The 144,179-nt window shown below is 35.1% G+C and overlaps 2 protein-coding genes and 1 long non-coding RNA gene across 6 annotated transcripts in view; 2 read left to right on the top strand and 1 right to left on the bottom strand.

Annotated features, from left to right (window-relative positions):
• The first annotated feature begins 4,781 nt into the window (after positions 1-4,781).
• On the top strand, positions 4,782-64,251 carry LOC123529442 (uncharacterized). Of its 2 annotated transcripts, XR_006682142.2 has the most exons (5): positions 4,782-5,024; positions 5,245-5,307; positions 21,420-21,565; positions 26,241-26,403; positions 32,924-33,747. It is a non-coding gene; the product is annotated as an uncharacterized LOC123529442 (long non-coding RNA). The 2 variants fall into 2 exon arrangements; XR_006682144.2 differs by lacking the exons at positions 26,241-26,403; positions 32,924-33,747 and adding an exon at positions 63,161-64,251.
• Positions 64,252-90,605: 26,354 nt separating this feature from the next.
• LOC123530481 (uncharacterized) overlaps positions 90,606-144,179 on the bottom strand; it is a 54,257-nt gene continuing 683 nt past the window's right edge. Inside the window, exons 2-7 of one of the 2 annotated variants that reach the window (XM_053521310.1) lie at positions 123,595-123,816; positions 108,994-109,125; positions 107,332-107,463; positions 101,100-101,169; positions 95,381-95,515; positions 90,606-90,896 (exon numbers count right to left, since the gene is read on the bottom strand). In XM_053521310.1, the coding sequence (XP_053377285.1) occupies positions 90,706-90,896; positions 95,381-95,515; positions 101,100-101,169; positions 107,332-107,463; positions 108,994-109,125; positions 123,595-123,654 (720 nt within the window). In that variant the 5' untranslated portion in view covers positions 123,655-123,816 and the 3' untranslated portion in view covers positions 90,606-90,705. The remainder of the gene's footprint in view (positions 90,897-95,380; positions 95,516-101,099; positions 101,170-107,331; positions 107,464-108,993; positions 109,126-123,594; positions 123,817-144,179) is intronic. The other variant, XM_053521309.1, reaches the window with a different exon arrangement.
• Positions 133,516-136,425, top strand: LOC128547843 (uncharacterized). 2 transcript variants are annotated; one of them, XM_053521311.1, is made up of 3 exons: positions 133,516-134,636; positions 135,133-135,320; positions 135,673-136,425. In XM_053521311.1, exons 2-3 carry the CDS (start codon positions 135,176-135,178, stop codon positions 136,092-136,094), a joined length of 567 nt encoding a protein of 188 aa, XP_053377286.1. In that variant the 5' UTR covers positions 133,516-134,636; positions 135,133-135,175; the 3' UTR covers positions 136,095-136,425. The 2 variants fall into 2 exon arrangements, with proteins under 2 accessions (XP_053377286.1, XP_053377287.1); XM_053521312.1 differs by having other exon boundaries at positions 133,516-134,623.

Here is a 144,179-nt window from a genome sequence, read left to right on the forward strand (position 1 = left end):
AATTATATTTGACAGCATTTTCTGACCACGTTTCTTATAAATAAACCCTTAGGACACAAAGCTGTGCTAATCAAGGTGTCTAGCATACAGTGAGGTTTAGGAGAAAAAAAAGTAAAACGCATTCATATATCCATTTTGCCAAAGAAAACACACAGCTTTCTTCAAACCTGCCTTCAAGAAATAGTCCAAACATTAATTCCAATGAATATATGTTATAAATATCTAGGATATTACACGAGTGCCCTTTCATATTGAATCTATTAAATTCGTTGAATAGAATAATGAGGTGCGGGCTTCTGTCGATCATCATCAATATGAAAAAAAAACACATACAAATGAAAGAAAATGTTATTACATTAGTGCAATATCAAAAATATAGCATGGCGTTATTTTACTCCCAAGAAGCCAAACATGTGATAAATACCATTAATAGCGTACAAATGGGAGTTAAGGTGAAAAAAACAAAAACAATATTCCAAGCTACAATTTACTTACAAAAATGTTATGAGTATAGTAAAACGAAACTTTATCATGTATTGAAACAGCATATTATTTCGCGGTAGCTGCATTATGTGCTTCCTATTTAGAATGGCCATAGATTGTCTATATGGGTATTATGATGAGCCCGTCTAAGGTCAGTGAAGGCAGTATAATTTACATTGCTTCCTTACTTCCATATGTTGTCAGAGTATGCACATGTCCACTCGTGGCAATGAATTTGTTCAACATCACAAAAATTATAATTTATATTCATTTAAAATACTACAAAAGTACTAATGCAAAGTAGATAAAAATAAAAATAATGTTCAGAGTAAATACTGAAAAGGCTTTCGTCCAAACACCGGCAAATGTATCTGTGACAATTCGGAAAAAACAACATCAAAGCGAACTCGAGGGTTTTTTTAATTGATACAACGAAAGCATTCACTACTCAAAAGAAAGTGCAGAATCGTGAGGGAGTTTTCACTTTTAAAAAAAGTATAAATTTTATGCCATCATTCCTGTTAGAGTAAAAATCATACTTTGCAAAGGCTTTGTCTCAATGACGTAACTTGCTGCGTTGCCTTTAAGACTGTAATAACAAACTCTTCCAGATTCTTTCCAACATTTATCTTTGAAAAGATTGTATTAAATTTTCACTTAAATGGAAACCTCACTTGTAATAATTTTGAAGGTCTTAAACAAGGTCTCTACCAATCCCTGTATACCTGTTGTTAAAGTAAACACGGTCAACAGTATATCAAATTTATTAAACGATATTGATAAACTGAAAAACGCCAATATGTCGTTTAATTATCACTTCCGCCTCCTGTTGGTATCATCGGGCATAGAATGTTGTTTAATGTACTTTTCACCGATGTACTTGTTAAAAAACAGTTGAAATACAAATTATTGCTTTCTGTAGATCATTTGCATTATCTAGTTGTGGAAGCTTAAAAAGTGTTGTGAAAAACAATGGAAGGCAATTTAATGTGCACATATTGCTTGGTAAGAGCATAAGTAACATTGCTGAACTGATTTTTCATATTTCTGCATTTTAGCATGTTCAGTTTAACAATCATCTTCATCTTGCTTCAACTATATACGTCCGTTTGTCAAAAATGTCGAATTCCTTTCAGGACTAAAATACTAAAGATATCTTCCGTGATGATAAGAGTTAAACTGAAAAGCTCGGCACTGTTTCAACCAATAACGGACAAATCAGTTCAATCAGTAATTATACGAAACACAGCAAAGCATCAAAGCGAGATGGTGAATGTTAGAAAGTTTTCACTACTCAAAAGAAAGTGCAAAATCGCGAGGAAATTTCCGCTTTTAAGAATAAAAGTGAAATTTTGTGTCATCATACTTGTTAGAGAGGATAATATCGTTATTGAGGTGCCAATATCTCGGTGTTTGGTGTCATTTGCTTTAAGAAAATTTATGGTTAACTTCCGTTTCTTTCCATCATCTATCTTTGAAAAGAATGTATCATTTTTCGGCGAAAGCCGTACTAAGAACGAATTCGTGACCTGGACCGACCCAGGCCACGTGACTTAAGTTTGCAAATCAGACTACTTGATAATGCATTATAGATAATTTATCAAAATGAAAGATATATGCAAGGCTCTGTCTGACTGGAAGAGACTGTCTTTTTTTTCTCACTTTGCTGATGTGCAACGCTGAGTGAAATGTTAGACAAAGCATTTATCCTTAATGTTTTAAAGCTACGTTATGGTCAGTATTTCCAGCGAGAATATTGATATGTAAAAAAAATAAGTAAGTTTCATAAATAAAATAAAAAGTTGTTCAAGTACCAACATACATTTATATCAATTTACAGACAGAGCTGAATACGCTCTGCATATCACATGAATAATGATGTGTTAAGCCTATCTTCTAGGTAGAGAAGTGGCTTCCAGACCACTGTTATAATTATAGAATACACGGAAAAAAATGCACTTTATGTGGTGTTTAATTTTGCTATTTGCAAAATGTTAGATAGATGATATAATAACATAAATGATACGAAAACCTCATGAACTTTTTGTCTTACTAGATCTACAAATCGCCAACCATCTTGGGAATCAAATTAATTACACTAAATACTATCACACGTACTTTTCCCCACCTGCTGGTATGGTAATACCATTTCATTTTATGTCCTTTAGATAATGCTACGTTATGCAAATAATTAGTATATTACAGTTCCTTCTGTTTGATAAGCTGTACTTACGTCATTTAGTTGTGTAAAACAAAACATATGTCTTTTAATCATCGGCTTGTACTAGTGTAATAAGCTTACTACCATTGAGCTTAGATCAAACTTACAATGCGAACTGTTCACCTATACTAACGTCATTTAGTTATGTTCAAAACAACATACTTGTTTTAATTATCGGCTTATACTACAGTAATAAGCTAACTACCCGTGAGCTTAGGTAAAACCTACACTGTGACCATAAGGTCGAGAATTTAATTAATTGCAAACCACGTTTAAAAAATACTTGGAAATGAAATCACATCATGAAGTTTAACCTTAGAGTTATTTAAAATTTCAGTCTTGTGACGTTATTGCAAACGCATCAAAACGGTGGTTGAAACTGGTGATCTCTTAAAGGCATTTAACCGTTTAGAAGTGTGGCCTCTTCAGAATTCAATGCATGTATATCAGCAAATTGAAATTAGTTTTGTAAACTGATATACATGTTTTTTATGCTGCTCAATATTCAAGTAAAACTCTTTCTTTATATAATTAGGTGAATGTTTTACGAAAGGAATCTTATTAAAACCTCAAAAATATAAAGTTTTGAGCCACGAAAGAATATGATGTATTTCCTGCGATATACTAGTGTTTTAGATGATTTGATTTTGACATGATTTTCTTCTAGTATTACAAATAAGATGCGCAGGTATTTTATATTCTGTGTATATACTATTTTATCTTCATACTGGCTCACACTTCTTGCTGGCATTATGGATGAGGCATACTAGCAACTCTGGATTTTGAACCCAGGTTGGCTCAACGAAGCAGATATGCGCAGCTTGAGACTTTCTAACTTTCTATTTTAAGCAACTGAAAGTACCTATTCGGCTTGCTTTGTTGATATATTTGACAAGCATTTATATACAAATTACTACTGTTTAAGTTTTACTTCAACGTTTTTGTTTTCAGTTCATTACACGTATTTGAACGGCCTAGGAGCAATCGTAATTCAATCTGTTCTTTTTAACACCTTATGAGCGCTATTTAAAGTATGTAGATCTTTTTTTTTCTTGAAACACACGCGTTGTCCTCATTGGGGAACACGAGCGTACATAACATATACGAATACTTAGCGGGGAGGTATTGTGGAATATATTACATGGCACCAACCTATTATACCCCGATTATTAGAGAATTTGGATTGCTGTCTAATTTGACAATGACATTTGTGGCATATAATGTCACTGAAATGATCTACCTCCTCTCATTATGTTGTAATAAATCAACTGCTCGTGTTAAACTTTCCGATACAACCTGCTAACGAGGAAGATCTAAATTAGTTTTTTAGCTTCCTTGTATATATATCATGTGTTTGTTTTTCTTGAGACATTTTCCTTGAGGTTTCCGGTGTAGATGAAAGCTATGATTTATTCGATATAAATCTAGCTCTAATGTGAAACTCCATTTATGGTCAGAATGCAAATAACAGTATCAGGGATGGTCCAGAATTATCTCAGGGAATTCAGAAAGTAAGATTAATGAAAGTAAGTTATAAAAGATTGTATACGCCAACTATTGGCAGGGTTACATTATTTCGATTCTAATATGCCCTTAATCTAAAACAATAGATAAAATATAGTAGCGCTCTTTCTTGGTCGCAACAACGTCATTTTAGCGTAAGCGTGTTTTAACAGAAACAAACACATTAGAATCAAATATCTTCTTGCCAGTCAATAGCATACATGTGTCACACATTTAGGTGTTGGGGAAGATGCAACTATTTTCCCCACGATTTGATATTTTAGTATGAGATTGATCAGGTATCCCCATTTTCTGCGATTATGCTACCAAATAAAATTGAGCGTCTGGGAACAATTGGCGTTGATAACATCATAATTATAATAGTTATTCATATGCCCATTGATGTAGAGCTTTAAATTAAAACAAAGCCTCGTTTAATTTTTCGAATTATTGCTGCTTGGCAAAGTTGTATGATGTCAAAATTTTGCTGTCTTTTCTGTTTAAATAATACGTTCAGTAAATGAAGCTGCATTAATACGCGTGTGTTGGTGTTTAAGATAGTTAAATTCAAATTCTATGAGCTAAAACGTTTAGTTTTTAATATGACGCACAGGAAATATTGTTGAACTATACAGTCCTATATGCGGATGGGAAATAAATGCATGTTTACCTAATACAGTTTTCAGTTAGATAACTGTAGAATATTCGGGATCACCCCTCTAACATAATAAGATGAATCAAGGAAGGCAAATTAAGCTGACAGCTATGACAATGTAGTGAAGTAAGGGAGGAAGGGGGAACTACACGTCAAACGACGGTAAAAGTTAAATCAAATTTAATACATCGACTAGTTTCGGTCCAAAATAGCATTCATCAGGATAAAATAACAGAAAAATTTACTACTAAGGTGTAGAAATGCTGGAACTAGAAAGTCACGTGTGTTACTATGACAATGATTTGACGATTTTTATTCACTATGGTGTTTTAGATGAACTGGAATAGAAACATATAAAAGTAATGTGTTTGTTTTATTGTAGTGTGACTCCTTTTGAAAGGGCAATGAAACATCGTCGGCTTAGATATATCCGCCCATCAGGCAGGTAGGTAATCTGTTACCTTGTATAATATCTAGGCATCAGGCAGTAGGTAACTGTTTACCTTGTATATATCCTGGCATTAGGTAGTAGGTAATTGGTCACCTTATTTATATCCAGGCATCAGACAGTAGATTTCGGTTACCTTGTATATATATGCAGGCACCAGGTAGTAGGTAATCCGTTACCTTGTATATACCAGGCATCAGGTAGTAGGTAATCGGTTACCTTGTATATATCCAGGCATCAGGTAGGTAGGTAACTGGTTACCTTGTATATACCCAGGCATCAGGTAGTAGATAATCGGTTACCTTGTATATATCCAGGTATGAGGTAGTAGGTAACTGGTTACCTTATACATATCCAGGCATCAAGCAGTAGGTAACTGTTTACCATGTATTTATCCAGGCATCAGGGAGTAGGTAACTGGTCACCTTAAATACATGTACATATCCAGGCATCAGGTAGTAGATATGTGTTACCTTGTATATATGCAGGCATCAGGTAGTAGGTAATCGGTTACCTTGTATATACCCAGGCATCAGGTACTAGGTAATCGGTTACTTTGTATATATCCAGGCATCAGGTAGTAGGTAATCGGTTACCTTGTATATACCCAGGCATCAGGTACTAGGTAATCGGTTACTTTGTATATATACAGGCATCAGGAAGGTAGGTAACTGGTTACCTTGTATATATCCAGGCATCAGGTAGTAGGTAATCGGTTACCTTGTATATATCTAGGTATAAGATAGTGGGTTATTGGTCACCTTATATATATACAGGCATCAGGTAGGTAGGTAACTGGTTACCTTGTATATATCCAGGCATCAGGTAGTAGGTAATCGGTTACCTTGTATATATCCAGGCATCAGGTAGGTAGGTAACTGGTTACCTTGTATATATTCAGCCATCAGGTAGTAGGTAATCGGTTACATTGTATATATCCAGGCACCAGTTAGTAGGTAGCCGGTTATCTTGTATATATCCAGCCTTCAGGTAGTAGATAATCGGTTATCTTGTATTTATCCAGCCATCAGGTAGTAGGTAACCGGTAACCTTGTATATATCGAGGTATGAGGTAGTAGGTAATAAGTTACCTTGTATATATCCAGCCATCAGTTAGTAGGTAATCGGTTATCTTGTATATATCCAGCCATCAGCTAGAAGGTAATCGGTTACCTTACATATATCCAGGCATCATGTAGTAGATATTGGTTACTTTATATATTTCCTGGTAGAAAACAGTAGGTAATCGGTTACCCCGTAAACGAACCATATTCAATATGTTTACTCCTTTCCTTGTACGGGTAAGGAAGTGAACCATATTGACTGTTATTCAATGTGACTGTACGGATGAGGAAATGTATTATATCTAAATGTTAAACTTTTTGCCTGTATGAGTAAGGAAATGAACAATAGTATTATACTAAACCAGTTAATACAGATATTGTTGTTGCTTAACTAACTACCAGTCAAATTATAGTATACTATGTAGATTTGACCTCGTTTTCATGTGAATATTGTAGAGTTAACAGCTTTTAGTGTCTACTGTTTAAAAATTACATATGCTGATGTAATTGGATTGCATTGATTATTTGTAGCAAAAACAAAAATGTTGCAAATACAGTAACACGTCAAACAGTACTTTTTTTCAAGAAGACATTATTCTACGTTTAACTTTATGCATTTTATTAGCTCACCTATCACGTAGTGACAGGGTGAGCTTTTGTGATCGCCCTTCGTCCGTCCGTCCGTTGTCCGTCGTCCGTCCGTCTTCAATTTCTTGTGAACATGATAAAGATCACATTTTGCAATCAATTTTAATCAAACTTGCACACAACTTGTACTGGCATAATATCTCGGTTCCTTTCGAAAACTGGCCAGATCCCACCATGGGTTCCAGAGTTATGGCCCCTTAACCTTTAGCCTGCTAAATTTATAAAATGGACTGGTCCATTATTCAATTTGGGCTGCACCACTAACTATTCAAAGGGTGTTCACTGACAATTTACTGATTGAATAGCGGACAGTGCAGACCATGCTCAACCTGCACGGATGTGCAGGCTGATCTTGGTCTGCACTGGTCACAAAGGCATACTCACTTGCCACCTGCAGGCTAAAGGTTAAAGGGCTAAAAATTTGCAATTTTGACTTGTGAACACGATAGAGACCACATTTTGCAATAGATTGTTATTAAACTTGAACGCAACTTGTACTGGCATAACATCTCGGTTTCTTTCGAAAACTGGCCAGATCTCTTTATGGGTTCCAGAGTTATGGCCCCTTTAAGGGCCAAAATTTGCTATCTTGGCTTAAGCAACCATATAGAGACTTTATTTATAATTTGATTTAATACAAACTTGCATAATATCTTTAACACCATTAGATCTTGGATTCCATGAGGATTCCGTCAGATCTAATGATAGGTTCCAGAGTTACGACCTCTGATTGTCCTCTCAAAGAGCCAAACTTGGTTAATTTTTACCTTGTGAACACGATAGAAGTGACATTTTACATTCTATTTTAACCACACTTACAAAAACTTATGTCACAATAAGATCTCGTTTCTTTTTGAAAACCGGCTGGATTCCTTTATGGGTTCTAGAGTTACTGTCCCTGAAAGGGGCAAAATTTTCTATTTTGGCACTTTCAGCCACATAGAGGTTTCATTTATGCTTTGATTTGATACAAACTTGCATAGGAAGTTTATCATGATGATTCCTAGGCCAAGTTTGAAACTGGGTCACGTGGGGTCAAAAACAAGGTCACATGCTCAAATCAAAGAAAAAGCTTGTTAACACTCTAGAAGCCATTTCTATGACCCTATCTTCATGAAACTTGGTAAGAATGTTTATCTTGATGATTCCTAGGGCGAGTTTGAAACTGGGTCATGTGGGGACAAAAACTAGGTCACCACTCATATCAAAGTAAAAGCTAATTAACACTCTAGAGGCCACATTTATGATCTTCAAGAAACTAGGTCAAAATGCTTATTTTGATGATTCCAAGGCCAAGTTTAACAGATGAGCGATATAGGGTCATCATGACTCTCCCTCTTGTACTGGAAATTTCTCTCATCCAACTTTTGTATCATACTGACAAAAGCAAAACATAAACGTAATTACATTAAAATAAACGTGCAAGTGAAAGTGTTGTAGCAGAAGGAGATGTTTGTATCTGATTTAAGGTCAACCTTCTGGGTTATTAAAGTGGCTTGCCTACAGATTTTAATTACAATTACAAAACTTTTGAAAGAGAAAACCTCAATATTTTATCGGATACGTTCTACTATACATCCAATGTTTGTTTTACTGCATATATTTACATACTATACAAGTGTTCAATATGTAAAAAACAACTACAGGCTAGAATTTACTAGCTCAGCAGCGAAAAACTGTCTAGAACTCACAAGCTTTCCCCTAAAACTGGCTAGAATACACTAGCACAGCAGCAACAAAAAGTCTAGATCTCACACAAGCAGCTTAATAACTTAACACTGTTTACAGCTGAAAACTCTCTAGCACCCGCCAGCTAAAAACTGATAAGAACTGACCAGCTCCACAGCTAAAAACTGATAAGAACTGACCAGTTCCACAGCTAAAAACTGTCACGAGCTCACCAGTTCAATACCTAAAATAAAAACTGTCTAGAAATACTCGCTAATTCTACAGCTACAATCTGTCAAAAACCTACTAGCTCCAGTTTATACCTATCTAGAGCTCGGGACCTCTATAGCTAAAATCTGTCTAGAACTCACCAGCTCCACAGCTACAAATGCCTAGATCTCACCAGCTCCATAATTAAAAACCAGTCTAGAACTCACCAACTCCACAGCTAAAAATGCCTAGATCTCACCAGCTTCACAGTTAAAACCAGTCTAGAACTCACCAACTCCACAGCTAAAAATGCCTAGATCTCACCAGCTCCACAGTTAAACCAGTCTAGAACTCACCAACTCCACAGCTAAAAATGCCTAGATCTCACCAGCTTCACAGTTAAAACCAGTCTAGAACTCACCAGTTCCACAGCTAAAAATGCCTAGATCTCACCAGCTCCATAGTTAAAACCAGTCTAGAACTCACCAACTCAACAGCTAAAAATGCCTAGATCTCACCAGCTCCACAGTTAAACCAGTCTAGAACTCACCAACTCCACAGTTAAAATCTATATAGATCTCGTCATCATCTCCGCAGCTTAAACCTTTCTAGACCTGGCCAGTTAAACAGTTAAAAATTGTGTAGATCTCATCAGCTCCGCAGCTGAAAACTGTCTAGATTTCACCAGCTCCAAAGCTAAGGTAGCAGGTTATACTTCGAATTTTGGCCCCCGTCAATATTTGTAATAATTAGAACTTCGTGATTTTGGATGTCTGTAAATTAAGGTGAGAGATAATGATTGTTAGAAAATTTAAGCAGCCGATACATGTAAAATTCTGATGTCAGTTGTAAAACTAACTGCTGCTAGCTTTGTATGAATCGACGAGTCACCTTGGCGCGGGAAATTCAAATCATGGAAAGGTTCCGTGCTTGTTGATTGATACTCAGGAACATTTTCGCTATTTTGTGAAAAAACGAGCTGGATGGGCCCCCATTCCGTTTATATCCTGTAGTTCAATAGGGACTATTAAATTGAGAAATGCGGCGGGATCATTGCAGGCTACTCAAAAAGTGCAAATTTGATGATTTTGGCATGCTATTTTTAACGGATGGTGTAAAACTTTCGTTTGATAGCTTTCTGTATTCTTGTATGGGAGTCCTTATCTTGCCATTAATTAAAAGCACAAGACATGCACACATTTTATAAAATGGCCACCCTGATTCTGCTCATTAGGGAAGTGCAATATTGCGACTCGCTACATGTAAGCCTGGCCGTGTCCAAAATTTTCGAATCTAAGTGTACCCTGCTACCTTAAACGCTATCTAGAACTCTCCAGTTCAACAACTTGCTATGCTTTTTTGTTTTTATTTGCAATTCGTTTTCTTAACCGAAACATGAAGACATGTCTCCTGGTGTACGACTTGACACAATTTGCTTTTTATGTGGTCAAGCTGTGTGAATAGCATTTCGTTTTTCCGTTAGTGTTATTCCATGAATTTCATGGATCTTCTTTATCCTTTCGTTTTCCTTTCACTGTTCATCAGCTGGTATTTAAAAAAAGTGCAAAATCACTGCGTGCTATCTTTACAAGGAAGTTATTTATTTGGTCAATACTGCTGTGTAACTGACTTTTCAATTAAAATATAATTAATTTGAAACATGACTTTACGATCATGTGAGAGAACAAAATTTGACATATTTAGTATGCATATTATACTGAAAAAAATTAATTCAAATTAAAACAATTCGTTCATGCTAACTATTTGGAAAATGATAAAAATGTCTCCGGTATGCTTCCCGTTTTAAACAAAAGTTATCAACGTTTCAGTAAATAAACACAAGAGCTTCCGTTTTATGACATTACAAATTCTCTCTTATCTAGTACAACATGTATTTGTTTACACAATACTATCAATAAAAAGTGTTTGTCAACTTAATGTAATTGGAATTTCCTTTTTTTGTCTATTTACTTTTAAATATTTCAGAAATGCCACAAATGGAAACACTTTGTTGGCGGCTCTATGATGTGGCAATATGCGGTATATATCAGATTAAATAGTGTCGTCTGCTAATAGCACTTGAGGTGACGGGCAATTGTTTAAGACAAAAGCAGGGGATCTCACTAATGTTCAAGACAGTTTAACGGTTCACTTGCAGTCTAGCCTTATGTTTATATTTGCACAACGCCGCTTAACTTTAGTATCATAATGTTTGTATAAAAGAATGACTGACGTTTAAAATACTACAAATATTTAAATCCTTTCTTTGGATTATATTTTTAAATATTAATTTTATGACCTTAAGATATTAAGCTATAAATCGGGGATAGAAGTGACACATCCTGTGCAAGCATGGAATGCTTAATATTCAGGCCACAAAAATGTTTTCCAATTGCACTACAACCTTAAAATATGCATCCAGTATTAGCCATTTAAAGAACTCGCCGTTGACTAAGCAAATAGATTCTAAGCGAATTCATCCTTATGTACTTCTGCTAAAAATATTTGAATAATAATAATTTTTTATCTAATTTCTTATCTTGTATTACGAAGGGTATATACTATTTTTCTGTTACACTTCTATCAAGTAACAGCGCGCAATTAAGCGTAAACGGGGTATCTTAACTAGGACTTAACATTTCTGTATATCATTAAACAGATACCAAACTAAGATATTTTCTTTGCCTTATGGTATGTTATGAAGAAAAAAATGCATATTTACTGATAAATCCGTGTTCTTTTTTTTTTCGGAGTAGCCTGCAACTATACCACATAATGACGCAAATGCATTTTTGAAAATGACATTTGTCTGTGCATTATCTCATATATGTTTTTGTTTAAATGAATTTATTGTAAATGATATCCTGATTGTGTATCGTACAAGGAAGTATACGCGACTTTTGACACGAACCGACATCTGTTGCGTGGGTATTAAGAAATGAATTATTGCGCTGAATATTTATGTACATGTTCATAGATAAATTAACTCGTTTATTGTGTGCTATATAAATATGGCATAATATATAATATAATTTAGATCCACATAGGATAAGATGGGGAATATTTGCGGGTTTTAGTTTAAGATGCAATATTTATGCGTATAATTATGCGTATGTAAAACAATTTTTTTTCTCCATTTTATGTCGTTTTAAAGGTTTTAACAAAATTTTACCTATCGTCACGTACAATATGACGACTGTCAGGTGTAACATCATTACGTAAAAATCTTTGATGAAAATAGTTAACCAGAGTTACTTTTATGTTTTTGAAGAAACTATGCACATGTTATTCTTTACTAAAGCCGGGCTGTTCAGGGAAATCCGTAAGAATCAATAAGCCGTGGGCTGATTGGATAGAATAAAAAAGATTTTCGTCAAGATAAAGCAATGATTTAAAGAATATTTTACAATAGTCTAATTGAATGTATGACTTTTTAATTGCTACTTTAGGGTAGCAGGTGTATGTGGACATTTGGCCTGTAAATGCTTTTTCAACAAAGATACGCAAACAGAACCTTGAAGAAATTTTTGTTTGCGGGTTATAGTTTTGTCTTTTGTCATTTATCCTTTTATACGACTAATGATATTAAACTATTATTTATTTTAAATGATTCGGTTGCTCTTAATCTAACTGGAAGCGGGAATGAGATTGAAACTAATATATTCAAACTATAAAAAAGGTCACATAGGCTTAAGAAGAAAAACGCTTCTCTTTAATTATTCATTCAGTAAAAAGTGATATTTGTGCAGGTTGGTTTGAAAGTTAAGTATTTTATCATGTGTTCAGACCCGAGTCAGACTGAGAATCAAAAAGTAGTTTTTTGCTTCTTACTTCCAGCGTTATTGCTAGTCAGTTTGATAGAACAATGCCAAAACTGAACCAAACAGTTATCAGGATTGAAAAAAGCGGTACTTAGGAGTGAATTGCATCCCTTTATTTGTTTATAAACCTTAAATTGCAGCTTTTTACTGCTTCAATAACGTATTTAGGCTATACAATATTAATGTAATGTAAATTGACAGACATTCTTAATGGCAAAACTATGTTCCATCATATGTATTTGGGCTTTCATTGGTCTAATATTGTGTGAAAATAACCTGAAAGCGTGCTTTAGATTTGGCTGACAGCCATTTATTTCAGAGTAAAACATTTCCTTAAAAAAAAGATTTAATTCTCTTGGCAACACTATGCTTTCCTTTAATACAGTTGCATCATTTTAGCGTGTTTTCTTTTCCATCTTCAATGGTAATAGCAGCTTTTATCTATGGCCATGTGGCCAAAAAAACTTGATAAAATGCAACAGTCTGTTTTAAAGACCTATAGGGTCTAGAATACACTAGGCTAGTAATACTGTTAATAGTGTGTAATAGCTGGTGTTTATTTTCTGGCTATTCGTGTAGTACCTTTAAGCAATCAGCTATGATGAAAATGTTTTGACAATGGAGATCAACACTTTTTTTGTGATCGGTGGAGTAAGGAAACATCGCCTTGCTGCAGCGGCTATGCCTAAAAGTGCATGTAAGTAGCATTTGTTTAAAATGGATTATAATATAGGAAGTGGAACTAAAATACTAACTTTATATATCTATTTTAGATATATGTGCAGTTCACTGCATCAAATTACAAAGTCTGGAAAAAAAATAATTAAAATGTCATTTTCTGAAAAAATAGCTATTCGTGCTGAAAATAAATAATGATCCTGGGTTAAATATTGAGAAAAATGGAGACAACTCCACTAAGACTTTATTGTAGGCTTAGGTGATTATTTACCTAGCTAGTATATCGTGCAAGCCATGCACTTAAACCTCTACGCATGAAAAAACATGCATAATTACTACAACGGTCAGCAGTTAAAAAAAAGAAAAATATGTAAAACTCAAATCTGTAAAAGCCCTGAGGAAAGTGTGACATTGTTTTGTGGTGAAATTTGTCAACAAACAGGCGATTTCTTTAAAATGACATAAACCCAGAGAACTTCACAAGGTAAATTATGTTAAGAAAGCTACTGCTGATAAGAGAACAATCTCTGCTACCCATATGTAAGCGTCAAATTATGGGGAAAAAAATTTAGAAATATGAGAAATTAAAGATAACAGTTTCAGGACTGTTAGATGCACGACTGTATTATCTTGTATAGCAAGTAACATAGATGGCTTACGTTTCCATTGTATTAATATAACATGGATTGACAAACGATGTTCACCCAACAATTTCATTCCATGAATAGATTGTTTCTCTTGAGTAACAAGGGTTTATGGTCAGTCTCTATATAGTGCATTGAATACAGAAGGAGCTGTGTACATAATGCCTCGACATGGTTCATGGTGGTTACTGAAATATGGAAATGAAGTTTTGTTTCATATCTTAATACATTTGGCTTAAGACACTGTGACTTACTATACATAAAATGAAACATGAGGCTTGAATTTCGGATGAAAGTCAAAGTAACACATTGGTTACTTTGGTAAATGTTCACTGTACAGTTATAATAACAGAATTGCAACAATATTGAACTTTTACAGTATTTTACGCGAGGTGTTGTTACTGAATAGAGGCTTTGGATTGGTTGATAACAAGTGTAAGAGAACCCATACGATTCCATGAGATAAAACTGATTATATGAAAAGGTAATGGTTTCAATCTTAAAATTTGTGTCAGAATATATAAGAAATACAATGATTTCCATAAAGTTTGAAATATTTCACAATTGTCTGGGATATCAGTTAGAACAGTAGGTGTTAGCGGGAATTTTGCCTCTTAATGCTTTCAACAAAAGGGGTCGGTGTGTTTTAAAAAAAAAAGATCATGAAATGAACCTGATAAGCCTATGTGAATTATTTTTGGTGGCAGACGTGTTATTTTATTGAAAGAATCGAATTTTAATGATCATCTCTGGCACAAAAATGAAGTCCTTGTTTTACTAACCGGAGTCATTCTCAAGTCTAAAAAAAAAGAAAACAAGGGCACTACTGATATTAAGGGAAACCTAAATGACGTTTTCTAGGGCTTAAAGTACCAAAATGGGTGGTGCAATCAAGTTTGCGTGTATTCAATTACATTTTTATACTATTGTAAAAGATATGTATAAAATGTTCATGTAACCGACCCTGTAATTTGAACATTTGTAAAATCACCATAGATGGGGCTCAGAAGATTAATATGGCATTTATTAGTGTAAAATAGTTGTAAGGCGTGTTAACAGCTCTAATTCGCTATTTAAAGCCTTGTAATTCTATTTATAAATATATCTATATATCACAACGCGTATATCATATGATACAATTATAAATAAATAATTCCGTCTTCTGGTTACATTTATTAAATTTCATATACAAAACCCATGACATATGCTAAAATATAGGCTAATACAGGGCGTGGAACGATTAAAAATGCGGTTGAAATATTATCTCATGATAATTGTGGAAAAATATAGGCCTTTTATAAACCTCCTTTCTCCTATTCAGATTTAGGTAATACATTTACTTAACTGTTCGCGTGCAGAAGATTATCATGCTTTGAAAGTGGACCAAAAAAGTTTGTTTTTTGGCTAAGTTGTAATTAGACATTATGACAAATAAATATACTCTTTCTGTGGATACAGACTAGAACTCTTCAAAGACTACCATCTGTTTTTCGGTATCAGGGTTAAATTGATCACAGAGATAACAAATTGGTTTCCTTTCTCTTCCCTTGTTAAAATAAATGCAGCGATAATAAATGCATACTACCTTGAGGTTTTAAAAAGTTTACAGATCCAATTATCTCATTACCATTATAAACATGAAAGGCCCAAAGTTAAAATATATATCAGATAAAAGGGCGTGACGCATATCTATATTAGTATATTACCGAAAAGTAAACAGAAGAAGATTAAAGTAACAGATTGAAACAAAAATATTTAACATTCGAAACTACATTTATTCAATACTTGCGGAAACGGGACGTCATAACTGTACTTTTAAAGTGATGTGTAAAACACATTTACAAAATCTTGAATGCGGGACAATTGATGTAATTTAATTTAGCACAGAAAATATTTAAACATTTCAAGACAACGATAGCTTTTGCGAAGATGTAATTATTTTATTTAACGTATATATTAATTAGTACAAATGTTTTAGCAATATTTAACTTTGGCGCCTAATTTAAAGCAGATTACTGTTGAGTGTCTATTTAAAAAGCACAATATTTGGTTAGTTTAAATTATGAAACCTTTATTTGTGTAAAATATCTGTGATTTATTGGCACAAACTTAAAGATATATCCTTTTAAGATATTTATTACAATAAAGTCAATATTTTTATAAACACAGTCTTCCGTTTACGTCACAATCGCATGATAGTGGTGTAATTTAATTGGTCAATTCATTTTCTTGTCATTTCCTAAATGTGTTTGATCTTTAAATATTTACTTTTATCTATGATTTAACCAAATTATTGACATTAATGACTTACTGTTTGATTTAATCCTTTAACCACAAAATTCAAGAAATTTCTCTACTTTCAGCATACTTCAAGGTCAAATCATTTTTAAAGCATATCATTCTACTTAATAGATTATTTCACCGTTTAAGGGTAGCAATTTTCATATCAATGGCCAAATCGTTCGATAATTATGAAACAAATACAAATAGTTACACCAGTGCTCTACTGGTTTGAACTGCATTTAGACACACTCAGTTTTTAGATGGACCAATATTTAGGTGCGATCAAAGCAGAACACTGAGATCCGCCATTACTTAAGGTTTCGCTGTATATCGCAACACAACAGAAAATATTAGTAAACGAACAACATCTTGACAAAGAACTTATCTGTCCAGTACATGTTTTACTGTTCTGTTCCATAGAATTGGATACTTAAAATATTCTTAAGGAGTTGTTCCCCTTTAAAAAAGGAACGCCATTTGTAAAGAAATAAATGTAAATGATTGTCAGAAATGATGTTTCGCCTAGTTATGTTAAGTTTAAACGCTGGTACATTGTTGCAAATGCATCAAAATGAAGACATGTAACAGCTTTTAAAAAATGGTGTTTTAAATGGCGCTGAACTGTCCCTTTCATGCAGTTCCTTTTCGGAATTCAATACATATATGAGTAATATGACAATGGTTTCGTAGAATAATTTACATGTTCTATTTGCTGTTTAATTTTCATGTAAAACAATGCTTTCTTTCTATGATTTGGTGATGTTCAAACTTTTTTTTCTCCGAAACATGGACCTAACTCTTAATTACGAACTCGTCGGATTACACAGGCCATAGACGACGGTATTAGCTTCAATATCGTAGGTGACTGTTAAGCATATTAAAAAAAAACATCATATACTGCAAATCTAATATTTCCAGATACTGACCATTTAATTCTTTAAGTATTTTCTTCCTTCATTTTCCCCTCCCTCCTGTAAGTTTGAAAGCGAAAAGCGGGAAACCAACATTCGCAGTGCACATGCACAAGTTATACTTGTATGAGATGAAAGATGAAGATATAAAATGAAAGCTGTGTCTCATTTTTAACATATTTCGTGCTTTAACCAGATCAAATTCATTTTCTTGAAATGATAAATTATTAATAAATATCGTTTGTGGTTCAATAATTAATGAAATTCAAATGTCAGCCTAATATAATGAATACTCTGTATGACGTGATATCATAGGAAGCGTCGCCTCTAAAAATATAATCATCAGGCTGAAACGAAAATAAAACTTTATTACGCGACAGTACTTTATGTTTGCAATGGTAATAACATGCACATAAAGTAAATAAATTCAGTTTGCATATTTAAAAAAATCAAAACGACTAAAATACCTATTTGGGATACAGCCTGCAAGTATTCTACTTTTGTTTAAGCAGGGTTTGCAGCTGCATGTATAAAGGATCAAACCCTAGCATTGCAGCTTTGTTATTTAGGTTACCTTTATAATTGCAATATTTTACTGTCATGCCGACCTGATTAGGTCAAGATACCTTTTGAGGAGCGACATCTTGTAGTAGTAAAATCTTCCATATGTTCCATACAAACGTTTGTATTGCCATAATTGCGACATTAATGACCGTTTATGACTAAAGTTTATATGTGCTTCATTTTGTCTTAATTGCTCATAAATTAATTTTAAAGTGAATTTTAAGCATAAATTAAAACAGCTTTCATTCATTTTATGGCCATAGGAGACAGGCGCTATTACTCGCGGTCGGACAAAATGAGAAGCATGTTATATGTCTATTGAATTAATTACAATTAGACAGAAATATAACACTTAACACTATTTCTACGCTAATTATGAAACAAACTACAGTATTCAGTCAAATTAAACACTACGGTGAATTTTCATTGATAAAATGCGCCTTTTGATGAGAAAAGAAAAGACCATTCACTTACAAAGAGACCGATGATGGATAGGGTTTTGTGCATTCATAATTTTTTGTGACACTCAACATTTTAGTCATTAGCCTTACCACAGCGATAATATTGTCATTAGAAGACGTGTCTCTTTTATTGCTTGAACATTTTATGACATATTTTGAAAACATCAAGACTTCTTGGAAGCTTACATATACTACTTAACTGTCATCATACCATTACAGGAGTCAGACATGTTTGAAGTCAGTAAATATTTTGACAAGAACGCTCTTTCAAATAGAAGACACTAACTTCAGAGACGATCAAGGTGTGTGTGTGCGCGCGTGCGTGCGTGCGTGCGTGCGTGTGTGTGCGTAAGCTGAATTAAAGTAAATAAAACCAGTTTTAATTTTGCAGCGAGTCACTTCGTTTGTGAAATCAATTACTAACAGATAGCTGTGGGATGAGAGGGTAGGGTGGGGTGTCATTATAAAATTGAATTAATATGAACAAAACCAACTACAGGAAATGTTTTCTAGAGCCAGTCATTCGCTTATTGAGTGAAATATACAGCTGTACTGGAACATTACAAAAAAGAAAATTGCTGCAATGCGATTAACGAATCAAAATCAATTTTATCTGTGTTTGAGAAAAATTCATCAAAATTTCCTGTGGCTTGGGTCTTAATTTTTACCCCAAACATGCGGGGGCGAAATTCTGTCTGAAATTCACCGTAAGATAATTGTTCGCAAAGAAACAATCCAGTTCACTATGTAACAACTGTTTAAAGTTAAGATTTTGCTCACATCTCGCTTTGAGCTCCAACTCTTGTCTTAAATAACAATGCAATAATGTATCCTTTTTTACAAAATTAATTTATCATCCTTCATTTGAAACGATGCAGCAATTAAATAGTTATCAATTAAAATACATAAATAAACTAATATCACGACAATACAGTTTTACATTTTCTTACAAACTCGTGAACGGTACGTTTTGATTAAATGCATATATTAAACATTAATAGTCATTTGATGTTTATTTATAATGTTATGGTTTTCATTTTTCTCTTTGAAATCATTTTTAACGTCAAGAATCTTTAAAAGAACCGTAACTGTTACTGTACTATAGAGTGTTCCTAATTGTCCAATGTACATATAGTGTTGCGGGTGGTTCAGATCAAACACTTTGATTACAACGACAATTTTCACATTCGTCCACAATTTAACAATTACTGTGTCAGTTAGAAAGTATATAAATTATGAAAATGACTTCTTTTCCCAGTCACAACGGGAAATAAAGAAACATTAGTGTCACATAAGACAGACTTCTATTTGAATAACATGAAAGAGCAAAACATTAATGTATAATATTGGTTTTCATTGAAAAAAAAAACAACGACCATATTTTTAAAGGGGCAAGATGATGTATAAGATAACAATAAGTTAAGTTTAGCATGAAATAGCTGTCTGGGTGAATTTTGTGATATTTAGAGTTGGGTTTTTTGAAAATTAAAATATTTAAAAAAAAAATCATGAATAAAAAATGGATATTTAAATTTTATCATCTCTCAATAGTTAAAAATACAGGGAATCATTCGACATTTATGAAAAAATGTCTTTAGTATGCATCTAAACTTTTGAGCAGTTTTGAAATATGTGTGAGTTATTCCCTTTAATTTTGTTGGTTGTTAAAATAGAAATAAAGTAAATATTATGACTAATTGCGTTTTTGTAACTAGATCCTAACTAGGTCGTTTGGATGAAATTTTAAGAAATGTTAATGAATCACATTTTACTGTGATTTGAAGCACATTTACTGCCAGTTGATTTAATCGTTCATCGAAATAAATGATTCACTTTAACAGATCTATATCTAAAACTGAGTATTAAAGTAAATTAAATTATGACAAAAAAACCTGAATAGTTTACCTATAAATCTTCATTATCATTCATCATGTTTTACTGTTAACCACAAACCATTAAACGTGTAAAAATTAATTTAAACTTTTCTAATGTTAACCTTCACCTTTAGGTGAAAGGATGGGAATGCTATATATTTTCTATGGTATACAACCGCATACAAATTTACCATCTTTGATGTTATATTATAAAACATGGTAGTCTGCGTCAACATCAAATGATTTTGTAAATTACAAAATACAAATGAATAATTAGGCATGCCTGTTCAGTATTATCTTAACTACCGGAAGTCCCAAACTTCCTAATTCAAATATCAACGAAAATCTATCTATACGTAATTATACTTTAGTTTCTATATGCAAAACATAACGGGTTAACGTAAATAAAATCATGACAGTTTATTCTTTATTAATGTAGACCTTTGATTAAGTTCGAGCAATCTTTTTAAGACAATGGATCTGAGTTTGTTTTAATTGTTTAACGCACGTGCATATTTACCTAACCTGCTGGTTGTATGCTGTCCCTAGCAACTTCAGAGATAAACTAGTCCGAATTATGTTTTTCCCAACAGATGAGTTCCCTGCGATGTCCTTTCATTTTGTAGCGGAATGTTATTTTATGTGCTATTTAGTCTGTTCAGTTTCTGTGCAGTTCAATATTTAATGTGGAGACTTTTTCCTATCTTATTCAGTTAGAATATTGTTTAGTTGAAATATAATATACTGTTCAAACCTGCCATTGTGTAGTTGAATATTTCTAAGCAGCATTTCAGTACTATTCAGTTTGACCATTGTGTAGTGTAGTTGAATACTTCTTAGTATTTCAGTACTATTCAATTTGACCGTTGTGTAGTTGAAATATCCACGTGCTTTTCAAACCTACCATCATGTACAAATGTAGTTAAGTATTTATGTGCTTTTCAAACCTACCATTGTGTAATTGAAATGTATCATAGGATTTACATACTATTCAATTTGACTGTTGTATAACTGAAATATCTATGTGCTTTTCTAACCCACCATTATGTTGTTTGAATATTTCTTAGTATTTCAATACTATATGATATTTCAGTGCGTTGTGACATATTTTTATAACACTGTGTAGTTGAAATATTTTAATGCGTTGTAAAATAATTTATGCGTTCATTCTGAATACTGTGTAGTTGAAATATCATTTGATCATTGTATAGTTAAAAATGCTGTTCAGACTGCGTATTATATAATTAAAATATTCCTATACGTTTAGTCTGACTATATTACAGGCTAGATGATTCTCCTGGCTGTTCAAATGGTGATCGTGCTATCTACTAGATACGGCATTAACCAAAAGCTGTGATTGATCTAAAAGGAGCATCGTAAGATTTCTACAAATATATCGACAACAAAAGTAATCGTTATCACATTGAAGGTAGTCTTAAAAGCTCTAATTTCAGACAAGTTTTTGGTAACATTAGTGTACTGATATCTCGGATTGGTCCTATTTATATGTTTTCTGGTATTTTTGTAACTCATATTAAGGCTTGTCTCAGCGGGGAATTATTTTATTCCAACTAGTTGGAAATAGTTTGCATACCCACAGCCTCAGTTTCCGTTATATAGGTAGCTGGTCGTTCTAAGGCTTATTCCCTATTATAAATATGTTTTTGTCCGTTTCATTTTATATGTTAAGTAAATTGTTGTGTATGTTGGTGAAGTTTATTCCCTTCAACCTCCTCTCTTCCTTGCCAATGGTCCCATTTTTTATGCCTCCCCATCTATATTTACCCATTCCTCTTCTCATCGCCATTTTCAATATATTTCATATAATTACAGTGCAGTTGTTGATAGAAATTTAAAGCAACACGTCAATTGTATTTTCCGCTACAGTCTCTATTTCTGGTTGGTCTGCTGTACGATTTGTGTCTCTGATTGCGTTAGCCGTTCTCAACACTTCCAAAGAGTCTACTCCCCATTTTATTTTTTTCATATTAAACTTGGGTAACGTTCTCCTCCTATATAGATATAATTCGAAGCTAGACAAGGGTTCATAGATCACTGATGCCCCAACTTACTGTTCCTATACAGTCATGTGTAATTTTTGTCAATGCAAGTCTAAGAAAACTTTCATGTAACCTAGTAGTTTGATGTCCGATTTGGGACAAGGGTACTACAAAACAGGAAATAAACTGAATGAGTAAAAAACAAAAAAATATATTGTGCTTTAATGGGGCAGGATTAATGCCGAATAAAACACACAACTTCATATGAATCAAGCATGGCTTAAGGTTAAATACTTCTTGAGATAATGCGATGCCAACCTTCGGGGCCTTTGTACAAATTTTTGGCTATGTCAAGGACCATTATTCTAGTCTTACTGAGTGAAATCCCAAACTAAACACCAAAAGCAATTCTCCAATCATGGTTGATGACTCTTGGTCAAATACTTTTGAGGTATGCGCGACACAAATTCAGACGTACGTACATCCCATATGGATGGACGGACAAAGGAAAATCTATCACCCCCACCTCCTAAAAAAGAAACAAACAAAATTGCTTCCTGTCCCAGCTTTAGTCATAGAAGCCTATATTAGGAATCCTTTCCCCTATTACTAACAGTTGTTTTTGATGAATGATTCACGGCATATAAATTTAAACTCACGTTCAATGGTTTGGGCATTGTCTGGAATGTCTTTTAGAAAACTTGACGAGTGTCTGGTTTCTATATTTGATCACAGACTAATTGAGATTGATATTCGGATAGTTAACAATATTACACATTTTACAGATTTCTTGATATTAACTCAGACTAAACATTTAATAATTTAATATTAGAAAATTTGAAATATTGCTTAATGCGTTATTTTATATCAACTTTACATTAATTTAATTGAAGTGGAGGACCATACAGGGTGTAAACTTTTAAATGCTAAATTGATGGTTCTAAAGATTGCTTTTTTGATTTCATTCAAAACCATTTCATAAAATGCTGTTAAGTTTGAAAAATCAATTTATGGAGCAATAGATTATAATACTTTTATAATTGTACCAATTTATTTCTTATGTCTGTGAAGAAATGTCAATAAATATGTAAAAAGACAAACTGATGGTTTACGCCCCATTTGAGAGCAATAAATTGTAAACTTGAAAGTGAATGCCTGTTTTATCTTTTATCTTTATGATATAAAATTCAGGTATCTGTCTGGATTGTGTTAATTGTTTGATTTAACCGGTTTCCAACAGCTGAATAAATGATTTATTACAATAGCGTTCCGTTTTTGCGTTAACAACTTACGATAATCATCAATAAAATGTAACCGAGAATAAATATAAATTGATTTTGCAGATTAATTCCAACATCATTCGATACATATTTCAGATAAAAAAAATACAGTCATAATCTATAACTGATTTTTTCCCGGAGAAAAATCTTTTATAACGCTTTTCTGCACCTCCGCTGTCATTTTTATTTGAATTTGAATCTAAAAATATAAAAGTATCAATAGTTTCGTCTGATATATTACAGCAACACTCTTATGTCAGAAAAATATGGATACTGTCGTCTGGTTAGACTGGTCGACATCTGGGATTGTTTTGTACAAGTAAACGACTCCATTATCTTACAAATGTGTACGAAATCTAAACTCCCTTTAAAAACTTAACTTATATGTTCAGCAAATAAACATATCTTGAAATAAAGAAAAAAGAGAGATTTATTTGTCAAAGTCAATTTCTGTGGCCACTGTTAATGAGTTTCCAAAATTACTTTCATTGCACTTCAAATATCATGATCTATTATTGTGCGTTTGCCTTTGTTTACTTGATCTTCTTTATGGGAAACAATAAAAACGTTAACAATCACGATTTTGAATGATAATATAAAAGGATGTCAAACAGGCAGTGTTCCGTTTACGACAAATGAAACAAACAGTTTATATTTGCTTGTGCTACTAAGTCGTCTGCTGCTATTGTAAGCAACTTTCAAGTGTTTTTCTCTAAAAGGTACATGGGTAAGGTAAACCAACTGGTTGGTCTTCTTGAATGAATTTTTTATCCATGCCTATCTGAAATTCAAATGCAATAAAAGACAGCGGAAGCGGTAAAGCAGCAGCCGACTTGAAATCTCCAGAGTAATCTAAATGATGCATGGAGGTATGGAAAAATGAAAAAAAAAACCTTTAGTAACAATTTTATTAACCACATATACACACCAAAAAAGCCACACACACACAAATTGATAAAAAAAACCTTTTGAGAACTTTCGCCATTACATTGCAGTTCTTCAAAAAGAAGGTAGTTTATGTTTACTTTGTCAACTTGTTTCATTCCACAGGGATGGAGTGTTAAATTCGTATGATCTCCTTTCCGAAACATCGATTACAGGAGATTAAAATTCTGTAACAAAACGAGAATATTAACATAAATTAGAGTATAGTTTAATACCAATAATATCGTAGTAAATTTAAACCACATCGTGTATTTTATAAACAGATGTTACTAAAGTATGTAATTTTAAAAGTCTCTTTGCTGTGGTCGTATTCACAGTGTAATCTGCTCATGAATTGGGTTTAAAACGACAGGGATAGGGGAATTGGATGATATGTCAATTGAGAGTGGTGCGCGTCTTTTACACTGAAAAGCAAAATTCAACAAATAAGTCACAGATTAATGATTATTAACCATTAATAGACCTATTCCTTGAGATTAGAGGGCTTTAAATCTTTTATGGTTTTACAAAGTAAAGCACTTTAAACAGGTGGTTCAAACGTGAAGATATGAATATATTTGTATAGACACTTAGTGACTTCTTCAATTAAGTTTGCCTTGTTATGATCAAACACTCTAGTCAGATTAGCAATAATAAATCAGTGTTCATATTCGTATTGGAAGGGACATGGGATAAAAACATCCCAACAAAAAATCAACGCCTTTCGTCAAAATACAATGCACATATTCCTTTTGGCTCCTCTATTTTCTAGCGTAAATTGAAAAAAAAAATAATAGAAATAAAACCAATCCATTTCATTCGATAGTCAAATAAATAAAAAAAAAACACACACACAGATTATACCCATATTTAATTAGTAGTTTTCATATTTTATGAACAGTTCTACATTAATGAACTAGAATATCAGAAATAGTTATGCATGGCTAAAAGTATTCAAACGCTGTTTAATGCCAAGATACTTTTAAAATAAAACAAACATATGTTATATTCTGAAACATTTAAATGCGTTTGAATATTATGTTGTTTTTGTGTTCTATTTTAACATCTTTTAATTTTGAGACAAACTTAGTATCCTATATATCTGGAAACTTAATCTGGAAATGCGAGTTTTGGTGTTTAGCAATACAGTAAAAACAGTTAATGAATTTGAATTTTATGTATATTATCTTTTATTTTAGTGATAAAATAATAAAATTAATAATAAAAGTGATAAAATATGTGTTTAAATGTTTGGTTTATTTTTAACTTTTTGTGAACAAAATTTATTCGCACTGATATATTATGTACATGTACTAGAAACAGAAACGTCTTATCTACACGGGACTTTTTTTTTCAAGTTATTTGACAGAGACTCATGGCCTTCTTCAAAAAGCGACATCATGCTGAAATTATTACTGTTCGTTTAAACCAATAAACCAATGGCGTAAATCAGAATTGCAAGTAATATACTGTAATACGCTGAAATGCCATGCATATAAAAATCTGTTTTGACATAATACTTTTTAACGATTGCTAGTAAAAAGGTTACCTACCTATCCGCAACTTGAACGGCGGAGAAAATGCTACTTGTGAAGTGAAGCTGATTCTATTGTCTGTCGTGTGTTGATGTACACGCCGTGCATTCATATTTTAACAGTTCAATAATGGTTTAGGTAGTTTTAACTTGATGTATTAATTAGGAATTGCCTTATCATAAGTCGTTTACTGTTAATGTACACTCTTAATATTCAGAGTTAAATAATCGCTGCAACGCTTTGAACTAAATGCATTATTAATTCCATACGGCTTGCCTTACTGTGTGGCTGACTTTATTGTGCGTCTACTTTTGATATACAATTCGCATCAATATTCTTATTTCACAATTTAATAATTGTTGCAGCGGATATGGACTCAATAAGGCAATACTGCAAGTCTTGCTTTCAGTGTCACTTATCACTAAAAATTTGCTTTGCAAGATTATTGAGCTGTCACTGAATTGTCTATGCATTAGTACAAAATGGAGGACGATTGTCAAGGAAGAAAAACTGAACAGCAACAGAAAGGTCAGTATATATAGACAGGAGTTTTGCATTAATCATATCTGATTATAATGAATTCTTGACATTCGACAACGGCGTGTGATATTTTCAAATGTCATTTGAGGAACATTAATTTCAATGTATAGTTTTCTTCAACATAACTTTTGTAGCGACACTTACGACTGTCTTAATTTCTGTTTCTGTAATCGTAATCATATATGACAATCGCACGAATATAGGCTGAAGTTAATGCATTTTCAAACATTAAATCTCACTATGCAGGTGACGAAGCATAATCGGGGGTGTTGAAAACATCCTGTACAGTGAGAAAAAAAATCTCTTTAAAAGATACATAAACCATATTCGTGATATATTTTAATTAGAGATCAAAATTTCATAGCATATCTCATACATATCAAGAGGAAATTCATAGCAGTTTCGACCAGCATGCGATACGCATTTGAAGAAATATTGTATTTCATTACGTATTTCTACTTAAGGAGGTAGGTTACCTTCATATTTGTATGTGCGCATGTCCAACCGGAAGCTAACGTGACGATTTACGACGACGTTTACGACAAACTAAATGTGTTTGTATATTCATTCTTCTGAAAACAAATCATGAACCTGTCTTCGATCTGATGCTTTATGGTTTAATAATGCAGAAATAATGAATAAATTGCCACAGAAACGCTTCAAAACAATGTTGCCTTAAAATGACGTCATTGACGTCATGACGTTACGTGTCAGTTACCGCGCAAAATTAATAGCTTTTATCTTGAAAGTATGTAATTCTGTGCATTTTCTTTATTTTAACTATTTTCAAATAACCATTATTTGCTGAAATATTTTTTATGAGCCTTTTGCTCTGAATAATAATCAATATTTTGCTTCTTTTATTTAGTTATATTGAAATGTTATGCGGAATGTAAGAAAATGGGTGATGATAAGTAATTTATTTGGAATATAGTTGGGTGAAAGGTTACTTGTTACAGCCATTTTCAAATAGAAAATCTAGCAGTTTGATTTGTAATACCTATTTTTAAGGTTCCGTTGATAATTTGTTACTTATGTACTAAAACTAAGATCTAAAATTGTTCAAATTTCAGTAGAAAATTGTGGTTTCTTGAATTGAATTGATGTTACCATGGAAACGAAGCCCGTGACCTATGTATCTAAATGTAAAATTTAAAAGCGTTGACACTGGTCTATTTAAGAAACACAGCTTCGGCTTTTTATTTTCATTTCAACAATATCCATGAGAATAATAGCAGCATGCTGAACGATTTTTCCATGAAAAATTCCAGACGAGGGTACTGCTGTAAGTATTTTAAGTTGTGAAATTTGTTTGAATAAATGCAAATAACACGAAAATATAACTTACGTTAGAAATAATATGTTTTAAAGCTACATCAACTAGAAAGATAATCTTATTCAATACTTTTTTATAAGAAATTACGACAAAAAGCAAGATATAAGCTATTTTAAACATCTCTGTTGCCATGGTTACTTTAAACTTTAAGAAAAATAGGGTACCATGTAAAGTGCTTGGTATTTTGCTAATAATATTACCCAAACATTCCATGTTGGTCATTATCAGAATGGCACTGAAGCCGTCGAAAACCCCTATTTTTATGCATAGTTGTTTAAAAATGAGAGAAAATGCGTTACCATGGAAACACGAGCCCCGCGACATATACATTTTAAGCTTTTATTAGAAAGCTAACGTACATATTAGTAAATTTATCAATTATGCAGACTTCTACGGATATCAATGAAATTAAAATACACTGAAAAGTGTTAAATATCCGTATTTTCCTTCTTCTTTCAATATGAAATACCTTTGGAGGGTCATGTTCTTCAAACCTGGATAAAAAATGAACTTGAAGGGACAGAGACAAACGAAATTGAGATTGTAGCAGTTAAAACTTCATATTACACGAAATACAAAAGAATGCTGCGGTTCAACTAATTTGAATTTACCCTTGTAACAAGGTAACCTACCTCCTTAAATGGACTTGAGCTGTCATTATATACAAAGAAACTATTTTTCAACTTTCTCTGTTCTCTTCAAGGTTCCTATCGTATTTTATAAGTAAAGATAAGATCCCGATGTGCGCTCCGGCGGCATTCAGCCTAGCATAGTAAGCGACATATTGAATAAAAAAAACCTATATATGACAGAAGTGTACAGCGCAGTTTGATATCATCGTCATCGTCACTTGCTTTTATTTTTTATTTCGTCTTTTTTATCTGATTACTTTTTGTTGTATGGACATAGAAAAAGATTGCATAAAAAGTGAATAAACTGCACAGTTTCCAAAACAATAAACTGGTATGTAATGCTATGTATATAAACAATAAAAAGGTAGTCCTAAATTTCAAAATGCCTTTCAAGTCACACTGTTTTTATTTAAGTGCTGCACTTGAGAGATATATCCTTTGGCATGATATGATGGTTCCGTCACTTCCTATATTTCATTCCAAGGCGAAACATTTAATTATGCATTTATATATTTTGCTTCATATGTTTCTTGGTAGACTTTCAGAAAATTGATATACATAAAGTTCTATTTAATAATAAATAACACAAATTTATTCAATTTGGGACCGTTTAAATGCATGTTTTTTTTTATCTATCTTAGTGATTCTATAAAAGTCAAAGCAATTTGATCATAGAAGTATATTCAAATTTTTAATCACAACGCTTTTCAGAAACATTTTTTTCAGACAATTGTTATTATACTTTTGTAGTAAGATAGAGGTTTATTTTTAAACTATTAACTCTTACTTTTCAAGATCTGCTTCAAATTTTCTAGGATTCTTCCAGACGGACAGAAGTGTTGTAACTTGTATTTCTGTAGGTTGATAGTCTCAATGAATGCGTTTTGTGGATATGTTCAACACTAAGATTATTTTATTTACATTGACCTTTACTGACCAATGGATATGAGTTTTGCATGCATGTTTTGAATGTTCACAAATACAACAGTACACCAGGATAACGGACTGCGTCAATCAATTTAGCATCAGTATATCTTTATTAAACAACATTTAGAGAAGAAGGTTTAGTCGAAATTATTCAATATTGTCACGAACGGACAACGCGTATATTAATTGAAATTCTACAAAGATGCTGAAATTTAAATTTGAAATAGGCGGTCATTTTAGTCAAATTTGATATATCTAAAGTTTAGAAATACTGAATATTAATTTAGGTGTTACAAGAATCTAAGAACAACTTTTCGAAACACTGAACGATATCAAGTCAAATATTAGCAGACATGGTTTGATGGAGTTAGTGGAATTGTAGCGCTAATACCCCTTGCGCCTCCCTTTTACCCGCTTAACCGAAACTTTCTTACAAATAAACATTGAATGAACGTTAAGATCTAAAGGGTTCAGAAATAATAATAACCACGTGCAAGTACGAGGTGATTTTCACGACAGTTACCAAGGGTGTTATAATAGTTAATAAGTCTATAAGAATACCAGATGGACGCACTGGACGTAATAAAAAGACTCGATTTAGTTGAGGCTGTTTGAATTTGCAACACCCCTCATATTCCCTGACGGATCTCTATTATAAATGACACAGATCCCAAACGACCAACGGAAATAATGACTAATTGTACCAATCATTCATGTGAGATTTAGCCTAAGGTGAATTACATAAGCACTGGCTGAAACAATTTACAAGTACATATCATCATGCCACCTACATTAAACAGACTTGTTTTTAAAATGTTATAAGCTTAGAACGTAACAAGTCAAACATTTCAACTGGAGACTTTACCCGAGGTATGTCGCAAGACATTAAAGTGTGCTTGTAGTCAAACATTCGGACATATTCCTAGTCAGATTGCATTTCTCTAACACTTGATTTATATCGAAGAATATTGTTTGATCTGCCAACGTCTGTCTCGTTAGATGTTTAGTTATTGTTAGGAATGTGTATCTTTTGTGATCAATCATTAGACAGATGTTGCAGCATTACTCCAGAGATAGTTGCTGAAATTTAAGTATCACAGTCTATGAAGAGACTAAAAATTGCGTTCTTGGACCCGCTGTGACTCTTTCTTTTTCCTTGTAAATGGTTTCTGAAATAATAATAAAAAAAGCATGGCTAATCAAAGACTTATTACACGGGGATTGCTCAAAACAAACGAATTAAGAAGGCAGGGCATATTATATTTTTACTTTTCTATTCGATAGCACTAATTGGACATTTATTTTTTAAAAAAAAAACCGTCAGTACATTTATGTATAAATTAGATGTTTATCGAATACTTGGAGTGAAAATAACTCAAATTTTGTTTAATTTGCAAAGAAACGTGTTTAATAATTATACGCTGTAGTACAACTACAACGGATCCTAAATGATGCTGTTGAAGAAGCAGTTATCAACAACAGTTTTTAACCAACTGCTTGAATGTGCTTGATATGTACGGTAATAATCTGCTCTCCATCTTTTAAATTTCTGATTAAAAATCATAAACATTAATATAATCATAAAATCCTTAATTTTAGACATAGAAGGAAGGTATCTTAGTGGCCCTATGTCGCTGATATTGTATTCAGTAGAAAAAAAAAAACAATCAGACCATGTGTCAGATAAAGTAGCTTTTATATATTTAAGTTGAATATCACCTTTTCATCGGAAATATTTTATGCATGGCCACTGATTGGGCTACCAAAGCAGCTACAAATTGTAAGAATATGTAAAACACATTTTATTTTTATCTTTGTCATTTGGTATTAGTGACCATTTCTGTGAAATCACATCAAATTTGAACAACTGGTTTTTGAGAAGATAGTTTAGCAATTTAGGTAGAGGATGGCACATGTTGATTGATTATAAGATTCAAGACTGTTCGTAATATCTTACTTTAGCCATAAAAACATTTTCTTCATTCTGAAGGAAGAGGGCATAGGACAGTCATGGGATGTAAAAAAAAGAACAGATTTCTAACAGCAAATTTTGGGTTATTTGTTTTAATACTTTCGACAAAATATCGATAGGCTTATCAGGTCGCACCCATAACCTCACCCCGGAGCCCTAACTCTGAAAACGTTCAGAATTGCATCAGTTTTACATGAATATTTAATCTCGAGAATTTTATTTAATTACAAAAATAGGGCACCTCTGTGTAAAAGAAAATGTGAGGAAAAAACAACTTTTTTCGAAACGCCAATACATTTTCTAAAATATACTTTTATACATTTAAAGAAACTGCAAAGTCGATGTCTTTGTCAGTATCAATATATTACTTTGATGAATGTATTATAAGAATTATGAAAGAAATCGCCAGAAATATCGGAGAGAGCGTATGGAGTTACGACTGGTATGCTTGTTAAGATGTTCTGAAACATTTGTACCAATCCAATGTAAAAGAGGAAACAACTGCAAGTTTTCGTGCAATATAGCAAAGGTACTGTCTAGTATTTAAGAAGAAATAAACAAACACTAAAACTACATTTGATAAGCCTATAACTAAGAAAATACCATAGGTGCACGTAGGTTTTATTCTAACGTTAGATGCTTTTGCTAATTGACAGGCGCGACAAAGCAAGTGTGTTATAAAGAACAACCTTTGTCCATTTGAGTTAATATTTATGAGCCGCATTGAGTTACAAAATGTAAGACATTTGACTTAGTTTATATCCCATTTCAAAATATAAATGTAATTGTCAATAAAAGGCGTTGGTTCTGTTACTTGTTTAAAGATTTAGAAAAAAAGAATTCTATTCAAATGCATTCACCCTGAATAGTAACAGTTTCGTTATTTTTCTATTGTGATAAGATCTTTTTAACGAACCAAGCCCTGTAGATAAATGGTATTCCATTGAAAAGAAAAGAAAAATATGTATACTAGTATTATATATAGACTATCTATAAAACAGCTTTATCACTTTTACGAAACCATATTTGAAAAAAAATCTAAAATTTGGTAACGTTAGATTCTATAAAGTTATGCATTTGCCAAACATAAATCCAGTAGATGTGATGTAAGTGTATCATGATGAAAACACAACCGAATTCCTTAATTGAGCCGCGCCATGAGAAAACCAACATAGTGCGTTTGCGATCAGCATGGATCCAGACCAGGATCCATGCTGTTCGCTAACAGTTTCTGTGATTGCAATAGGCTTTGAAAGCAGGCTGGTCTGGATCTATGCTGGTCGCAAACGCACTATGTTGGTTTTCTCATGGCGCGGCTTAAATACTGTGTGTCTTACGAACTACTCAATCATTTTCACTTGATTTCAAGTAACAATTACTAGAAATGGAAATTGTTTCGATAACGAAGACAAAAATCTTAAGAATTGCACTTTTAACGCAACCCTGACCTATTTCCGGTGGAGAACGTGACAGTTATGGAGAGAAATATTGAAAGGTACATGCAATTGTATTCCCGTGTTATTTTTAGAGTGATCTAAAAAAAAATTAAAGTATATTACTACATTGTACTTATATATCTCTCTAGAGTAGCCGTTCCATTCTCTTATATTGACAAGGACAACTCTGTTTTCTTGTTTTAAGTCACACACCGAAACAGCTATGGTCAAATCTGTAATGCACAGAAGAACCCAGGCGCTCTAACTGCGCATTGCTCCACTAACAGGTACTCTGGTAGAACCATTAAATGTCCGCAAGTCTGCTGCTTATCTTTACCACATTGACGAGGGACAAGTCATTCGTCCTATGCCTCTCAGCCATTTAGGTCCACACGGCAACCTTGTATGGGAACGATGGATGCTTTTTTAAGATTAGAACAGAAAATTATAAACTTTGTTCATCATAGCTGTCAGTTTTATATGTAAATAAAATCTCTATATAATTATGTATTGTTACTCAATTTTACATCCGTCTTTAAACGAGTGCGTGCCAAACATAAGGTTTGCATAACTTAAACACTATCATGATTTATCTTATTGGAGAAAACTAATACATCACTGGAGACTGGGACAATTTCGTTTAGGAAGTAATAAGGAATTCGTCTTACAATAGATTAATATGTGGAAATCCAGTGAATACATAAATAGGTATTGATTGATTAACAGATACAACTGATTAAATCAAAGAAACTAAATTAGAATCTTCATCAGCATCATTTTATTATTCCATATCTTAAGTGACAACTTGCATTTAATCCGAAAGAGAATTAAACTGGTACATCATACAGAAGCGTATGCAGCGATGATGAGAGTCCAACGTCAATTCTTCTCTTAACTATTGACGTTGCTGTAAGTCTAATCCACCAATTTTTCATTTCTTGAAAAAGTGTAGTTTGAATATTACCGTTTTAATTTGACACCACGAGAGTGAAACACACATATAAGGACTTTGTTTTACTATGTATAATTTGACTACATTATTTATGCCTTATTTAGATTATCTACCATGTTTACAATTACACACTTCATTACGTCATTTTTTCTATGAGGTCTATGTTGTATCAAATTTCCAGTTTAAAAATCATCTGTATTTAACGCAGCCCGTGTAATTTTTGCTTACTCATGCACATTATGCTTGTTGTTCAGATACCAAAAGCAATGTTGGAGGGATATTCATTTGGCTAATAGATTGAAAAGAAAAGCACGACATATAGACAAAAGAACAATTAAATATATCTACAAGTTTTCAATATTCATTAAAAACACTACTCTTATACTCAGCGAAAACATTCGTGTATCAGTTTAAAATAGGCGGAGCTATAAATTTATGATATTATAGATTTTACTACACTAACAAGTAGCTGATTATCATCTGAGGTGGAAAGTAATACTTAGGAACTGTATAATTGCGATAGTAATTGCGATTCGGAGAATCTAGAATGAACATTTGGTTAATTATTATTATTATTATACCAGATTTATATAGCGCCCTTTTCATGATCAATTTCACGTTTAAAGGCGCTTTACATAGTTCAAATGCAGCCATACAGGGCGCATAATTCATCCTCTACTAGTACAGCCACAGAGCGATCTGACCAGAGGGACAGAGCGAGACAAAGCCCCCACGACAGAGAGATCAGAAATCAGATACAGGCTTGTCTGGCTAACTTAGCCTAGCTCGTTGCGAATAGACAGCCTGGTTCTTTAACGTGCCCAGTGTATAGCACTGATACACGCAAGGATTGCCTGGGTTCCTGACCAGTACACCTCTGGTTGGGTGGGAAACACTGAAAAGCGTTTCTGAAAATTCCCGAGTAGCTGCCGGTGATCGAACCCCCGACCTCAGGATTGGAAGGCCAGTGTGCAAACCACTGAGCTATCCGTCCACCTAGTAAAATGCATGAATTCATCTTATCCTCGCCAAATATCAACGCCGTATGTTGTCTTGTTATGTTCATGAAAGAAAAAAATGTCCAATGCTTCACACGTCAAAACTACATCATGACGCACAGAGCAATATACTGTACAGTATTATGGAGATCGGGATTACATCTTCCAAAGTGTTTCAGATGATTTGAAGACAATACACTGAAACATATGATAGAGCTTGCAGTAGAATCCGAAAGGATACCACGCATAATTTCCCTGATTTCTAAGGTTAATATGATTGTTTATCTAGATAACAAGAAAATTTTAGTTCATGTTAAATCGTCAGTATGTATTATACTTAATTACTTTAGGACGAATGCGAAGCAATTTCTATCACTTATATTAATCACTCCGGACACCTCATTCGTGAATGGATTTCGTCGGAGAAGAGAAGACATTGTCCCTTTTAATGCTGAGGGCCAATCAAGAGAGCTACTGGTACCATTTTCACGTCTCTGGCAGGTGATCGAACCCATGACCTCCTGCACTCGAAGTCGACGTTCTATCAACGGGCTAGCGAGGCGGATAAGTACGTCAATATGTTTGATCAGCAACAAATTATGATAAAGTTGTCCAGGAAACATATTCAAAAGGTAAAAAAAAACACAATGTGTTAGTTGTACATTGCATCTACGTATTCAAAACTGTCCTTTCTTCAAAAAGCATCAATGAGGCCAGTTTCGTCTTGATTTTAAGTTCTTCTTTGTGGATATATTGGAACTCCTCCAAATATTTCATTTCGGTATAAAAAAAACAGGTTGTGTGCAGACGGGGGCGTTCTGCATTCAGTAAATGCCGGAATAAAAGTACATAATCAGGAATCATTCTAGAATTGCTAATCACACAAGCTTATGAGAATAGTGACGTCATAGTTAATTCTTATATTTATTTTACTCTTAAACATATTACAGGCATGATTTCGTACCCGTGGCGATACAGCATCAGTGTAACGTCACAAGCAGAATTTCTTGAAAAATATTCCCTGTAACTAGTATTGTCCTTTAAAATAATTGTTTGTTAAGGGGATAATTGTGAAGTTCTTGACAAACAAATTACATGAGCCTACTTGAAGTAAAGATTCCTCATACGTCACAAGCAACATATATTCTTCTAAAACTATGTCATCACATTTCGACTTCTGAAACTGTGTTAATATATTTCGGCCCAGCTACTGGAAGAAAACTGTTTATCTGTTTTGACCTCTGCGCTGGAAACAATTCGTTTTTAAGACAAGAATCAAGCCCAGCACTCCAGACACTTCCTTACCATCTCGTTATTTGTGTTTTAAGACATTAGAGTATTTTATCAGATCGGTTATCTATAGGGTGTCTATTCTGTATAAGGAAGATATGCATTTAAGAAATCATATACAGAGGCTCACTACCGTATTATTGTAGTATTATTTTGTAGAATTAAACTCCGTAGTTTCAGTGATAAAAAACGACATTTCGCGTGCAAACAAGAACCTGTCCGTTTTAATTTTTATAGATGAAATTAATAACTTCTTTTTCATTTATTATTTACTCCATTATATTTCATTGCTTATTGATTTACATTCATAATATTATATAACAACAATTGTACATGTACTCACAAAAAATGAAATAAGCAAATTATAAAAATGAATAGGATTTTTTGGTTTATTTATATTTTATTTCATGGATTGACACAAACTGGAAAATTCAGTAAAATAAATTCTTCTTAACAGTGTAGTATGTTTTTTTTTTCTCTTGAGATGTCGTAAATTAGCAAGTTTTACAGTTTCTGTTTATTTCTTCATTTGTCATTGCACTGGAGGTAACAGTTTGTTTGCAAAAAGATTATTAATAGCCAGTTGTCGTAAATAATATGTGTCCGGCCTTTGTTTAATGACTATAACTGTTTCAATTACTTCCGTAATTTAGCGAGATCATGCAACTTTGTTTATCAGAAACCAAATGTAATAGTCTGTCACAGTTGATATTTAAACAAACCACTCATGATCTGATGAAACAACCCGTAGCAAACTTGTTCAAATTCCCTATTAAGCTAAATGTAAATATTAGATACTCCTAAAGAGGCATTAATAACGTAATCATGCGATTCTAAAGTATTATTTTCTACCCCACCATCAATGATAATCAATTACTCCTTTTTTATCATGACTGGCTCACGTACGAACAATATTTTACCCCAGCTGCATGCTACTTCCAATATGATCCAATACAATTATAAATATCTGTTATTTCCGTGTGGTTATTTAAACAATAAACAGTGAATTAACTTACCTAAAAAGGAGAAGGTTCACTTTTGCCCAAAATGGCCTGAAAACTGGAAGTCCCGAAAGGAGTAAATTTGAAGTTTCCTTTCATCAAGAAGTATTGTTTTAACACACTGGCGGCAAGTGTTTCTGCCTTTGGGACCAGTGCAAACCAAGATCAGCAATCTGATTATGGTCTGCACTGTTCGCTGTTCAGTCAGTAAATTTTCAGTAAAACCCCTTCGAATAATAAATGGAACAGTCCAAATTGAAAGATAGACCAGTTCATTTTGGAAATTTAGCTGGGTAAACGTTAACAATTTATTCATTATTTAAGAAAATATCTGACGCAAATGAAAATACTTTTAACATTACGAGTATAGGAAACCTTCATGCTTTAAACCGATTTTTTTAACAAATCTGAAATTTTCAGTATAAGCAAAAAGCTGTCTACCACAACCAAAACATATCCATAAGTACGTAAAAGAAGCTAAACATGCAGTAAAAATATTTTGTGGTCCTTGACTGAGAACCTTACTAAAATATTCCAATGGTACATAAATATGACCAAAAATGCTCAGCAATTGAGTTCAGCAATATTCAATTGGAATATTTTGAACAAAATAATAAATCTGTATCAATAAGCTAAATTCGCTACAGAAGATTAACTGTTTGGAAGCAAAAAAAAATGTGTGTGTGTTTTTTTTTTTTTTTTTGTTTTGTTTTGTTTTTTTACAATTATCAACAATATGAAAATTTTCAAATTGTGTAAGCCATAAAGCTAAAGTGAACTGTGTCCTTTTAAAGCAAATATCATAAAATTATACACGGCCTATATATTGCGTATTAAAACAAATATATTGAGACTATAACTGAGATTTAGTCAAACATTATGTTGATTTTTGTCCCAAACTGAAAGTGAAAGAAAAGTGCCATTTACATGTAGAAACCGAGATTTGTTTTGTTCGACGTGAAGCAAAAATATTTATATCCTGGCCAAATTTAAATAACTCGTCCTTAGAGTAAATATGTAATTATTCTTAAGAATATGAAAAGGTTTTATGATCAAAGGTAATCTAAATTATTAGAAATAAAGACATGTAAGAATATCAGGTATTCTGTATTCTGACTATTCTCGTGTTTATAGATAAATAAATATGTAAACGTTATTTGTATAAAATCATCAAAATTGACCCGTGCGTTTGCCGCTCTTTGAAGTTTGGTATCTATTACATTACATAATTCCATAAATGACTGACATAATTCTATATAAGTAATGCATAGAATTATTCCAGCTTTGATTTGAGACTTCGATCCGGAAATTCGATCATTCAAAGTGTTTACAGTTGTATATTTGCCGTGAGAATTACTCTTTATTGCAATAAGTAAAATGTTGCGTGTTTGTTAAAATCTCAATAATAACGAAATATTTAAACTATGAAAATAAACAGTATTGAATTTCGAAATTAAGTTGGTAACAGTTTTTCAGTGTAATGTTGGAACTAATTTGAATATATTACAGATACTATATATATATAGCTAGCACTTTCGTTGTTGCTGTTGTTGTTTTATTTATATTGTATAAATGAGTCTAACAGACTTCTCAAAATTATTGAAACTTACTAAGATAATATGTGAAACTGTATTGAGTATTGGGGGGAAGATAATCTAGCCTTACCTTATATCTTTTAAAAAATTATACACAGGAAGAATGTAATTAATTGTATTTATTTTTACAAGGATTATGTTGGTTTTCTTTGGTAAATAAATAACTTGGTGATGAAAGGTTACCTTACTTGTACTACTAGTCATTGGAAATATAAAATTACTGTCACCTTTGAAAGTTCTCAGTTGGTGCACATGTGTGGGTAATCATATATAGCAGCGGAAATCAGACGTAGCGGCTTATCACTTTCTAGATCATAATCAGGCACCTGTGTTAATCTCCGCACATGTGACAATTTAAGGGGTAACATTCCTTAAATTTCAAAGATAAATATCTAAACTTTCAAGTTTAAATGGTTTTAGTCATTGTAATCGATGATTACATTTTTTAGTCACACTTCGGTTCGATTTCTCTCTAAACTTGCTATTTCATCTCGCACGATGTATCATTAGGAGGCCATCCAAGTAACGGCAATAATCATCAAATTTCTGCGGCTTCAACATTTTTGCGGCGTTTAATCTATATGACACTTATAGACTAGTAAGTGTTTCTGTCAAACAGAAGTCAAATTAGAGGCGTTTATTGTTTCCTTTCAAGCGGTTTAAAATGTTTTTAAAATGATAAAAGTCAAATATGTTGTAAATCTTAGGAAAAAGTCAAATACTTCCAGCGTGACAATACATCTTATTTTATTATGTGAATAATATCAAAGTGATGCAAAACTAATATTACATATCGTTATATTTTTATGCAGCTTTGACGGTTAGATGTGGTGTGTTTATAAACAGTAAAGATGAATTTTAATTCTGCAAAAAATGCATATAGATATATCATAACAAAATAAAAAAAAAACAGAATGAACAAAGTCAGTGTAACTGTATTTAATATCATTGAATCATAACAATATTTTGTTACGTGCTGAATTCAGTATTACTTCTCAATTCAATATTACTTGTTATTAGTTGTCATTGCATCTAATAAATACATATTAACATTGGCATCAATTACATATTAATATTGGGATTAGTTACATATGAATAGTGGGATAAATGAAAATATTATTACACAAAACTGTACCAATATTATAATGTTAGAACTTAAATAAAGCAGAATTTAGGAAGAGTATCAGTTATAACCAGCCACAAACGCTTCTGTCAGAAACTGCGGTTTGCTATCTGTGTCTATATTATAAGAACTTATTATTTAATGTCTGGCTTCTGCCCACTTCCGAGCAGGTAAAACCCACAATTTTATTTAGAGCATGACTGTTACCTAAAACTTTACTTTACTTTACGAGTTCATATGAAACCCGGATTCAGTTTTTGGACCAAGAGTATGTTTATTATCATACAGGCAACTTCAAAGTAATCTCTGGGTAAAGTAATCTAATTTTTCAATCCGCGTATTATTTTCATTCTTGGAAGTATATACGCACTGACATTCATTTGTAAATATCCGGATTGCATCATTTTAAAACAAATAAAAATATAATAATTGTGCACGGGTTTATACAGCATTTGATTTTGGCTTTCACAAATTTAGTCTTAAGGTAGATGCATACCATACGTATAAACTACGTCGATTTTAATACTTTGAACAATTCAATTCAGAAAAAGAATATAAAAAGCTGTGAAATTTTCCTTTTTGAACATAATATAGTCAGCGTGGCCTAGTGGTTAAGGCGTCCGCCTCGGGATCGGGAGGTCGAAGGTTCGAGTCCCATGGGGATGTTTGTCATTAGACTCGTTCCGAAAAGGCAAGTTCGTAAACTGCGAGCTAGTTAAATGAATGGTTACCGACTTATATCTGCCTAGCGCCTGGTATTGTGGGAGGAGTTTGGTTGTAACTGGTTCGCACAATAAATGTGTCTTATAAGCCAAGTTGGCTGTCCCTTTCAATAAGGATGACACTATACTAAACAATAGTATGTTTGATTCAATTATGATGGTGCAGTTTGCTCTGAGTAAGTAGCAAACATAGATCGCAAATAAAAAACAACAGAAAATAGTAGGACATGGCAGATCAGGTTTTTTCAGGTAGCAAGACGGCTTGATGTGCAGTCTGTTTGTGGCTTAATGTAACATTCAGTTGATTAACAGCTGCTTATGAAAGACTTTATAAAGTTCAAAGTCTAGATAATCATTAATTACTTGGTGGGGGGGGGGGGGGTGTGGACATTAACTAACTTTGTTATATGTGCGTCATGATAATTTACCGTTGCATAATCTCTCATCAATGGGCAAATCTCGCGAAATCGGATCTTAGACTTATTGTTTTATCGGCCGTTAAAGAGCTTTTGTGTCGCCCGTTACTATAAAAGCCCCTATCAAATTAGTCGCCAGTGATTCATTTCTAAAAGGTATGGTAACAATACAACTTTTTCCTCATCAAACATTTGACACGACTAAAATAGAGTTTGTAACTAATTAGACATGTTGTATAAATACGGCGGAGATAGCATTGTACACGGAATTGAAATAGAACTTATTGATAATGTTTATAATTCAATGTGAGACGGGGTGTGGAGTCTTTTCAATAAAACGGAATGTTTTTGTCCCGTATCTGTCGGTCTAATTGAAACAATGACAATATTAGTTGGTTAGGTGTTAAACATAAAGGAAAAACTAACTAACCGCATATCCGAAATCGTTTAACTGAACAAGTAATCTAAAAACTACTACAAGAATGTCAATAGTAATAATTTTACTACATCTATGAATGAATAGCCTGAGAAAGTTAACTTTACACTGACTCATATCAACTATCGTCAAAACAAATATTGCTATTTTACACCTGCCAATCACTTAGTGGGTGGAGCCTTACGTGAAAAAAGTTAAAGATTGACTTTAGTTAAATCGGATTAAAAAAGAAACGTACACCATTTATACATATTAATAATAATAATAGTGGCTTAATTTGCCTTTTAATCTGTTTAATGAAATTTAAAATTGTTTCGGTTATATTATTTAACAGCTATCTTTCCGTAGTGGGAAAGCTGGTCTAAATAGAAAATATGTATTTTAACTTCTTCATTAAAATTAATCAGCTCAAGTTTAAAAGATACCAAAGACAAATTGTTTTTCTATTTAAGGTTAACGGCGAAAAAAGACCATTTCGTCAAGAATATAAAACTAATGAAAACAAATCTTAAACTCTACACAAATATATATATATATATCGTTTCACATAATACAATATTCGGCCCCGCAATGATGCTCCACGACCTTGTGTAATTTAGAAATACGTAATTATTAAAAATGCAAAATGCCGCTTGAAAATCCGATTTTTGGAGCTGCATCGGAATATTAAATAGAAAAAAAAAATACTTCTGAAAATTAACAGATGTTTGTCACAATGCTAAAGCCGACTGTTCATTTTGTCTATTCTAATAAAAGAAAATGTACAAAGTCGATACGCATTTTAAAGACACTGTAAACAATAAAGCATCAAGACCGTTTCCTGCTAGGTGATTTCTGACTGATATATATGGAACCTGCAACAATCCTTTAAAATGTTCAACCATGATGAAAGTAAATGCTTTTTCAAAACAAGTACATGAATGATGTACATTTCTTGTACGGAATTACCAAACCTTACTATGGTTGTGGTAACTTAAAGATACGTTGTTGTGCAAGACTGCATAAATAAGACAGGGCATATTTACTTATAGATATAAGAAACCCTTAGAGGCTGCAGTGAAAAGCAAATGCTCACTTCGACTGAGTGTTACTATTTATGGTCCTTTGAAATCATCGAGGGATTGGGAAACAGTCTCAATCAAACCGAGCATTTTGATTTATTGTGTGGTTGCGTTATATGCTTAGATTTATAAATTGATGTGAACCTGTGCAGTATTTTTTAAAAGAAAATATAGTTGATACAGCTGATGTTCCTATAAACAGAAAAAGATTTTCATTACAACAGTTTATGCATAGTGTAAGGGAAGTAACTAAAACCAGTTGTAAAGTAATAACGGTATACATTATCTCTACCAGACTAGACCCAAGCATGCGTATCGTATTCTTAACATCCTTATCAACTGCATACGTCCCGCAAGGGGTTCGACAAATATCGGAAGATAGATTGATAGATAGAACATACGCTGTATCTTTGATTTGGTAGGGAAAACTTTTACCTCTATAGATAACCTGTTAATTTCAGATACAATTTCATCATCCGCTGACTGGTTTTGCAGTTGAAATACTGAACCAGGTGATATTATTCATTAACATGCGAGGTGTTCGGCCACCCTAGCGCCACAGAATGCTCTAAAATGTATAGAACCATTGTTCCCACTTGCTTTGCGGCTAGTTTGTCACGGAAAATGGTCAACTTAATGTAAATTTTAATTGAATTGACTTATCTGATGATATGTTTCAAGTGGCCACGGCAATAAAATCTTGAAATATGATGTTTATGTTCACAACCCTTTTTACACCTATTTTGCGTATAATTACCCGTTATCTGATAGCTGAGTTATTGGTAGATGATCAAAGCTCGTGAGCCGCGCGCCCCTTTGTAATCATCGTTTCACTTTTCTATTTAATATAACCTTTCAGTGGCATTCTAGACCATATGTGAATATAATACTGTTATGCAGCGCTGAAAGAGTGGACATTAAAATCACCAATTATAATAATTAATGAATTTATCAAAGACGGACTTCAGAAAAAATTGACTTTCTAACAACAGCGGTTTAACCAGATAAAGATCTAAATATTCAAATAGTACCATAAAATACAACAGTCATCATATGCTTTATTAAGCATGAAATATTATTACTATATGTACATATTTGTCTGTGAAACAAATCTAATTGCTGATTTTGATTAAATGTTAGGCGCTGGAGCAGAATAATTCAATAAATATGTATAGAAACAATGTCTTCTTCCTGCTTAACCTATCACTTCCTTTTAAAGCAGATACAGGAAACGTTTGACAAGCAGTCGTTTGTGTACTTTTTGTGGAATAAATGAGCTATCACATTGAAATATTTTGCATTGAAAGGTAAATTCTAAAATTTATGCGTCATTAAAACAGATAACTTCAATAAATTGTTTAATTTATACAGTAATAAACAAAACTGTCTCCAAAGTTAAGAAGTGACATTAGTAAGCATACGCTTATGTTAACATAACCAGGAACACTCTTGATAAAGCATTTGAAAAGCTTTGATATTGCAACTCTTCAGTATCATTAGAAAACTTTGAGAGTTATTGAGCATGCAAAGTAGAGGACAAGCACACTCAGATTTAATTCAAATCCATAAAAGTTCTGTCGATGCCATAAATACTCATCAAGAGGTTTCTGAACTGTTCAGGCCACTGATATCAATTCTCTTGCCCGTCACAGCTTTGTGTTTGCAACCCCACAAGGCTGTAGAATTCTGTATAAGAGAGTTCCGCCTAAGCTGATGAAAGTGGAAGTGAGCAATTTTGCATATTTTATTACCCGTCATAATTTTGCTTGGTTACTTTATATCTTCTTATAGATTTTTTATTATCTACGACGGCAGCTGTCTTTCAGTGTAGTGTGACGGACATCAAAATATCCCCCCTTGGCTGGACTCTGTGCTGTTACATTTTCGGGTTCATTCAACGTATCTGTATAATAGAATTCCGCATTTATAAGCCGGTGCTTATGAACTTGTCTTTCGCTGTTGAACTGGATCTGCTACTTGATTATGTCCTATGAATCAATGAATCTTTTAATATCTCAATAGCGTTTTTGGTTGTGCTAAATGTTTATACATCTTTTCGGATTTCCAAGTCGTTGTTTCCTAATACTCGTATTAAATTAAAAATCATATCCCAATAGTACAGTAAGCTTGTCCAATTAGCTTAGTATGTAGAGCACAAGAAAGGAATGGAAAGGACGACCGGCCGCGTTGCCAATGGTCATCCGTCACCATCTATGTGTTATATGGCTAATTTGTTAGTTACATGGGTATATCGAGTATGAACAGTTATGGAATCCAGAGTATTAGTTTTGTTAGCTGACCATTTTATAATTGAAATCATGTTGCAAATTGTGTTAGAGCAGTCAATCGCTGAACAGTGGAGAAATTTACCTGGCGCAAAATCGTTTAATACCGCACTACTTGTCGCATAGCGGCCATCACCAAGCTTTATTTAACTTAACTGACAATCATTGAAATATGTCAATATTTGATAAATTAGAAAAGTTGTTGAGCATATATTTACACTGAGCTGCAAGTAAAATTGTGGAAACATAGGTCAAGTGAAATACCATTATATTATGACAAAACTGAACAAAATTCTTGTATCATAATTATTTTCAGAACTGAATTACCAAATTTTCTTTCTCAAAATTTTATTCAAGATCGAACAATTCCGTCATATAATTTTACTCATTTTACCGCTTCAACCCATTTTTAAAATCATAAAAGTACAAAAAATGTCCAGAATTTACAAACTACGATAAACATTTTTTGTTTTTTGTTGGATTTAACGTCGCACTGATACACTTATACGTCATATGGCGACATTCTATCTGTGATGTTGGAGGAAGACCCCAGGTGCCCTTCCGTGCATTTTTTCATCACGGGCGGGCACCGGGGTAGACCATCGACCTTCCGTAAGCCATCTGGATGGCTTCATCACATGAAGAATTCAACGCCCCGAGTGAGGCTCCAATCCAATCGGTGAGAAGCAAGTGATTCAAAGCGTGAGGGTTGTTGCACTTTCCACTTCCTCTTGTAAACAGACTCAATTCTGCCGAGTCTGCTATTATTTTGTTAGGTTGTATTTTATGCTTCCAAATTATCTTATTTATGTTTTAAATAATATGTTATTCTGATGAAAAGCTCATATGATGTTTTGTTTGTCCCAAGACAAGAGCATTATATAATGAATGAGAGAGATGGATTGCCATATACATATATATCTATACATTTGTAGCTCGTAAACCAGGGTAAATATAGAAGAAACCATTGCAAATCCTTTAACGGATATTATCGAGCATGTTGTAATACTAGTTTCAGTTCAAAAATCTCATTCAAAGGATTCATTGACATACGTACAGAAATAGTTTGAAACAGATTCTCTGCAATTTTCATACATTATATAAGAATAGAATCAATCCCTGTTTGTAGCTTTTTTCGAAAGTATAGTGGTGAATGTAAGTTTCTGTGCAGTCAGTCTTTGTCGCTTTGTTATAGGACATAAAACAATTTAATGCAATCTTTATTTTTCAAAGTTCATAGCTTTTGTTATCATTACAAATTAATATAGTTTATGATTTGCTTTTTCCAGGAATCGGCGTTAATGATAATGACTGACTACTTTTGTTACCAATTTTGGTAAAAGATGAATTATAAAGCCCAGGCAGCCCAACAGTCCCCTGTATATCCAAATTGTCAGTTACTGTATCATAAGAAGTTGGAATTTTCTGCTGAACGCATTAGATACTGGTTTCTTCATTTTTATTATCGCTTTTTTTTTCTGATTTCTATAGTTACAGTTATATAATATGCATCATTCTAACTAAGACAATTTCTTGTAACCTACATGAAGTAATTGACTTACTGAAAAATAATTAACATAAGTGAATATGTAGATGGCAGTAGCAGACACTGTATTATTATTATTATTATTATTTATTATTATTATTATTAGACAACATTTATATAGAACTCATTTTTCATGCACATGTACACTTTCAAAGGTGCGTTACAGAGTACACTGCAAAAATACAAACAATTACAAATTCAACATAAACCAAAAATGCCTTTTCAAAATAAGAAAACATGAATATAAAACATATAGATAAAGCCAAGTAAGACAAAAAAAATATTCTAGGCTGTAATATGGAAAAAAAATGTCTTGCAGTCTTGAATATTGCCTCTTTTGCTGGAAATTGCAATCTCTGTGTGGGTAATGTTTGTTAAAATTGTTTTCCTTTGCTGGAAATTGCAATCTCTGTGTGGGTAATGTTTGTTAAAATTGTTTTCCTTTGCTGGAAATTGTAATCTCTGTGTGGGTAATGTTTGTTAAAATTGTTTTCCTTTGCTGGAAATTGCAATCTGTTGTTTTCTCACTTTTATTACAGGAAGGTAATCTGCTAATTATTTTTCTACAATAATTCTTGAACTTTCGCCTGGAACTGAGGTAATATGGTGATCACTCTCTTAGGGTACAAACGTAGTACAGCATGTTCGGGATAATCAGTACTTTTTTTCTAGTGTAAGTGGCATAGTAAACCTATTCATTGTATATCTATACTCGATATTTTTGTAGCATTTTCATGGAGATCTTTAGCCCCTATAGAAACATACCCATACTTGAGCTGTCAGTTTGGAAGGCGTTCCTTAGTGTTGAAATGTCAGACAAAAATTCTATCAGAAAATATATTAACCATACTTTTCTTTGTTTTTTTTTTGTGGTTTAAATGTCACTTGCGAACATAAGGTTAATTTTTTTCCTGACTATGTATGACAAAGCTCAGAAGATTAATTTTATATGGAAAACATGGAAAATTTTACTATTGTTCTACTTATAACAACACCGTATGAAAACTGTCATTTGTACAGACACATGTGGATATGAACTGGCTATTTTGGTGAAATATTGGGAGATAATGAACATTTCATTGCAAAAAATGAAAAAAGAACGAAAAAGACAGTTTACTGCTTTGGGTGTATTTGTTTAGTAAGTTTGCAAAATTAACAAGAAACTGTATTAACCAATCCACATAAGGCATGTTTTTGTCCTTCCTAAAACAACGAATGCGATTTGTCTAGGTATGGGTATAAATGACCTATTTTGGTTAGAGTTTGATAAAAGAATAAATCTTTCATTGAAATTTGGCTTGAATTTATATTTTTATTAGCTCACCTGTCACATAGTTACAAGGTGAGCTTTTGTGATCACCCTTCGTCCGTCGTGCGTCCGTGCGTCCGTCCGTCAACAAATTTCTTGTCTGCACGATAGTGGTTTCATTTATGATTTTATTTTAACCAAACTTGCACACAACTTGTATCACCATAAGATCTCGGTTCCTTTCTTGAACTGGCCAGATTCCATTATGGGTTTCAGAGTTATGGCCCCTGAAAGGGCCAAAATCAGCTATTTTGACCTTGTCTGCACTATAGCAGCTTTATTTATGATTTGATTTTTACCAAACTGGCACACAACTTGTATCACCATAAGATCTTGGTTCCTTTCTTGAACTGGCCAGATTCCATTATGGGTTCCAGAGTTATGGCCCCTTAAAGGACCAGAATTAGCTATTTTGCCCTTGTCTGCACAATAGCAGCTTCATTTATGATTTGAATTTAATCAAACTTGCACACAACTTGTAGCACTATAAGATCTCGGTTCCTTTCTTGAACTGGCCAGATCCCATAATGGGGTCCAGAGTTATGGCCCCTGAAAGGGCCAAAATCAGCTATTTTGACCTTGTCTGCACAATAGCAACTTCATTTATGATTTGATTTTAACCAAACTTGCACACAACTTGTATCACCACAAGATCTTGGTTCCTTTCTTAAACTGGCCAGATTCCGTCATGGGTTCCAGAGTTATGGCCCCTTAAATGTCCAAAATTGGCTATTTTGGCTTTTGCAGCCATATAGAGACTTCATATATGGTTTTATTTGATACAAACTTCCAAAATATCTTCAACAACAATAATTCTTGGATTCCATGACAAATCAGATCCAATCGTAGTTTCCAGAGTTATTTTATATCTGATTACCTCCCCTGATTGTAGTCAAAATGGATTTATATCAGTAAGTACTTACAGGACTTATTTGAAATTTCATTATTGTCATTAGTTGGACCGAGCCAATCAGGGTAGATAACTATGGACTGATTTTATGTCAAATTACCTCCCTTTATTTCAAATTAAAATGGGTATATCTCCGTAACTAATGAAGATACTGATCTGAAATTTCATTTATGTCAACAGATTTATTTGGCAGATCCTTCTTTTGTTACTTTACAATAATTTTCTTTTGAATTACTTCCTTTTACGTTACTATAAATAGCCTATTTTTAGTAACTTTTTTATTATTGGCCGTAGGGAAAAACCGAGACCACTTTTCTGTGGTACAACATGGATGGTACCTCCAATTTTTAGGTGTATTTTGACATATTTGTACCTTGTAAGAATTTTGTTTTTCTTTTTGGTTAAATTTCTTTCCTTTGTTGTTCCTGTCCTTTGGACTTAGATAATTTTTCTGAGGACCTTCTTGTCCTCAAGTGCAATGATAACAGGTGAGCGATATAGGGCCATCATGGCCCTCTTGTTATTAAAGGTGTAATTTTATCAAGAAAGAAATATGGTTTTACCGGGAAAAAATCGTCTAACACTACAATGTGTTCCGTGTCTTATGGCATTTTAGTTTATACATAATTTATTTTAGGTCGATTGTGAAGGAAGTTCTACAACTTATATTAATCACTCTCGACACCTCATTCCTGATGGAATCCATCACCACGAGGGTATGGGAGAAGAGGCCAGTTTTACCTTTTAATGCTGAGCGCCAAGCCAGTGAGCTACTGGTACCATTTTTCACGTCTTTGGTATGACGCGGCCGAGGATAGAACCCACGACCTCCCGCACTCGAAGCGGACGCTCTACCACTAGACTATTGAGGCGGTTAATGGTATTTTTGGTTATTAAGCACTATAGTTATTTGTTACTTTATTAATTAACAATTATATAACATTTATGTCGTATCGACGGTGTTCTGTTTGAGCCATCGCATTTTTATTTTGCTACCTAAACAACGATGCTCGAAGCTACGATGATGAAAGTCGAAACTACGGTGGTGCCTCCGTCGTTATAACAGGGTTAAAAAACGGAACATCAGGGCCTGGGAATTATACCCATGACAGTATATAATACACTGACCACGGCGTTTTTAGATTTGCTGTTAAACATTGTCACGACCTAGGGTACAGGCTTTTATTTTAAAATTTTACAATTGTCGTGTGAAAATGCATCTATGGATTCTTATTTTTAGCATTTTTGTTATTATGTAAAATGTGAACATGCCCTTCTTATTTCTAAACAGAAAATCTGACCGCTACCAATTATTATTGGCCGGATGAATATTCTTCGGAAAGTTTTCCATTATGCGAAATTAGCAGTACATCATCAATGAATTTTGATTGTTGATAGTCTGAATGCAAACAACTTAAAATGACTTACGGTATGAGTATTTTAGTAATTTTACCAATCAATTCTCGTCGCGGCGACAAAAATCTGGATCAATTCCTCCACTGTAACGAGACGATGATTATGCCCTTTTGGCGCGTACACTGTGCATTTAGCTGAACAGTTGAGCATTTAGCTGAACATTGTTGGAAGGTGAACCAGAAAAGAAGATAATTAACTGGTAAACATGATTTTCACCATCTAGAGAGGGTCATGTACATAGCGAAAATAATATATTTAGCGGTCATGCAGGTACACTTATTTATAGACACAATCTGCGAGATTTTGAAGAGGAAGATTGATTATGACATTTAACAAATGTGATTTACCACATCCAGCATATAAAAAACTCTCTTGGTTCAATGATTTCCTACAATAGTCAGAAAATCAGAACCACAGGTACTCAGTTGTTTTCGGTTCTGTGAGAATAATGGCAGCGTTCACGAGGAGGGAAAAATGACGCCGTAACGACTCAAATAGGGAGAAATTAGCGCCGTTATACAAATGATATCTTTCACAAATATGTTACACACTATCTAGACGAAATGACTTATATTGTCATAAAAGACACTTTGAGCCTTTCTCCATATTATTACTGCATTTAATAACAAATGACGCTATCTGGATATATTCTTAATATGGAAAATACGTTTTTTGCTCAGTTAGTGGATACTACAATTTATCCCCGAGAGCTTCTGTAGAACAGATACTGCTGCTTCATTTTTAGATTTACATCTCTCTATTTATGACAATATTATACCCCAAAATTTATGACAAGAGGGGTGATTTTGATTTAAGTATTGTAAATTTCCCCCATTTGGATGGGGATGTACTTCATGCTACATCTCATGGGGTATATATTTCTCAATTAATTCTGTTTTCCAAAGCGTGTAGTCAATGAACGTAATCAACATATTACATATAAACTTCTTCAGCAATGCTATCGTTATTACAAATTGCGTAAATTTTTTGCTAAATTTTACTATCGTAATTCTGATTTGGTTTTAAAATTCAGTAGTTTAAAGACACTTCTGCAAGAAGGTATTTCAAAACCCGATTTTTATGAGGATGTGGTTTACAAACTTCGTAATATTTTGGGTCATGGTAATTTTCCAACTGTATTTGGTAAAATTATAAAACGTTTTATTAAAAGAGGTTACGACCCAACTGTTTTGAGACACTGCATGTTTATTGTTCAACCCCTTTACAGTTGGACACTACGCTTCCCTCTTTGGTTGTGTCTGACGGAAGAGGGGTGGGGGGACTCTTTGATAAGCAGTTTTTAAATTCCACCTTGACTGAACTGTTTTGATTTCTGTCTTCTGGCCTGTTTCGTCGGGTCTTTGATTAAAGGTGTTCTCTTGATGCTTTGTCTTCTGCAAAGGCATTGCGTACATATGTATTTGCTTCTAAATGTTTGCTTTTTATATGATTATACAGGAGCAGTTTTGTGTTTTACATGCCATGCATTGTGCATATGTTAGAGATTCACCTGACGGGGATTAATTTTATTTACACTGTCTCGTGACTTTGGAACATGGTGGGGGTAAAAGTGAGGTTGGGTGCGCTTTATAAACCGGTTTAAGCTCCCCAGTGGTGTCGGGTCTTTGATTAAAGGTGTTCTCTTGATGCTTTGTCTTCTGCAAAGGCATTGCGTACATATGTTTTTGCTTCTTAATGTTTGCTTTTTATATGATTATACAGGAGCAGTTTTGTGTTTTACATGCCATGCATTGTGCGTATGTTAGAGATTCACCTGACAGGGATTAATTTTATTTACACTGTCTCGTGACTTTGGAACATGTTGGGGATAAGAGTGAGGTTGGATTCGCTTTATAAACCGGTTTAAGCTCCCCAGTGGTGTTTTTGCCACTGACCGTTCCAATGCGGTGCCCAACTGTGTTCCTTTATTTGTTTGTTTTGTACGCGTGTGTTTGCTTTGTATGTGAGTGAGTGTGTTATAAGTGTGAACATCTATGTGCTGCGAGTTTCATTTTGGGGAAGCTGTGTTTTTGGAACGTGGCATTATCTGTTTGATACTAGTCCTTGTTTTTTACAAACACACGCGTACAAAAACATGCATTTTCAATTTTAATTCCGTCGATTCTCGATTTAGGCAGTGCCTTATTTAACTTGAAGCTGATGTGATATGACGATCGCCCTCATTTAAGCAGAAAGTAGGTCTAAGTAGAAACTATAGTTCCGCCCGTGTACAACCTGAAGTGGTCAATCCCATTTAAGCAATCTTTTATGACATTTTGCAATTTCCGTATAGTCTGCAAGAGATTTATTTGAGCACAAACATCCATTAAAAAGGGTTAAATCCGTATTAGAAATGAATATTTTATCACTTTTTATGAAATTTTGTGGCCACATCACCTATTAATATAAAGTATTTAAAAAGCGAATGTTTTGTTTTGATTTGAATATAAATTATTGTTTTTAAATTGCAGTTTTTCGAATAATATTTCAATAACCTGAACCGAAATACGAGGATTTCTAAACATAATGTAGAATTCATATATTTAAAACGGGCAAAGGGAGATAATAATGATTTACAAAATTGCATTTCTTATAAAGTTCGGCTGAACAATTGTCAATTTAAATCTTTGATAAATATAACGCAAAAGTTCTTTCTATTTATCTAAATTATACCCAATGCTATGGCGTTGCACAACCAGGAAAAGGAAAATCAAATTTCAAAATTACCTCTACTGTAGCGAAAATCGATCATGTATAAACATGCACCCAGTAAGCACAAACAGGTGTAAATTATCTCAAGTTTCGAGCAAATTCATCACTTTAGCTACCTTGAACACTTTTATAAGATTCATTGTGTTAAACCGCTAGTGGCTTAAAGGAGTAAATGAAGTTTGATTCCTTGTCTACTTTTTAGTTCTGTCTCTAGATTTGTTAACAAGGGAACAGTTAGAATAATCTTAGAAGCGAGTTACCTAGAACACGTTATTGTGAAATTGTTCCAAGAATATTTTCAAAGTCGAAGCAATGGTTTAGAACGAAATGTTGCTTGAAGATTTTTCTAAGTTAGCTTTGGCAGTCCTTGCTTTTGGGGAATCGAAATAATAAGAATAATTTTGGTAAAAGGTCACCCTAAAATTTTTGTCTTATTATTTAAACATCGGAAGAGTACTTTCTTACAAGATCTTCAGCGTTCCTACTACATCAATATTGACTTGACCATCTCTTAGTCAACCGCCTCGGTAGCCTGGTGGTAGAGCGTCCGCTTCGAGTGCGGGAGGTCGTGGGTTCGATCCCTGGCCGCGTCATACCAAAGACGTAAAAAATGGTACTAGTAGCTACCTCGCTTGGCGCTCAGCATTAACAGGATAGTACTAGGACTGGTCAGCCCGGTGTCAGTATAATGTGACTGGGTGGGGTATCATGTCATGTGTCTAGGGCGTGATATTCCAGTCAGGCAGCACTATAAAGTTGGACATTGTGCTCACTGCTACAAGTAGACACCGTCGTTCATATGACTGAAAAATTGTTGAGAAAGACGTTAAACCCAAACACACACACAATCTCTTAGTCAAGTAGTCCAGATATAGTTCCTCGTTACTATATTTGGACTACTTGTATCTAGATCTGCATGCTTACGTTTGATTAAGAGCTGATCAGTCTCGTGTGCATTTTGTTTTCTTTTACTCAGCTCTGCTTTTTTGTGTATCATGTGTTGATATGTTTTGTTCTAGAATTGACTTTCTAGAATAAAGCAAAGGGCAAAGCAATGTGATGATATCTGTTCTGCAAAAAATTGTTTATGTGTTACATGTTGATTGTTATTATTACTTTTATATTTTTATTTTTATATATTTATTTTTTCATATTTATTTATTTTTTTTTATTTTTTTTTTGTAAAATACGGTTGTCTTTAAATGATATTATGATGCACATTTTCATGCGACAACGTCATTTCCAGAGACAATGACCCATGTTCTTTTGGCGTCTGAGCAGTAAAGCCTTTATTTCCACTGTTTAAATGACCCAATTTTTCTTTTGCGAGGAGGCAGTGGGGGCGTAAAATAAGAATATACAGATTTACCTTTCTCATGCAAATCTTGGAAGAAATATGCATAGAGCTATGTAATGACTAGATAAAATATTAAATTCCTATTTATATATATTTTTTTTTTCTCATCTTGTCAAGACTTTAGATGAGATAGGTGTCAAAATTGAAAAGATATCAGGTAAATTGATTATCAAGGTTTAACAGTACATTTAAGCTTTCCTTACTGGAGGTCCGTTTCTTTAGTGGTAAATCTAGTGAAACAAGTTTGCTTTCCTCAAATAAATTGATATAATTTGAATATAATAAACTAACAGTTTTCGTACCTTGTGCATGAGCTATATATTACTTACAAATAAAGTTACAAAAGGTCATGTTTTGTCTGTCTGACCAGTGTTCTTTTTGGCTTCAGTAAATTGGTTAGGTGTCATTCTTCTGTTTCCAACTAGTTGTGACGTGGGTTTGATCCAGATTTGATCCAGGGTCCTAAAACGCATCTGAAACGTTCGTTTTTCAAACATCAAGATTTCATTTTTTTTAACGTGTAATTTTGAAGTCTAAAATCGTGAAATTTATGTTTTAGCCCTTATAACAGGTTCAGTGTTTAAGTTTTGAAGTGTTAAATCATGAAGACAACACAGGTCTTTCGTAGTGAAGGAAAATTATTGCGAACAGTGAAAAGAGGTTAGAGCATACCTAAGTCTAAGCAGCATTATTTGGAGTATCTTTATCAGGTTGGCATTTCTCGAGAATTTTAAAATAAATCTTCTTGCGGAATGCACATAAAGTAACACGGCAACGGTAAGATTATAACGTAACTGATTTTTGCTAACAGCCAAATTTTTCAAATCAATCATTCAGTCGTAAACTAGCTATCAAATCGAATGATTTTTTATTAACGAAGGGTCGGGCAAAAAGTTTACACATCAGAACACGGAATTCCAAATAGTCAAATCTTATTCCCTGCTCACAGCGAAGAACTTACGGCAGCAGAAAGTTGACAGTTTAGTAAAAAAGGAAACTCTCTTTTCATACTGACAATACGTTTAGGACTTTATTACGAATTTGACTATATGATTTTAATAACAAAATATATTTTCAATATTGTAAAATTATGTATATTTTGCTTGGCTAGTTTTCAGTTTAGAAACACAACAAATATATAAATATCTAAATAATTGTCGTATATATGGCATGTCAAACATTGCTTAATTATATAATCTATTTTATTATTATTGTATGTCTGTTATTGTTATCAATGTTGTGTCATTCATATTCTGAGTCTTACCATTACAAAGTTCTACATCGATTCATTCTGAGATGTGTTTCCTGTGTATTTAAAATCTATTCTAACACGATCTGCAGCAATTGGTATATAAACATATAGCAAAATCGCCTATACATGAATCTACGATAAAATATGGTTGGCTGTTACATTTCACCCCCTATGATTGTGAAATAAGAGATTCTTCTTCAGTTACATTACATACAAATTATTTCAATGCCAAACAGTTGAAAACAACATCTCAAAAATATGATAAAATGTCATATTGACTTATGTGTAGGACCGTAAAACACGTTTTGATCTCTACAAGCGAATTCAATTAGCTTAATTAAGATTCAGCGGTGACGTCATAAATGTATGACATAAAGTATGACGTCATAATGGTGTGACGTCATATAAAGTTAAGCTCGTAACTTGTAACACAGGGTCAACTCGCTTTATTTGACGATTCTCTTCAAAATTAGTTTGCGAGCTGTTAGATTACTAAATTATAAATACTTCTCAAAATTCTGATAAAAAGGAAACAAATATCTATACGTTACATTGGCTATGTAACTTTTTCTAACCATAGGGGATAAATTGTAACAGCATATGACCCGAATGACGTATTACGCTGAAAATGTAGTACTGTAAAATGCGAATTATTTGCGTTGTTAGAATCGAAATAATAAATATGTTCCAATAATTTTATCAATTAATAAAACATGGGCAGTCGTTTGGATGCGGATAATTAAATCACTCGTGCTACGCACCCGTGATTTAATTATTACGCATCCAAACTCCTGCCCATATTTTATTAACTGATAAAATATAGGAACAGATTTATTATTTCTTAAACAATAAATTGTTTATTGCTTATCATTTATCAATACATTGTAGATATGTTTTAAATGTACTTAAAATATTTATGCATTTGTAGTTTCTAACTTGAATTTTGCTTCAAATCTCCATATTATAATAAAAATGTATGTTTCAAATAATTTGTGTATGCCTTTTGCAAAATTAACGAGAAACTGGTTTAACCAATCCACATAAGACATGTTTTTTTTTCTCATATGCAGGGTTCATATTAATCTAACTAAACAAACTTAAAGTAAATAAAACATTCTAACATGTCTCGATGTGATTGCCAGTTAAACAAAGAAGAAAATCAAGCTCTGTATATTTAACAAATAATCAAGGCCTTCGAGTGGTTTATCGTCTAGTTTACCACGGTTCAGAGTTCAGATGCATAGGGATTGAACCACGAGGGCTAACGCTCTCGTGGTTAAATACTGAAGCATCTAAACGATGAACAGTGGTAAATTAGACGATAAATCACTAGAAGGCGTTGATTGTTTTCATTCTGACATGCTCACTGACATATTTCAATAAACATCATGCTGGATTTCATTTACCCAAGGAGTAATGTATCGGACATCATGAGGCAATCTGACGTCATAATGCTCTCTTACCGGTCCGCGCGTCAACCGTTGTTTATCGCAGAATATACAGAGTTTGATTTCCTTCTTTGTTTAACTGGAAATCAAATCGAGCCATGTTAGATTCTACGATAAACAACGGTTGACGCGCGGACCAGTGGGAGAGCATTATGACGTAAATTATGACGTCAAATTGCCGCATGACGTCCGGTTCTTTTCTACTCGGATAAATGAAGCCCAGCATAATTTTTATCAAAATATTTCGGTGAAACGTGTAAGAATTAAAACAATCAAGCCTTTCTTGTGGTTTGTCGTTAAATTCCTGCACATCTGAACTCTGAACCGTGATAAATTAGACAACAAACCACTCGGAGGCCTTGATGATTTATTAAGTAAACACCTTTAGTAATGACGTCACAGTTTTTACGTTAGAAAAGAAATTTATGGAGTTCCTTTACAATATAACTGAACAAGAGGGCCAAGATGGCCCTAGGTCCCTCACCTGAGAAACACACCATAACAGTGTAAACATGTTTGACCTCGTGATTTCATGGAAACAAATATTCTGGCCAGTTTTCATTAGGATTGGACCAAAAATGTGGTCTTAAGTTTAAACAAGTATTTTCTTTGATATGACCTAGTGACCTAGATTTTGACCCCAGATGACCCATATTCGAACTCGACCTAGATTTCATCAAGGCAGTCATTCTGATTAAATTTCATGAAGATCAATTGAAAAATACAGCCTCTATTGCATACACAATGTTTTTCTTTGATTTGACATAGTGACCTAGTTTTTGACCCAAGATGACCCATATTCGAACTCGACCTAAATTTCATCAAGGCCATCATTCTGACCAAATTTCATGAAGATCAATTAAAAAAAACAGCTTCTATCGCATACACAATGTTTTTCTTTGATTTGACTTAGTGACCTAGTTTTTGACTCAAGATGACCCATATGACGCCGGACATCGAGCGATCAGAAAAACTCACCTGAGCATTGCTCAGGTGAGCTAAAAAGGGAGTATTGTATTAATCATTGGGTTCGTCAGTAACGCCTCTCCCCACCCTTTATCTAGCCCAACTCGTGACGTTATTATCACTTTCATTTCATTTCATTTCATTTCAGTCTGTGGGCTGACCGTTAGGGGAGGTAACTAGAGTCACGCATTATCATGCTGACCCCACATATTTCCGTAGAGGGTCAATAACAAAACGTATTATTTATTTGTTTTATCGACCACTTAAAACATGAAAATCTACTGGCCCTCCACACAAATATTGGGGTCTCGCAATCTTTCATTGAAAATTACAAATATTTATCTTTTATATAGGGAAGTCCTGCTAGTTTAAGTGTGATAATTCCACGTTTCAAAGCAGAGAAAATATATATGCTACCGTCGTATTTCCACAAACCAGTGAAAATCATTGAAAAGCATAAAAATGAAATATGCATAATGACATATAAATTGATAATTGACACGCGAAAATTGGGCGTACGTGATTAATATACTGTACTTTACAGCAGGAATACAATTGCATTATTAAAACAAAAGGGCCAAGATGGCCCTAGGTATCTTGGCCCTAGGTCGCTCACCTGAGAAACACACCATAACAGTGTAAACATGTTTGACCTAGTGATTTCATGGAAACAAATATTCTGGCCAATTTTCATTAAGATTGGACCAATTTTCGCACTTGGCCTAGATTTCATCAAGGTTATTGTTCTGACCAAAATTCATGAAGATCAGTTGAAAAATACAGCCTCTATCGGATACACAAGGTTTTTCTTTGATTTGACCTAGTGACCTAGTTTTTGATCCCAGATGACCCATTTCCGAACCTGGCCTAGATTTCATCAAGGTTATCATTCTGATAAAATTCCATGAAGATCAGTTGAAAAATACAGCCTCTATCGCATACACAAGCTAAATGTTGACAGACAGACAGACGACAGACGCCGGACATCGAGCGATCACAAAAACTCACCTGAGCATTGTGAGCTAACATGGAGTAAAACATGTCGGAAAGGCGTCCATACTTTCTTTGAATCTTCCCTTCCACCTCCTGCATTGCAAATGCTAATTACAATACTGTGGATTGCGATATTGGGTGTGAGTTCATATGTGTTCCAAAATGATGAAAATAAATCACCAAAACAGCATGAGTGAAAATGTCATTTATTTCACTAAATGACGCTTAACTAAAATATAAAGATATACTCATCTTATATGTAATTATAAAGCAATTGAATTTTTAGCCACTTCTAAAAACACATAGGTGGGCTACAAAAACCGCCATCAGCAATGACATTGCGCGCTCACCCTAAAACATGTCGGAAAGGCGTCCATACTTTCTTTGTGAATATGCGTAAAATAACTGATTATCGAAAACATTTTTCAAGTCTGACATTTATAAACAAAAAATATAGAACAGGGACATTTTCACCGACCCTTGATAGAAGAGTTCAAAGTGTTAATTGGTGATAAATACAAAACTTTATCTAAAGAGGCATTATTTTGGAATATTTACCGAGAACAGTCTGCTTTTCACCAATAAAAATGTCATGTTGGGCGCTGTTGGCGCGCTACAACAGTTACAACTTTTACAGACGTAGTAAAATTGACCTTGTTAAAGTATCATAAATTCATAGGGAGATGAAAGTCAATCTTTGCTTCTTATCTACAATTTATGTCCTGTTATTCGGTATGCATTTGTCATGATGCCTACGAATTATAAATACGGGTGCGATGATTGTTCAGGGCATCGAAACACTCTGGCATCAGTACTGTAATAAATTCAATGAATTTCAAAAGAATGAAATACACACCAGGACCCTTTCTTAATGTCTGAAATCTGTTTGTTCTATTGCCGGTAATTAATAAAACCGAATATGAGGATCCCGGATTCCCGATTGATATAATATAACTTGTTTCACCCAACCAAGACAAAGATAAACAGGTGTTGAAACATATGATAAATATTAGGTGCGTTTGCAGTGGGTTAGACATTAGACATTCGTATAGACATTCAAAAATATCGAGGCGAATGTCTATCTGTATAGACATTAGACATTCGTATAGACATTCAAAAATCGAGGCAAATGCCTATCTGTATAGACATTAAAATATTCACAGTTTTACAATAAAATTCGAAATGATGAATGAAATTCATTTTAGAAATGATTTTGAATTTGAAGTCATGCATTGATATACATCTGTACTATTTATTTATTTATTTATGCTGCATATACACCGGAACTTCACCAGGGAAGTTCAACCAAGTTTTTTCTTCAACGTTTAAAAAACTATCAATTATGCGTTGTTTCTCTAAGATAAGAAATACTAAAGAAACGTGACTTGTTCAATTTCCATAGTACACGTTTAACGAACTGTGCGTTTCAGGAATGAAATGTGCGATTGAAATTTGTTAGTATATTTTCCTGTTCATGGCCTTGTCCTTACAGTATACCTAGGGGTAGAGTATAACATTCACAGAGGATTTTTCTTTCTGTCTGGTGCCAGTGGGAATGTCAATATGTATAGACATTAGACATTCGTATAGACATTCAAAAATCGCGGCGAATACCTATCTGTATAGACATTCGTATAGACGTTCAAAAAATCGAGGCGAATGTCTGTCTGTATTGACATTAGACATTCGTATAGACATTCAAAAATCGAGGCGAAAGCCTATCTGTATAGACATTAGACTTTCGTATAGGCATTAAAAAATCGAGGCATATGCCTGTCTGTATAGACATTAGACATTCGTATAGACATTCATTTTTTTTCTATCAAAACGGCAGCACAGCTATTGCAGACTGCATGGCACCTTAGACTACGTTCTAAACGACAACAACTAAAGTCAAGTAAAAAACTGAAGCACATATCGATTATTTTGTGACAACAAGAGCAGCGGGTGGTAGGCCTAAATTAAATTTTGTACAAATTTTGCATCTATTTTCAAGATACGCCTACATACATACATACATACATACATACAGTACATAACACCACAATAGTTGAACACCACCCGCCCGCTTTGCTCAGTAGGGAGAACGTTGGTCTACGGGTCGTGAGTTCGATCCCCGGGCGGGATGTATGTTCTCCGTGACGATTTCATAAAAGACATTGTGTCTGAAATCATTAGTCCTCCACCTCTGATTCATTTGGGTAAGTTGGCAGTTACTTGCGGAGAACAGGTTTGTACTGGTACAGAATTCAGGAACACTGGTTAGGTTAACTGCCCGCCGTTCATACATGACTGAAATACTGCTGAAAAACGAATGCCTAAACGGTTGCCAGTGGTGAAACGGAGTACGCCGCAATTTTATGTAAAAGGAATTGGCCCAGAAGTAAGATTTGCCTGCGACAGCGGCTTCGTTCTTTAGGTGGAAGTGCTAAAGAAAAGTGACTGTCATTTCTTTTCAGTTCTAACACGACTAGCGAATAACCTACATACATGTTTATTGTAGAACAAAATCTTTCTCGGGTTATTCTGCAATAAACCACTCGCGTAGTAACCATTTTTTTCTTACACTGTTGATATTAGTATGTCGTGTTAGAATCGAAATAACAAGTTCCCAAGTGTGATTTATCGTAGAATAACCCTAGTTTTTCGTTCTTATGCGAAACCATATATCACTCAGGCCTACGGCCTTCGTGATATATTCTTACGCATAAGAACTCAAAACACGGGTTATTCTACGATAGACCACACTTGGGAACTTATTTCTTAATTAATATTAAAATTTTGTCTTATTATACTAGATAACTGTAAGTACTGAACATCAAGGTAAATGCGATTCCGGACGCCTCGACCGATATGCAGATTATTTTGCGTACTGGTAAAAGTGGAATAACTTTCGGTACAATTTTTGGCATGGGTTAGCGGTGACCATCAGATGGAATAAATACGTTATAGCGCTCTGATTTTTCCCTTTCATTTGACTGTTCTTGGAAAACGGATTTTGTAAAATTGTCGAGAGTTTACATATGTTTTCATATGAAAGACGTTTTCTTTCTTAAGACGATACATTCATGTAAATTATCTTGAGTAATAGACATCATACATCAAAAGAAATTGAAATAGAATGCATAATTTGTCTAGATGAATAAACAGTCCTAGAACATTTATCTTTCACTGGTCTCACATTTCCAAATAGGACCATAGCTTTCTGATAAGATATTGCCTTGAATTTTAGGAACCATCTCTATAACACAATAACGTGAACGATACTATCACAATGTATCATTTATCCAGCTAGCATCAAGATAATCAGATAGTTATACATGAAACTTGATAAAAAAATTAAAGATGTTCTTTTAAATTTCTACATAAAGGACAGTGACGGCAATTTAAGGCAATATAATCACACTGGATAGGCAAAACGACAGTCCTCGCGTTGTTACGTCAGACCGAGCGTATTTGATCGCCAAGGCTCGAGAAAAAAATGGCGAATTTTGACACCAATGGTCAGGTAAGGCTTATTTTCTTCCTTCTATTTTCACTTGTATGCACATTCTAGTTAAATGCCAAGTCTTACGGAATATCCACGCCATCTGTCCATACGCCGAAATATTCTATATCGCTAGAAAACGAATAGTTTCGTAGTAAAACGCAACAAAGTTTGTTGTGTGATGTTCAAATGACAAAGAGACATGTAAAATTGGACACAATTTACCATCGCATGATCAATATCAACGTAATCCAGCCATCTTCGGGTACCTAAACACTCTATATATAAGAGTAATGTTGCTAACGAAATAATTTTTGACGGAGGTATTTCTTATGCCGTTTAAACGCACTTTTTAAAATGCAACGTTAGGGGATACCGATCGCAATACACCGTTGCTGTTCGAGAACCACTTTCGTAAATGATTTTTACCTAAAACAAACGCCAAATACTTATCCTTTAACGCCGGAGTCTGAATTCTTTAGTCTTCTACTGCATTTCTGTATGTAGAACTTCTTATTTTACATCAACCTTACGAGTTTTGTTCTTATTACTCCGGTCCTTTAGCTGCGGTGTTTCTGTATGTATGTATTTACCGGTACTAGAGGGCATAGATGTTTCACATTTCATCGTCTCTCGCAAAAAAGCCCAGTCAAACGAAATCTTCTTTTACTTGGTTTGCAAAATTAATGATTTTCTTTTAGATTTTATTAATACTTTACTAATAAACTATAGTAAACTAAAACGTGTCATCATGACAATGTACGTCGTCCTTCTAATTATAAGAAATAATACTTTTGTTAATCAGTAAAGAAAACTGACTTTTGACAGAATTCTATCACAAATCCAAAAGCTTGACTTTTTCTTTAGCGTGCCTGGGCAAAAAAACAAACAAACAAACAATTCATTTTCCCTAGTTTCTTTTTACCTCTTGACCATTGCATCCGCTCTCGCTGTTGTGATATTTTAAGTCGAGGAAGGTACTACTGTCAAGGTAAAGCTAGTGGAACAACAGTAGTTCTAACAAGAAGGTAAAATTCCATGATGGGCATATTAATTGTTCATGCAAGAAAAAGCTGGAAGCTAGAACGTGACTTAAGGCGTAAAACATTAAAACTTAAGTCATTAAAGTGAAATGACAGTCACAAACGCTTTTCTTTATATTTTCAGATTTGTGCCATTGCTTAGCAGATCCATGCAGGGGAACGAAATCGCTTGTTCTGTATGTGTCACGAATCACATTACCGTAAAACAAACGATAAAACACACGTATGTGTTACAGCCTAGTGACAGTGTTAAACATTTGATGATACATGTTGACGAAATAATCGGAAAACATGTTCACAAGAAAATACCTTTCTTGATCCATGTTGACGAAATAATCGGAAAACATGTTCACAAGAAAATACATTTCTTGATCCATGTTGACAAAATAATCGGAAAACATGTTCACAAGAAAAGACAAACGTGAACGGCAGAAACGACTACATCAATTCAAGTCAACGTGTTGCAGGTGTTCTATGCAGGTATTACCTAAGCGTACCCAGTTTGTGGCCGCAATTTCATGGAAAATAGGTGTCGGGATCATTGCAGATGTGTGCATTCACATGCAGAACGACTTGGATACAAGAATGGTATGCGATAAGCAGTTCTTGCATAAAGGACCTTTTACTCTGTAAGAAAATAAACCGCTGACGGAGAAAAGTGAACTTTAATAAAAAGTGGATTACTTTATAATATTATAGTTTACACGTTTTTCTGTAGACTGCATAAAGGCGATAGGAAATCCCTTGATTTTACAGTTTGTTATCCGTTCATTACTTTTTATTTCCTCACATTTGAGTAGAATTGTTAGTCTAGCTCACTTCTCTTATGAAATAATTGCACCTACCAAGAAAACATATTTTGTGGTTTTGTGCCATATAAATAATTATAATTTTACAATATAAATCTTTAGAAAAATGTAATATCTTTGTAATTTGATATAATTTGGACAATGAATTTATGTGCATCAGCCCAGATCTTACGTCATTTTTTATTTAATAAGCCTAAAGATGATTCCACGTTTAGCATCACCCAAGGTCAGGGTCAGTATGATATTTTCAGTATTATTTCATACACGAATCTTTAAATGGCCGACTAATATTCCATGCAAGTATCCGTCCTTGTATATCATTCAGTACGCCGAAAACTTTCACTTTCTATGCTCAAGATTAATTATAAGTAGTCAAATTTGTGAAAGTCTTTTTCTTGTTAAGCATTTAATTTTTGGATTCAATATTATAATGTTTTTTTTCTCAAGTATATGATGAAAGAATATCAAATTCATGTACACGGCAGTTGTTTAAGTGTTTTGATAATAAACAGTTTGACATAAGGTTATTGGAATTAACCAGGCCGTACTAGTACGTAGGGCAACTGAATTCAAAGTATCGCCCGCCTAGCTCAATAGGGAGAGCAAAGATGTACGGATCGCGAGATCGTGAGTTCGATCCCCGGTGAGTGTATGTTCATGACAATTGATTGTTAAAGGATAAGTACATATTTGGCGTTTGTTTTAGGTACAAATCATTTACGAAAGTGGTTCTCGAACATCAACGGTGTATTGCGATCGGTATCCCCTAACGTTGCTTTTAAAAAGTGCGTTTAAACGGCATAAAGAATACATTCGTCAAAATAAGTTCTGTAGCAACCCATTACAGATATATATAGTGTCTTCAGGTACCAGAAGATGGCTGGATTACGTTGATATTGATAAACAGAGGACAAAGTGTGAACAATTTTACATGTTTCATCGCCACTAGAACGTCACTCGCTAAACTTTGTTGCGTTTTACTCCGAAACTATTCTGTTTGTAGTAATATAAAATATTTCGGCGTATGGAGATATGGTTTGGATATTCCGTAAGACTGGTCATTTAAGTAAATTGTGCATACGATGGAAAATACAAGGGAAGAAATATGCCTCAGTTGAATATCCTTATCTGAATTCGCCATTTTTTCTCGAGCCTTGGCGGTCAAATAAGCTCGGTCTGACGTAACAACGCGAGGACTGTCGTTTTGCCTAACCAGTGTGATAATCGATAGTCAGCGCTTTTTTCAGAACTGTCCGGGATACTTTAATTATGCTTTACATACGAGGGGCACGTATGCTAATTAATACGCGCAGTATGTAGTTGTATTAAAACACATGAATGTGAATCTTAGAAAATAAATTTGGCAAACAATATCTGAAGTAGTCTGCCAATATATTGAGAAAATGTGACTTCTGATGGCATTTTTTGTTAATGCTCGGATATTAGTATAAAAGTGTTCCTTAGGATCGAACATGAAATTTAAAAGGGGCTGTCGCCTTCTAGGGTTCCTAATTACAGTACAATGGGGTCAAAGGTCAAATAAGTGCATTTACAAATAAACTATACCGCTATGCATTCGTTTTATTTTCATATACCATCTAAATTGGTTTAAATATTGTGTCTCAACGCCCTTTTGTACTTTGTAAATAAAACTGATAAAGATATATATAATATATATATATATAATATATATAATATTATATAGAATAATGTAAATCTGGGAAAAGTGGCATACGATGGCAAAGTGTGTTTTACTTGACATGTTTGCTAATCTTTATATGTGGATGAACTAGAGAAATATTTTTGGAGCTGTCGTATCCAAGGGTTATTTCAATGTAATTTCAAGATTCAAAGATTCAAAGTTTATTTCTTGTAACGTATACATAAAGTATCTTGTTACAAACAGATGTATTAACAAATACAACGTGACACATTCAAATAACACGCACACGTACGCACGCGCGCACACACACACACACACACACACACACACACACACACACACACACATATATGTACACAAGCGTACACATAGTTACACTCGCACACAAAAACATAAAAAATACATATAAATGTTATTGATTATTGCATAGAGAAACTAAGTATATTCGTTAATATCTTAAATAGAGAGGATGAACTAAAGAACTGCATTGAAATCTAACATTTGCACTGGCTCTAAACTGGCATTACTGTACTATTAATGAAGCAAACATCAAGGTCACAGACATGTCAAGGTAAAAACTGAACTTTTAGAAATGACTTCTAAGTTAGTAAAGGTAACAAAATAGTGCGTATATTAATAATATACTCAACAATTTTTCTAACTCCACACTTGTTTTATTCCCTTCATCGCCAAATTTTGACAGATTTGAATGAATGTTTTACACACTGTTAAATGATTATTTTGTTATAATATAACATAAAAACGATCATAGCCTGATGTAAATTCATTTAACTGTAAGGGTAACAATAAGGTAACCCTTAAAGTAAAAGTCACATAACTAGTATATTCCAAATCACAGTAGTACACTTTGATCCTATTAATAAAATTCAAATTATTATATTCTGAATGTTCAACTGTGTTTAGTTCTAACGGAACATCCGTCAATATTTTTAATATGAACCTGTTATTTTTTATCAGGTTTGTGACATCATTAATGTTACCACAACACCACATTAATGACAAAACTGATTAATCCCGCAGATGGCAGTACTTACCGCATACAGACCAGCACCGAAGTTGCATTCATTCTGTGACATTTATTTAGGAGAGGGGGGGGGGGGTACCTTATTAGAACGAATGTACGCACAAGTGACATCGCCTATTTAATTGAACAGGTTAAACAGTGTCCAATTTTCATTAAAATCTGTCAAAATTTGGCAGAAATAAAAACAAGTCAGGTGTTGAGTTAGAAAAATTGTTGAGCAAATGATTATAAAATGACACTACAAATGCATTTCTTGCATTTCAGGCAGCAATACAATTTGAAGTTAAGCTTTGAACTGACTATAAAAACAATATTTACATATTGTAAACCTTTTGAGAAACGTGTGCGAAAGAGAAAATATGATAGGTTTTGAGGAAGAAGACTACAGCGGAAAATGAATTACATATAAATGTATGAAATTCTCATGTAAATAGTTATATCACTTTACTGTCATGTATACAAACAAGTATTTTTAGCTCAATCAGTAGGGCGCAGATCTAAGGATCGCGGGGTCGTGAGATGGCAGTTACTTGCGGGGAAAAGGCTACTACTTTTAGCGACTCCTGAACACTGATTAGGTTAATTGATCGCCGTTAAATGACTGAAATACTGTTGAAAGTAACATATGATACTATATGGAATCCTTCTCCAGCCCCTAAAGAAATGATTTCAAATCTGGTGATGATTCCTTACATGATATATATTTATGTTAATTTGTCCACGCAGTGATGGTTAAATAGGACCATTTTAGAAGAATAACTGAAATACTGGTCACAACATAAGTGTACACAGTACATGTACGGTAATAAACTAAACAGAACAGATCTGTAGGATTTCAACTAGTTAATATATACACTATTCCCTTGATTTGCTGTAATATAGTTCTATCTTTTTACTATCGGTCAGGCATTTATCATCATATTTTATGTATTTGCAATTAGGTAGCACATTTCAAGAACTAGATTTTCTCTCACCGAAGCTCTTAATGCGATATTTGCATCATTTTATTCTGAAAATTCAGCACGCTATTTCTGTTTCGATTCTTTTTATCTTTGGCTTTGCTTCTACACTCTTACTTCCTGTTCAAAACAGAAGTTGAAACCGAAGCAGTTCGTAACAATTTACAGTTCTGACACTTGGCTTCAGACAGGATGTCCTTGATAACATTGTGAAAACAAAGCTTGTGTCTTGACACTGAAATATTAGTCATTCAGATGTTTTACAAATAAAAATGTAGAAGTAAAGGTATAATAACACCAGAAGGTTGATTTAAAATCTTTTATAATAGTAACATTGAGGCTCATTCAGTGAAATATTGAAGTTATACCCTCCGATATTTTCATGATTACTGACAGATGATGGTTCAGCTAATCAAAATGATTAAATATGGGGGTTCGATAGTTACCAAGAGATATACAATGCGTAAAATAACTTCCTGCAGGAGGAGAAGAGCATGTAGAAGAGATTTGAAATTCAAAACGATGAGTTTATAATAAACACATAATACCGATTGAATATGTCAGACTAAGACGTATAGCTTGCGAGGTGTTATGGGGTTTATTCATTTTTTATATAAGGGTAAGACGTTATTTCTATATAAGGGTAGTTCATTCTAGCATTCCGCACTGAATCTAATTGACAATATTTTTATTTTTACACGTTTAAGGCTACACTAGCGTAAGCTCACATTTGTTTGTTTTATAACATCAGTAGATTCCTTTGTGATACATTGATAAGTTTGCTCTACTCGGTTCTATCACCAACCAATCACTCGGAAATGTAAAGGTGTTGTAACAGGAAAACAAACATGCTTTGCTCCTATATTCACAGTCATAAAGATCATACTAATAACATTCGATATACTATCAAATTCACTGACAATTATCAAGCCTTTTTGAAGATATGACATCTATAGAACCAATATAAACAAATAGTTACAAAATTGTAGATATTGGACACACTTAAAGCGCGGTTACCAGTTCTTATAATAGCCTAATGTTAATGTGCAAAGAAATATTTTATTGCCTGATTCAAAAATGTGAAAAGTACCATTTTCATGCTAACGGAATGAAAAAAAAATTAAACACACAAAAACATAGCATTTGCGGTTATCTAATATTTATATTTACACTTTGATACATAGGGCCCACACATTCATGAAATTGCTACAGCACAAGCGTAAACCACTGGAATAGAGTTTTGATTGACAGCATCTAGATCATTTTAGATAATGCTTGTGAGAATTTGCACATCTCACAAACTTAATCAAACCGAGTTTGCTATTTTTACGTCCTTGAATTCTATGCTTCCGAAGGAAACTTTAGATCTGTCAACAGTTAATACAGTCAAAATATGTTTGCTAGAGCTCGACGGGACAAGCAAAATGTGTTCGAAATATCAGTAGTACCAGCAAACGTGAAATATACATAATATAGACCTGGCGCTGAGTTCGAGCCAAAAGTAGTAATTGGATAATCCGAATTCGAGCAAATTTGACTGTACTAGTCTTTATAAAATACGCGCCATAGATTTCTTTCTACCTGTACTGTTCATACAGACAATCATACAGGTAACCAACCATCTTTATGGAAATTGTTAGCCTGAAAACGGAAGATTTAGAAACACGAGAAAGATAACTTCCATAAATTAACAAAATATCAGAACGTACGAAACGTCAAGCTTATTCTATAGAAATAACCTTAGTCGTTTTGAATTTTGCCAGTCTCAAATGCAATAAATCTATTTGAAGTAATTTATTTTACTTCTCAGATTCATAATTATCACCAAAAAAATACAAGTTTGTATTAGAATGTAGCAAAAATGGCGAAAATCTGAAGTTTATAACAAAAAATGCACCTATTGACCTTTGACCTTGTACTGTGACCTTACTATGACCCTTAGAAGGAGACAGCCCCCATGAAATAATTACCAAGATAATGCCTCAACAGCGCCCGAATGAGAAGAATTAATAGCCCTCACTGTTATTTGAATACTCTTAAGCAAAACACCATTCTATCATGTTTTATTTAGGCTTTAATGCTCATTATGTTAACTCATTAAGGCCTCACCAAATTAAAAAGTTGTTCATCGGATTTGCCGCTCGTATATTTTCAGAACGTTTTTGGCTAATTGCACTCACCCCATTGGAAAAAATCAGTCCAAAATTTTTTGGTACGCTACTTTTTACGGACGTAAAAGTGTATAAATGCTTACATAATTCCAGTCCTAGATTGTTCTCAGATGGATTTTAATCAAAATAAATACATACTACGCACACATCGTCTATAATAAATCATAACACTCATATTTAGTTGCATTAAAGTTGTTTCCCCTTGATGCAGTTACACCATTTTCTTCAAATGTTTACCAAATTACATGCTACAAAAATTGATATATTTCATTGAAAAGTGGATGAAGAAAAGCATACTAATTTATTTGATAACATCAATCTACATTATTTTGGTAAGGGTAAATACTTATTGATGCATGTCACTTATCTTTTTTTCTGTTATTTTTTCTGTCCAAATGATCAGCATTTGCATACGAAAGTTGGTGGGGTAAGGACGAATTTACATTATCACAGCAGTTTCGCCACAAGAGTACACAGCATGTATGCAGCAGGAGTACACAGCATGTACGCCATAGGACTCGGGCCAGGAGTACACAGCATGTACGCCGCAGGAGTACACAGCATGTACGCCGCAGGGGTGGTACACCGCAGGCTCATTTGAAAAGTGTATGTGCCGCGTACATGCTGCGTACTATTTCCCGCATACTAAATTCCTCCAGCGTACTATGTAGTCCACAGCATGTACGCAGCAAGTAGTACGCGGCAGAGCTCATTTGCATGTCAAAAGTGTACTACAAACGTACTATCGGTGTATGTGCGGTGTATATCCTGCGTACTATTTAAAGCCCTTGATTTCAGTACACATCATGTACGCATCATATACGCTGTATGTACACAGCAAGAGTACGCAGCAGGCCTTTTTCTTCTGTAAGGGTGATCAAAACCAGTTCAAGTCATGCACGTAGTGTCCGGGCTACTAACAGACTATGTTATCATACCGGCATTGTAAAACAAATTTAAGAAACTAAGCAATGTAAACGAGGAGATAAAATATCAGCATGATCAGAACGTAGGCGTACTGATTGGTAGCTAATCCTTGGAAGCCTACGCTTAGATATGTTGCAAATTTTTAGTAAGGATGAACCGTGTGATAATTACCCTTGCAGGGGTGAATAAATCGGTTGCCGATACTTCTAGGGCCATGTTTTTCAAACTCAGTAGACGACCACCGAAGGAACATTCGGGTAGATGATTATATCAAAATTTGGCCATCCGATGACTTCCTGAACTTAAGCTATGTACAAAGAAGAAAAAGTGAGCCAACTCTAGCGGCGAAGTTATTGACGAATTAAAATAATTTAAACAATCTCGGTAGCGAATCCCAACAAGGAATGTTTCATTAGAATCAGGCCAACAGTTCCCGAAAAGAAGACTCTTAAAGTTTATTCAGTACATACAGAAAGAAAACCTGCCCCGAACCCTGGTGGTTATGGTTTTTAACTAAGCGAAATGACCTGAAGGTATGTAATAAAAGATCACATAAGGAACATTTGTGTAAAATTATTTTAAAATCAAGCCAGCAGTTTCTGACAAGTAAATTCTAAAACTTTCCACTAGTACCACAGAAAAAAACTCTTAGCTCAGTGGGAAGAGCGCAGATCTATTGATCAAGAGGTTGTGAGTTCGATCGCCAACGTGTGAGGCGTATGTTCTCCGTTACGATTTCATAAAAGACAGTGTGTCTTAAGTCATTTCGTCCTCTACCTCTGATTCAAATGGAGAAATTTGCAGTCACTTTCGAAGAACAGATTAGTATTGGTATAGAACATATGGAGCACTGCCAATTAAGGTAAATGCCGCCGTTACATAACTAAAATACTGTTGATATAATTGGCAGTGGCATACTGTTAAACCTAAACAAATAAACCAACCTACCAACCAAGATGGTGGCCATCGATTTGGCAGACGGTCACATTAGGAACATCTGCGTGAAATTATTTAAAATCCGATAAGCAGTTTCAGAGGAGAATATCTTTAAAGTTTTCTATATAATACTGCAAATAAATAGCCCTGTCGCCAGGTAAACGTGGTTTTGTCTTGAAGGAATGTGACAGATGGTCACCCCAATGACATTTTGAAATCAGTCCACCAGTTTCAGAAATTCAAATATTTCCTAATAGCCATTATACAGAAAACTACCCTGGTCTCCTGGTGGTATTGTTTTTTTATAAATTTGAAAACAATTTGAAGGAATCTTATTGAAGTAATTCTAAAATATGGCTAGCGCTTACAGACGAGATTCCATGAGTCATATAGAGAAACTTTGCCTCGCTCCATGATTGCCATATTTTTTTAACAAATCAACATGGATTGAAGGAATATGGTAGGGGGTCACCTTACGGCCGTTTCCGTAAAATCGGACTGGCAGTTTCTGAGGTGATTTTCGCAATTTTCTTTATAGCCATGTCGAGAAAGCTAGGCCTGTTCTCTGGCGGGCATGTTTTCTTAACAAATCAAAATAATCTAAGGATTACCTGAGGAACAATGCTTCGAAATTACTATTGAATTCGTGGTGGACTGTTCGGGTACCCAACACAAAATATTTGTGAGTGGCAGGTATCCTAAGAGATATTTATTATTCAAATCAGATTATGTGCATTAATAAAAGAAGTACGGACACATGCATGATATATAGATTCGTAATTTCCGATTTGTGATACAGACCAAGTTTCTGTTTTAAAGATACAGGCCATATTTCCACAGATTTTAGGCATACAATGATTTTTTCTCCCTCGTAAATGCTTCTTGTAAATGTTTTTGTACTACTAAGCAGGTATATTGTATTGGCGACGAACAATCATTTAAATATTAACATATCTAAATCCCAATCACATTGCCTATTGACAACTGTAGGCCAGTGGAATTGTTTTTAGTCTCGTGGTCACATACCTTTGGTAAACTAAACCCGGTACAATAAGGGACCTCCATTGTCCACTGGCAATCATCCTATGAAATTTGACAACTGTAACGACTATAGGCAATAGAAACTGTTTCCAGTCTCAAGGTCACTTAGACCGTGACCTTTAACCTACTAATGAAAGAAATGGAGTCATCTACTGATCACAGGCCATTATATCTTATCAAGTTTGGCGACTGTAGACAAAGCGTTCTTTACTTACTGAGAGGAAATAGTTAGCAGTCCCGGGGTCCCTGTGACCTTGACCATTAAACTATTGATCCCAGTCGATAAAAGCGGTATTTACTGACCAAAGGTGATAATCCTGTGAAGTTTAACGGCGGTTTTTTCTTTTTGAGCAGAAACCGTTTTTCAGTCTGGAAATTCACTGTGACTCTTACTTCCCCTGTTAATAAACTTCGACCTGCATAACTGGACCCTGCATGTCTATCATATACTTCAGTTGTGTTTCATACCCCCAATGTAATATCAGTTTAAATGAGTGTCTCTTGAGTATGTCAAATTACAAGAAATGATATCATAATTTACTTTGACATAGAACAATATGCTAACGAGTACATTCAAACTGAATAAATAAATACTTAGTCTGATTTAAAATTGTCATAGTACGTCCATGATGCATTCTACAGTTATTCCGTGTATTATATCTTAAAAGAAAACACAACAAAATATTTGATTGTTTACAACTGTCATGGTCAAAACGGCTAACTTCTTGTATAAACTGAGCAAGGACAAAATATGCGTTTGGATACCTTCGATAGCAATGACAATACCGGTATAGAATATTGTGCAATTGATAAGGATTAGAACTGTGCCATTTAACTTTCGCATGACAAGATGACAGAATCAGGGGTGACGGAAAAGCGCAATCCTAAAGTTCCCGAAACTAATAATTAGAACATACTTGGCCCTATCGGTTTACCAAAGGAACAGTTTGAAATCGGACAAGCATCTACTACATACATGCATAGAAAAGTAACCCAACCTCTACAGGCCTTGTCTTGTTTTAATTATTATTATTATCAATCATTTTCACCAAAATAAGCAAACTTTTACTAGCAATTGTGTGAAATTATTTCGAAGTTATGCCAGGACTTTTTGACAAAATTCTCAGTTTCCATTGTAGCCATACAAGTAAAACCTGTCCCGCCACCCTGACGTTCATGGTTTTTTTAACATTGTGGAATAATCTGGAGTACTAGTAATTTGGCAGATCATTTGTGTCAAACAACCAGAGGTGCAAGAGCAGAATGTCTCTTTCAAGTTTTCTATATAAATAAAACGAACTGGTCGCGTCCCTGTGGGTTATTTTTCATAACTTAACACGACTTAAATGAATTTGACTGAGCGTCACCCAATGGCTATTTGTGTGAGATTTCTTTAAAATCGAGCAATTTCAGAGATTTTAAAGTTGTCTGTGAAGTCCCGCACCCTGGTGAATTAATTTCTGACAAATCAACATAGTTTAGTACAGCCAACACAAGGACGGTTCTGTGAAATTATTCAGGAATTGGGCGAGCGGTTTTAGAAAAGAAGCTTTTTCTAAAACAAAAATTCATACAGCCATATAGGGGAAACAAGCTCCACCTCCCGACAGCCATGTTTTTAACTTACAAAAAAGGCTTAACGGATTCAGGGAGGGTCATCTAAGGGATATTTCAATGATATTGTCATGAAATCGGGTCAAAAGTATCGGAGAAATCCAAACAGCTTTATAGCAAAACCAGCCCCCTCTGGTAGAAATGGGTATTTTTAACAAATCAACATGGCTTGAAGGAATTCGAGAAAGGAACACAAGCAACACTACTTGGAAATTATTTTAAAGTCATGCAGCGGTTTCAGGGGAAATTTTTAAGTTTGCCATAACTATCTAGACAAAAATAGCCCCGCCTCTGGCGGCCTTTTTTTATAGAAATTAACATGGTTTGAAAGAACTGTTACGTATGGTCACACAAGGAACACTGCTGTGAATTTATTTTGAAAACAGCTATATTTCGTGTGATGTTATTTTGAAATCAGGCTTGCGGTTTCAAAGAAGCATATATACATGTGCTAGTATACAGAAAACTGCCTCTACCCCCTCTTAGGCAACCACGTATTAAATGAATAAAAAAAACTTTTAAAAAATGGTAGAGGGTCACCCAAGAAACACTGCAATGAAATCATTTTGAAATTAGTACAAACTTTTTAAGTTTCTGTTTGGCTGCCATGGCAACCAGATTTCTGCATGAATTAATTGTATGAATGAGTGGTTGACCAACTTTAGGATTACTTCTGTTAAATTTGGTTGAAATTAGATTTATGTTTTCTTCGAAAGGGTTATGGACGACGAATGGACGAAGGAAGAAAACCCAACAATCCGAAAAGCTTATCATGAGCACTTCGGAGGTTTCAGAGGAGTTGTCATTTGAAAGAAAGTTAGACAGGACATGCAAAGGAAGGACGACTGATGAACAGACACGAGTCACAGGTCACAATACTTCATCCTAAGCATGTTGTGCTTACATGATCTCAAGAGATTAGATAATTTATTGAAAATACATTTGGATGTGTAAAACATAAATTGCTGAAGTTTGAAAATTATTAACGTCCTTATTACTGAACCGAATTTAATGAAATTTAAATGAAAATCTAAGTTATCGAATGCAGAACATCATGAAAGGTATTCAAAGCGTGAAATCTGAAATTTACCTCATTAACTCAAAATGCATACTTACAGTCGGATTTAAAATTGTCATAGTAGGCCTAAGTCCATAATGCATTCTTTTGTTACTGCGTGTATCATATTTGAAAAGAAAAACACAGCAAAATATTTAATTGTTCACAACTGTCTAACTCCTGTATGAACTGAGCAAGGACAAATAATTACGCCAGTGTTTGGACTTCGATTGCAAAGATCTTACCGGGATAGAATTGTTAATTGATAATGATTAATATTAGTGCTATGTCATTCTCCGCGCCTACAGGCGCGTAGTATTTGTGATGGCTTTTTGGACAATCGATCCAAAGTTAACAATGCAGAAATTTCCTTACTGCAAACCGAACAAAATAGTGCCGAAAGTAGTTCCATGCCATAGATTTAGTCAACCATTAAAATATAATTATTCTGACACAACTGTATTTTCAGTTATCGAACGTCAATAAAAATACAATTTTAAACGTATTTTTCAATTATTTTAATATGTTATGTTTATTTTCTGACTGCTGTAACATATTAATGCGCGAAAACTAGGTCACCAGACAAACCTACGACGCCTTACTGGTTCACAGCTGAACACGCACACAGTGATCCTTAAGACGTTATTTAAAGATTACTACGGATTACAGCTAGCCTAGAAAATTTGCATTTTTTGTAGCGATTTTGATGGTAACACCGATCAGATTTATTGCACTGAAAGCAAGGGAAATCGTTGAATCAGATAAACTTAGATTTATGTAGGTCTAACGATTGTGGTGGTATGAAACATTTTCTGGACGCATAGTCGCTAATGCATATGTATGAATGCATGCATATGAATGTATGACTTAATGGATATATTCTGTTATAATAATCTTTTCTAGTGTGAAATTGTTGTATGAAAAAATGATGCCGAGCATCGGTTATAAATGACAGAAATGGTGAAGTTTTTGTTGACCATAATGCATTTCCGTGAGAGCTCCCTATTATTTTTTATTAGATTCTATTTAATCATTATTGTTTGTTACAGTTTTAAAGTCAGAGTTAAATAAATATTTAAGCAAACAGCTGTAGTTCGATTATTCTTCAGAAAGTTACCTCCCTTTGTTTCTTTTACGTCATTTGCATGTCAGAAGGGAAACCTCTCATTTTAACCATTCAGATCATCAGGCAAATCATAACTTTATTGTACAACAGACATGCTGATTAAATGTGTAAATAGTTAATACTCTAGTTTATAAAGGAAGGTTTTCAGTATCTGTTTATGCAAAAAAAAATTTTTATGCAGGCGTAATTTCGCCCCAGTCAGTTCGTCCCCAATATTTTTATTGTACAGTATAAATTATTGGTACACGATATGCGATAAGTAACATGTACATATTATGTACTGTATTGCAAGTGTATAAATTAATTGATGGTAAAAGTTATGATTAGTTGTTGTGTCACAGGTTGAGAAAAATGTGCAGCCATACCGGGACTCGAACCTGGGGCATTGGAAATTCTACTGTTTTGATGCTTTACCGACTGAGCTACGGCTGCCTACTCATATTCTCCCCGTTTTAATATTCAAGTCCAATACTGTGACATACTCACCCGCTGTATGAATTCATCCTCGAATTTCTAATGGGAAAGACAACAAAGGTAAGGTAAACATGATCTTGGAGTATATTCATTCATTCACGTTGGGCGCCAAATGTCTCGGGGGTGAGAAAGATGTGCAGCCAGACCGGTACTCAAACCCGGGGCCTCAGAATACCGTTCCGATACTCTACCGACTAAGCTACCCGGCCGCCTTCACATTTTCTCCCATGACAGTTATTGCGATTTTTGTAAATGTTTTATTTATAATTACAAATGTAGCTCTGACCCAGGTTCCAGGCATAGATATGAAATTTTAACAGCGATTTGGGGTAGTCATGGTTATATTATTTACTCATTCAAGTAGTAAAACAAAATCGACAAGTCATGAGCACAATCTATGCCTTATACTAAAGAAAACGTTAATTATTTTCATTCATTGGTTCTGAGACATATAAGAATTAAAGAAAAGCTTCCAGTTATGGTGTACAAATTGCTATTTTATTATTGGTCGAATTCGCGATGGTATTTTCACCGGAGATTAAAGAATTACAAATAGTTGTGTTTCCTGTCACTTACCATGTAAACAGACGAAAAAATTTGTACGAGAGCAAACTTTTGAAATCATCTCCTGATTTTAAAGATAAAATATGTCGCCTCTTTGTACATTATATCATTCACATTATTCGTATTGTCCTGTTCATGTTGTCTAGAGGTTCGAACTTTGGACCCCCAAGTCATTGCAAATTTTAATATTTACATACTGATGACAATTTAACTTTTTAAAATTTTTTTCTCTTTCTGTGATAAACCGCCTTGGTAACCTAGTGGTATAGCGTCCGCTTCGAGTGCGAGAGGTCATGTGTTCGATCCCCGGCCGCGTCCTACCAAAGACATAAAAAATGGTACTAGTAGCTTCCTCGCTTGGCGCTCAGCATTAAGAGGATAGTGCTAGGACTGGTCAGCCCGGTGTCAGTATAATGTGACTGGGTGGGGTATCATGCCACATGTCTACGGCGTGATATTCCAGTGAGGCAGCACTATAAAGTTGGGCATTGTGCTCACTGCTACAAGTAGACACCGTCGTTTATATGACTGAAAAATTGTTGAAAAAGACGTTAAACCCGAACACACACACATACTTTCTGTGATAAAGTCAGAATATTGAATATGAAACATTATATATATTTCTTTCAGATTTTAGAATAGTATTGGGTCCAGTAAACTTTAAGTGAAAATGTGTAAATTACAGATTAAACAAAAATATAAAAGACACACAATTAGCTACTTTATCTCAAAGAGCTATAAAAATAAATAGATCGGCAACTTGAAAGGCATATATATATAGAGCAAATTTCGCCAACATCCCGTGATAACTGAATGAGATCTCGATGTAAGCGTCTGTTGATCACAATTGATCAAGTCGGCAAACGCTTTGAAATAAGATTACTTTCGGGTCATTTGTTTATAATGATAATGGCAGGACCGTAAGAAGCAATTTCAGATTTGGGGTCACACATTATGAAAATCAGCTAAAATTGACAAATTGTCAAAAAATTGCTAAGATAATTACCATCATCGGTCAAATTATTGGGGGCCTGGCCCCCTGTTCCTACGGCCCTGAATGGTGCTTTTTATGACCCCCATGAGTGGTGGGGGCATATAGATTTGCTCTGGTCCGTCTGTCCGTCCGTCCATACGAGAATGTTGTGTCGCGCCTAGCTCCAAAAGTATTTGACGTAGTCACAAAACTTTACAGGAATGTTGGTCAGCATGTGTAGTTGTGCACCTGGGGTTTCGCATCCAGATTCATTCAGTTGTGTAGGAGTTATGGCCCCTGACTGTAAAAATTGGTCATTTTAGTGTTGTGTCGTGCCTAGCTCCAAAAGTATTTGATGTAGAGTCACAAAACTTTACAGGAATGTTGGTCAGCATGTGTAGTTGTGCACCTGGGGTTTCGCATCCGGATTCATTCAGTCATGTAGGAGTTATGGCCCCTGACTTAGTAAAAAATTGGTCATTTTAATGTTGTGTCGTGCGTAGCTCCAAAAGTATTTGACCTAGAGTCACCAAAGTTTACAGGATTGTTGGTCAGCATGTGCAGTTGTGCATCTGGGGTTTGGCGTCCGGATTCATTCAGTCATGTAGGAGTTATGGCCCCTGACTTATTTTGTTTTTTAGGTTTTTTCTTTACACAAAACCAGACTTCTTGTCCAAACTTACTCAAAAAAAAAAGATTGTGAAACATGTTTGATAAAATGTACTTGACCTAGAATAATAAAACATTAGAGGATTGTTTTATAGCCTGTGAAGTGTTCTCTTTAGGATTTTACTCAGCTAGGCCAGAGTTATGGCTAACTAAGTGAAAAATACACATAAGGTTCTTAAAAGTTCGTGTTGCAAACATCTTAAAAATTATTTAACCTAAGTCATAAAACCATGTTACAGTGGCAGGAGTGGGGGGCACCTGTGTCCTATGGACACACATCTAGTTAATGTTACTAGTATTTTCTACATGGGGAATGAATGAATTTATGATTGGAAGTCTGAGAGATCAACATTGTTGTTTGAAAAATGGACTCAATTGGGTTTATTACGTGCCAGGCATACCGCCAGTTTTATACTTCAGTAAGCGTCTGTTGATTTGATCACGATTGATCAAGTCGGCAAACGCTTTCAAATAAGATAACGCGCTAACACGAGATGACGCAGGATTATCCCCAGTTGCCATTCTGTGTATTTTATAGTTCTTTGTTTATCTTTACTGCTAGCAGTTGGGGCAGCAGATATAATTCAATTGTAGTGGGGATGGGATAAAATTTGTAGTTCTCTTTGTTTATTATTTTAAATGAAATATTGTTAAATTTCCCTCTCTCTACCTGCATACAAAAATTGCCCTTAATTTTGTCGTATATATAAATATGTAAGCTATGTTATTTTTAGGATGTATAAGAATCTTATTCTTTTCAGAGTTGTATGGTATTTGCCAGAGCAGGGGCGGCAAAATCTATGGTCTGACTTGTGCAGCTCAAACTGGAGCCCGTACATTCAGATAGAAGTTCACCATATTTTATAATATAACCCTTATATGGATAAGTTGAAAATAGATCTTTGAAAAAAACTCAGAGAAATATATAGAAAATCAGATTTTTCCACCCCTGCAGGGGTAGGAATTCCCAAAGGTATTTACTGAGTAATTTGTGTCCTCAAAATACTCCTAGATTTGCAAAAAAGGAAAGAAATACCAGTTTAAAAGATATGGCTGTTTAATAGGACAAAACATCAAATAACTGAGTGATAATTAGTATTTGAAAAATGCACACATGTATGAGAAACATCTGTTCACTTACTTAGCACATATTACTGTAGTTTACTGTTGAGAAATAGACTTTATATTTCACATAGTCAGTTCAACCATCCTCTCAGTCATATCTTGAAAGCATTCATGCAATACCTTTAAGTTGCATGTTCACAATCAGATGATGAAATGATGTATGAACTAAAACTTATTTGAATTTCACTGTATGTTACATTGTATAAAGCATGACTGAGTGAACGTTAGGGCTGAATGTCATGTTTTTCTTCTTACTTTTAAACAATTCTTATTAACATATTGTTTCATTTTACTTTTATTTTCAATGCACACTTTCATACATAATGAAGAGCAAAGATAAGATGTGACAGTGTATTCTGTCACTAATCCCTACCAGCAAATGACTGCACTATCATTGACAATTCAAATGGATTGATATGAAAGGATTATAAAAATTCATTTTGGGTAATAATTTTATCTAAATCATAATAATTACATAGGTTATTTCTTAAACTTTAATTTGGTTGAAGAATTTACATCTGGATTAATTTAATGATTCTCAGTTTCTTGAAATGAAATAGTTGGAGGAAAGTAGCTGTAGGCATAACCATACATTTTTACTTTGTCATTATAATGTGTATACATTTATACATTTGTTCTGAATATTTCTGATTACAGATAAATATGCTTAATTATTGTATTTTCCAGTTTTACAACATTTTGCCTCTCCATATTTCAATGTAAGAATGCTTCTTACACCACGTAGGAAGAGGTCTGGGTTCAAGTCCCAGTGGAGAGTATTTTACTATAAGACAGTTGTAGACTGGACAAAAACATACCTACTCAGCAAAAAAGTTTTTAAAAAGGAAATGTAAAAAATATAGTCTAATCCCTCCCAAATATACTAAAGTCGAAAGCTATACATAGCTTATGTTCATAATGTTATATTGCTTACAGACATTAAATAAATATTGAGTTGAATTCACAAAAATACGTTTAACTTAATAGTTGTGCAAGCTGTGAATTTTCAGTTCTGTTTTATTAAAGCTCTACCTCTCGATTACCATTCAAGATACTGCTGTGATACTTCATAGGCTGGTTAAATATGATAAATGAATGCAAAAGGCAAACACATGCATTCCTGTATCAAAAGTAAAGTTCACACATATGGTTAAATGTCAGATTTTGTGTACACTTGAAAAGGTTCCCCTGATATTTACGCATAATGTGTACAATCCGTGTTGTTCAGGGACAATCGATCCTCCAGTACTTTCAGTGCTTTGATTGTGAGTGCAGTGGGCAGTGTATGTCATCAATGAAGATTTTTCCTTTCGATTTGCAAAATTTCAAATTTTAATTTTTAATGTCAGATCTGGCCAATAATAATGGCATTAGATTTAACAACACAAACGAGGAAACTAAGGTTTACTAGAAAAAACGAAGCAGGAAATAAATCAAAGAGCAGAAAAAGCAGTTTGTGTCGGACATCACTTTGAAAATTCCTTTCGTTTTCTGTTTGATGAATGCGTCTGAAAGGAGGTTACCTTTTTAGTGTGCAATAATTTTATGTTTTATCTGATTTTAAATATTGATTTGTTATATTGTAGGCATTATTATTTGCCACATTTATTTCATATGATAGGAGGATATAGGCCTTTTATTCCAAAGAAATTCCAGATACTGCTTTGTATAGTTAATTTATGCTAATTTTTAAACTTTTCTATTGTGTTAGTTTTATTGATACTGGAAATAAGTAAGTTTTAGTGAAGTATTTTTGTAATATACATAGGGACTGTTTTTCATTGCTTTTTATTATCACTCTTTGCGACAACGTTTCGGCCCAAGGCCTTTATAAAGCCACATGCACAAGTCTTAGATGACATATTTTATAATTATTCTGGCTAAAAAAATACATTAGATAAGTAACCTTATATGGAATCGCGGAAGTAACGTTAACGCAAACAATACAATCGAAGTAAATTCGCCAAAATTGGGGTACATGCTTTCTACTTAAAAAAAACGCGCTACTTGTAGAAAGTTATAACAGAAGCATTTGAACATATTGAGAGAGGACCTTACTACAATACTACAAAGTTAAACGATAATCTGTGAGAAGTCGTACGTATTTGCACCTCTACGTATTTGCACCTCTTGTAACTCCTAAAATCAGTCAAGCAGAACCATTTGAACAAAATAAAAAGGACCTTTCTAGAAAGCTACAGACAAAGTTTGATGATGATCCTTCAAGTATTTTTTATTTTGCTATTTGAAAGCCTTGGAGGCCCTTAATTAAACAGATACTACAGATAAAGTTTGGTGACAACAAATCTTGCAGTACAAGAGAAGTCATTAACAGGCTCCTCTATTTCTAGCTCTGACAGCCCCTTTAATCAGCCAAATGGATTTTTGAAAAACTCGAGGCGTTGAATTCTTCATGTGAGGAAGCCATCCAGTTGGCTTACAGAAGATCGGTGGTCCTACCCAGGTGCCCGCTCGTGATGTAAACCTGCACCTGGTCTTCCTCCACCATCAAAGCTAGAATGTCCCCATATGACCTAAAATTGTGTCGGTGCGACGGTAAACCCAACAAAATAAACACTTGAAAACTAGAGCTATCACTAAAGGTGATGAATGTACCGCCCCCCCCCCCCCCCCCCCCCCCCCCCGACACAGTACATTGCAATTTGACGCACACAAGATTGCATAATTATGTCGACTGTATGTATACAGTATAGTAACAAAAAACAAAGTCCCATAACTATGCAGAATATTTATCTAAAAGAATGTAACATGCACCATGCACAACTAGGGTTGGTACTGATCACTTGTGTGAAGTTTCATTAAATTGTGTGTAAGGGTTTGGTAGATTAGGCACGCACAAGATTGCATATGCAGACTGTATGTACATAGTATGTTAACAAGAAACAAAGTCCCATAACTCTGCAATTTTTGTCGCTGAAAGAACCTAACATGCCCCATGCACAACTACTGTTGTTACTGATCACTTATATGAAGTTTCATTAAATTGTGTCAAGGGGATGAGGAGAGATGGTGCGCACAAGATTGTGTCTATGTATATAGTATAGTAACAAAAAAACAAAGTCCCATAACTCTGCAAATTTTTTTTCTTAAAGAACCTAACATGCCCCATGCACAACTACTGTTGGTACTGATCACTTGTGTGAAGTTTCATTAAATTGTGTCAAGGGGATGAGGAGAGATGGTGCGCACAAGATTGTGTCTATGTATATAGTATAGTAACAAAAAAACAAAGTCCCATAACTCTGCAAATTTTTTTTCTAAAAGAACCTAACATGCCCCATGCACAACTACTGTTGGTACTGATCACTTGTGTGAAGTTTCATTAAATTGTGTGTAAGGGTTTGGTAGATTAGGCACGCACAAGATTGCATATGCAGACTGTATGTACATAGTATGTTAACAAGAAACAAAGTCCCATAACTCTGCAATTTTTGTCGCTGAAAGAACCTAACATGCCCCATGCACAACTACTGTTGTTACTGATCACTTATATGAAGTTTCATTAAATTGTGTCAAGGGGATGAGGAGAGATGGTGCGCACAAGATTGTGTCTATGTATATAGTATAGTAACAAAAAAACAAAGTCCCATAACTCTGCTAATTTTTTTTCTTAAAGAACCTAACATGCCCCATGCACAACTACTGTTGGTACTGATCACTTGTGTGAAGTTTCATTAAATTGTGTCAAGGGGATGAGGAGAGATGGTGCGCACAAGATTGTGTCTATGTATATAGTATAGTAACAAAAAAACAAAGTCCCATAACTCTGCAAATTTTTTTTCTAAAAGAACCTAACATGCCCCATGCACAACTACTGTTGGTACTGATCGATTGTGTGAAGTTTCATTAAATTGTGTCAAGGGGATGAGGAGAGATGGTGCGCACAAGATTGTGTCTATGTATATAGTATAGTAACAAAAAAACAAAGTCCCATAACTCTGCAAATTTTTTTTCTAAAAGAACCTAACATGCCCCATGCACAACTACTGTTGGTACTGATCACTTGTGTGAAGTTTCATTAAATTCTGTCAAGGGGATAAGTAGAGATGGTGCGCACAAGATTGCGTCTACGGACAGACAGACAGACAGACAGACAACCTGAAACCAGTACACCCCCCCTTACAACTTTGTTGTCGGGGGGTACAAAAAATTGAAAGGTCTTTACTTGTATGCTAAAGACCAAGTTTGATGATGATCCGCCAGGTGGTTCATGAAAAGCTGTCATTTAAATGTTCTTTTTTATTTGTAGCTGTGGCATCCTCTAAAATCTGTCAAGCGAAACTATTTCAATACATCTAAAAAAGGACGTTACCAGAATGCAACAAACCAAGTCCGGTGGCCATTCATCTGGCAGTTCATGTGAAGTAATTAAATGATTTTACTTTTTTTAGATCTGCCGGCCCTTACAATCAGACCAGCAGAACCATTTAAATACAAGAAAGTATTGGTAAAACTGATGGATGCTTCCTTAAGTATGATTATTACATTTTTTAAAGCACAAAAGCAGAATTTATCGACTGAGCACATACCCCGTCTTAGTAATGAAACAATGCTTAAAACTAAAGCAAAAGTTGTTCAGAAATAGCACACAGAAGATATGGAATCTCCTTTTGGGAGTGAAGCTTCCTGTGAATATGCTTCTCCTCTATGGAGTGGAACTTCCTATGAATGGGCATCTCCTCTATGGAGTGTAACTTCCTATGAATATGCATCTCTTCTATGGAGTGAAACTTTCTATGAATGGGCATCTCCTCTATGGAGTGGAACTTCCTATGAATGGACATCTCCTCTATGGAGTGAAACTTCCTATAAATATGCATCTCTTCTATGAAGTGACGGTTCCTATGAATATGCATCTCTTCTTTGGAGTGAAACTTCCTATGAATATGCATCTCCTCTATGGAGTGACAGTTCCTATGAATATGCATCTCTTCTATGGAGTGAAACTTCCTATGAATATGCATCTCTTCTATGGAGTGACAGTTCCTATGAATATGCATCTCCTCTATGGAGTGAAACTTCCTATGAATATGCATCTCTTCTATGGAGTGACAGTTCCTATGAATATGCATCTCCTCTATGGAGTGAAACTTCCTATGAATATGCATCTCCTCTATGGAGTGACAGTTCCTATGAATATGCATCTCCTCTATGGAGTGAAACTTCCTATGAATATGCATCTCTGCTATGGAGTGAAACTTCCTATGAATGGGCATCTCTTCTATGGAGTGACAGTTCCTATGAATATGCATCTCCTCTATGGAGTGAAACTTCCTATGAATATGCATCTCTTCTGTGGAGTGAAAGTTCCTATGAATGGGCATCCCCTCTATGGAGTGAAACTACCTATGAATGGGCATCCCCTCTATAATGCGCATCTCTTCTATGGAGTGAAACTTTCTATGAATATGCATCTCTTCTATGGAGTGAAACTTTCTATGAATGGGCATCCCCTCTATAATGTGCATCTCCTCTATGGAGTGAAACTTCCCATGAATGCGCATCTCCTCTATGGAGTGAAACTTCCCATGAATGCGCATCTCCTCTACGGAGTGAAACTTCCCATGAATGCGCATCTCCTCTAAGGAGTGAAACCTTCCATGAATGCGCATCTCCTCTATGGAGTGAAACTTCCCATGAATGGGCATCTCCTCTATGGAGTGAAACTTCCCATGAATGCGCATCTCCTCTATGGAGTGAAACTTCCCATGAATGGGCATCTCCTCTATGGAGTCAAACCTTCCATGAATGCGCATCTACTCTATGGAGTGGAACTTCCCATGAATGCGCATCTCCTCTAGGAGAGAAACTTCCCATGAATGGGCATCTCCTCTATGGGGAGAAACTTCCAATGAATGGGCATCTACTCTATGGAGTGAAACTTCCCATGAATGCGCATCTCCTCTATGGAGTGAAACTTACCATGAATGCGCATCTCCTCTATGGAGTGAAACTTCCCATGAATGTCCATCTCCTCTATGGAGTGAAACTTCCCATGAATGAGCATCTCCTCTATGGAGAGAAACTTCTTAGGAATGTGCATCTCATTTTTGAAGTGAAACTTCCTTTGAATTTTCTCTAAATTTAAGCAAGAGGTTGCTAAGAAATTCTCCAGACAGGGACGGCCCTGCCATTTACTAATGTTGAATAATCAAAGGGCAATAACTCAGGTGAAAAAATCATCTGACTGGAACAAGAAGATAATATGTGCATTTCCTCTTAAGCGTGAAGCTTCCGACCCTGACTAGGAGGTAGTGGTCTGGATCTTGTGGGTGACAAATTGACTTCTTTTTGGGAACATTTCAGCAAAATAATATTACAAGTGGGTCATGATGACCCTGAATCGCTCACCTGTGTAATATGAGCTACATGTTTAAATTGACAAACTGGTGAAGCTTCCGACCCTGACTAGGAGGTAGTGGTCTGGATCTTGTGGGTGACAAATTGACTTCTTTTTGGGAACATTTCAGCAAAATAATATTACAAGTGGGTCATGATGACCCTGAATCACTCACCTGTGTAATATGAGCCACATGTTTAAATTGACAAACTGGTGAAACTTCCGACCCTGACTAGGAGGTAGTGGTCTGGATCTTGTGGGTGACAAATTGACTTCTTTTTGGGAACATTTCAGCAAAATGATATTACAAGTGGGTCATGATGACCCTGAATCGCTCACCTGTATAATATGAGCCACATGTTTAAATTGACAAACTGATGCTAAAATATTACACAGTAGGTCACATTCATGGTCACTGAAAGTCAGTTTTAAGGTCGGTCTAGGAAATATGATCTGATAATTTTTGAAGTATTTATTCCTATACAACTCGTATAAAAAGTGAGCCCCAGGGCAGGGCCTCTTTACAATCCAGGGAAATAATTTGAACAATCTTGTTAGACATCCACTAGGCAATGCTACATACCAAATATCAAAGGCCTAGGCCTTGAACTTTCAAACAAGAAGATTTTTTCCCCTATATAAGTCTATGTTAAATTTGGGACACCCAGGGCAGGGCCTCTTTTCACCCCATGGGCATAATTTGGGCAATTTTGGTAGAGGACCACAAGGCTATGCACAACATATCAAATATCAAAAGCCTATGCCTCGCAGTTTCAGGCAAGAAGATTTTTAAAGTTTTTTCCTAAACAAGTCTATGTAAAACTTGAGACCCCCCTAGGGCAGGGCCTCTTTTCACCCCAGGGTTATAATTTGAATAATTTAGGTAGAGGACCTCAAGGTAATGCTACATACAAAATATCAAAAGCCTAAGTCTTGTGGTTTTAGACAAGATTTTTAAAGTTTTTTCCTATATATGTCTATGTAAAACTTGGGACCCACGGGGCGGGGCCTCTTTTCACCCCAGGGACACGATTTGAACAATCTTTGTAGAGGACCATTAGATGATGTCACATGCCAAATATCGAGGCTCTGTGCCTTGCAGTTTTGGACAAGAAGATTTCTTAAGTTTTTCCTTTCAGTTGTCATGGCAACCAGTTCTGCATGGAATTCATTTCTTTGAACAAGTCTGAAAGGGGACCACCCAAGGATCATTCCTGTGAAGTTTGATGTTATTCTGTCCAGTGGTTTTTAAGAAGATTTTTTTAGAAAATGTTGACGTATGCACGACTGACGAAACATGACACATGACGGACATAGAGCGGTCACAAAAGCTCACCATAAGCCTTTGGCTCAGGTGAACTAAAAATGGCAGTGGCTAGGGGCCCCGTAACTGGACCTCAAGATCCAGTCTTGAGGTCAGGTTACCGTACCCCTAGACAATGCGTGTTGAGCTGTCTAGATGTCCAGTAATCAGTATGAATAATAAATACTGAAAATGTTATTTGCAGAGAGGAAACTTTCATTTATCTATCGAAAACAGGTGACGGGTGATGATTTTTTTTTTATTTTCATTGTTTTTTGCAAGTGACCTCAAACAAAAGGATTTGATAATCCTTTACTGATGAGAGAAAAAAACGATCGCGAATTTAATAAATTATTTCAATTTAGTAATAAGCTATTGTGCCTAGTAATAAAATCTTCGTGTTTTTCTTGGGACTGAAGGATTAAAATAATAAACGTATGCTTTTCTTCTGTATTTGAGACTTGAACTGTGCTCGTTAAATGTTAAATTCGTTTTACTGCTAAAGTAAGTAACAGTAGCTAATGGAAATTTAATCGCCAAATTATTTCAAATTCTATGTTTTCAAACCGAGTGAGAGCTGTTAACAACAAGAGGACCATGATGGTCCTGAATCGCTCACCTCTTCCCACATGACCCAGTTATGAGTATGACGTCGTTTTTTTTATTATTTGACATAGTGACCTAGTTTTTGAGCTCATGTGACCCAGTTTTGAACTTGACCTAAATATTATCAAGATAAAAATTCTGACCAATTTTCATGAAGATCCGTTGAAAAATATGGTCTCTAGAGAGGTCAAAAGATTTTAATAATTTTAGACCTACTGACCTAGTTTTTGACCGCAGTTGACCCAAATTCAAATTTGACCTAGATATCATCAAGATGAAGATTCAGACCAACTTTCATACAGATCCCATGAAAAGTATGGCCTCTAGAGAGGCCACAAGGTTTTTTTATTATTTGACCTACTGACCTAGTTTTTTACGGCACGTGACCCAGTTTCAAACTTGACCTAGATATCATCAAGGTGAACATTCTGACCAATTTTTATGGAGATCCATTCACAAGTATGGTCTCTAGAGAGGTCACAAGGTTTTTCTATTTTTAGACCTAATGACCTAGTTTTTGACCGCACATGACCCTGTTTCGAACTTGACCTAGATATCATCAAGATGAACATTCAGACCAATTTTCATACAGATCCCATGAAAAATATGGCCTTTAGAGAGGTCACAAGGTTTTTCTATTATTTGACCTACTGACCTAGTTTTTGACAACACGTGACCCACTTTCAAACTTGACCTAGATATCATCAAGATGAACATTCAGACCAATTTTCATACAGATCCCATGAAAAATATGGCCTCTAGAGAGGTCACAAGGTTTTTCTATTTTTAGACCTAATGACCTAGTTTTTGACCGCACATGACCCACTTTCAAACTTGACCTAGATATCATCAAGGTGAACATTCTGACCAATTTTCATGAAGATATCATGAAATATATGGCCTCTAGAGAGGTCACAAGGTTTTTCTATTTTAGACCTTTTGACCTAGTTTTGACCGCACATGACCCAGTTTCGAACTTGACCTAGATATCATCAAGATGAACATTCAGACCAACTTTCATACAGATCCCATGAAAAGTATGGCCTCTAGAGAGGACACAAGGTTTTTCTATTATTTGACCTACTGACCTAGTTTTTGATGGCACGTGACCCAGTTTCGAACTTGACCTAGATATCATCAAGGTGAACGTTCTGACCAACTTTCATGAAGATCTTGTGAAATATATGGCCTCTAGAGAGGTCACAAGGTTTTTCTATTTTTAGACCTACTGACCTAGTTTTTGACGGCACGTGACCCAGTTTCGAACTTGACCTAGATATCATCAAGGTGAACATTCTGACCAAGTTTCATAAAGATCTTGTGAAATATATGGCCTCTAGAGAGGTCACAAGGTTTTTCTATTTTTAGACCTACTGACCTAGTTTTTGACGGCACATGACCCAGTTTCGAACTTGACCTAGATATCATCAAGATGAACATTCTGACCAACTTTCATAAAGATCCCATGAAAAATGTGACCTCTAGAGTGGTCACAAGCAAAAGTTTACGGACGGACGCACGCACGGACGCACGCACGGACGACGGACGACGGACACTGCGCGATCACAAAAGCTCACCTTGTCACTTTGTGACAGGTGAGCTAAAAATATTTACAAAAAAATACGTAATAGACAACAAATTATATCTTTTCCCTGGCAGTTATCATATACATTGGTAACACAGTACCAAACAGTACAAGTATACTGATTACCGGAACTCTAGCCACTTCCTATTAAAATACATTGATCTATAACTAAGGTATGAACTGGAAAGGAATCTATATTTCATGTAAACCTTTGACTACATAATGTCACCTTGACTTCGATGGTACGGGCATAGGGCACATCATGATCAATTGGTACACTGATACCAAGAAAGATAAAAGTATTATGAGTTAGATTATGGTGATGCAACAAGACACAACCTTTCAAAATATGACCACAAAGTTTTACCATGACGTCTGAAACAGTTTCCTTAGTTTTGTCTCAATCAAATTCTCTTGTTATTGGTAACACGTACATGTGCCAAGCAATACCAAAATCTTTTTACTGGACGCAAAACAGATCCTTGAAACATATTTTACCCCAAAGTGTCAGTTTGACCTTGGAGCTACAGGCCTAGCTCTTGTACGAAAAATATCGTCTAATTATCGTTGATATTTTAATTTATTAGATTCCTTGAGTGATGACAAGAGTTCAGAAACTTTCAATTTAATGGTTTACTTAATTAGTATATCTTCATTTATCTCATATCTCTTTAGCAGTGTCATCAGTAAGCGTTTCATATATAGTATCAGATATATCAGTAACGCCCGAATTTTCGTGAGTTTTGTCATTGCTTTCCGTTTCTTTCCCCCCTGAATTATCTCCACTTAAATCTTGTAACAATTTTTGCCGTTCTTCCTCAAGTTCTTCAGCATGTTCTTCTGCATATTTTCCTGAAATTAAAGGCATCAAGTTTTTACTCATGTGTCTTTTCCTCATTAAACTGCAATGTACCAAACTTAGAAACTTAAAATGAGTTTTGCTATGTTTGATTGTACTTTCTTCACTTAGGTAATAATAAAAACAAGAGGGCCCTGAAGGCCCTGTATAACTCACCTGACCTAATTCTAACCTCTGATAAGTTAGAATGTAAGTTGGCCTTGATTTCATACAGACAAACATTTTTTAGTGAAGATCAGGTAGAAACGTGACTTCTAGAGTTTTATAGGAGTGTTATTCTCAAGTGCTAAAATTAAAACTTGACCTAAAGATCATCAAGAATAACATTCTGACCAAGTTCCATAAAGATATGGTCATAAATGTGGCCTCTAGAGTGTTAACAAGCTTTTCATTTGATGTGAACAGGTGACCTAGTTTTTGACCCCACATGACCCAGATTCGATTTTGACCCTGACCTTGACCAAGATTTGAACCAACAGATCATCAAGATTCACATTCTGACCAAGTTTCATGAAGATACAGTCATAAATGTGGCTTCTAGTGTTAACAAGCTTTTCCTCTGATTTGACCTGGTAAATAGTTTTTGACCCCACCTGACCCAGATTTTAACCTGACCTAATGATCATCAAGATTGACATTCTGACCCAAGTTCCATTAAGATATAGCCAACAAGGGCACCGCCAAGTGGGGCAATATACGCCCAAAGGGTTACATCAGAGGATGGGAGCAAAATTTAAAGAACTTGACTGTTGAAGCCCAAAGGACAGGAACAACAAAAAGAAGAAAATCTAGAAAAAAATTCTAAGTCCACAAAAAAAATTCTTACCAGGTAAAGTTATGTCAAAATACACCTAAAAATTGGAGGTACCATCCATGTTGTACCACAGAAAAGTGGTCTCGGTTTTTCCCTATGGCAAATAATAAAAAAATTTCAAAATAAGCTATTTATAGTAACAAAAAAGGGAAGTAATACAAAAAAAATTATTGTAAGAAAACAAAAAAGGGATCTGCCAAATAAAAACAAGAGCACTGCAAAGCAGAACAATATACACAAAGCAAAGTCATATACGACCTTTGACCCCCAAGTGTGACCTTGACCTTGAAGCGAGTCATCTAAAACATGCGCTCTGCATTTAGCCTAAGTGTGGTGAACATTTGTGCCAAGTTTCTTTAAAATCCTCCAAGCAGTTCAAGAGTTACAGAGCGGACACAGCAAAGTCATATATGACCTTTTTCTCCTAAGTGTGACCTTGACCTTGAAGCTAGTCACCCGAAACAAGCACTCTGCATGTCATCTCAGTGTGGTGAACATTTGTGCCAAGTTTCTTTGAAATCCTTCAAGCAGTTCAAGAGTTACAGAGCGGACACGAAACACACTCATACGACCTTTAACCCCTAAGTGTGACCTTGACCTTGAAGCTAGTCACCAAGAAACAAGCGCTCTGCACGTCGTCTCCATGTGGTGAACATTTGTGTCAAGTTTCTTTGAAATCCTTCAAGGGGTTCAAGAGTTACAGAGCGGACTGAAATTGCTAACGGACGGACAGCCGGACGTTCCTACAGATGGACCTTTATTGGGTATTTCTTTTGTTAAAAAGTACCCAACAAGCGACAAAAAGTACCCAATAAGCACTACGGAATGAATAGAATTTACTGTTACCTATTGTTCTCAGTACCCAACAAACCTATTGTTCTCAGTACCCAACAAATGTCCATTTGTGGGCTCAGACAGACGGATGGACACTGGCGTCATAACATAATACGTCCCCTCGGGCGTATAAAAATGTGGCCTCTAGAGTGTTAACAAGCTTTTCCTTTGATTTGATGTGGTGACCTAGTTTTTTGACCCCAGATGACCCAATATTAAACTCATCCGAGATTTTATTGAATGTAATATTCTGACCAAGTTTCATTAAGATTGAGCCAAAACTGTGACCTCTGGATAGTTAACAGTCAAATTGTTGACGAGGACGGATGACGGCAAATCACAAATGCTCACATTGAGCACTTCATGCTCAGGTGAGCTAAAAACATTTAATCATATGCATGCATGAATACTCGTCTGGAGGTGATACAGTAAAATCGTACATATCTGATTGTTATCATTTTCACTAGCTTGTATTTTCGCACGGAAGTTGCTAGGGGTCCAGTAACTGGACTTGTACTGTTATGTACTGTGTTAGTAGCGTATATGATATCTAGAAAAGCTAAGATTTGTTGTCATAAAATTGCTTTTATTATGTAGTCTTTTAATTTTTTTTGTAAACAGCTCGGGTTGGAGACATACTGAATATGAAAATTTTATCGGTGATTTCCGTAAGTCATTGAAGAAAGGCATAAGTTTATCATTTTAAATCATCCTTCAGTCCGGAGAAAAACAAACAAGAGGGCCAAGCTGGCCCTAGGTCGCTCACCTGAGTAACATATCATAACAGTGTAAATGACCTAGCGATTTCATGGAGACAAATGTTCTGACCAATTTTCATTATGACTGGACCAACAAGGGGGTCATGATGACCTTATATCGCTCACCTGTTAATCTTGGCCTTGGAATCATCAAGATAAAACATTCTAACCAAGTTTCATGAAGATAGGGTCATAAAAGTTAACTAGCTGTTCCCTTGATTTGAGTGTTGACCTAGTTTTTGACCCCAATTTCGAACTTGGCAATGGAATCATCAAGATAAACATTCTTACCGAGTTTCATGAAGATAAATTATGGCCTCTACAGTGTTAACAAGCTTTTCGTTTCATTAGACCGGGTGACCTAGTTTTTTACCCCATATGACCCAGTTTCGATCTTGGCCTAGGAATCAAGATAAACATTCTGACCAAGTTTCTTGAAGATAGGTCATAAATGTGGCCTCAAGAGTGTTTACAAGCTTTTCCTTGAATTTGACTGGGTGACCTAGTTTTTGACCCCAGTTTGGAACTTGGCCTAGAAATCATCAGGATAAATATTCTGACCAAGTTTCATGAAGAAAGGGACATAAATGATTTGACTTGGTGACCTAGTTTTTGACCACACATGACCCTGCTTTGAACTTGGCCTAGAGATCATCAAGACATACATTCTGTGCAAGTTTGTGTCAAAGCAAAGCATAAATGAAACCTCAATATGGCTGAAAGGACCAAAATAGAAAATTTTGCCTACTGCCCCTAACTTTTTAATCTGTAACGGAATCTAGCCAGTTTCCGAAAGGAACTGAGATCCTCTTGTGACTTAAGTTGGTGTAAGTGTTGTTGAAGTTGAATGTAAAATGTCACTTCTATTGTGTTCACAAGGTAAAAATTAACCAATCTTGGCTCTTTCAGGGCTCAATCAGGGACCGTAACTCCAGAATCTATAATCTGATTAATATATATAATTGGATTAATCATGGAATCCAAGATCTATTGTTACTGAAGATATTTTGCAAGTTTGTAATAAATCAAACCATAAATAAAGCCTATAGACCAGCAAAAGCCAAAATAGCAAACTCTGGCCCTTTAATGGGCCATAACTCTAGAACCCATAAAGGGATGTAGCCAGTTTTCGAAAGAAACCAAGATATTATGCCAATACAAGTTGCGTGCAAGTTTGATTAAAATCCATTGCAAAATGTGGTCTCTATTGTGTTCACAAGAAATTGTGGATGGACAGTCATGACGGATAGATGGACGACAAAGGGCAATCACAAAAGCTCACCTTGACACTACTTGTGAACTAAAAAGAGATCATCACCTGTTTTGATAGATAAATGAAAATTTCCTCTCCGCAAATACCACTTTCAGTTTTTATTATTGATATCGATTACCGGACATCTAGACAGCCCTACACGTATTGTCTAGGGGTCCGGTAACCTTATGACTTGGATTGTTCATCTGCACTTTGCCTCAATGAGGTAAGTAGCAATGGCAGTTTTGTCAAAATCTTCCAGACTGTTAAAAAAAACATGGAGCAGACATAAAGGTAAAATTATTTGACCTTTGAACTCAAAATATGATCTACCTTGGATTTAGTGTCCTAGGTTGTGTGCTTTGCATGTCATCTTGGTGATGCTAGTTTTAAGAAAATCTTCCCCGTGGTTTAGACAGTATGAAGCAGACACAAATTTAAGCTAATTGATCTTCAGCCTCCAAGTGTGACCTTAACACTGGACCTAGAAACCCGGGTTGTACAGCCTCCAAGTGTGACCTTAACACTGGACCTAGAAACCTGGGTTGTACAGCCTCCAAGTGTGACCTTAACACTGGACCTAGAAACCCGGGTTGTACAGCCTCCAAGTGTGACCTTAACACTGGACCTAGAAACCTGGGTTGTACAAGACGCATATCATCTTGGTATAATGTTGCTTTTCCCTTTAAGAAAATATGGAATGGACACAATCTGCATATGGAAAAGACGAACAGATCAATGGACATGTGAGTACATTACTCCATTATATCCCCATATACTTTGTATATGGGGATATGTTAAAAATATGAACTTATATACCTTCTACATTTATAACTTTTAATTCTGTTCCTTGCAATTTCTGCTCAGCTTGTTCACTTTTTATTCTCTCTTCTCTGACTGCTAGATCTATTTTGTTCAAACGATCTCCTGCACTGCTACCCACAATATCAGCTCCTATAATCAGAATGGCATCATAACCATATAAAAGATTTTTGTTTGGCATCATACAAACTGGCACCATAGGCATATACATGTACAAAGTATCTTTGCCAAAATCTGTAGAATACATGCCAGGCTGACATTCCAATATAATTTTTCTACATTCATTTTGCTTAAAAGAGGATGCAGATGGATACAAAACAGAACACTTTACATGTTTCCGCCAATTTCAATAATATGCAGGTAACATTACTCATCAGTAATGTGATCCCTATCAAATAAAAAGAAAGATAAAGTGAAAGTGCATCAAAACTTTAACCAAGGTGTGGATGCAGAACAGATGCCGACGAGGACACCTGGTCAAGTAAGATAGCTCTCCATAGATTTTGTGAAGTTGATGTATAATTTCTACAGCAACATTCACTGATCTCAAAATCATGCAATACCTATTATATTCAATGTGCATATCATGCTTGCTGTTCACTGGTCAAAGCATTCTTAAATTATTAAACAGAAACCATTTCTATACTAACAGTCACTAAGACCTTGACCCCACTAACCTCAAATCAATAGGGGTCATACATTGCCAATGAGCAAAGTACATGTAACAAGTGTGAGGATCATAGGTCAAATTATTTTAAAGTTACTTAGCAGATACCAAATTGCTAACAGACACAGGTGTATAGGCAAACTGACAGACAACCTGCGCCACCACAAAATACATCCTTTGGAGTATATAAAAAAGACCTTGATGTTGACACATCATAATGGTTAATTGTGGCTAATTACACTACATGATGTTATTTTTATAAATTGCATGTATGATTTTCAACAAAAATTTATCTTTGACAGTCTTACTAAGTATGGTTTTCTCCGGGTCATAAAATAATATGGTATTAGTGCTATGTCAGTATGTCATCGATGTAGCTCATTGCAGAGTTGGAGCGGTCTTCTGCGCATGCCCGGAAGTGATTATCTAATGTCGCGTACGGCAAAAATGCGCAAATTATTGCATGTTCGCAGGCGTTTAGTGTATAATATGTATGACATACTGACTAGAGGTTATGGTTAGTATCACCATGGTTACAAAAAATAAACATTTAAAGTACCGGTACTTTTAGTTCAAATAACTTCAATCCGGCATATACCTGAGTCTGTAATTTATACCGGCGCTCCAACTCTGAACTGAGTCACAGCCGTATGTCATCTGGTCATAAGATAATATGGCTGGTATAGTGCTATGTCAGTATGTCATCTGGTCATAAGATAATATGGCTGGTACAGTGCTATGTCAGTATGGCATCTGGTCATAAGATAATAAGGCTGGTACAGTGCTATGTGACACAGTATGTCATCTGGTCATAAGATAATAAGGCTGGTACAGTGCTATGTCAGTATGTCATCTGGTCATAAGATAATAAGGCTGGTATAGTGCTATGTCAGTATGTCATCTGGTCATAAGATAACATGGCTGGTACAGTGCTATGTCAGTATGTCATCAGGTCATAAGATAGTATGGCTGGTATAGTGCTATGTCAGTATGTCATCTGGTCATATGATAATATGGCTGGTAGAGTGCTATGTCAGTATGTCATCTGGTCATAAGATAGTATGGCTGGTACAGTGCTATGTCAGTATGTCATCTGGTCATAAGATAATAAGGCTGGTACAGTGCTATGTCAGTATGTCATCTGGTCATAAGATAATAAGGCTGGTACAGTGCTATGTCAGTATGTCATCTGGTCATAAGATAACATGGCTGGTACAGTGCTATGGCAGTATGTCATCTGGTCATAAGATAACATGGCTGGTACAGTGCTATGGCAGTATGTCATCTGGTCATTAGATAATATGGCTGGTACAGTGCTATGTCAGTATGTCATCAGGTCATAAGATAATATGGCTGGTATAGTGCTATGTCAGTATGTCATCTGGTCATAAGATAACATGGCTGGTACAGTGCTATGTCAGTATGTCAACTGGTCATAAGATAACATGGCTGATATAGTGCTATATCAGTATGTCATCTGGTGATAAGATAACATGGCTGGTACAGTGCTATGTCAGTATGCTATCACATTCATTATAGGGCTGGTATGATGCTATGTCTGTATTCTATCTGGGTCACAAGATAACAGGCTGATATGATCCTATATTGGTATGCCATACAGTTAATTATAGGGCTGGTAAGGTGCTATATGTCAGTACGTTATCTGGATCATAAGTTAACAGGGCAGATATGGTCCTATATCAGTATACCTTATGGTCCAGAACAGTGCTGGTATGATGCTATTTTGAAGAATAATGTTGAATTGTCTATGTTTTGCTAAAAATGTGCAGAATACTAAACCATCTGGAGTTAACATTCATCTTAACAAAGAAACTTGTTTTACTAGAAAAAACACAGAGCAGTGTATCAAGACTAGAATTACTCCAAAAATTTTCTTCATTAAAAGTTCCGAGTCTGTAGTTTCACAGCTTTTTCATTGAAAATGTAGATTGTAGACATCTCATTGGAAATGTTTTTGAGAAAAATCGATTGTTTATTTTAGACAAATTTACGTTAGGCCTATTGTGAAGCAAGTTCTATATATCAATAACCACTCTTGACACCTCATTCCTGATGCGATACGTTACCAGGAGGGTATGTGAGAAGAGATTTTTCAAACAAGTTTCCCTTTTTTATACGCCCGTTTGAAAAACGGGACGTATTATGGGAACGCCCCTGGCGGGCGGATGGGCGGGCGGGCGGATATCGGCGTCCACAGACCTTGTCCGGAGCATATCTTCTACATGCATGGAGGGATTTTGATGAAACTTGGCACAGTTGTTCACCATCATGAGACGGAGTGTCATACGCAAGAACCAGGTCCCTAGGTCTAAGGTCAAGGTCACACTTAGAGGTCAAAGGTCAAATTCAAGTATGACTTTGTCCGGAGCATATCTTCTTCATGCATAGAGGGATTTTGATGAAAGTTGGCACAATTGTTTATCATCATGAGACGGAGTGTCATGCGCAAGAACCAGGTCCCTAGGTCTAAGGTCAAGGTCACACTTCGTCACCTCAGTGCAAAAAGTGGATAACTGCATTGATTTAAAGAAGGACTTATTGACTTTTTGCGCTAAGGTGACGACTTAGAGGTCAAAGGATACAAGAATGAAAACTTTGTCCGGAGCATATCTTCTTCATGCATAGAGGGATTTTGATGAAAGTTGGCACAATTGTTCCTCATCATGAGACGGAGTGTCATGCGCAAGAACCAGGTCCCTAGGTCTAAGGTCAAGGTCACACTTAGAGGTCAAAGGATACAAGAATGAAAACTTTGTCCGGAGCATTTCTTCTTCATGCATGGAGGGATTTTGATATAACTTAGTATAAATGTTCACCACCACAAGACGGAGTGTCATGCGCAAGAACCAGGTCCCTAGGTCTAAGGTCAAGGCCACACTTAGAGGTCAAAGGTCAAATTCAAGTATGACTTTGTCCGGAGCATATCTTCTTCATGCATAGAGGGATTTTGATGAAAGTTGGCACAATTGTTTATCATCATGAGACGGAGTGTCATGCGCAAGAACCAGGTCCCTAGGTCTAAGGTCAAGGTCACACTTAGAGGTCAAAGGATACAAGAATGAAAACTTTGTCCGGAGCATATCTTCTTCATGCATAGAGGGATTTTGACGAAAGTTGGCACAATTGTTCCTCATCATGAGACGGATTGTCATGCGCAAGAACCAGGTCCCTAGGTCTAAGGTCAAGGTCACACTTAGAGGTCAAAGGATACAAGAATGAAAACTTTGTCCGGAGCATTTCTTCTTCATGCATGGAGGGATTTTGATATAACTTGGTATAAATGTTCACCACCACAAGATGGAGTGTCATGCGCAAGAACCAGGTCCCTAGGTCTAAAGTCAAGGTCACACTTAGAGGCCAAAGGTCAGATACAAGAATGACTGTCCGATGCATTTCTTCTTCATGCATAGAGGGATTTTGATGTAACTTGGCACAATTATACACCATCATGAGACGAAGTGTCATGCGCAGTTCCCTTCTTTAGAATTACTTCCCTTTGTTGTTACTATAAATAGCTTATAGTGTAACTTTTTCATTACTAGACGTAGGGAAAAATCGAGACCACTTTTCTGTAGTACAACATGCATGTTACATCCAATTTTGAGGTGTATTTTGACCAATCTCTACCTGGTAAGGATTTTTGTGTGGACTTGAAAAAAAAAATTTTTTTTTAAAGATTAACTTCCCTTAGTTGTTACTATAAATAACTTATATTGTAACTTTTTTATAATTGACCGTAGGGAAAAACCAAGACCACTTTTCTGTGGTACAACATAGTTGTTACTTTCTAATTTTAGGTGTATTTTAAGGTATCTCTACCTGGTAAGGAGTTTTTTTGTGGACTTAGAAAAACAAAAGAATTACAATGATTACTAAACAACCACAAAATTAAAATTACATCTGCAAATACAGGTGCTAGAGTAAATAAATTTGCTGTGACGGGCGTATATTGTGACATTCTGGCACTCTTGTTTTAGAGTTAGGGCCAAGCATTAAGGAGCTGCTGGTACCATTTTTCATCTCTTTGGTATGAAGCAGTCGGGGATCAAACCCATGACTGCCCGCGCTCAAAGCGGATGCTCTTCTTCTAAGCTATCCATGTAGTCTATTGTTTTAAATCTGAAATAGCAGCTTTTTTTGTTTTTGGTATTTCATCAAATTTAGAGCATTCCCTCTGAGTGTAATGAAACAAATTTCATGAACATATATCAAGAAATAATCTATTTATGAACAGGTATTTGTAACTTTACAAATCTGAGCTTTGTACCTTTGAAATTTAGTTATAATCTATGAAACAAGAGCTCATAGAACATGAAATGCCCCCCTTAGTGCATTCAGTAATTGCACAAGGAACAGAAATTTTTTGGTCACTGTATACAAAAGTTCTACTGTCCTGGGTCGATGTGAACTTGACCTTTGACCTATTGACCTCAAATCTGTAGGGGTCTGCTGGTCATGATCAACCTACCTCTTAAATTTCGTGATCTTAGGCCAAAGCGTTCTCAAGTTATTGTCCAGAAACTGGTTTAACTGTTCCGGGTCAATGTGACCTTGACCTTTGGTCTACTGACTTAAAAATCATACGTATCATCTGCTTGTTCATGACCAACCTCCCTATCAAATTCAACGATCCTAGGCCGAGGCGTTCTTGAGTAATCATCCGGAAACTGTTTAACTGTTCCTGATCACTGTGAGCTTGACCTTTGACCTACTGATCTCAAAATCAATTCGAATCATCTGCCGGTCATTACTATGCTCCCTGTCAACTTTCATGATTCTAGGCCCAAGCCTTCTTGAGTTATCAGCCGGAAACCGATTGGTCTTCATACCGACCGACCAACCCACATCTGCAAAACAATATACCCCTCCTTATTCGAAGGGAGGAATAATAATATTGAAGGGGTAGTTCAAACTAACTTCTACAACAGGTGGACAGACATGTTAGAGTTCATTCATTTCAAGGTTTGTTTCCACCCTCCCTAAACCATCTTACACATATCTCTATAAAAATTTCAATTATTTACTTACCAGTCATGAAAGCCACTTCTGAAGCATTGTTTACAAGTGCCAGCGTTCTACTGAACAAAATTTCTAAATCCTGAAAAAATATTTATCACTGTAAGAACTACATATAAACCTCATCCATATAAAATAATCAATATATGTCTGTAATCACTGGCTTCATTCTGGATCTCAAACTTGCAAGGGGATTTTCAAACTGCTAAAGCTAGCCATGTTCTTTTCATTCATTCTTTTATTGTGGAGGGTGGGGTGGAGTTGGGGGGGGGGGGGGGGGGAAAAAATCATAAATAAAATTCTAAGTGCACTACTTCATATGCTGAACAACATTCCTATAAAGTTCCATGAATTCAGGCCAAATATTTTTTGCAACACGTACAACAAACTTTCTGAGCCTTTTAAGAGATAATTTTTACTAAGTCAAAGGCCGTTTATCTGTTCTTGCAGTGTGAAATCCTGAACAAAACATGGCTGTACAAACTCACATGCTTAGTAATATTTCTGCATGGTTTCAAGACTCTGGATCAATTCTTTTTGTGACACATGCAGCACAACAACACAAACTTTTAAGCCCTCTGTGCATCTTTTTTTACTAAGACAAGGGCCATAACTCTGGTCTGACCAAGTGAAACCCCAAACAAAACCTTAGTTGCACAACTTATCACACTACCGGTATAAACAATCCACAATAAATTATGGTTCATGGCTCTACGTCAAATACTTTTGGAGACATGTATGACACAAACCTTTATGCTCTTTATACATAACTCTGGTCTGGCTGGGTGAAATCCTAAAACAGAACCCCAGGTGCACAACTTCACATGTTGGATAACAATTCTATGGTATTTGATGACTTTTTGAGATAATATGCATGACACCAATTCAAATGGACAGACAGACATCTTATTGAACTGAAACTACCATGAAATAATTTAATTTTGGGGGGAAAATTGTGGTTTTGATCAAAATGTCTATGAATCTGTAGACTTCAACTTCTGAACATATAATGAATAGGAATTCTACTTGTTTGGGGATTGGAATAATTGAACCAAGAAATCCATGAAAATTAGTCCAACCTGAATATTGAATCAGATTTTGGTCAACTAATGGATTTGTTCAAAACTTTAACAACAAATCATTTACACTCATTTGTGTCCACTGAGTTCTTAATACATGTTAGATTTTCACTGTAAGTATTTTCAGAATTTGATATTTCTTTCCTATTCTGGTTGCCCAACCAAGATAACTTTATTTTAGCATAAGTAAACATACTTTGTGTAAGGAATAATATGAATATAAGCACTATTGTATTAAATTTGTCAAAGATTTGCTTTGACAAGTATATATTTTGCCAAAATTCAATAGTAATTCAAGTTTATTAAATAAATATTACCTTCCTTAGCCTATCTCTGTTGTGCAACAAAGATAGACTGAAGATCAATTAACAAGCTACATACTGTTTTAAAGCTTGCCTTTTGTCTCAGGTAGTTGAAATATCCCAATTAAATGCAAATACAAACTAGAAATTTTATTGAAATGTAAAGAAACAGACCAAGTTTTAAATACTTTTTTATTAAAGGGAGGTAATTCCAAAATTTCATGAAAATTAATAAAATATACATTTCCAGTATGAATCTTACTGTAAGCAATGAGTCTTTTTGTTCCATAAAGAAATATCTCACAAAATACAAGACAAGAGGACCATGATGGTCCTGAATCGCTCACCTCTTCCTACATGACCCAGTTTTGAGTATGACGTCGTTTTTTCTATTATTTGACATAGTGACCTAGTTTTTGAGCTCATGTGACCCAGTTTTGAACTTGACCTAGATATTATCAAGATAAAAATTCTGACCAATTTTCATGAAGATCCATTGAAAAATATGGTCTCTAGAGAGGTCACAACGTTTTTCTATTTTTATACCTACTGGCCTAGTTTTTGACCGCACGTGACCCAGTTTCTAAACTGACCTAGATATCATCAAGGTGAACATTCAGATCAATTTTCATGAAGATCCATTGAAAAATATGGCCTCTAGAGAGGTCAAAAGATTTTTCTAATTTTAGACCTACTGACCTAGTTTTTGACCGCAACTGACCCAGTTTCAAACTTGACCTAGATGTCATCAAGATGAACATTCAGACCAACTTTCATACAGATCCAATGAAAAGTATGGCCTCTAGAGAGGTCACAAGGTTTTTTTTTATTATTTGACCTACTGACCTAGTTTTTAAAGGCACGTGACCCAGTTTCAAACTTGACCTAGATATCATCAAGGTGAACATTCTGACAAATTTTCATGAAGATCCATTCAAGGGTATGGCCTCTAGAGAGGTCACAAGGTTTTTTATTTCAAGACCTACTGACCTAGTTTTTGATCGCAGTTGACCCAGTTTCAAACTTGACCTATATATCATCAAGATAAACATTCAGACCAACTTTCATACAGATCCCATGAAAAATATGGCCTCTAGAGAGGTCACAAGGTTTTTCATTATTTGACCTACTGACCTACTTTTTGATGGCACGTGACCCACTTTCGAACTTGACCTAGATATCATCAAGATGAACATTCTGACCAATCTTTATGCAGATCCATTCACAAGTATGGCCTCTAGAGAGGTCACAAGGTTTTTCTATTATTTGACCTAATGACCTAGTTTTGGACCGCACGTGACCCAGTTTCAAATTTGATTTAGATATCATCAAGGTGAACATTCTGACCAATTTTCATGAAGATCAATTGAAAAATATGGCCTCTACAGAGGTCACAAGGATTTTCTATTTTTAGACCTACTGACCTAGTTTTGGACCACAGTTGACCCAGTTTCGAACTTGACCTAGATATCATCAAGATGAACATTCTGACCAATTTTCATGAAGATCCCATTAAAAATATGGCCTCTACAGAGGTCACAAGGTTTTTCTATTATTTGACTTACTGACCTAGTTTTTGAAGGCATGTGACCCACTTTCAAACCTGACCTAGATATCATATAGGTGAACATTCTGACCAATTTTCATGAAGATCCCATTAAAAATATGGCCTCTTTAGAGGTCACAAGGTTTTCTATTATTTGACTTACTGACCTAGTTTTTGAAGGCACGTGACCCACTTTCAAACCTGACCTAGATATCATCAAGGTGAACATTCTGACCAATTTTCATGAAGATCTCATGAAATATATGGCCTCTAGAGAGGTCACAAGGTTTTTCTATTTTGAGACCTACTGACCCAGTTTTTGACTGCACGTGACCCAGTTTCGAACCTGACCTAGATATCATCAAGATGAACATTCAGACCAACTTTCATACAGATCCCATGAAAAATATGGCCTTTAGAGAGGTCACAAGGTTTTTCTATTATTTGACCTACTGACCTAGTTTTTGAAGGCACGTAACCCAGTTTCGAACTTGACCTAGATATCATCAAGGTGAACGTTCTGACCAATTTTCATGAAGATCTTGTGAAATATATGGCCTCTAGAGAGGTCACAAGGTTTTTCTATTTTTAGACCTACTGACCTAGTTTTTGAAGGCACGTGACCCAGTTTCAAACTTGACCTAGATATCATCAAGATGAACATTCTGACCAACTTTCATAAAGATCCCATGAAAAATGTGACCTCTAGAGAGGTCACAAGCAAAAGTTTACGGACGCACGCACGCACGCACGCACGCACGCACGGGGGAAAGACGACAGACGCCGCGTGATCACAAAAGCTCACCTTGTCACTTTGTGACAGGTGAGCTAAAAACTGATAAATGTCTTAAAATGTTGCTCAAATGTGACTGACCACCTTTAATTAAGAAATAATTTATAGCAAAACAGTGCTTTATCACTATTTATATATGACGGGTAGTTATACGTATAACCGCCCGAGTGTATAAATAGTGATAAAGCACTGTTTTGCTATAAATAATTTCGATTCTAATATGTTTTTTATTGTAATTTTTATATCAAATATGATGGAACTGTTTCTTAGCGCAAGCATGGCGCCAATAGTAGGTCTTTGTTTATACACGCCTGAGCCGGAAATGGTAATACGTCTTGCTGCAGAATTCAGTTCAGGCGAAAAAAATTGCGAATTATTCAGCAAAGCGAATAACTAACTCAGTATGTTTGTAAATTAATCAACACATTTGTGCAATGTGACATTTTGTTTAAAACATGTTATTAAGTAAAATATTTGATGAAATTTGAAAGGGCTATATTTCTTGATGTGACATCAACATAATATCGTTGTGATGATTAAGGCATTGTTAGTCATATTAGAATGAGGCATGTATCCCAGTATCACAGAGTAGGACATGTAGGTTTGTATTTGAATACCAATCTGAGTTTGTGCTTTGCTAGCAATGTACACCCAACACATGTGAAATACTATACAAGATTGATATTGTTTCTTATCAGCAATCAGCTTGGTAAGTATAAGGAAATATTCTTTTTTCATGATTTCCCTGCTGCTAAACAAATGAAACAGAAGAGAGTATGAATACAGATGGACATCGACAAATAAATATAGTAACAAAACTTTACTTTACTCTTTTCTGTAGTTCAAACATTTGCCACATTAGTTTAAAAAGTTTGTTTTGTAATGTAAGCCCACCTGCTAGTTCAGAAAGCAGAACATAATGTTTCACATCCAGAGGTCATGACTTTGATCCCAAGCAGGGCTGTATGTTCTCCTTAGCGGTTTGACAGTGGACAGTGTGTCAACATCCTCTACATTTGAGTCATATGGAGAAGGCGTAAGTTACTTTTCTGTTGGGTTCAATTTTACAACAACCAGATATCGTTTCATTATGGGCGTGTACCTGAGAAGAATGGTTCGCCATCTGTAAACCAACTGGGTGGTTTTGTCACATGAACAATGTCTTAACCCTAACCCTTACCATGCCGGACACGATTGGTTCTGCCTTTGCGACCAGTGTAGATCATGATCAGCCTGCACATCTGTGCAGTCTGATCATGATCTGCACTGTTCGCTATTCAGCCAGTATCTTTTTGGTAAGCACCCCTTTTAACAGTTAATGGTACTGTCCATATTGAAAGATGGACAAGTTCATTATAGAAATTTAACAGGGTAAGGGTTAAGCAAGGTTTCAAACCCATAGATGTGAGGGGTAAGTAATTCAAAGTCAGCGACCTTAACTGCTCGGCCACGGAGGTCCCAAAGTAAGTCTTTTTTACCAGAGACCAAGACAGTGCTGGTGCAGAATAAACAAAAAAAAACTGGTAAGGCCAAGTGACCACTGTGATTGAAATAATGTTGAAAAACAACTTAAAACACAGTCAAACAAACAAGCATTCAAACAAACATTTAGTGAGGTTCTGCTTTCTTGAGAAAACTTTAGAAAGTGCCGAAATTTGCGCTAGTTTCATTTGCTTGTAAATTTCAGTAAAAATATGGGGTGAAGAGATTTAGTGCTTTTTAACATAATTAATTTTTTGATTGAAATGTCACGTCTTGTTTTGTACAAGATACTACCGTGCCCCTTACCGAATTCTGTAATGTTACAAACATATACCTTTACTATACAGTTAATTGTTAAGCAGTATTTTACTGCGAATTTGTTTAAAAATGCGAAAAAACGATTTCATTTTAAAATTAAAATTATTTTTGTTTCTCATATATGACAGAACATAGCTTTTTAAAGATAAAGACATATTCCCAGGTAATGTCACATACATGTACAATAAATTCGATCTTCCCCAGTGAAAATGATGATTAAAAAAAACAAGAATGAGCAAAATACCAGCTTCGGGAATGTGCCAAGCCTGATCATTTCATTGTTTAATTAATACAATATTTTTCACGGTTACAAAACAGCAGTCAGTTTCCCTAACACATATTTATGGTTTCTGCACCTGTACTGAAAAGTTCGCCGCATGCATCTCACAACTTCTCAAAATGACTTATAGCACTTCAAATTCTAATTATTTTCTGTCAAATAACCAAGGTGAACACATGCTGAAAACCTGTTATCAGAAAGGTTTGTTTTGTTAATTATTTTAATAAGTAACAGCGACACTGACCCCATCAGCAAAATATATGGTCAATGCCGGTGCTGATAAAAGCTACAAGTAACCCAAGTTTCACATAATTCACATCAACCTACCATGAGATCCTGAGCAGACTCCAGTACTTAAAAGTAACAGTTACCTTGACACAAACAGACATGGTGAGTTTGACCACATCCATCCATCCACACCACTATTAATATTAACATACTCACATCCCTTTTCTTCTTGGTATTGTTAATAAGGCTACGTCCTTCAAGTATAAGATCCCATATTCTTGCTTCTTCTTGTGCATTGCCAAGAACTGTTAATTTATATTCCAGCAGAAAAACTACAGCTAACAAAGCCTGAATAAAAGAATACATAAACATAATTATATTTTTGTATTGCAGTAAAGCATTACAGCATGAATAAAAGTATGATTTTAACAGTGTAATAGCAAGAATAAAGTGTCATTGTAAGAGTCTAATAGCAAGAGTAAAAGTGTGATTGCGAGAGTGCAATAGCAAGAGTAATAGTGTGATTGTGAGTGCAACAGCAAGAATAAAAGTGTCATTGTAAGAGTCTAATAGCAAGAGTAATAGTGTGATTGCGAAAGTGCAATAGCAAAAGTAATAGTGTGATTGTGAGTGCAATAGCAAGAGTAAAAGTGTGATTGTGAGAGTGTAATAGCAAGAGTAATAGTGTGATTGTAAGAGTGTAATAGCAAGAGTAAAAGTGTGATTGTGAGAGTGTAATAGCAAGAGTAAAGGTGTGATTGTGAGAGTGTAATGGCAATAAAAGTGTGATTGTAAGAGTCTAATAGCAAGAGTAAAAGTGTGGCTGTGAGAGTGTAATAGCAAGAGTAAGTGTTATTGTGAGAGTGTAATAGCAAGAGTAATAGTGTGATTCTAAGAGTGTAATAGCAAGAGTAAAAGTGTGATTGTGAGACTGTAATAGCAATAAAAGTGTGATTGTGAGAGTGTTATAGCAAGCGTAAGTGTGATTGTGAGAGTGTAATAGCATGAGTAAAAGTGTGATTGTGAGAGTGTAACAGCAAGTAAAATAGTGTGATTGTGAGAGTGTAATAGCAAGAGTAAAAGTGTGATTGTGAGAGTGTAATAGCAAGAGTAAAAGTGTGATTGTGAGAGTGTAATAGTAATAAAAGTGTGATTGTGAGAGTGTAATAGCAAGAGTAATACTGTGGCTGTAAGAGTGATAGCATGAGTAAAAGTGTGATTGTAAGAATAACAAAATTGATTACAGTGTCAACTAATTTAAAAGATATGACTTAAAAGAACATGTTAAAATACAGAGATATGCTTCCTTAATTGAAATGAACCTGCCCCCTCTAACCAAATATCACGAATCCACTATAACTTCAAGGCAACAAGCTATTTTGAGTCATACCACTATGACTGAAAGACATTGTAAGAAAGCTATGTCAATGTAAAGCTTGTGATGGTATATAGAATTGTCTATGAGCTCATCATCATATAAATAAATTTTTTCTTCATAAAAAAAATCTTTCAACAAGCATCCCTCTGCACTAGTGGCAACTACATGTACCTGAAATTACTGGTCTCTTTCTAAGTGCATCCTCTCAGTGGACACCCTGCAGGTATTAGCCATTATGATACTCTTTCTTTTTTGGTACCAGACTGTGGAAAAGCCTTCCTGTGTGCATCCCTTTAACCAACACCTATGAGGCATTTCAGGGAGTGCTGGTCTCTGTCCCATGTAACAAGGGCATTATCTTTATCATTTTAAAACCTGTACATGTACGACAATTTCACAAACCTCACAATTACTTTGTATCATGCACTTATGTCCCAGAGTGGGATTACGTGCAGTAATTTATGGGAGAAAAAAGAAAAAGAACAGAGAACAAGTAAAACCTCTTTATATTCCTTCTCCGCCTGTTGTAATGCAAGTGCTGTCTGTGTGAGAAGAATGACTGAACTTTCTGTAGTACTTATACTTGAAGACTTTATAAAATACTCCCTGGTCAGCTTAGATACATCAGGCTCCTGTAACACAGAAAAGCATTCACGTTTAACTGTTTAGTAGGGACGTGTACCCATTCTTAATATAATTCAGATACTGCCAATACCAGTTTTATAATTTAGATAAAGCATTTCATTGATTTAAGGAAAGCCATACTTATTCACACACTAAAAGGACTTTCTACATTTTTAATTTCTGGCGAATGGCAAAAGGAAAAACAAACAAGAGGGCCATGATGGCCCTATATCGCTCACCTGAGTACCATTGCTCTAAATGATAAGATCAAGTTTTGACATAGATCACATAGGCATACACATAAAATATCATCAGGATAAACATTTTCTTGTAACAGTCCCTTTTGACCTATGGGTCACATACTAGTCAGGGCCAATCTCAATATCAAGTTTGAGGATCATAGGCTCAAATGCTGCATTTTTGTACTAGCATGACAATTTCTTACCCTGGAAGACTTAAATAACATTTAAAACCAATCTCATTAGATGCTGCCGAGGTATATTCATTTACATGAAATAAAGGGAGGTAATTTGTCATATATTCAATCAAAAGTTATCTACCCTGATTGTCCGAGATAATCTGATGGCACAAATGACATTTCAAATCCGTACCTTCATTGGTTACTGAGATACACCCATTTTAATTTGAATAAAGGGAGGTAATTTGACATAAAATTAGGGCTGTCACTGATTGGGTCTTAAGCATATCGACGATACCGATATTTCATAAGACAAATATCGACGATACATCGATTATTAAGTTAGATTAACAACCTGTTTGTTCATATGCATACTATATACCTTCCTGTAAATGCTATTTTTAGTTTTATTGCCTACTTTTCATATTACTGTTTGATTGTGTTGTATTTGTATTTATGAAATAAAAGAAATAAATAACAAGAGGACCATGATGGTCCTGAATCGCTCACCTCTTCCCACATGACCCAGTTTTTAGTATGACGTCGTTTTTTCTATTTTTTGACATAGTGACCTAGTTTTTTAGCTCATGTGACCCAGTTTTGAACTTGATCTAGATATTATCAAGATAAAAATTCTGACCAATTTTCATGAAGATCCATTGAAAAATATGGTCTCTAGAGAGGTCACAAGGTTTTTTTTTTAATATTTGACATATTGACCTAGTTTTCGAAGGTACGTGACCCTGTTTTGAACTTTAACTAGATATCATCAAGGTAAACATTCTCACTAATTTTCATGAAGATCTCATGAAAAATATGGCCTCTAGAGGTCACAAGGTTTTTCTATTTTTATACCTACTGGCCTAGTTTTTGACCACACGTGACCCAGTTTCGAAACTGACCTAGATATCATCCAAGGTGAACATTCAGATCAATTTTCATGAAGATCTATTGAAAAATATGGCCTCTAGAGAGGTCAAAAGTTTTTAATAATTTTAGACCTACTGACCTAGTTTTTGATGGCACGTGACCCAGTTTCAAACTAGACCTAGATATCATCAAGATGAACATTCAGACCAACTTTCATACAGGTCCCATGAAAAGTATGGCCTGTAGAAAAGTCACAAGGTTTTTTTATTATTTGACCTACAGACCTGGTTTTTTAAGGCACGTGACCCAGTTTCAAACTTTAACTAGATATCATCAAGGTGAACATTCTGACTAATTTTCATGTAGATCCATTCAAGGGTATGGCCTCTAGAGAGGTCACAAGGTTTTTCTATTTCAAGACCTACTGACCTAGTTTTTGATCGCAGTTGACCCAGTTTCAAACTTGACCTATATATCATCAAGATAAACATTCAGACCAACTTTCATACAGATCCCATGAAAAATATGGCCTCTAGAGAGGTCACAACGTTTTTTCATTATTTGACCTACTGACCTACTTTTTGATGGCACGTGACCCACTTTCGAAATTCACCTAGATATCATCAAGATGAACATTCTGACCAATTTTTATGGAGATCCATTCACAAGTATGGCCTCTAGAGAGGTCACAAAGTTTTTCTATTTTTAGACCTACTGACCTAGTTTTTGACCGCACATGACCCTGTTTCGAACTTGACCAATATATCATCAAGATGAACATTCAGACCAACTTTCATACAGATCCCATGAAAAATATGGCCTTTAGAGAGGTCACAAGGTTTTTCTATTATTTTATCTACTGACCTAGTTTTTGACGGCACGTGACCCACTTTTGAACTTCACCTAGATATCATCAAGATGAACATTCAGACCAACTTTCATACAGATCCCATGAAAAATATGGCCTCTAGAGAGGTCACAAGGTTTTTCTATTATTTGACCTACTGACCTACTTTTTGATGGCACATGACCCACTTTCGAACTTGACCTAGATATCATCAAGGTGAACATTCTGACCAATTTTCATGAAGATCTCATGAAATATATGGCCTCTAGAGAGGTCACAACGTTTTTCTATTTTTAGACCTACTGACCTAGTTTTTGACCGCACATGACCCAGTTTCGAACTTGACCTAGATATTATCAAGATGAACATTCAGACCAACTTTCATACAGATCCCATGAAAAATATGGCCTTTAGAGAGGTCACAAGGTTTTTCTATTATTTGATCTACTGACCTAGTTTTTGAAGGCACGTGACCCAGTTTCGAACTTGTCCTAGATATCATCAAGGTGAACGTTCTGACCAATTTTCATGAAGATCTTGTGAAATATATGGCCTCCAGAGAGGTCACAAGGTTTTTCTATTTTTAGACCTACTGACCTAGTTTATGATGGCACGTGACCCAGTTTCAAACTTGACCTAGATATCATCAAGATGAACATTCTGACCAATTTTTATGGAGATCTATTCACAAGTATGGCCTCTAGAGAGGTCACAAGGTTTTTCTATTTTTAGACCTACTGACCTAGTTTTTGACCGCACATGACCCTGTTTCAAACTTGACCTTTTTATCATCAAGATGAACATTCAGACCAACTTTCATACAGATCCCATGAAAAATATGGCCTTTAGAGAGGTCATAAGGTTTTTCTATTATTTGATCTACTGACCTAGTTTTTGACGGCACGTGACCCACTTTCGAACTTGACCTAGATATCATCAAGATGAACATTCAGACCAACTTTCATACAGATCCCATGAAAAATATGGCCTCTAGAGAGGTCACAAGGTTTTTCTATTATTTGACCTACTGTCCTACTTTTTGAAGGCACATGACCCACTTTCGAACTTGACGTAGATATCATCAAGGTGCACATTCTGACCAATTTTCATGAAGATCTCATGAAATATATGGCCTCTAGAGAGGTCACAAGGTTTTTCTATTTTTAGACCTACTGACCTAGTTTTTGACCGCACGTGACCCAGTTTCGAACCTGACCTAGATATCATCAAGATGAACATTCTGACCAATCTTCATGAAGATCTTGTGAAATATATGTCCTCTAGAGAGGTCACAAGGTTTTTCTATTTTTAGACCTAGTGACCTACTTTTTGACGGCACGTGACCCAGTTTCGAACTTGACCTAGATATCATCAAGATGAACATTCTGACCAATTTTCATAAAGATCCCACAAACAAGAGGACCATGATGGTCCTGAATCGCTCACCTCTTCCCACATGACCCAGTTTTGAGTATGACGTCGTTTTTCCTATTATTTGACATAGTGACCTAGTTTTTGAGCTCATGTGACCCAGTTTTGAACCTAACCTAGATATTATCAAGATAAAAATTCTGACCAATTTTCAAGAAGATCCATTGAAAAATATGGTCTCTAGAGCGGTCACAAGGTTTTTCTATTATTTGACCAATTGACCTAGTTTTCGAAGGTACGTTACCCTGTTTTGAGTTCTACCTAGATATCATCAAGGTGAACATTCTCACTAATTTTCATGAAGATCTCATGAAAAATATGGCCTCTAGAAAGGTAACGTTTTTCTATTTTTATACCTACTGGCCTAGTTTTTGACCGCACGTGACCCAGTTTAGAAACTGACCTATATATCATCAAGGTGAACATTCAGATCAATTTTCATGAAGATCCATTGAAAAATATGGCCTCTAGAGTGGTCAAAAGATTTTAATAATTTTAGACCTACTGACCTAGTTTTTGACCGCAGTTGACCCAGTTTCAAACTTGACCTAGATATCTTCAAGATGAACATTCAGACCAACTTTCATACAGATCCCATGAAAGGTATGGCCTCTAGAGAGGTCACAAGGTTTTTTTTATTATTTGACCTTCTGACCTAGTTTTTTAAGGCACGTGACCCAGTTTCAAACTTGACCTAGATATCATCAAGGTGAACATTCTGACCAATTTTTATGGAGATCCATTCATAAGTATGGCCTCTAGAGAGGTCACAAGGTTTTTCTAGTTTTAGACCTACTGACCTAGTTTTTGACCGCACATGACCCTGTTTCAAACTTGACCTTTTTATCATCAAGATGAACATTCAGACCAACTTTCATACAGATCCCATGAAAAATATGGCCTTTAGAGAGGTCACAAGGTTTTTCTATTATTTTATCTACTGACCTAGTTTTTGATGGCATGTGACCCACTTTCGAAATTGACTTAGATATCATCAAGATGAACATTCAGACCAACTTTCATACAGATCCCATGAAAAATATGGCCTCTAGAGAGGTCACAAGGTTTTTCTATTATTTGACGTACTGACGTAGTTTTTGATGGCACGTGACCCATTTTCGAACTTGACCTAGATATCATCAAGGTGAACATTCTGACCAATTTTCATGAAGATCTCTTGAAATATATGGCCTCTAGAGAGGTCACAAGGTTTTTCTATTTTTAGACCTACTGACCTAGTTTTTGACTGCACGTGACCCAGTTTCGAACTTGACCTAGATATCTTCAAGATGAGCATTCAGACTAACTTTCATACAGATCCCATGAAAAATCTGGCCTCTAGAGAGGTCACGAGGTTTTTCTATTTTTAGACCTACTGACCTAGTTTTTGACGGCACGTGACCCAGTTTCGAACCTGACCTAGATATCATCAAGATGAACGTTTTGACCAATTTTCATGCAGATCTTGTGAAATATATGGCCTCTAGAGAGGTCACAAGGTTTTTCTATTTTTAGATCTACTGACCTAGTTTTTGAAGGCACGTGACCCAGTTTCGAACTTGACCTAGATATCATCAAGATGAACATTCTGACCAACTTTCATAAAGATCCCATGAAAAATGTGACCTCTAGAGTGGTCACAAGCAAAAGTTTACGGACACACGCACGCACGCACGCACGCACGCACGCACGACGGACGACCGACACCGCGCGATCACAAAAGCTCACCTTGTCACTTTGTGACAGGTGAGCTAAAAATGTGACCTCTAGAGTGGTCACAAGCAAAAGTTTACGGACGGATGGACGCACTGACGGACGACGGACACCGCGCGATCACAAAAGCTCACCTTGTCACTTTGTGACAGGTGAGCTAAAAATTAATAAAATCTTTCATTTTTAGTTTGCCTTCACTTCTCTTTTGCATTTATCTAAATTTACAACTTTGTGAGCTTAATTGTTTTTGCGGGTCTGAGTGTTTATCTGGATAGTTTTTTCTCTCTGTAAAATATCGATTTTTGAAAATGGGAATCGATAATCGATCGACAAAAAAATATCGTTGATACATTGATATCATTTCTATCGATGACAGCCCTACATAAAATCAGTCCATAGTTATTTACTATGATTGTCTCAGTCAATCTGATGACATAAATGAAATTTCAGATCAGTATCTTCATTAGTTATTGAGATATACCCACTTTAATTTGAAATAAAGGGAGGTAATTTGACATAAAATCAGTCCATAGTTATCTTTCATGATTGTCTCAGTCCAGCTAAAGACAACAATGAAATTTCAAATGAGTCCTATAAGTACTTAATGATATAAATCCATTCTGATAACAAATTAGCTTATTTTGGCCATTTCAGGGGCCATAACTCTGGAACCCATTAAGGGATCTGGCCGATTCAAGAAAGGAATCAAGATCTTATGGTGACACAAGTTTTGTGCAAGTTTGATTACATTCAAATCATAAATGAAGCTGCTATTGTGCAGACAAGGTCAAAATAGCTAATTCTGGCCCTTTCAGGGGCCATCACTCTGGAACCCATAATGGAATCTGGCTAGATCAAGAAAGAAAACAAGATCTTATGGTGATGCAAGTTGTGTGCAAGTTTGGTTAAAATAAAATCATAAATGAAGCTGCTATTTTGCAGACAAGGTCAAAATAGCTTATTCTGGCCCTTTCAGGGGCCATAACTCTGGAACCCATAATGGAATCTGGCCAGTTCAAGAAAGGAACCAAGATCTTATGGTGATACAAGTTGTGTGCAAGTTTGGTAAAAATATAATCATAAATAAAGCTGCTATTGTGCAGACAAGGTCAAAATAGTTTATTTTGTTCCTTTCAGTGGCCATAACTCTGGAACCCATAATGGGATCTGGCCAGTTCAAGAAAGGAACCAAGATCTTATGGTGATACAAGTTGTGTGCAAGTTTGGTTTAAATAAAGTCATAAATGAAACCACTATCGTGCAGACAAGAAATTGTTGACGCACGGACGGACGACGGACGAAGGGTGATCACAAAAGCTCACCCTGTCACTATGTGACAGGTGAGCTAAAAACATTCAACAATGTTGTGATTCAACCTAACGTTTCTCTTTAGTCTTTACCCATCAAAAAGAACCCATAATTATGCCTTAAGAAAGAGTTTGGTGCCTGATGTCCAACCATAACCTCAAACAACAGACATTCTATGTCCACGGTAATTTTACCCTAGGTGAAAAACAATGCCTATAACTGTTATAGCCTGTACAGGCAACTTTAAAACGATCTTACAACTCATGCACTGGAAGTGACTGTGAAAATATATATCAATATACAAATTCCTGGCAAACTTGACAAAAAAAAAAGGCCATATATATGAAAATTCCTATGCTTCTATCACCTGACAGTATATAAATAAGAATTTGTAACAGGGTAATTACCAATGTCTCCAACCTAAGGCCATTTTTCACAAAACATATTGCATGCTAATACAACAAAATTATTCTTAGTAATAGGGCAACATACTTACAATTTACACAAGAATTTGTAACAGAGTTACCAACATCCCCCTCCTAAAGACATTTTTCACAAAGCATACTGCATGTCAATACAGCATCTACATAACAGGGCAACATAAGTCACAACTATATATGGCATAATTTCATTCTGACCAAATTTCATGTAGATCAATTGAAAAATACAGCCTCTATTGCATACACAAGCTAAATGTTGCCAGACGACAGTCAGACAGACGACAGACATCAAGCGATCACAATGACTCACCATAGCTAGAAACAGGAGATGATTTCAAAACTTTGTTCTTGTATTTTTCTCGTTGTTTTAAATACATGGTAAGTTTAAATTGGGACTGATGAATTAAAATAATAAGCTTACCATGTATTTAAAACAACGAGAACAAGGAATCAAAAAAACCATAATGATGCTCCCCCATGCATGTGCTTGTCCGCATATGGGGAATAACGTACTAAAAACCAAACAAGAGCTCTGCCAAATGGGGCAATATACCCCCGAAGGGTTCATCAGAGAATGGGAGCAAAATTTAAAGAACTTGACTGTTGATGCCCAAAGGACAGGAACAACAAAGGGAAGAAATTCAAAAAAATCCGTACCAGGTACAGGTATGTCAAAATACACCTAAAAATTGGAGGTACCATCCTTGTTGTACCACAGAAAAGTGGTCTTGGTTTTTCCCTATGGCCAATAATTAAAAAGTTTCAAAATAAGCTACATGTATTTATAGTAACAGAAAAGAAAAGTAATTAAAAAAAAACTATTGTAAGTGAACAGAAAAAGGGATCTGCCAAATAAAAACAAAAGCACTGCAATGCAGAGTAGTATACACAAAACAAAGTCATATTTGACCTTTGACGCCCAACATGACCCTGACCTTGAAGCAAGTCATCCCAAACATACGCTCTGCACATTGTCTCTGTGTGGTGAACATTTGTGCAAACTTTCTTTGAAATCCTTCAAACAGTTCAAGAGTTGCAGAGTGGACACGAAACAAACTGATATGAACTCTGACCCCTAAATGTGACCTTGACCTTGACCTTGAAGCAAGACATCCAAAACATGTGCTCTGCACGTCGTCTTGGTGTGGTGAATATTTGTGTCAAGTTTCTCTGAAATCCATCGAGGAGTTCAAGAGTTACAGAGCAGACACTAAATTTCTAACGGACGGATGGACAGACAGACACCGAAGGCATAACATAATCCCTTCAGGCATATAAAAAAATTGGAAATAATCAATAGAAGGAAATTGAATGAAGGGAGATAGTTCAAAAACCAGGTAAGATATCATTCTCTATAATTTTGTGAAATTTCAATGAAATGCCATTAATACTTTTTAAGGAATGCTCCAGACAAGCCTTATTTTGTATAATAAAGGGAGATAATTAAAGGGAGATAATTAAAAAACTAAGTAAAGTAGAATTATGTTTTTTGACACTGCACTTCCTGTCAATGGTCTCTATCATTATGTGAAGTTTCAATCAAATGCCATTAGTACTTTTCAAGTTATACTCCGGACAAGCCTTTATTTTGTATAATAAAGGGAGATCATTAAAAAACTAGGTGAAGTAATTATGGTTCTTTGACACTGCACTTCCCATCAATAGTCTCTATCATTTTGTGAAGTTTCAATGAAATGCCAATAATACTTTTCAAGTTATGCTCCGGACAAGCCTTATTTTGTTTAAAAAAAGGAGATAATTAAAACAAGAGGACCATGATGGTCCTGAATCGCTCACCTCTTCCCACATGACCCAGTTTTGAGTATGACATTGTTTTTTCTATTATTTGACATAGTGACCTAGTTATTGAGCTCATGTGACCCAGTTTTGAATTTGACCTAGATATTATCAAGATAAAAATTCTGACCAATTTTCATGAAGATCCATTGAAAAATATGGTCTCTAGAGAGGTCACAAGGTTTTTCTATTATTTGACCTATTTACCTAGTTTTCGAAGGTACGTGACCCTGTTTTGAATTTTACCTAGATATCATCAAGGTGAACATTCTCACTAATTTTCATGAAGATCTCATGAAAAATATGGCCTCTAGAGAGGTCACAAGGTTTTTCTATTTTTATACCTACTGGCCTAGTTTTTGACCGCACGTGACCCAGTTTTGAAACTGACCTAGGTATCATCAAGGTGAACATTCAGATCAATTTTCATGAAGATCCATTGAAAAATATGGTCTCTAGAGAGGTCAAAAGATTTTAATAATTTTAGACCTACTGACCTAGTTTTTGACCGCAGTTGACCCAGTTTTAAACTTGACCTAGATATCATCAAGATGAACATTCAGACCAATTTTCATACAGATCCCATGAAAAGTATGGCCTCTGGAGAGGTCGCAAGATTTTTTTATTATTTGACCTACTGACCTAGTTTTTTAAGGCACGTGACCCAGTTTCAACCACCTAGATATCATCAAGCTGAACATTCTGACCAATTCTCATGAAGGTCCATTCAAGGGTATGGCCTCTAGAGAGGTCACAAGGTTTTTCTATTTCAAGACCTACTGACCTAGTTTTTTATCGCAGCTGACCAATTTCAAACTTGACCTATATATCATCAAGATAAACATTCAGACCAACTTTCATACAGATCCCATGAAAAATATGGCCTCTAGAGAGGTCACAACGATTTTTCATTATTTGACCTACTGACCTACTTTTTGATGGCATGTGACCCACTTTCGAACTTGACCTAGATATCATCAAGATGAACATTCTGACCAATTTTTATGAAGATCCATTCACAAGTATGGCCTCTAGAGAGGTCACAAGGTTTTTCTATTTTTAAACCTACTGACCTAGTTTTTGACCGCACATGACCCAGTTTCAAATTTGACCTAGATATCATCAAGATGAACATTCAGACCAACTTTCATACAGATCCCATGAAAAATATGGCCTCTAGAGAGGTCAAAAGGTTTTTCTATTATTTGACCTACTGACCTAGTTTTTGAGGGCACATGACCCAGTTTCGAAACTGACCTAGACGTCATCAAGACTAACATTCAGACCAACTTTCATACAGATCCCATGAAAAATATGGCCTCTAGAGAGGTCAAAACGTTTTTTCATTATTTGACCTACTGACCTACTTTTTGATGGCACATGACCCACTTTTGAACTTGACCTAGATATCATCAAAATGAACATTCTGACCAATTCTCATGAAGATCCATTCACAAGTATGGCCTCTAGAGAGGTCACAAAGTTTTTCTATTTTTAAACCTACTGACCTAGTTTTTGACCGCATGTGACCCAGTTTCGAACTTGACCTAGATATCATCAAGATGAACATTCAGACCAACTTTCATACAGATCCCATGAAAAATATGGCCTCTAGAGAGGTCACAAGGTTTTTCTATTACTTGACCTACTGACCTAGTTTTTGATGGCACGTGACACACTTGCGAACTTGACCTAGATATCATCAAGGTGAACATTCTGACCAATTTACATGAAGATCTCATGAAATATATGGCCTCTAGAGAGGTCACAAGGTTTTTCTATTTTTAGACCTACTGACCCAGTTTTTCAACGCACGTGACCCAGTTTCGAACTTGACCTAGATATCATCAAGATGAACATTCAGACGAACTTTCATACAGATCCCATGAAAAATATAGCCTCTAGAGAGGTCACAAGATTTTTCTATTATTTGACCTACTGACCTTGTTTTTGATGGCACGTGACCCAGTTTCGAACTTGACCTAGATATCATCAAGTGAACTTCTGACCAATTTCATGAAAATCTTTTGAAATATATGGCCTCAGAGAGGCACCAAGGTTTTTCTATTTTTAGACCTACTGTCCTAGTTTTGAGGCACGGTGACCCAAAGTTTTGAACTTGCCTAGATTATCAAGGTGAACATTCGACCAATTTTCATGAAGATCTTGTGAAATATATGCCTCTAGAGAGGTCACAAGGTTTTTCTATTTTAGACCTACTGACCTAGTTTTTGAAGGCACGTGACCCATTTCACCTTGACCAAGAATCATCAAGATCAACATTCTGACCAACTTTCATAAAGATCCACAAAAAATGTGACGAACCGCACCGACGGCCGCACGGACGACGGACGCTGCGTGATCACAAAGCTCACCTTGTCACATGTGACAGTAGCTAAACAAGAGGACATGATGGTCCTGAATCGTTCACACTATCCCCACAGACCCAGTTGTTGAACTGAGTATGACGTCGTTATTTCTATTATTTGACATAGTGACCTAGTTTTTGAGCACATGTGACCTAGATATCATCAAGATAAAAAATTCTGACCAATTTTCATGAAGATCCATTGAAAATATGGCCTCTAGAGAGGTCACAAGCTTTTTCTATTATTTGACCTAATGACCTAGTTTTTGAAGGCACGTGACCCACTTTTAAACTTGACCTAGATATCATCAAGGTGAACATTCTCACCAATTTCAAGAAGATCTCATGAAAAATATGGCCTCTAGAGAGGTCACAAGGTTTTTCTATTTTTCGACCTACTGACCTAGTTTTTGACCGCACTGACCCAGTTTACGAACCTGACCTAGATATCATCAAGCTGAATATTCTCACCATTTTCATGAAGATCCATTGAGAAATATGGCCTCTAGAGAGGTCACAAGGTTTTTCTATTTTTAGACCTACTGACCTAGTTTTTGACCCACTGACCCAGTTTCGAACCTGACCTAGATATCATCAAGGTGAACATTCTGACCAATATTCATGAAGATCTCATGAAAATATGGCCTCTAGAGAGGTCACAAGGTTTTTCTATTTTTAGATCTACTGACCTAGTTTTTAACCCCACGTGACCCAGTTTCGAACTTGATCTAGATATCATCAAGGTAAACATTCTGACCAATTTTCCTGAAGATCCATTCAAAAATATGGCCTCTAGAGAGGTCACAAGGTTTTTCTATTTTTAGACCTACTGACCTAGTTTTTGACCGCATGTGACCCAGTTTCGAACTTGACCTAGATATCATCAAGGTGAACATTCTGACCAATTTTCATGAAGATCCATTGAGAAATATGGCCTCTAGAGAGGTCACAAGGTTTTTCTATTTTTAGACCTACTGACCTAGTTTTTGATCCAACATGACCCAGTATTGAACCTTGACCTAGATATCATTAAGGTGAACATTCTGACCAACATTCATGAAGATCTCATGAAAAATATGGCCTCTAGAGAGGTCACAAGGTTTTTCTATTTTTAGATCTACTGACCTAGTTTTTACCCACGTGACCCAGTTTCGAACTTGACCTAGATATCATCAAGGTAACATTCTGACCAATTTCATTAAGATCCATTGAGAAATATGGCCTCTAGAGAGGTCACAAAGGTTTTTCTATTTTTAGACCTAATGACCTAGTTTTTGACCCCACCTGACCCAGTTTCGAACTTGACCTAGATATCATCAAGGTGAACATTCTGAACAATATTCATGAAGATCTCATGAAAAATATGGCCTCTAGAGAGGTCACAAGGTTTTTCTATTTTTAGACCTACTGACCTAGTTTTTGACCCCACGTGACCCAGTTTCGAACTTGACCTAGATATCATCAAGGTGAACATTCTGACCAATTTTCATGAAGATCTTGTGAAATATATGGCCTCTAGAGAGGTCACAAGGTTTTCTATTTTTAGACCTACTGACCTAGTTTTTGATGGCACGTGACCCAGTTTCGAACTTATCCTAGATATCATCAAGGTGAACATTCTGACCAACTTTCATAAAGATCCCATGAAAAATGTGACCTCTAGAGTGGTCACAAGCAAAAGTTTACGGACGCACGGACGCACGCTCGGACGGACGGACGGACGACGGACGACAGACGCCGCGCGATCACAAAAGCTCACCTTGTCACTTTGTGACAGGTGAGCTAAAAACTAGGTAAGATAGAATTATGATTTTTTATCACTGCACTTTGTCTTAATGGCCTCTATGATTATAAATTTGAAGTTTTACTCAAATTCCATTTATACTTTTAAAGTTATACTCCAGACAAGTCTTACTTTGTATAATAAAGGGAGATAATTCAAAAACTAAGGTATAGTAAAGTTATTGTTCTTTGACACTACACTTCCAGTCAATAGCCTCTATCATTTTGTGAAGTTTCAACGAACTGGCATTAACATTCTTCAAGTTATGGTCCGGACAAGCCTTTATTGATAAAGGGAGATAATTCAAGAAGTAGGTAAGGTAGAGTTATGATTTTTTGACACTGCACTTTGTCTCAATGGCCTCTATAAATATGTGAAGTTTCAATCAGTCCATTTAATTAAAAATAAGCATGTTGCTGTCGAGAAAATGCACTAGGAAAGGAAAAAAGATTAGTACTATCTATATTTGGACTACTTGTGACTAGACCAGCAGAGGCTTACATTCTGTTTGGTAGTGATCAGCCTAAATAAACTTATTTTGAAGTTGAAAAATCGTGTATACCTGGGAATACTACGTGCTAACAATTCGGGGTTGGTCCTGGAGGTCATAAAACTGCAAATTTTACATGAATATCAATGGTATGGGCAGTAATATTATGAAAGTATAATGACATTTATTGAAAATGTATTCAGTCTGAATTTCAGATTTGCACTAGAAGAAATTTCCTATGAATTCAAATGAAAAACAAACAAACCAAACATAATTCTGTTTGTTTATATAAAATGCTTATGATTAATAAATACCTACTGTTTGATTTATGATTGCAGTCATTATTTTTGTCTTGCAAGTTTTCTTGATTAGAAATATCATAAAATGTTAAGTTCTGCATAAAGAGTGTTTGCAAGTTCTGCATAAAGATTGTTTGCACACCATAATACACAATGCAGTAACTTACAAAAGATACACTTACAACCAAAGTCATGGAAATCTACCTTTTGATTGTTGTAGACAAAAGTGTGCAACACGCAATTTTAGAGCTCTTGAAAATTCCCTATAAATGCACATCTTTCCGTTTAAAAGAGTCTGTTGAAAGTTTAAATATGATGATACTATATTTTTATATATATACCATCATTGATAAAAAGACTTAACATTGTTATTTATATTTGTCATTAGAAAATATAAAACACAAAAGATATGACCTTAAATGGATAGTAAGTGTAACAAGTGTTATGTTGTTTATTTTATATACATATCCCATCTTTATGCATAAAAAAACAGACCATGGCTTCAAAAAAATGGATTGGCTCCAAAGTGGCTCCATAATTTTGAAAGTGGCTAAACTGGTGGCTCCAAGTTTTAAATTCCCAGCAGACACCTTGCATTAATACTTTTCAAGTAAAAGTGTGACGGATGGACAGAAGGACGGACAAAGCAGCAACTATATGCTTGCCCTTCGAGGAGCATAAGAATACAAGAACAAATTTTTGAAACCATTTACCATTTTTAAAGATAAAATACAGTCTCCTGGCTCTTTGTAAATATTGTTCTCAGTATTCATATTGATTACTGGACCCCTAGCCACTGCCGTTAATGACTTTCACAGCAATTAGTTTTAGCTGTCAAATTTTGTATCAGGTGTGAAAGTACTCTGGCCAACAGCTGTAGGAGGTACCCTATATACCAAGTGCCTGCAAGTGCCAGTGATGATATTATTCATGACCTGAAGGTAAAATAAACACAGTAAAAGTTTAGGGTTTAAAAACAGGTGGGGTTTGAAAACAAATACAGTCCTTCAGGGTTTAGCAAACTTATTTTTCCTGCATTCCAATTTAAAGAAATGAAATTTAGTAGGATTTTTTTCTGTATATCAGACAGAAAACAGCTATTTTATTTCAAAACATTCAGCTTTTAATAGAAATTCATGCTTTTTTTCTCTTCATGCCATTGTTTTCATATTTGCACTGATTTAGAGTGTACAGGATAGCTTTGATCATTTTTTCCATTAATTTTATTAGTTTAAAGTCCAAATCTAAACAAACTTCCCAAGATTTTTTTACAATAAATCAGAATGATAATGTATTCTCTTTACAAAAACACTCAGCTTTTTATATTTCTATCAAATCGTTTTCATTCACTGATGTTTTTACATACACACTGATTTAGTCAGTAAAGGATAACTTCGATTTTCATTCAATGACATATGAAAAATATCACAACAAGCAAACATTTAAAATGTATGTCAGAATGTATGTCTGCTGGCTACTGTCCAAATAACACAGCGTTCTAGGACTGATAACTTTTGATTGTCGCTGTCCCGTCATGTTAGACGGATGACAACTATAAAAATAACAGATCATAAAGTCATCTCATAAGCCAAATACATGTAGTCAAAATAATTTGATGTTCAGATTGTTTTATATTTGTGACCGGGCAATCTAAACTTCAAAACTTTGAAGGACCAATAAATGGAAGATAAATCACAGTACACCTTTGTGTAAAGTTATTGGTTTTATTGATTGAGCATACTGGCGTACTGTACACGGTAAACGTTAATCGTGTACAGTACATACATAGGTTTAAATCACCGGAAAATTTGTAATATTGGAATATTATTTGATAATTTTTACACATATCAATGAGGAATTGAATTCCCTTTCGATACATGTAAGTTTTATTTGATTTTATGGCCAATTCGTGAAATAATCCGCATTTAAACCTTTATCATGTAAAGCGTCGACAGCGATGAAAATTTCATCTGAAGTTGCTTCAACTATTTTGGTCTTTCGAGTGTTTGACGCAAGTGGGGATATTGCCCATACGAAAAAAAATCTCAATATTTCCTATCTAAGGATCGCGTCAAATTAGTTGGACTAATAAGCCAAATAAGTAAGGCTATCTGTCTGCATGCCAGTAAAGGAATTATATGAAAAATTATACAATAATTCAGGTCTAAATTCTATTTTCTACGGGTTACTCCCCAACAATTAACGAAGATTATGACTGGGAGGTGCTAGTCAGGGAAATAGTGTTAGTCTAAAATAAATAGTTAAGTGCATTAGTTAAAAGATAATAAGATAAAAGGAGAGTGCAAAGTTAAAATTGAAATGGAGATAATGCACTAGAGATTGACTGTCACCAGCCTCTCTGTAAAGATATTGAGGCTGGGACTAACTTGGATGTGACCTGTGAGAGTATTCCAGTAGCGGATAGCTCTAGGGAAGAAAGAGTTGAGATCTATGGTACTGTGTTCGAGACTGGGGTACGAGGAAATTCAGGTTTCTAGTGTGGGTCAGGTCATCATGATCAACAACAAGAGGGCCATGAAGGCCCTGTATCGCTCACCTGACCTACAGACCTAAAGATCATTAAGATTAACATTCTGACCAAGTTTCATTAAGATATGGTCATAAATGTGGCCTCTAAAGTGTTAACTAGCCATTCCTTTGATTTGACCCCGTGACCTAGTTTTTGGCCCGACATGACCCAGATTCGAACCTGACCTAAAGATCATCAAGTTTAACATTCTGACTAAGTTTCATGAATATACAGTCATAAATGTGGCCTCTAGAGTGTTAACAAGGTTTTCCTTTGATATGACCTAGTCACCTAGTTTTTGACCCCAACTGACCCAGATTTAATCTTGACCTAAAGATCATCAAGATTAACATTCTGACCAAGTTTCATTAAGATATGGTCATAAATGTGGCCTCTAAAGTGTTAACTAGCTTTTCCTTTGATTTGACCTGGTGACCTAGTTTTTGACCCGACATGACCCAGATTCAAACTTGCCCTAAAGATCAGCAAGTTTAACATTCTAAGTTTCATGAAGATACATTCATAAATATGGCCTCTACAGTGTTAACAAGCTTTTCCTTTGATCTGACCTAGTGACCTAGTTTCTGACCCCACCTGACCCAGATTTACACTTGACCTTAAGAACATCAAGATTAACATTCTGACCAAGTTTCATTATGATATGGTCATAAATGTGGACTCTACAGTGTAAACTAGCTTTTCCATTGATTTGACCTGGTGACCTAGTTTTTGATCCTACATGACCCAGATTCAAACTGGACCTTAAGATCATCAAGATTAACATTCTGGTCAAGTTTCATTAAGATTGGGCCAAAATTGTGACCTCTAGAGTGTTAACAAGCTTTTCCTTTGATTTGATCTGGTGACCTAGTTTTTGACCCCAGATGACCCAATATCGAACTCGTCCAAGATTTTATTGAGGGTAACATTCTGACCAGGTTTCATTAAGATTGGGCCAAAAAAGAGTGTTAACAATCTTTTCCTTTGATTTGACCTGATGACCTAGTTTTTGACCCCAGATGACCCAATATCAAACTTGTCCAAGATTTTATTGAGGGTAACATTCTGACCAAGTTTCATTAAGATTGGACCAAAAATGTGACCTCTAGAGTGTTAACAAGCTTTTCCTTTGATTTGACCTGATGACCTAGTTTTTGATCCCAGATGACCTAATATCGAACTCGTCCAAGATTTTATTGAGGGTAACATTCTGACCAAGTTTCATTAAGATTGGGCCAAAAATGTGACCTCTAGAGTGTTAACAAGCTTTTCCTTTGATTTGACCTGATGACCTAGTTTTTGATTCCAGATGACCCAATATCTAACTCGTCCAAGATTTTATTGAGGGTAACATTCTGACCAAGTTTCATTAAGATTGGGCCAAAAATGTGACCTCTAGAGTGTTAACAGTCAAATTGTTGACGACGGACGGACGGACGACGGACGACGGACACAGGGCGATCACTAAAGCTCACCTTGGAGCACTTCGTGCTCAGGTGAGCTAAAAACTAACTGGTGTTGTATTTTGTAAAGGAAAACTACTGAGTTATAGACCCTTCTTTGATATATTGTTTTCCAGTGTAGTTCTTCTAACATCTGAGTAAAACTGCTTGTGAAGTCATAATTGTTACAGACGTACCTGGCCGCAGCTCTCTGTACACTTTCTACCTTATTGGCAAGATGTTTCTGCCAGGGGTGCCAAACAATTGAACAATATTCCACCTAGGGTCTAACATAAGTTGTGTAGGCAGCCTCCTTAGCCTTTCTGTTTGTTGTTTTGATGGTACGTTTAATGAATCTAAGTGAATTATTTGCTTTGGAGGTGATGTTATCTATATGCTGTGACCAGTTTAAATCTTTTGAATGGTAACCCGAAGGTATTTTGCCGAGTCAGTTGTTTTGAGTGTTGTGTTGTGCAAGGTATAAGGGAATATTAACAGTTGTTTTTGTCCTAGTAATTCGAAGGACCTCACTCTTGTCAGGATTAAACTGCACAGCCCAGTCTCGTTCCCAGTCTTCTAGTTTGTAAAGGTCATTTTGTAGGGTATTAAATAATTGTGTTGGTCTGTGAGCTGATTGTTAAGTAAACTATAGTATCATCAGCAATTAGGCGGGCCTTACTCTTGATGGATTCAGGAAGATCATTAATATAGGTTAAGAAGAGACAAGGACCAATAACCGAGCCCTGTGGAACACCCAATAGTACTGGGAGTTCCTCAGGTAAGTGACCATCTACCACAACTCTTTGAGAGCGGTTGTGTAGGAATGAACTAATCCAATTGACAGTTTCTAAATTAACACCATATCTGTGAAGTTTATGGATAAGCTTATGGTGGTCTACTTTGTCGAAGGCTTTTGAAAAATCCATGACTATCACGTCTGTTTGTTGACCTTTTCCTAACCTATCAAACAAGATAAGATAAGATAGATAAGATTTATCTAAAGTCAGCAAGACATCAAACAAGTACAACATAAGCTCATGTGAGTTTTTGAACCGACTACAGATTAATATATGGTATATATTAAAAACAATTGCTGCAATTATAATATGGATTTTAAGAGTTAAGGAAGTGTCTAGGGGTACGGATCCGTACCTCTAGAATCTGATTCTAGAGGTACGGATGCGTACCTCTAGACAAGCCTGTTAGAGGTTTTCTAGGGGTACGGACCTCCATTTTTCTAGAGATTAAGGGTCATTTAATGTTTCAAATTTTGTTGAAAATGAAATAACAAATAAGACTTCATCAGCATTCACCTAAAACTTGGATCTAAATGGTTTACAGATAACAGCGTTCATCCAATTTGTTACATTTTCTTTCAGAACGTAAATAACCGAGGAACTCCAAATAAATCACGAGGATTCGAACTGGCAGAAAAAAAGATATAAAGATTAAACAAAATAATGTTAAATATGTTGGGAAAAAAACTATTTTTAATTGATAATTAACCCCAAGTGTATTTATGTTTTTCACACATTTGGTAGCCGTTACGAGATACAAGGGACGTTTTCACATTCACAGTTTCTTTTACTTTATGTCGCTTAATTGATTATTAAACAATACGTCACCTCAACGCAACAAAGTCGTATCTCTATATAAATTTATAATAAGATACGACTTTGTTGCGTTGAGGTGACGAATAAGTTCCGTGCCAATTATCATTATACCTTGTTAAACAAGAGGACCATGATGGTCCTGAATCGCTCACCTCATCCCACATGACCCAGTTTTGAGTATGACGTCGTTTTTTCTATTATTTGACATAGTGACCTAGTTTTTGAGCTCATGTGACCCAGTTTTGAACTTGACCTAGATATTATCAAGATAAAAATTCGGACCAATTTTCATGAAGATCCATTGAAAAATATGATCTCTAGAGAGGTCAAAAGATTTTAATAATTTTAGACCTACTGACCTAGTTTTTGACCGCAGTTGACCCAGTTTCAAACTTGACCTAGATGAACATTCAGACCAACTTTCATACAGATCCCATGAAAAGTATGGCCTCTAGAGAGGTCACGAGGTTTTTCTATTATTTGACCTACTGACCTAGTTTTTTATGGCATGTGACCCAGTTTCAAACTTGACCTAGATATCATCAAGGTGAACATTCTGACCAATTTTTATGGAGATCCATTCACAAGTATGGTCTCTAGAGAGGTCACAAGGTTTTTTCTATTTTTAGACATAATGACCTAGTTTTTGAAAACACATGACCCTGTTTCGAACTTGACCTAGATATCATCAAGATGAACATTCTGACCAATTTTCATACAGATCCCATGAAAAATATGGCCTTAAGAGAGGTCACGAGGTTTTTCTATTATTTGACCTATGACCTAGTTTTTGACTGCAGATGACCCATTTAACTTGACCTAGATATATCAAGATAAACATTCGATCAATTTTCATGAAGATCCATGAAAAATATGTCTCTAGAGAGGTCAAAAGTTTTTTATAATTTGACCACTGACCTAGTTTTTGACGGCAGTGACCCAGTTTCAAACTGACCTAGATACATGATGCGACCAATTTCATGAAGATCATGAAAGTATGGCTCTAGAGAGGTCACAGGTTTTTCTATTTTTAGACCTACTGACCTAGTTTTTTAAGGCAGTGACCCAGTTTCGAACTTGACCTAGATATCATCAAGGTGAACATTCTGACCAATTTTTATGGAGATCCATTCACAAGTATGGTCTCTAGAGAGGTCACAAGGTTTTTTCTATTTTTAGACCTAATGACCTAGTTTTTGACAACACATGACCCTGTTTCAAATTTGACCTAGATATCATCAAGATGAACATTCTGACCAATTTTCATACAGATCCCATGAAAAATATGGCCTTTAGAGAGGTCACAAGGTCTTTCTATTATTTGACCTACTGACCTAGTTTTTGACCGCACATGACCCACTTTCAAACTTAACCTAGATATCATCAAGATGAACATTCTCACCAATTTTCATACAGATCCCATGAAAAATATGGCCTCAAGAGAGGTCACAACGTTTTTCTATTATTTGACCATCTGACCTAGTTTTTGATGGCACGTGACCCAGTTTCGAAACTGACCTAGATATTATCAAGGTGAATGTTCTGACCAATTTTCATGAAGATCTTATGAAATATATGGCCTCTAGAGAGGTCACAAGGTTTTTCTATTTTTAGACCTACTGACCTAGTTTTTGAAGGCACATGACCCAGTTTGGAACTTGACCTAGATATCATCAAGGTGAACATTCTGACCAAGTTTCATGAAGATCTTGTGGAATATATATCCTCTAGAGAGGTCACAAGGTTTTTCTATTTTTAGACCTACTGACCCAGTTTTTGACGGCACGTTACCCAGTTTCGAATTTGAACTAGATATCATCAAGGTTAACATTCTGACTAAGTTTCATGAAGATCTTGTGAAATATATAGCCTCTAGAGAGGTCACAAGGTTTTTCTATTTTTAGACCTACTGACCTAGTTTTTGAAGGCACGTGACCCAGTTTCGAACTTGACCTAGATATCATCAAGGTGAACATTTTGTCCAAGTTTCATGAAGATCTAGTGAAATATATAGCCTCTAGAGAGGTCACAAGGTTTTTCTATTTTTAGACCTACTGACCTAGTTTTTGATGGCACATGACCCAGTTTCAAACTTGACCTAGATATAATCAAGATGAACATTCAGACCAACTTTCATACAGATCCCATGAAAAATATGGCCTCTAGAGAGGTCACAAGGTTTTTCTATTATTTGACCTACTGACCTAGTTTTTAATGGCACGTGACCCAGTTTCAAACTTGACCTAGATATTATCAAGGTGAACGTTCTGACCAATTTTCATGAAGATCTTTTGAAATATATGGCCTCTAGAGAGGTCACAAGGTTTTTCTATTTTTAGACCTACTGACCTAGTTTTTGATGGCACGTGACCCAGTTTCAAACTTGACCTAGATATCATCAAGATGAACATTCTGACCAACTTTCATAAAGATCCCATGAAAAATGTGACCTCTAGAGTGGTCACAAGCAAAAGTTTACGGACGCACGGACGCACGCACGGACGCACGGACGACGGACGACGGACACCGCGCGATCACAAAAGCTCACCTTGTCACTTTGTGACAGGTGAGCTAATAACAAAATAAATAGGTGCATATTATTATGCCTATTTTTATTTATTTTATTTTTTTGTTGAATTTCAAATAGAATTCATTTAAGGGATAGATTCATTCATTAATCTAGGCACAGGCTAAAATGCTGACGCGCTGTGCTGACAATATACACAAAGAAGGAAAATGCTGACGATATGTATACAGAGGCGATTAAGAAAATGCTGACGATATAGAAATAGAAGGTTTTTAGGAAACACTGACAACAAAGAATTATTATTATTGTTGTCTTTCAATAATTAATAAAACAGTATTAATTGGAAATGACTTGTAAAATAAACCAAAATTGACATAATTTAAACAGAAAATACGCTGGGTTGATTTTATATATCTAAAATATACATTAAAAAAGAAAAGTATTTGAGTGTTCAATGTGTTTAATTCGTTAAAGTTAAGAAATTAATAAAAGCATTTATAAATTCAAGTTGTATTACCATTAATAATGTGAAATAATAATGAAATTGTAATTAATCTACTTTATAATTAAGCACCGCTGTTTTTTTTTTGTTTTGTTTTTTTTTGTTTCTTTCTTGTTTTTTCTTTTAAATTTTTTAAAAATTATGCGTGCATTACATTAATCAGACGTTATATAAATTACTTGCAAAAGTAAACTGCGTATATATTATTTATACAAAAGAGTATTTAACTTACTTAAATGAAATAAAATCTCTAATATTTCTTTTTTTAGCATTATTTAATCATAGACAACAATGAAGTGAGCGAGGCAATCATACGGACAAGTAATGCGCTTCATATTTTAAATTTGGTAAAATCAATTTAGACAGCACATGGACCGACAATCTAAGAATACACCATAATTATTTGTTTGTTTCACACAAAAATTATAATTGTCTTCTATACAAGGGGATGAAACGGAAAATGTTTGTGATTTATTGTTAGAAAGCGCACCATCTTTAATCTTCCCCATCCGTTTTCACACAATGATTAAATCAATCGTTTTGTTTGTTCTCACCTTTTTATTAAAATGTTATCCTATAATTATGATATCCTTTAATCTGCTACTGACAGTCACAGTTTTTTAAGTTAATCAAAAATGTATACATGTGTGATTGATCATTCGAGTTCAACCGTTAAATTGTAATAAATGAGTAATTACATGAAAGCGTAATTATACCAGAAGTATATCTCAATAAAAGACCTAAATGCCGATTTGTTATTGTTCCGTTTTTTTTTTCTTTTTTTGTTTGTTTTTCTTTATGTCTTTGATCTTATAATAATCATTTTGCTTAAGTATAGAATTCCAACACCAATTTAAAGAAATGAGTAAAAGAAATGAGTAACATATATAAACATTTTAAGTGCTATCTACATTCTCTTTACCAATTTACAAAAAGTGCTTCTTTTGCGAATATTGGATGCTTACTATAGTGTTTATTGTTCAATATTATAATATTTTGTGTTCAGTATTATTTTGTGTTATTTCTCGTGTGTTAATATTATTGAAACTTACATCACTCACACCATGGCTTTAGTGATAGGACATAGCCAGGCCAAATATCTTAGTGAATATTTGACAGAGGATGATTTCAGTGTGTTTTCATATCCTGGATATACTACTAGTGACACACTTAAGCAGGATATTATTTATGATGTAGCACCATTCTTTTCGGTAAGTTTACTAATTTACTTTTTAATTCTTGCATTTGCAAGAAATTTCGCAATCTGACATTGGAATAGGTACTGCAGCTATTTATTGTTTTACTTTTGGTCGATTTTCGGCAAACGTAACCGTATTAAGCGTTTTGACCAGTAAAGCATATTTTGCACTAGTACGCACGTGTCCATGAACACATGTCTTTACCGATGCAAGTCCTACTAGAAAATCACATACCATCGTGAATTTGACACAAGAACAAAATTTAAAATTGATCACTTCAATGAGTTGTAAATAATTGATAAATTATAGCCAAAAGAGCGCGGATAGTAGCTAACCAGTACAGAACAGAACATATTCTTTAACTTCATCAAGGTAATTTACAATACAATTTAACAATAGTAACAATTATCAATAAACATTTACACCGAATTTTGCTTAAGCGTTTTCTATGGTCAATTTTTTTTTTCCATGCTTTATTTACATTTGTATGTTGCTTAATGTTGCTTTTCTCTTTGTTACTATAAACATTGTAATAATGTTTACGTAATAAATTTTTTCGTATTGGTATATTGGCTTAATACCTAGAATTCAAGAACCGTTTGATATAGTGAAATGCATATATCCTGACTGCCATCTTCTTTCATTCATGCAATTTCCGTAATTCCGTATTATAAATTTTATAAAGGCAATTATTATGTTGAAAATGCTGACGGCGGCTGTATGTACAATTTATATTGCTGACGACTTTGTTCTTCTTGTATGTGGTCAGCATTTTCACACATGTTATACGATACATAGCGCTAGAATCTGCTGACCAGTTAAATAAAGAATGAAATACTCTGGAAAATGCTGACGGCAGTTGTATTTACAATTTATATTACTGATGACTTTGTTCTTCTTGTATGTGGTCAGCATTTTCACACATGTTATACGATACATAGCGCTAGAATCTGCTGACCAGTTAAATAAAGAATGAAATACTCTGGAAAATGCTGACGGCAGTTGTATTTACAATTTATATTACTGATGACTTTGTTCTTCTTGTATGTGGTCAGCATTTTCACACATGTATACACGATACTTAGCGCTAGAATTTGCTGACCAGTTAAATAAAGAATGAAATACTCTGGAAAATGCTGACGGCAGTTGTATTTACAATTTATATTACTGACGACTTAGTTCTTCTTGTATGTGGTCAGCATTTTCACACATGTTATACGATACATAGCGCTAGAATCTGCTGACCAGTTAAATAAAGAATGAAATACTCTGGAAAATGCTGACGGCAGTTGTATTTACAATTTATATTACTGACGACTTTATTCTTCTTGTATGTGGTCAGCATTTTCACACATGTATACACGATACTTAGCGCTAGAATTTGCTGACCAGTTAAATAAAGAATGAAATACTCTGGAAAATGCTGACGGCGGCTGTATGTACAATTTATATTGCTGACGACTTTGTTCTTCTTGTATGTGGTCAGCATTTTCACACATGTATACACGATACTTAGCGCTAGATTTTGCTGACCAGTTAAATAAAGAATGAAATACTCTGTAAAATGCTGACGGCGGCTGTATGTACAATTTATATTGCTGACGACTTAGTTCTTTTTGTATGTGGTCAGCATTTTCACACATGTATACACATACTTAGCGCTAGAATTTGCTGACCAGTTAAATAAAGAATGAAATACTCTGGAAAATGCTGACGGCAGCTGTATGTACAATTTATATTGCTGACGACTTTGTTCTTTTTGTATGCGGTCAGCATTGCATATATGCTGAAAGTGTTATAAGATATATATGTTTATATAATATTTTATTTTACAGGTCATTGTCGTTATAGTTGGAGCGAATGATATTGGGCGCAAATCATCAGAGGCCATTGTATCCGACATAAAGAAGTTCTGTACCGAACTCCGTTGTGAGTCTTCAAGGTATTTACATTTTCACTTTTCTTGCCTTTATGATAATAATGAATTTTGTTAAGCTGTATCCCTAAAATAATAATAACAATAATAATTATGCTGACGACATAGATTGTATCTGTATGAACTCTCGGGGTCTAGAAAATGCTGACGATATAGATAGTATCTGTATTAACTGCCGCGGTCTAGAAAATGCAGACGATATAGATTGTATCTGTATGAAATGCCGGGGTCTACAAAATGCTGACGATATAGATTGTATCTGTATGAACTCACGGGGTCTACAAAATGCTGACGATATATATTGTAACTGTATGAACTGCTGGTGTCTAGAAAATGCTGACGATATATATTGTAACTGTATGAACTGCTGGTGTCTAGAAAATGCTGACGATATAGATCATATCTGTATGAACTCCCGGGGTCTAGAAAATGCTGACGATATAGATTGTATCTCTATGAAATAAAAAAACAGTTAATAATGATAAAAAATCTTCTTTTTCAGTGCCACTGTTGTAGTATCTGAAATTCTTCCAAGGTGTCAGAACATGTTTGATGGATGTGAGCGATCGAATGATTTCCTAGACAGATGGAACTATGAGGCGGCCACGATCAACCGTCAGCTTCATGCAATGGTCCGAGATATACCATGGCTTAATGTTATGATACTGTCTGACTTTCATACAATGTTTGGTACGTTCTTCCCAAATTAAATTAATAGTAATAATAATAATCTATAACAGTAATAATAATTTGTTTCCTAGCGATAAATTATGGATACGGGGCCTCCGTGGCCGAGTGATTAAGGTCGCTGAATCCAACAAAAAAATGTTATGATACAGTCTGACTTTCATACAATGTTTGGAACGTTCTTCCCAAATTATATAAACAGTTATTGTTGTACCGTTCTAGCCTTTGTGATAATAATAATGATAATGATATTTATAAGAATAATGATAATAACGATTAGTACAACGCGATTTGTTTTCGGACTATAAATTATTGTTAATACGTGGGTTTCATATCTGTTTTGTTTTCATTTCAGGCGCAAGGAGACAGATGTTTAGCAGAGATGGGTTACACCTCAGTTACGATGGTACATCAACGTTAGCATCGAATATTGTATCTGCTGTATTCTCGATTTCTCCAACTTCCGAGACAACTTCTTCTGTAGGTCCGCAAGTTGATGAAAACCCTATCGTCAGCAACACTGAACAACGCTCCAAGGTTACACCTTCAGATCCACCAAAAACAGTTACCAAACCTGATGTGCCAATGATGTTAAGAAATCGTCCGCAGAAGTGTAAAATTGTGTTAATTGAAACCGATACAAAGTTTTATTTAAGTACAGATGTGTTAAGCTCTTTGGTGGTGGGAATGACGCACCTATGTTCACGAAAACGGACCGAAAACTTACACATCATGAAGCTGCTGATATACTCCATCAAAATATTAAGGACAGTATAACATATGATCCGCCGTACAACCAGAGTCAGGTTCTGTTTTTCTTTATGACGATTCAGGGGATGTCACAAACAAGAGGGCCAAGATGGCCCTAGGTCGCTCACCTAAGAAACACTCCATAACAGTGTAAAACATGTTTGACCTAGTGATTTCATGGAAACAAATATTCTGACCAATTTTCATTAAGATTGGACCAAAAAATTGGTCTCTTGCGATAAAACAAGCATTTTCTTAGATATGACCTAGTTTTTGACCCTAGATGACCCATGTTCAAACTCGACCTAGATTTTATCAAGGCAATCATTCTGACCAAAATTCATGAAGATCAACTGAAAAATACAGCCTCTATCACATACAGAAGTTTTTTCTTTGATTTGACCAAGTGACCTAGTTTTTGACCTCAGATGACCCATATTCAAATTCGACCCTGATTTCATTAAGGCAATCAACCTGACCAAATTTCATAAAAATCAATTGAAAAAAACAGTCTCTATCGCATACACAAGATTTTTCTTTAATTTGACCTAGTGACCTAGTTTTTGACCTCAGATAACCAATATTCAAAATCGACCTAGATTTCATCAAGGCAATCACTCTGACCAAATTTCATGAAGATCAATTGAAAAATACATCCTCTATTGCATACACAATGTTTTTCTTCGATTTGACCTAGTGACCTAGTTTTTGACCCCAGATGACCCAGTTTCGAACTCGGCCTAGATTTTATCAAGGTAATCATTCTGGCTAAATTTCATGAAGATCAGTTGAAAAATACAGCCTCTATTGCATACACAAGGTTTTTCTTTGATTTGACCTTGTGACCTAGTTTTTGACCCCAGATGACCCATTTTCGAACTTGGTCTAAATTTCATCAAGGTAATCATTCTGACCAAAATTCATGAAGATCAATTGAAAAATACAGCCTCTATCGCATACACAAGGTTTTTACGTAATATGACCTAGTGACCTAGTTTTTGACCCCAGATGACCCATTTTTGAACTCGGCCTAGATTCCATCAAAGTAATCATTCTGACCAAAATTCATGAAGATCAATTGAAAAATACCGCCTCTATCGCATACACAAGGTTTTTCTTTGATTTGACCTAGTGACCTAGTTTTTGACCCGAGATGACCCATTTTCGAACTCGGCCTAGATTTCATCAAGGCAATCATTCTGACCAAAATTCATGAAGAAGAATTGAAAAATACAGCCTCTATCGCATACACAAGGTTTTTCTTTGATTTGACCTAGTGACCTAGTTTTTGACCCGAGATGACCCATTTTCGAACTCGGCCTAGATTTCATCAAGGTTATCATTCCGACCAATATTCATGAAGATCAATTGAAAAATACAGCCTCTATCGCATACACAAGGTTTTTCTTTGATTTGACCTAGTGACCTAGTTTTTGATCCGAGATGACCCATTTTCGAACTCGGCTTAGATTTCATCAAGGTTATCATTCTGACCAATATTCATGAAGATTAATTGAAAAATACCGCCTCTATCGCATACACAAGGTTTTTCTTTGATTTGACCTAGTGACCTAGTTTTTGACCCGAGATGACCCATTTTCGAACTCGGCCTAGATTTCATCAAAGTTATCATTCTGACCAATATTCATGAAGATTAAATGAAAAATACAGCCTCTATCGCATACACAAGGTTTTTCTTTGATTTGACCTAGTGACCTAGTTTTTGACCCAAGATGACCCATTTTCGAACTCGGCCTAGATTTTATCAAGGTTATCATTCTGACCAATATTCATGAAGATTAATTGAAAAATACAGCCTCTATCGCATACACAAGCTAAATGTTGACAGACGACGGACGACAGACGACAGATGACGGACGACAGACGCCGGACATCGAGCGATCAGAAAAACTCACCTGAGCATTGCTCAGGTGAGCTAAAAAGGAAGACTGGCATGCAGATGGTTACACTTGGAAAAATAACGGTAGACGTGTTTACAAGACAGAGGGAAAAGACATCGAACGAACATTCTTTAAAATAAGAAACCAGGGTATCGACAGCGACGGATTCCAAAAACATGTGTTTCGTTTCACGGATAGTGACTATAATGGAAAGACAGTAATAGTGTATTACTGTGACAGTGTAGCGTATAAAGAATTACCACATGGTAACAGGAAAAAGAACTCGCGTCCATATAAGCGTACGAAACCCTCTGTAATCAAAGACATTAAAAGACGTGGTGTGGATGAAAAGCCTAAACAGTTAATTGACAAAATGAAATGTGAAGAATCACTTAATACAAAGATCGAAGGTGTTAATGTGCCTAGAAATACAAAACAAATAAAGAATATACAAAGCAACATCAGAAAAGAAGCAAAGTTGAGTCACGACTCATTATATGGTCTGCATCTCTTGGTAGAACAGCTCGATAACTACATATTAAGTATTAAAACAACCCCAGATTTGGAAGTCGTCATCGGTAATAGTGAGATTTTCGATGAATTGAACAGATTATTACAATTAAAAGACATAAACCTTGGACTTTATTATGATACAACATTTAATTTAGGAGACTTCTATGTATCCGCGCTTGTATGTCAACATCCGATGTTTAAAGAAAAACCAACAATTCCAATTGCTTTCTTGATACATGAGCGTAAATTTCAAACATGTCATGAGCAATTCATTGAAATACTGAAAACAAAAATCCCCCAGCTAGCTAAAAGAGACATTTGTGTAATCACAGACAGGGAGACCGGCATTATAAATGCGTTTGAATCGCGATTACAAAATTGCAATGTTTTGATTTGTTGGAATCATATTTTCAGCGACATCAAATTTTGGGTGAAGAAACATGGTGGCAGCAGTGATGATAAAAAGGTCATGAATGCTCGCGAATTACTACACTGCAGTACGCAAGAAATATTTGAAGAAAAATATAGCGCAATGAAAAAGACATGGAGCGAAGCTTTTGTTTCCTATTTTGATGACAATATCTATGATACCATTTTAAAGTATTCAGGTCGCTGGATTCTTGAAAGTAAGGACATTTATAATCCATACTCTGGAATCACGAATAATGTAGTTGAAAGTATGAATGCTAAATTAAAAAGACTCATTGACCATAAAGAAAAGGCAATTGCTGAAATAGTTATGTACTTACATTATTTACAAGGCAATGATCTCGCTGAATTGATCAGAGCATTCTGTGGAGAAAGCGAATGGACACTCACTGAAAGTTTTAAATTTGCGGCACGCGATCCTGAAACTGTCAGCTTACCGAAAAATGTTTGCCATCCTGATAAATTGATACAGTTAATAAAAGGGGAAATGAATGCTTTGTTGAACAAAAACAGAACAAATAATGATAATACTAACGATATATCAAACGAGAAAGAGACTGATGAAAATATGAAATCTTCAAAAAATAAGAAAGTTATTAAAGGTCCGGTATCACAAAAGTCACTAGCTGTTAAAACTATAGCAGACAATGGAATCGTACTTGTACCAGCTATGGGTGCATTCATGGTAAATGGATCTAACGATAAAAAATATTTTATAACAATATTCCCAAAAGAAACATGTTCCTGTCCGGCAACTTCAAGATGCTACCATATTATAGCAGCGATGATGTCCGTTGGTATGCCGATTCCCGACGAGAAACAAGTGTTTAATTTAACGCAGCTTCGAAAAAACTGTCGTCCAAAACATTCTAAGAAATGTGGGACCAAGAAAGGTAGAAAAGGAGACAACGATAATGACACTATAATAAATCCGGCACCCGATTCAGTCGTGAAAGTATTTAATGGTGGCAATATTTTCGAAACGCCTAATTCAGAAAGTGTTCAGCAGGCGAAACTCGGATTTGAAATATCTACACCGAAATCTATTCTGAAACGAACAACATCGAAATCACCTAAATCCACTTTAAGAAAACGTAAACTAAAGTTTGAAGAATCAGATAATATCAAAATACCGAGGTTAGAGACTGATTTATCTTATATAAATGAAGACAATGAATTTATTGAATTAGAACTGAGCCGAGACGACAGTGTATCTGAAGGCACTGCAGCTGGAAATTCCGAAATGTGGCTCAGTGACCTAGGTTTAACAATTACTGATAAAGAAGATTTGATCAACAACAAAAAACTAAATTCTAATCATATGGAAGCAGTGAATAAATTACTAAGAAAACATGTCGGAGATTCTGTGGGCGGGCTTCAGTTAACTGAAAAGGTTCTGATCTTTCATAACACAGAAAACAGATGGTTGACAAAAGTGCATATGGAACCGGTTCAGTCGCCATCTTGTCAGATACATCACACCCACAGTGATCACTGGGTTGCATCTGTGTATCATGAAAACATAGTTTATTTATTGGATACTTTAGGAAATGACCGGAACATTGAACGAATAATTCCTAATGGTTTAAAAATCCAACTTTCACAGATATATGGACAAAATAAAGACGTTTTAAAGGTTCAAATACCAACAGTTATGAAACAAAACAACAGTATTGATTGTGGACTTTATGCTATTGCTTTTGTTACAGCATACAGTTTTAGAAAAGATTTATGTTTTGGTTTGATATTTGACTGCACAAAGTTAAGGTCGCATTTACTTCATTGTTTTGAAAAAAGAGAAATGTTTGAATTCCCTTTGACTGACAAAGTGATTAGTCTCAGAAGGAAAAAAAATATTGTAATTGAAATACGTAATTATTGTACCTGTAATTTGCCAGAATGTGTTGACAACATGGTTATGTGTGACCAATGCAAAGTTTGGTATCACAAATTCTGTATACAAGCACCGTCAGATATTTCTGTTATTGATCAAGAGTTCGTCTGTGGTTTATGTTAATCGTCTACTGCATGTTATACATGTGTATGTTGCATTTCTGCTGCTTTTCGTATTTATATGTTGTAATCAAAAGAATATGACAGCTGAATGAATGCATTAACCTGATACTTGACTGTTTCCACCGCAAATGTTTCTGTATATTATGATAAACTTACATAATTCAAATTTGTAATTAGAAACATGTATTTGAATTTTTAATTAACTGGTTCATTGTTACAAAACTGTTGTGATAGTTGTTATTGTATGTAGATCCCTATGTAAAAGAATATTTCGCTACATTAATATATTTATATATATATATATATATATATATATTATAAATCTAGTGTTTGTTACTTCTTTTCGTATATATTTAACCCAGTCCATCTTACTCCTACAGTCCGTATAAATTTATAATTGAAAAAAAAATATATCAAGAAAAAAACTCTCCTTCCTAAATTTAATCAATACAAATGCAATTAAAAGGGCATTCCTAAGTGTTCACACTTAACACCATTCCAACAGCGAGATGTATTTATCAAACGTGTGATAGCCTGTCTGGCACTATATATTCAATATGTCAGCATTTTCCAATAGCCCTTATACATTTAACTTGTCAGCATTTTCCTTCTTTATGTATATCGTCAGCAAAACGCGTCAGCAAATTAGACCCTCCCATTAATCTAGCTGTTATCAACAGTTTACTTTACAACAAACTAATCGGCACGGAACAGTGTATTCATTTGGAGTTCCTCGGTTATTTAGGTTTTGAAAGAGAAGATAAGCAATCGGGTGAATGTTGGTATTTGTAAACCAATTGGATCCAAGTTTTAAGTGAAGACTGGTTAAGTCTTATTTGTTATTTCATTTTCCAAAAAATTTAAGTTATAAATAACCCTAAATCTCTAGAAAAAGGAGGTCCGTACCTCTAGAAAACCCCTAACAGGCTTGTCTAGAGGTACGGATCCGTACCTCTAGAATCTGATTCTAGAGGTACGGATCCGTACCCCTAGACACTTCCAAGAGTTAAACAGCACTTACCACATTATACAATTAAAATATCTAAACATCTAAAACTACGAAATATGCCTATAAATACTTCTTCAATACAAAATTTATCAACCTATCCTCTATACCCTAAAATCCGCTATACCCTAAAGCCATGTACGTTGACCCATTGAGGCCTTGGCGAGAACTGATCAGAATCATTGATCAGGTCGGCGTGACGTCACATCCGGAGCAATCGATTATGCAAATCACCTTAGAGGTGAAAGCAGGACCTCGCAATTCGTAGCGAATTAACTAGCGGTGTGGGTTGTGATGTTTTAATTCTCAAATAAAACAAATCAAGAGTCATCTTTTTTATCATCTGCAGTCCTTACGCTATGGTACAATCTATATATTTTTCAAAAAAAGGAAGGTTTTTGTGATAACTGATTTTGTGGCATTTTAAAACGGTCTGGAAAAAGTGACAGATTATGTATTGTCTGCTCTTCGGCGCTACGGATCAGATATAATTAAAACAAGTTCCCAAGCTTATTCAACATTTTCTCAGTTTGCTATATATATATTAATCTAAACTAAATATCTGAGAACAAAACATTTTTTTTATTCAACTTCTTTGCTTGAAATCGTAGCAGTTGTTTCTTTCATCTCTTTCAAGTGTCTTGAATTTTTTTTTCTTTTTAAGAAAGAACAGATCAAATAAATAGTAAATTAATTTTCTGATATTTTTATGTCTTTTTTAAATAAGCTGATTTTCTAAATGTTTTAATGCTCTGAAATAATTATATTGTTGCCATTTTCTGAAATGTACGATATATGTGTATATATTTGTGCGATATATTTTATTTTGTTAATGTAAAATGCTATAATGTCGAAGTACATTAAGTATGAAAGTCATTTAAATAAAGTTGAAAACTTATACTTTATTCTATATGTAATCTTATTGCAGACATTTTTTTTTTTGAAGAAATGTCCTTCCAGCCAAAAAATAGTTTGGTGAATTGATTTTAAAGTTTCAAATGAACTTAATGTTCGGGCATGTGTATTGGTTAAAGTTTTTTTTATGTATAGCTCTATTAATCCCTTTGTCAATTGACACGCAAATAACAATAATGTGCATCTTCCAAATATCATAAGACCCTGAAGGCATACATCAAACGGATAAGACAGGAAATTACCATAAGGCCCCGAAGGGGTACATCAGAGCAAAGAAGTATAAAATACACAGAATGGCAACTGGCTGTAATCTCGCGTGAGCTCGTGTTAGAGCGTGATTCGGCGTTATCTTACTAAAAACAAACATCGGTGAGCATGGAGTTACAATTTGTAGCTTTAAAACTACATTTAAAATACATGTTAGCTTCTAAAACAAAATTAGTTTAATGTGAAATGGTCTTAAGACACGAAGTACACGCTTTTTTTGCCATCGAAAGAAGCGTGGTCATACGGTGATAATTATTTTACCGATGAATAATTGCTTTCGCATACAAAATGGCGCGTGGAAAAAGTGCCACTTCCGGTAAACGAGATCTCGTTTTTTTGTCACGGGAGGTTGGCGAGATTTGCTCTATATGCCTTTCAAGTTGCCAATCTATTTATTTTTATAGCTCTTTGATCAGAGGGATAAAACAAACAGGAAATCAATCTATTAAAAAGTGATAGTCATTAGGAACTGGTCAAAACTGATTTTCATCAATATACCACATACTGATTGGTTTCCATAGTGATTTATGACTGGAATGAATGCTTTAATTTTGTGGTATGTGGAAGCAGTCAATTGTGACAGTCTAACAATTAACAAAAAAAAATGGATATTGAAAACTACAAGATATGACTAACATTATTCTAGACAAAGCGTGCAAATTATCGTTCTCAGTTTTAAATAATTGACAAAACAGAGATCAGTATTTTTTTTAGTATTTTCGTAATTGGAAGTCATCAATTTATTGATACGTCCTGGCTTTTCGTAAAAAAGAAACTAGCATGCAGTTATTATATATATCATTTTATCTCCACGTGTAACACAGTAGCTCTAGGTGTCATATTACATTTAAAACAATTGTAACATATAAAAAACCGCTTTGTGTTATAAATGCTATTGTGATCCTGATACCCTTCGAGGGAGAAAAAAATCCCTTCTCCAGTATTTACGCATAATGTGCTATTAAGCTTTAAATTATGACACCTCTCATTAAATTTCATACGAATGAGAATTTAGGTAAGAGGTGTTGATTTGATTAAATTTGGAGTGACTGAATCACTTTTGAC

Source organism: Mercenaria mercenaria, chromosome 13, assembly GCF_021730395.1.
Source record: "Mercenaria mercenaria strain notata chromosome 13, MADL_Memer_1, whole genome shotgun sequence".
NCBI lineage: Eukaryota > Metazoa > Mollusca > Bivalvia > Venerida > Veneridae > Mercenaria > Mercenaria mercenaria.

Bases quoted from the DNA above. Each gene is read 5' to 3' on its own strand.
- LOC128547843 (XM_053521311.1), top strand. From the start codon at position 135,176: ATGTTTGATGGATGTGAGCGATCGAATGATTTCCTAGACAGATGGAAC. The intron at 135,321-135,672 runs GTACGTTCTTCC...TTTTCATTTCAG, and splicing joins TGACTTTCATACAATGTTTG to GCGCAAGGAGACAGATGTTT.